Here is a 144,179-nt window from a genome sequence, read left to right as displayed (position 1 = left end):
ATTTACAGGGAAATATAAGTTCAGATTTGTACATTTTACCATTGAAATGCCTGTGAGTCCTGGAGGGGTGGTTATTTCAAGGTTGCTGAATATACCAGGCTGGCTGTCAGGTGCGGATAGGGAGTGTTCAGCTCCTACTTGGTAATCTGTGCTAGGCTGTCGTTTCAGATAATTTAGGGAGAAAATAGAAGAGAAGAGAAGCCACGCACACTTGAGGGCAGTGTGTTTGACCACAACCCACAGAGGAAATCAATATATTTTTTCTTACAACGGAGAACATACATGTCTACACAAATACCCATACGTTTAACCAGAGCAACATTTCAGGAAATGGTACAGGGTCTTCTGAGAGGCTGATGCCTTCTGGTGTTTTCTGCTTTACTGTGTTCTGCCCCATCCTGTCTTACCCTATGCTACCATTTCTCTTCACTTCTATTTAATGGCATGAAATGCTGCTGACATTTTGACTGGTGGTCTGATAACCACTGCTCTTTGGGACCCTGATATGTGGGAAGGAGGCCCGGCAAAGGGGGCAGAGAAAGAGGGACGAGAAATAAGAGGAGAGGCCCATGCGCCATGGAAAGCAGGGGAGTGAACGTTCTAGAGAACGAAGATGGGTTTGGTGTGAAATGCTGCAGAAAGGTGAAGTGAGCCTCTTGAATCTGATGATGAGGAAGCCATTAGTGACTTGAGCAAGAACCTTCCATAGAAACAGAGACGGTTTTCACCTCCTTTGCCTCATTTACTCCTTGTAATGGCCCCACAAGGCAGGCGTTCTTAACTCGTGTGAATTCTGAAAGGAGCAGGCAATCTGAGCCTCAGAGAGGTTCGTTTAGGTGCTCAGCATCACACAGTAAGTTGCGGAGCTGGGATTCAAACCTTGGTCAATCCTGACTTTAAAGTCTGTATTTTTCCAATCAGACCACAGCAGTTAGTCTATTTTTGTAATATTGGATAAGTAATTTAATTTCTATGGGCATGAGTTTACTGATCTATGTAATTACAGATGAGAGGGTTGACAAAAATTATAGACTACAGAAATATACAAAATAAAGAGCAAACATTCACCCACTTAGCATTATCAATTTAATCTTCAGATTAGTTTTTTTTTAAATTTATAAAAGTAATAAGATTATATGTAAAAATTCTACTAATGCAATACGATTAAAAATGAAACTTAATTATTTTAAAATCTCTTTCCGTTTTGAGCATTCAGTGATTCCAGGACAAAGCTACTTGATCTTTTGATTTTCTTATTTTCAGTGATGACTGAAGACTAAGCATACCGTCCACTTCCCCACACGCTGCATGGAGACCCCACTGGGGTGACCCCATAGTCACATAAAAAGAGCCCTCAAGTGGCAGTCAGAGAGCCCGGGACTGGGCGCAGCTCTGTGAACGACTGGCTGACTGACCTGGAGCGAAGCATCTTATTTATCTGGACATTGGTTTCCTCTGCTTTGACCTTTGGTGTCTAAAGGGAGAATGAGCCACAGAGGGGAGACCACGGGGTGGGGGGCTCGCCCACCCTCACCGGGCGCCACCCTCCATCTTCTTAGCCTGCAGCCCTGCCCTCCACCCATATGGCCATTCCACATCCTCCTGTCCTGCCCTTGGGGCACCACCCCTCAATCACAAGGGCAGGGAAGAGACTTGTGGGGAAGGTCTCAGACCAGTGTCATGGAATGCCTTGCTCTCAGCTCACGCCGTCTGTGGACGCCTGCCCGCGGCGGCGGCAGAAGTCAAGCAGCCCACTGCTTCCCGGATCATGACTTTGGGCAAGCCGTTGACTGTCCTTGATCGAGGTTTTCCTTTTGTAAAAGGAAGAAGATGATCATCACTCTTTCCACAGTCTTGGAGAGTTCTGATGATAAAATGAGATAAAGAATTAAAAATACTTTTATCATCATGATGCCTCCTGTTAATGCTGTTTCTTAGACTCTTGGATGGGTAGCATGTGGGCGGACTGTGGAAATCCAGCTACTTCCTGTTACGCAGAGTAAAATGCTTCCCCTGGGGCCCGTATTCCGTGTGGGGACTGCACGCTCGCTAGGGGGGCCTTGAGAAGGGCCAGTCCTATGTTGATAAGGACAACAGCGCACACCTCGTCAGACAGAGGCCCCCTGTCCCTGGGATGGAGATGCTCCTGGTCACAATATCTATGTAAACTGATGCCTTGTAAAAGATGAAGACCGTTCTTCTCTTGCTGTTAGAGAGTCTACCTACGATGTTCACCTCTGGGCTTCTTCCAGGCTGAATGGGAAGTGGAGCTGTGGTAGTTAAAGGACAAATAAATCCCCCTTGACTCCTAATATTAGGCACAAACGACGTTCTCGAGCCCCTGGGCCTGTGACCAGAGTCACTGATGCTTGAAGGGTCTGCCTTCTAACTCTTTAGCCTCTGGCCTAGAGTATCTGCCCTTTTATGGACCAAGTTCCCTGTGGTGTCTGAGGATTAGGGAGCCTGGTTGCCAGGTCATCCCCATGTCCCTCAGTGCCAGGGAATCAGCAGGGCCCAATCGGGGGCCCCCAGCTTTAAAGCCAGTGGTGCATGCATGGAGCCCCAGGCCTGGAAGTAAAGCAGACACAGGTGTGTGCTAGAGCAGGAAGCTCCTCGGACGTCTGGAGGTGAACATGGCAAAGGGAGGACCAGCAGGTCATTCTGGACAGGAATCTGGCTCTGCATGGACAGGGTGGGAGAAGATTCAGAAGAACAGGTCCTATGGACTGAAGATTTGGGAAGCAGGAGAGATCTGGACTAAAGGGCTGGGGCGGGGGGGAAGTAAAGAGATCTGGAGAATGAAATCTAGAGGAAGGGAAGAGAGGGCGAAGGAGTGAACATACCAAGACTTTGGAGTGAGTGGCAGAGCACAGAAATCACAGGCAAGGGCGGAGGAGCTGGGAGGCCTGGGAGATCAAAGAGCCTGACACAAGGTGGTGCTGGGGACCGAGACAGGTGCAGCGGGCTGAGTGTGCCCGAGACCAGGAACGGTGCGTGTGGGTCGTAGCGTTTGGAATAGACAGACCCTAGAGGAGAATGGATGAGAGTGTGGCCGAGAAATTGGGCATGTCAGAGGTTGGACCTTGTGGGGCAGGATTAGGGAATGCCAACGACATGTGGAAAGTGAGGAGATGGACAGGAGCATGGAGAGGTGAAGACGGCGGGGGCCGGGGGGGCGTCCAAGTCAGTACATGACCACAGGTGATGTGCCTGCTCTGTGGGAGAAGGAGAGATTGAGGGGGTGGTGAGAAGACACAGGAGGAAGCCTGGGACCGGGGAGTTAGTGGTTGGGGTCAGGGCCACAGGCATAGAGACAGAGCCTGGATTCTAAAGAGGAAAAGTGGGGGTTGAGCTGGAGGGATAGCACCAGGAATTAACTCACTCGTTGGGAAATTGGAGTGAAGCAGAGAGAACATCGCCCTCCAATTTCCCAGAAAGATCTGGTGGGACGTGCTAACCCACTGCCTGTCCTTTCATTAAATGCTGCTGTCTTCCTCACACTTCTTGACCAAAGAGAATTTACATCCTTGGAGCACACTCTCTAGAATTCTCTAGACAGTCTCCCAGAGGAGGCCGAGAGAGGAGGAACAGAGAGGGAAACAGGAAGATTCCATCCCCAGATTCTTCACCATTCCTCAGACTCCCTCGGGGGTGGACCTCTGCATGGACTCCACCTGTTGTGACCTTGGCGAGTGCCTGGAGGTGCAGCCCATTGTCAGGACAGATTGGGTCCAGGTCTAGCTTTGGGGAGACTTGTGAGTAACTCATGGCACTGGGCTAGACCTGCGATGGAGGATGTGATGACTCAGGTAGACTTTGCCCTCCTTTGTCCTTTGTCTTGACTCTCAGGCCCACTAATTACCTGGATCATCTCACTTCTTCCCTCTTAGAAGACAGGAAAAGGGACCAGGAAGGAATAAACAAACTTCAGCCAGGTTCTTTGGCTGAGGAAGGAAGGAAACAAAAGGCTTTAGGAATATTAATACTTCGTTATGATGGGTTAGAAAAATGCATGAGAAGAAGAGACAAATGAGCACAGGGCAAGACCCCATGAGGACGAAAAGTCTGGAAAAGAATGGAGGGACCTTTGTTTTAGAGGGATGTCCATACTGCCCTTCTTTAAGGGACGGGGAGTTATGAGCTGAACATCTGTTAGTTGTGCAGAGTGAGCCTGGCTCCATAGGCCTGACTTCACAGAGCTCCTTTTCAGCCTTCCTGAGAGGTTCTTAGCAGAGGGGTAAAGGGGTGCCGAAAAGTGATAGAAAGCTGCTGGTGGTTGGGGACACAGAAAATGGTGTATGGAAATCACTTCTAGAGGATGTGCCCACAGTGGATGTAATGAATAAGGTTGGGACATGGCAGGCCCTGGCAGATGAGACTATCATGTATTGTCCAAGGCTGTGTTGTCCAAATGTCTAGTTCATGGTCTAACTCCATCTAAACCTCTTAGCATTTAAAACACAGGCTGGTCAGGAGGGGCAGAGCAAGATGGCGGAGGAGTAGGAGACCTGGATTTCGTCTGGTCCCAGGAATTCAGCTGAATAGGGATCAAACCATTCTGAACACCTACGAACTCAACAGGAGATCGAAGATAAGAAGAGTAACAACACTCTGAACAGAAAAGCGACCACTTTCTGGAAGGTAGGACGTGCGGAGAAGTGAATCCGAGGCGATATTCAGGAGGATAGATGGCGGGGGAGGGGGCCTCCGTCGGCCGCTTCTGGCAAGTGCTAGAGCCGCGGAGCACAAAATCGGACCTTCTAGAAGCCGGCTCCGCGGAGGGACGTCGCTGCAGTGGCTAAACCGGGGGTGGAACCCTCGCGGGACAGTGTGGTCTCAGGACCCTCGGGGTCACAGAAAGACCGGGGGTGCCGGAGTGTGGCAGAGCTCCCAGGGATCGGAGCGGGGAAGCCGGCTGCAGAGACGGAGCCGAGGCGCGGGCTCTCAGCTCGGGGTGGCCATAAACTGTGATCCGCGGCCCAGTCGGGCCACTGCTCCTCCAGCAGGGACCCAACAAGCGGCAGAGCCGGGGAGACTCCCCTTCCTCCCCCGGGAGGAGCGGCGCGGGAGCGCACCGCAGGGATCTGCTGGGTTTGGAGACTGCACACGGGGTCGGGTGCCAGAGATAGAAACGCTCGGTCACAGGCCGGGTGAGCGCGGAGTGCGGCCGGAGACCGGGGACACGGGAGTGACTGCTTTTCTCTGGGGGCGCACTGAGGAGCGGGGCCCCGAGTTCTCAGCTCCTCTGGGTGGAGATTGGGAGGCTGCCATTTTCCCTCTCGTCCTCCAAAGCTGTACCGAGAGCTTGCAGGAAACAAAAGCTCCTGAGAGCAAACCCGAGCAGCTTGCTTAGCCCGGACCGACAAGGGTGGGGCAATTCCGCCTCCGGCAAAGACATTTGGGAACCACGGCAACAGGCTGCTCCCCCCAGAAGATCAGCACGAACAGCCAGCAAGCCAAGACCAAGTTTACCGATCAAGGAGAACGGGAGAACTCCAGCGCTAGGGGAATACTGCACATAGAATTCATGGCTTTTCAAAGTTAATTTTTTTAACTTTTTTTTTTAATTTTTCTTTTTCCCTTTTTCAACCAACATCTTATCAATCCCTTTTTTAAAAAAAATTTTTATTTTTCGTTTTTAGAGTCATATTCTATCCCTTCATAGTGGTTACCCTTAGTTTTGGCATGTATATATAAGTTGTTCTTTTTAAAATTTTGAGATACAGTTTCTTCTAACAGATCAAAATATACCCTAAATCTCTAGTGTATGCCTTTGTTCCATTCTCCTGCCTGATCACATTCTCTCCCCCCCTTTTTATTCTTTCTTTTTTTTTTAAAGATTTTATTTATTTATTTGAGAGAGAGAGAAAGCACATGAGAGAGGGGAGGGCCAGAGGGAGAAGCAGACTCCCTGCTGAGCAGGGAGCCTGATGCGGGACTCGAACCAGACACTCCAGGATCATGACCTGAGCCGACCGAAGGCAGTCGCTTAACCAACTGAGCCACCCAGGCGCCCTCTTTCTTTCTTTTTTTTTTTAATCCTCTTCTTTCTTTTTTCAAACAACTTCTTATCTTATCAATTCCTCTTATAAAATTTTTTATAATTTTCATCTTTACAGACATATTCCATCCCTTCATCGTATCAACCCTTATTTTGTACATATATAAGTCTTTCTTTCTTTTAAATTTTGGGAGGCACTTTCTTCTAACAGACGAAAATACACCCAAAATCTAGTGTGTGGCACTGATCTATGCACTAGCCTGATCATATTTAATCATATTCTGTTTTTTTTTGTTTTGTTCTGTTTTTATCTTTTTCTTTTTTTTTTTCTCTTTTCTTTCTTTTCCTTTCTTTTCCCCTGGCTTCAGGTCTTTTCTGATTTGTTTAGAGTATATTTTCTGGGGACGTTGTTACCCTATTAGCATTTTGTTCTCTCATTCATCTATTCTTCTCTGGACAAAATGACAAGATGGAAAAATCGCCTCAACAAAAAGAACAAGAGGTAGTACCATCAGCCAGGGACCTACTTAATACGGACATTAGTACGATGTCAGACCTAGAATTCTGAATCATGATTTTAAAGATACTAGCTGGGCTTGAAAAAAGCGTGGAAGTTATTAGAGACACCCTTTCTGGAGAAATAAAAGAACTAAAATCTAACCAAGTCGAAATCAAAAAGGCTATTAATGAGGTACAATCAAAAATGGGGGCACTAACTGCTAGGATAAATGAGGCAGAAGAAAGAATCAGTGATATAGAGACCAAATGTTGGAAAATAAAGAAGCTGAGAAAAAGAGATAAACAACTACTGGATCACGAGGGCAGAATTCGAGAGATAAGCGATACCATAAGACGAAAAAATGTTAGAATAATTGGGATCCCAGAAGAAGAAGAAGAAAGAGAGAGGGGCAGAAGGTATATTGGAGCAAATTATAGCAGAGAACTTCCCTGAGGTGGGGAAGGAAACAGGCATCAAAATCCAGGAAGCACAGAGAACCCCTCTCAAAATCAATAAAAATAGGTCAACACCCCGACATCTAATAGGAAAACTTACGAGTCTCAGAGACAACGAGAAAATCCTGAAAGCAGCTCGGGAGAAGAGATATGTAATCTACAATGGTAGAAACATTAGATTGGCTGCAGACCTATCCACAGAGACTGGGCAGGCCGGAAAGGACAGGCATGATATCTTCAGAGCACTAAACGAGAAAAATATGCAGCCAAGAATACTATATCCAGCTAGGCTCCCATTGATAATTGAAGGAGAGGTAAAAAGCTTCCAGGACAAACAAAAACTAAAGGAATTTGCAAACACGAAATCAGCCCTCCAAGAAATATTGAAAGGGGTCCTTTAAGCAAAGAGAGAGCCTAAAAGCAGCATAGACCAGAAAGGAACACAGACAATATACAGTCACAGTCACCTTACAGGCAATACAATGGCACTAAATTCATACCTTTCAATAGTTACCCTGAATGTAACTGGGCTAAATGCCCCAATCAAAAGACACAGGCTATCAGATTGGATTAAAAAACAAGACCCATCCATATGCTGTCTGCAAGAGACTCATTTTAGACCCAAAGACACCCCCACATTGAAAGTGAGGGGGTGGAAAACCATTTATCATCTAATGGACACCAAAAGAAAGCTGGGGTGGCAATCCTTATATCAGACAAATTAGATTTTAAACCAAAGACTGTAACAAGAGATGAAGAAGGACACTATATCCTACTTAAAGGGTCTATCCAACAAGAAGATCTAACAATTATAAATATCTATGCCCCTAACATGGGAGAAGCCAATTATATAAGGCAATTAATAACAAAAGCAAAGAAACACATTGACAACAATACAATAACAGTGGGGGACTTTAACACCCCCCTGCCTGAAATGGACAGATCATCTAAGCAAAAGATCAACAAGGAAATAAAGACTTTAAATGACACACTGGACCAAATGGACTTCACAGACATATTCAGAACATTCCATCCCAAAGCAACGGAATACACATTCTTCTCTAGTGCCCATGGAACATTTTCCAGAATTGATCACATCCTAGGTCACAAATCAGGTCTCAACCACTACCAAAAGATTGGGATCATTCCCTGCATATTTTCAGACCACAGTGCTTTGAAACTAGATTTCAATCACAAGAGGAAAGTCAGAAAGAACTCAAATACATGGAGGCTAAAGAGCATCCTGCTAAAGAATGAATGGGTCAACCAGGAAATTAAAGAAGAATTAAAAAAATTCATGGAAACCAATGAAAATGAAAACACAACTGTTCAAAATCTTTGGGATGCAGCAAAGGCAGTCCTAAGAGGAAAGTATATAGCAATACAAGCCTTTCTCAAGAAACAAGAAAGGTCTCAAATACACAGCCTAACCCTACACTTGAAGGAGCTAGAGAAAAAACAGCAAATAAAGCCTAAACCCAGCAGGAGAAGAAAAATAATAAAGATCAGAGCAGAGATCAATGAAATAGAAACCAAAAGAAGAGTAGAACAGATCAATGAAACTAGGAGCTGGTTCTTTGAAAGAATTAACAAGATTGATAAACCCCTGGGGACAGACTTACCAAAAAGAAAAGAGAAATGACCCAAATCAACAAAATCCTGAATGAAAGAGGAGAGATCACAACCAACACCAAAGAAACACAAACAATTATAAGAACATATTATGAGCAACTCTATGCCAGCAAATTAGATAACCTGGAAGAAATGGGTGCATTCCTAGAGATGTATCAACTACCAAAATTGAACCAGGAAGAAATAGCAAACCTGAACAGACCTATAACCACTAAGGAAATTGAAGCAGTCTTCAAAAATCTCCCAAAAACAAAAGCCCAGAGCCAGATGGCTTCCCAGGGGGAATTCTATCAGACATTTCAAGAAGAATTAATACCTATTCTCCTGAAACTGTTCCAAAAGATAGAAACGGAAGGAAAACTTCCAAACTCATTTTATGAGTCCACCATTACCTTGATCCCAAAACCAGACAAAGACCCCATCAAAAAGGAGAACTACAGACCAATATCCTTGATGAACATGGATGCAAAAATTCTCACCAAAATACTAGCCAATAGGGTCCAACAGTACATTAAAAGGATTATTCACCGTGACCAAGTGGGATTTATCCCTGGGCTGCAAGGCTGGTTCAACATCCGCAAATCAATCAACGTGATACAATACATTAACAAAAGAAAGAGCAAGGATCATATGATCCTCTCAATAGATGCAGAAAAAGCATTTGACAAAGTACAGCATCCTTCTTGAACAAAACTCTTCAGAGTATAGGGATAGAGGGTATATACCTCAATATCATAAAAGCCATCTATGAAAAACCTACAGCCAATATCATTCTTAATGGGGTAAAACTGAGAGCTCTCCCCCTAAGGTCAGGAACGCGGCAGGGATGTCCACTCTCACCACTGCTATTCAACATAGTATTAGAAGTCCTAGCCACAGCAATCAGACAACAAAAAGAAATAAAAGGTATCCGAATCGACAAAGAAGAAGTCAAACTCTCACTCTTTGCAGATGATATGACATTTTATGTGGAAAACCCAAAAGACTCCACCCCAAAACTGCTAGAACTTATACAGGAATTCAGTAAAGTAGCAGGATATAAAATCAATGCACTGATATTAGTGGCATTCCTATACACCAACAACAAGACAGAAGAGAGAGAAATTAAGGAGTCGATCCCATTTACAATTGTACCCAAAACCATAAGATACCTAGGAATGAATCTAAAGAGGCAAAGGATCTGTACTCAGAAAACTATAAAATACTCATGAAAGAAATTGAGGAAGACACAAAGAAATGGAAAAATGTTCCATGCTCATGGATTGGAAGAACAAATATTGTGAAGATGTCAATGCTACCTAGAGCAATTTACACATTCAATGCAATCCCCATCAAAATACCATCCACTTTTTTCAAAGAAATGGAACAAATAATCCTAAAATTTGTATGGAACCAGAAAAGACCCCACATAGCCAGAGGAATGTTGACAAAGAAAAGCAAAGCTGGTGGCATCACAATTCCGGACTTCCAGCTCTATTACAAAGCTGTCATCATCAAGACAGTATGGTACTTGCACAAAAACATTGGGGAGGGTATGTGCTATGGTGAGCGCTGTGAATTGTGCAAGAGTGTTGAATCACAGATCGGTACCTCTGAAACAAATAATGCAATCTATGTTAAGAAAAAAATAAAAAGATGATAGCAGGAGGGGAAGAATGAAGGGGGCGGAATCGGAGGGGGAGACGAACCATGAGAGACGATGGACTCTGACAAACTGAGGGTTCTAGAGGGGAGGGGTTGGGGGGATGGGTTAGCCTGGTGATGGGTATTAAAGAGGGCACGTTCTGCGTGGAGCACTGGGTGTTATACACAAACAATGAATCATGGAACACTACATCAAAAACTAATGATGTAATGTATGGTGATTAACATAACAAAAAAATTTTAAAGAAAAAAAAAAACACAGGCTGGTCGGGATAGGCCCCCTAGGGAAGCTGTGAGTAGGTTTTAACTGTATTTGTTCCTGGGCCAACGGGAGACATTTGTTTGGCATTTATCATATGTATTCCAGCAACACTTTATGAATTTAATAATGTATGAGCATCACCAGTTTGTCTGTGGGGTCAAAGAATGGTATTCAGTTAGAGGCATGAGTAATGCTTGAGTCACAGATCGTTGAAGAATTAAATCAGTCCAAAAAATTTTTGGAAGGGGAATATACTCATCTCCTTAGGGTTTGCATAAACAGAAATGGCATACCTACTTTCAAAGAAGAAAAAGATGTGCTGTTTTCAGTCATTTTGAATGGCTTACCCTCACTTTTCCTGCCTCGTGAAAGCTACCACTTTCTTTGATGATTTCCCTCATTTTTAAATTAAAAACCAAGTTTAGAGACATTATTCACACCTATCAAGAAGCTTTAGCTGGTTCATGGATGATAAAGTGAAACAAGACATGTCAGAGACATCTCTTATTTGAAAAAAGCCCTTGGGCAGTCCAGAGGATTTTTGTTGATATAGATTATGAGTATAAAGGGTCCCAGAAAGGGTTTTTTTTTTTTTTCTAGAATGGGGAGATTGCTGTGGGGGTGAGGGGAAGATAAAGGGAGGTTGTTCAAGAGGAAGGAGGTGACTCAGGCAACAGAGTCAAGACTTATAACTCAAGGGGCAGAGGCAGGAAGGGGATGAGAACACCTGCACCACCAAGGCTCGGCTCATCTTTATCCGTAGCACTTATTATCGCCCCTAATTTGTAGTGGGGAAGTGGAAGGCTGAGAAGTTAATTTTCACAGGGTTTTGAGGCAAGTGAGCTGCAGTTGGCTATTGCAGCTGGATCTTTCTGCTTTGAGACTTAGGGTCTTTGTGTGCACTTGGAAACTTGACGCTTTATTTGGTGGGCAATAAGATTGATTTTGTCTTTTCTCCCATACATCTTTTAGAGTAGTTCCTATGTTGGGATTTGCCTACAGGATTCTGGAGCGTGGTACAGTGTCCTTACTGTCCCTCATCGTTGTATCCCCAGCACTAAGAGAAAACGTTGCGAGCAATGAATGAGTCTCTTGGAAGGCGCTGGGAGCTGGGACTCTTCCTTCAGGGTGTGGAGAACATGTGATCTCTTCAGATGCAATGAAGCTTTGGGCAAAGCTCAAGACAGATAGATTTCTTGGATAAAGGACAACATCTTTAGAGCAGAGGGTGTGTGTCTGCATCTAAGAGAACTTTGAGCCTGGTGGGACGTGTCCTGAGAACCTGTTTTGCATCCATGTGGATCCTGGCTGGCATGTGGGGTTGAACTTCCCTTTACAGGCACATGGACCTCCTGACTCGTCCCTTGACCAGCATCTTGTTACTAGTCACCCCATGTAATGCAATATCTGGCCAGCACTGTGTTTCGAGTGTCAGTTCCTTGGAGTGGTCCAGGGTAGACGTATTAAGAAAGGCCTGTTCTGTCCGCTTTCGCTTTATGTTTAGTATAGATACACCATCAGCTTCCCTATTCTGAGCTCCTGGCTCTGGGTCCCAGGGGGAAGACACGCTTGGTTGGCATGGCTGCTTTTCCCCGGGTGTTAGTTTTCTCCTTGCCCCCTGACCTGATGGAAGCACCTTGGTCCTGTTCTTGCCCAGATCTCATTCTTGGGGCTGTATGAACTGAACGGGCAGGGAAGTGTGAGTCTTAGAGTTCTAAGGGCCCTTCAAGACCTGTTGTCATGTTGTCCTTCACTTGGCCATCAGCTGGTCTCACAGGTTAGAAAGGACTGTCTTGAATTGTGATCGGAGTCAGTTGGCAGTGTCCAGGGTGGTGGGCCACAGAAGCACATGCTGAGAGGGGAAAGGAGGAAGCGTGCGTCAGCTCTTTGCTTTTACTGTAACCTTGTAAGTGGGAGTGGGCTGGCGAATACTGAATCTTTAAATCAGTGCATTGTCCTTGGGAGCATAGAGGCCAATTTTCCCCCAATGCGTGTGGCAATCAAACAGGAGAGAGAGAGCTGAAGGTGAGGCAGGAAGGACTTGGATTAGACGTTCAGGAGAACCAGCACAGGGGAAATTATAACCAACAGGGATTAGGGATTGCATCTTCTCAAGGAGGCTTTTAAAATCAGGAAACAGTTTTCTTGGATCTGGGGGGGGGGAGGGGAGGCATCTGAAAGTCTTTATATATGGTTATGGAGGGCTGGCTGATTTGATTGCCCTGGGATGCCTCTGGCAAGCCCAGCAGCTGAGAAACCCTCATTCTTTAAATTAGGCAGTCCTGGGAAGAAAGAATGGCAGCCTTGGAGCTAGGGAGGGTGGGGGAAGGGGAGCAGGTAGGTTTCCCGGAGGGCTTTGTGAGGACCACCTGTATTTCATTAGGGAGCTTACCCTCCTCCCTGTATGTTCTCCCTCCCTCTCTCCCTCTCTCTTCCTCTCTCTCTCTCTCTCTCTCTCTCTCACACACACACACACACACACACACACACACACACACACACACTTACACACTCACCACTCTTCCGTCTCCTCCCCATCCGTAATTCCAGTGAAGATGCTGCAGGCACATCACATTAGACTCTGGGTATCGCTTCCCCCCGGGGTTGACAGATGCAGCTCTTACAGCTGAGAGCTGGACCAGTCTCCCGGAGCCCGGCTTCCCCGCCTGGCTGTGCCGCCACCGAGGTTCACACAGCTTCTTTATGGGAACAGCTCCTTTGTCTCAGGGAAGGAGGGCTTTCCTAAATCCCCCAGCTCTGCCCAGCCCCTATCTGAGAGTAGCGCGACTGGGATGAAACCACAGAGAGGGAGAGGGGTGGAGGTAGAGCCGGCTCCGTTTGCTCACGGGGCAGGGTACGGCTCTGCTTAATTAGCATGAGAATAGACAGACTTTCCTGCATCCTCCCTCAGGGATGGAGAGGAAGGAGCAAAGGCTCTAGCTCCATCCTACCCCATCAGAGCTCCTGGGACTGAAAATGACTACGGCCCCATTCCTCTGATCCCCCAAGGACCCAGGACCCACAGTGTTGAGAAAAGCTTTGACGGAGCCGGCGGGTGGATCTCCACTCCAGATTTTCCAGCTGTCCCTGCCCCCCCACCGCTCGGGAGCAGGATGCCGAGATGGCTGGTGATGCAGAAGGTATGTGCTTTTTCAGTTCTGGTGCTGATGCTGTGTGTGTGGTGAGGTCTCTGTGGCGCAATGGACGAGCGCGCTGGACTTCTAATCCAGAGGTTCCGGGTTCGAGTCCCGGCAGAGATGGTCACCTGGCAGGTGCCTCTTTTATTTTGTGTGCTGTCATGCTAGGTTGATAATTGTATTTATCTGTCCCCGGAGGTTCTGGGGAAGAGAAAGGAAACCCCTTTCCTTGGGAATCTTGGACCTCCTCTCCTTTTCCCTTCCCTCCCCCTTCATTCTTTCTCTATTCCTCCTCTACGGATTTTCATTGTCTAGGGAAGTCTCAGCTGTCGGCTGCCTGTCTCTGCTCAGCCGGACTGGCACAGCCTTTGGATCCTTTGCTTCCTAGGGGAATCACTGACACAGGGACCGTGGTGCCAGGCCACGGGTTCTGGGACCACGGCCGTTCCCTCCTTCTCCTCTGAGAACACAAAAAGGCAGCCTGACCCACATGCATGCCCATGAGGAAATTTCCAGCTGTCCTCTAAGGTAAGGGTCCTCTTGACCGGGGTGGGTCAGGAGATGGATGGGGTCGTGCAGAGGACAGTTTATTCACCATCTTTGTCATTGCTGGAGCTTTTTGTGCTAGAGCTCATCACTCACTTCCTCATCTACAAGGTGAGAGGCGCTCATCGCTCTCAGTGGAATAAACTGTGCAGAAGCACATGAATTATGGGGCAGATGAACTTGTCCCGGGAAACTCAAAGGTCTCATGCTCCTGTGGAAAGTTGGTAGCCTTTCCTGTTTGGAGGGCAAGCTCAGAGGGCGGTATGTGTGTGGGGGGGTTATTTCCATCATTCCCCGTTTCCATCAAGACATCTCCTCACCCCTCTCTCATCCTGCATTCCCTTCTGCTCTCCTTCCCTGCCTCATCTAATGGCCACATTCAGCAAGATTGAGAGCTCGGGTTTCTATTCTGGTCTGGTCTGGCTCTCTCTCTCTCCCCCTCGCATATTGAGGCCTCCAGTGTATTAGCTAGAGGGAACCATCCATGCCAGGAGGTGACCTCCACCCCAGGTGAACCCAGGAAACCTGAGACACACATCTCTCCTCCGGCTGCTGGGGAGTCAGCATCTCTCCCACGTGGGGCTCTGCTCGGGCATCCAGCGGACACAGCCCTGCACTCAGGCTCTGGGAAGCTGGCATGGGGTGAGGGGGCCAATCCATACTGGGTTCCGCCAAACCTGCCAAGAGGTGGGAACTGACAGAGCAGTTAGGGTGGGAGACTGATGGTGGGAGACTGATGTTTTCTGCCTTTAGGGCACCTGCACATTTGTAGCAAATTGAAACTCCTCAACTTCTTTTGAAGTACTATGATGCTTTAAAGAAACTTAAAATTCTTGCAGTTAAGAGCCCACAGATATTAACTCTCCCCCACCAGCCCCGTGGATGTGCCCTTTGGAAGATACCAGGACGGGACCAGAAGTTCCTAGGCAGACCCTTCCGGAGTCTTTCTTTTATTGTTAGCTCTGCCTGTGCTGGGTATTTTTGCTTTAAGCTCTGGCCTGAAAGGAAAAACTGGTGTATGTGGGGTGGGGTGGGGAGGGAGTTTGGCAAAGCGGCATGTCACCTTTTTCAACCATGCCCAGAATACTACTTCCTCCTGGTTCCCCTTCATCATTCTTTTGGAACAGGGCTGCTCACAGTGAGAAGTAGGGAGGTTGTTCAAGGTCGGGGCAAGGGTACAAATTCATTATGGCCCATTCCAAGGTTTGCTCAATTCTAGAAGCTTTCTAGGATTAAGGCTCCATGACCTTGTGGGGGTGGGAGGTTAGGGGTGAAGCAGGGAGGGAATGTGTGCCCAAGTGGGCACTGAATTGAGATTTGTTGAAATGTTTGATGAGGGTGAAATGTAGCCAGCTCCCCGGCTCGCTACCAACGAGGTCTGAAGCCTGTGGACAACTCCCAAACCTGATTTCAGCCAATCATTTCCATTGTGGACCTTGGAATTTGAAGACCATGGTTTAAGAAAACCTCTCTGAACTTGAGCTGCTTACCTATAACGACAAGGTTGTTTTGTGTGTCCTTCAGACGGGAAAATGATGAGAAAGTCCGTGGTGCGGCTCTCCACAGAGACATAGGCTGGTCAGCTCTGCATTCTGTCTCCTCTGTGGGCAGGAGGGGTGCCTGGCTGCGATGTGGGGAAAGGAAAGGGTCCGAACAGTCAGCCCCTGTCCAGCACACCCAGGGCAGCTGTGGGCCATCAGCTGGGGCTGATACTGACTCATGCTGCCCCAGGGAAGAGGAGGGACTGAACTTGCCAGCTGGTGGAATCCTTCAGAGAGCAGACGCTTCCTCTGTGTCTTAGCTGGGAGCCTCGCCTCAGCCAGGCAGGTAGAGGTCCCTGCAAGCTCTGCCACTCCAGGGAACTAGAAGCTTCCACATAGGCTCACACGTCAGCCAGCCTCCAGCTACCCCAGTCTCGGAGGAGTGGTGTCCTGGGAACTTGAAGAAGGGTATCACAAGCACTGGGGGCAAGATTTCTCACATTGGTAAAAATTTCTTTATATGAGATAATAGCTTTCTTCTTAATACATGAGAGCTAACTTCCGATTTATGAATATCATAATTTCTGTATTGTAACAATGCTCAGAATGTACAAAGAAATCGGTGCTTTTTTTATAAAGTCACTTCACTGGAGGACTCAAATGCTTCAGCAGTGCTAGAGCTGGTCATTAATTACAAGGTATGCAGGCAAGATGTGCCTTATTTATTACTGTATTCCCAGTGCCTGAAATATGGTAGGCACTTGATGGATATATTTAAAGAATTAATGCTAACTTAGATTAGCTATAAATTATGTAAATGGGAGAGGAAGAAATGTGGCTTCCAGGGATCAGGAACACAGGTGGTATCTTTAGGCATTAGTTCGTTTACTTTACAAATATTCATCGGGCTCCCGCTTCCTGCCACCTGCCACGTCCTACGTCCCAGGATCCACGATAGTGTCGCCCGCGTGTTCCCACTGCGGAGATGAAAGACAGATGGGCAAATGCCATCATGATGGCATTGTAGGTACAGGTACCTGAGGGAGGAACTTAACTGAGGAGAAGAGGTCGACTGATGTGAGGCATGGCCATCACGGAAGACTTTCACAGGAGGAGACATTTGGGTGAAGAATGAGTGAAACCAGAGAGATCAATTAGACCCGGAGGGTGGGCATTTCAAACAGACAAAGAGCCAGAGCAGAGACCCTCAGGTGGGCATGAGGTAGATGGCTTTGGAGGACAGCACCAAGGTCAGTGTGGTTGGTGTGGAGGGAGACATGGGGAGACCGGTTCAGACATTAATATAGAGCACGTCCCAGAGGGTGATGCTCCCGTCACGCCCAACTCGGCCTTGTAAAGTCAAGCCAGTGGTTGCTCGCTTCTCTTTTGCTCTCCAGCAACAAAATTCATAGGTCATGTAAGCTTCCTGTGCACAAAATTTCAAAAGTTATAATATCCTCATTGTAATATAAGACAAAGGAAATAAGTATGTAATAACTGATTTGTATGCTACACTAGCAGTCTCATACTTGAAGAATCACCTTTAGTTCAACGCCTGTGGATACGTAAGTGCGGAACAATGCAGGCTTGCCTCCCTGTCGACTTAAAAATCATGAGGGATGTACCCTTGTTCGCTGTACCAGCAGGTTGTGACTCTCCAAACTGGTGAACACTGTCGATAAATTTGTAATCCAAACAAATTCAATCTTCTTGCAAATATTGCAGCATTTTGCATTCACGGATATTTTAGGACGTTTTCAATCATGCAGAAAGCTCTCTGTATTTATATGTAAAAACAAGTTAGATTTGAGGCCCAGATACCAACAACTAGCTTTTCAGTAGGTCATTCAAAAGAAGGACACAGCAGGAGGCAAGTCTGCATTGTGTGAGATGCATTGTGTGAGATGCACCTGCCCCTTGTGGGACAGGGCACACAAGCCCCAGGTACCCTTCCTCTCTACAACTAGCCGTGGTGCCCAGTCTTTACCAAACCAGAAATTACACCAGATTTCCAAAACACTTTCTCTGGGCAATTCCAGACCCACCGGCCAGTGCTGACTTAAGGCTTGCAGGTCAGGCTTTCCTTCATGCTAATGAATCATCAGTGGGTTTGAGCAGAGGAGGGATGGAATCTCATTTACATGTTACAAGGCTAATTTTGGCTGTGGGTGAAGAATAGTGTGGTTGGGAACAGGGGCATGTTTGCAGGTCTGCTGGACGCAAAGCCTTCTAGAAGCAGCGAGGTGTGACCCTGTGGTTCCCAAGTGGTGGTGCTGGTACCACCAGCCGCGGAGGGTTTTATAACAACATCCACCCAGAAAGTGACTTACCATCTGTGGAGAGCTGAGCTGGCATGGATCACTTACATTTTGTCTGAGAACTAATTACTTTTATTTATTGCCATTACAATGGTTGTCACCTACTAGCAAAAATGTGTGTTTTGTTTGTGTTTAAAAGCCATAGCAAATGGAACTTACTCCCCCAAACATTATTTTGGTGTTTACGTCCTCAGTAATTTCTAGAAATTATAACGGAACAGGATGTCTGTAAACTTCGCTGTGTCCTCCCTCAGAATCGGATCTCTCTGCTTCTGTGGTGGTGGTGATGTTCCACCGGGAACTCTGAGGAGGTGTCCCTTGATGGAGCGGTGGTGGGACATGGATGTGATACGAGGTGCTGGGAGCAGGAGCTCAGAGGAGGTGACAGCCCGGGGACAGCGGACCTGCGACCTGGGACTTAGTCTGAGGTCTTGCTATTTGCTGGCTCTATGACCCGGGCATGCAATAGGCCTCTCGAGCCCTGATTTCCTCATCTAGAGATGAGCCAAATAATACCTAGAATTAATTAAGGTAAAATGTCCAAGTGTCCGGATAGTCAGATACTCAGTAGGGGCCCAAACTCATATCAGCTTCCTTTGTTTGTGGACAGTGTTCCAGCCATTACGCTGGTTTCCTGGAGACCATGGTGAGGATGTGGGGGACTTGGCCACGGGCCACATGTCACTGTCCCTTGGAAGTGCCTGGGCATCGTGGAGTGCCAGGGGGAGTAGAAAGGCACAGAGTTACCCTCCAAGGGCATGTCCTCTCCCTGCAGTCACTGTGGGGGCCCTACTTTTCTCTCTGGGGCTGAGCACTGAGGTTGTGCAGGGATCCTTGTGCAGTCTGGGGAACAAGCCTCCACAGCCCTGTGGAGAGGACCCTGTAAGCCTCTTAGGTGAGCAGTGCAGGGCTTTAAAGCCAGGGATGAGGCAAGTCCATCCCCACGGGGTGGGGAGAGGAGTGCAGAGCGAGGCGCTGACTCCTGGCCAGGGCCCTTCCTGGGAGCGTTCCCTGCCGCAGACCCGCCTCCACCCCGAGTCTGGGAGGACCGTCACCTGGAAATCACTAACAGCCGCTCCTTATCTTTTCTTTCTTTTGCTACATCTATAGGCCACTTTTGAGGAGAGAAATGGCAGCATCCAGAATAGCAGACAATTTAGAACCAATTATGTTTATTTTGGAGGAATACAAAACCTTTTTTCTTTTCTAATTATGCACAAGCTTTCTAACAGTGTTTTCAAAATTTTTATACTTGAGCGTGCTCCTAACAGCAGAGGAGAGTGATTGCCGACCCCCAGGTGTCAGAAGCAAAGGCTAAGTGGCTTTCGCCAAGTAACAGCATTTCCTTGAAGTCTTACACTTTATGCCACATTCTGGTACAGATTTTGGGTTTTAATTCCTTATAGCTACACTTTTTAAATACAAAAGTAACTAGCTGGCCTTAAATCTGATAATAAAAGTGGTGCCTGGTGTGCCCCACATATGGGTGCCTGGCATACCCTAGTTACAAAAGAAAATAAATAAATTAATATTAAGAATGAGCTTGTGACCCCTGAGCATCCACTCAGAAGAGGGAAATACTCTGGAGACAGGTTAAGGAGCTGGAAACCTGGCAGGGAATGCACATGAATTCATTACTCATTCAACAAACATTTGTTTAGTCCCTACTCCGTGCCAAGCATTGAACTAGGTCCTGGGACACACTGACCAGCAGAAGACACAGATGATCACACATAAAATCGGGGCTGTGAGTGAAGGGGTGATCCACGGGGCAGGCAAGTCTGAGGTGGGGGAGCTGAGCTCTTCAGAGAGGCCGGGGAATCTTCTTCCAGGCAGTGGCCCTGGAGTTGAGTCGGAAAGATCAGTGGGAAACGGCGAGGCAGACGATGAAGGAAGGAAGGAGCTTCCCAGACTGAAGTGTAGAGGTGGCAGAGAGAACAGAGGAGGAGAGGCGAGGGGGGTGGTCCCACCAGGGAGAGGGAGGCGGAAGGTGGCAGCAAAGCGGAGTCAGAGAGAGACGCAGGGGGATGACCCCACACGGCTGCATTGGAACTTCAGTGGGTTGTGTCCTTTTCCGAGAAACGAAGGGAAACCCCTGGAGATTTTAAGCCAAAGACTGCATGATTAGATTTGCATTGTAGGAAGATTGCTCCCGCTGCAGGTCAGGGAACAGCGTGGAAGGTGCCTGGGTAGATGCCGAGCTGAAGGAGAGTTGCCACCAGTGGGGCGTGGCGCAGCTGAGGGGAGGGTGGTGGTGGCCGCGGCTGTGGTGGTGGAGACAGAGTGGAGAAGCTGGGTGGTAGGGATATGCAGGAGCCGAAATGTGCAGGATTCGGTTACAGAATGGAACTGGTAGAAAGAGGAAGGAGTTGCCCAGGACGGTTCCATGATTTATGGCTCGCAACCCACTGACCAAGGCAAGAAACACTGTAAGAAGAAGAGTAGGGGCAGGGCAGCAAATGGTGAGCCCAGCTTTGGGCTTCTCATTTTGAGGGGCTCTGAGATCTCCAAGAGATGTCGGGTCAGGTGCGTGTGAGGTTGGGAGCTGGGCCCGGGTCTGAACTGGTGATCTGATTTGGGGAGTCCTCTGCATGTTGGGAGCCAGACGTTTGCGTGAGGTCACCTGGCGGAAGGTGCACAGTGAGAGGGGCCAGGGATAAGCTCAGACGGCTCCAACATTGAGGAGAGAAAGAGAAGTCACACCCGGAGTGTCCACAGAGGGCCGTGGTCTTACTGACACGCCCAGAATGGTCATAACCCAAGTCACCGTTAGAACAAGTGCATGGAAGTCGGTGGTGGGAGCTGTCTCGGCATCTGTGGAGCGTCAGGGCAAGAAACCAGACGGGAGTGGACAGCGTCCTGGAGGGAGGTGAGCAGGTTGAGGCAACTCAGAAGTTTGGCTGAGAAGCTGGTGAGTGGGAAGGCAGGGGGCGCCAAGCGAAAAGAAAGATCCTTTTTGTGTTCTTACTTTAAAATGTCCAGTTATGGACACTTTCACACATAAATAGACTAGATGAGATGGTACCGTCAACCCTCATGGAGCCATCACTCAGTCTGGACGGTGATGGGCTCACGGCCATCCCGTATCCTGCACCTCTACCCACTGAGTTTGTGTTTTAGTGGCAGAGACTTGAGCCCCTGGAAATCCACGGGGAAGGAAATCATCGTGAAGGGGAGTGTGAATATTCAAGAAAGAGAGAAGCCAAGCACAGATGATAGCCGGGGTCGGTGAGAAGGTGGGGGGACTAAGATGCCGTGAACCTGAGGATTTTGGGGAAGCCGGTGGGTACTCCTTCCTCACTGCAGCGCGGACAGCGCGGAGTGCAGGTGTGTGCAGGTGCAGGCTTGCACGGCTGATGTCAGGAAGATAAGGGCTTTCATCTGATGACGGAGGGCGGTAGCTCCTTCTCATCCTCCAAGGCCTCCTCCTTCTTTTAAATTAAGTAGTCATGACATCTTCAGAGAAGGTGGGGCGGGGTGGGCGTTTGAAGAGAGCGTGGAACATCGGGTTTGTCATTGTGGAGACAGGTGGAATATTTACTGGACGGGGTTCAAGGCCCATTTGGAGGAGATGGATTGGCCCCGAGAGCCAGACTCAGCTCTCATACATCTATGTGCATATTTGTACACCCCGCTTGCTGATGTTTGCTTTCATAATATAGTGCTGTTGGCACTCTGCCGCCTAGCAGAGGAATGTGCGTCCGGGCATGTGTGTGCGTGTTTTACGGAGGACATCGATTCCACAGGCCCCTGAGTGTGTGAGCAGAACGTATAGATCTCAAGAGGGAGAGGATTTCAGTTCTTAAAATGTAGGTGTGACTTAGGGACGGTGGCGCCTGTGTTTTGCATTAGTTGTTGTAGGGTGCCACCTGCTGGAAAGCTCGCGCAACGTCGCCAGCCGGGTTTTTCCAGCGCACACTGGCAATAAAACCTTCCTTCTCTGCAAGGTCCACGTTCTTGCATAAGGCACTAACCCCTGGTATGTGAGTTCCACTTCTTAGAGGCTCCTTTACTTTCCTTGTGTATTAAGGCAGGAACACGAAAAGCAGGAACACGAAAACAGGGGAAGTCCAGAGAATGTTGTGGAATACCTGGAGGCTAGAGAGTTATGGAGGACTTCCTGGAAGAAGGGGTATTAACCCATGACAGAAGGGAAGAACAACCGAGTTCTTTTCTGACTCGGTTTTGGACCGAGACCACATCCGCCCTGTCGCAGTACGTTTGTTGTCTGTAAGCCTCATCCGTGCCCGTATATGAAAGAAGAAGAAGAAAATGTTAGACTCACCTGGAACAACATTAGTAAGAAATAGATTGTCGGTTAAAGGCATGGGGAGTATAGTTGCTATGGAAACCAACTTTGTCCAGATTATGAGGTGTCTTGTTCAGCAAATCTGCATTTAGTCCCCCTAGCATTTCCTGTTCCAAATCCTCCTCCTGGTTCCGTAACTAAAATATGCGTTTCAGGGCGCCTGGGTGGCTCAGTCATTAAGCGTCCGCCTTCGGCTCAGGTCATGGTCCCGGGGTCCTGGGATCGAGCCCCGCATCGGGCTCCTTGCTCCGCGGGGAACCTGCTTCTCCCTCTCCCACTCCCCCTGCTTGTGTTCCCTCTCTCGCTGTGTCTCTCTCTGTCAAATAAATAAATAAAAAATCTTAAAGAAAATAATATAAATAAATAAATAAATAAAATATGCGTTTCTTCATAGTTTCCAAGTTGACCCTTCGGGACCCTTCTGGTCTGTCGTAAGTGATCTTTTTTTATAGTCAAACTGGCCCAGAGCACCGTGTCCATTAAAGCTTGTTCTCCACGAGACGCTCAGGTCACACCATGAAACTGCTCTTGGTTTCTAGGTTTTCATTCAGTAATTCCTTTCCTTCAAATTAACTTCTGCTATGGGAGAATTCAGGGATAAATCACTCTAATTGCTTCCTCTCCTTTAATTCAGTCAGTAACTCTTAATTATGGTCATTTTACATATACAAATTGTCATGATTCACAGGGAATTCAGAGAAATGCCAGGCTGAAGTACTGAGTCATTCACAGGAGAGGCAGTGTTCTCTCACTTACTTAGGCGGCCTTCAGTCAGGTCTTCACTTCTGTGTCAGAAGTTTTGGAAGCCCGTGGGGGTACTGGGGAGAAAGACAGTCATGACTGGTCTTTGCGGAGCTTTCTCTACAGTGTGGGAAACACCGATGAGGTCGTCACAGAAGACTTCTGGTGAGCTCTCTGGTAGGGGAAGTCCAGAGAATGTTGTGGAATGCCTGGAAGCTAGAGAGTTACGGAGGACTTCCTGGAAGAAGGGGTATTAACCCATGACAGAAGGGAAGAACAAAATGATGCCAGGAGGGCTATGGGGCCGAAACCTAATGGTGAGAGCCAGATGATGGAGAGGCTGATAAACCTTTTTGAGGTGTTCAGATTTTTTTGACAATAAGTCTAGTTGATACCCATCCGCACGCATAGTTATAATTTTTTATTTTCTTGTGATGAGAACTTTTAAGATCACTCTTTTAGCAACTTCTAAATATATGGTACGATATTATTGACGATACTCACCATACTGTACATTACATCCCCAGGATTTATGTATTTATTTTATAACTGGAAGTTTGTCACCTTTTGACCACCTTTACCCATTTCGCCCACCCTGGCCCCCACCTCTGGATTTTACTCCAAGATTTTATTTTAGGAGCAAATACCAGGCAGTGAAAGATTTTAAGTATGTATGTTTAAGAGGGTGGTGACCACACTCAGATTTATATGTTAGAAAGGTTATTCTAGCTGAAATTTGGAGCAGGCCTGAGGGGCAGCCAGACTGGACATGAGAGCAAAGGTATGTGCGATGTGGCCCTGGCTTCTGTTAGGGGAGCCGGAGAGAAGTGAATGGATCCGAGAGAGATTATTGCATGGATAGGACTTGTTGGAAATTGGTTGTAGGAGGTAAGGGAAGGAGAAGAGCCTAGCTTTCTGTCTTGAGCAGAGGGGCGATTGGAGGTTTCATTTAGCGAAGCAGGCAGTACCGGATGAGAAGTAGATTCTCAGAATGGCCAGGGGAGGTGAGTGTTTCCCCTTTGGACCCGCTGAATTTGAGATATCTAATGCGTGGGGCAGATATGTCAGTGAGCGTCTGGAGGTAGGAGCCCGGTGCTCTGAAGACAAATCTGGGCCGGAGATACAAGTTAGGAGTCACCCTCCTGTTGAGGAGTAAATTGATGTTTGGGCTGTGGTCAACAGCTCCCAGAATGCAGGGTGAGCAAGCAAGAGTGGCCAGGAAGGAGCACCGAGGCCCCCATCGTTTAAGGAATTGTTAGAGAAGGCAGAAGCCAGCAAGTGAGACCAGTCAGAGGGGGAGAGAACCAGGAGGGCTGCTGCAGAGCCGGTTAAGAGAAGCTTCTGGAAAGGGTGCATGTGGGATAGCATGCACGTTCCTGAGAAGGACTGATGTTCTCTTTGGGATTTAGTGATGGGTGGCCTTGTCAGGTGGGGTCCTGGGAGAGTGACCATGGGCTTCAGGGAGTTTGCAGTGAGGAGAGGGGAGGAAGGGGAAACAGTGAGCTTATTAAGTCAATCTGCGCCTTGTGAATTGGAAGCTAAGGGTAAGGCGGGAGATTGGAAGCTAGGGGTGAGGCAGGAGCTGGAGGGGCAGGTGTGATGGGGGAGGGATGTTCTGTTTTTGGAAAGGGGGGTGGTTGAGAGTATTTCACTATTCGTAGAAGTTATCATGCAAAGCTCAGAAGGCCGAGGGGTCAAGAGGGAGCACTCAGTAGGGAGTGGGTTCCCTAAGAAGGCAGCTGGAGTTAATCAGTTACCGTGTCCATCCTTATGCAGGAACCGTTCTAAGAGCATTGTCCCATTACACAGCCTCTCCAAGAGAGATACCGCTGTTAGGATCCCATTTTTTTAGTTGGGGAAACTGAGGCATGGTTGGGCACTGGGAGGAACCAGGGCCATGTGGAAAGTGGTGGAGCTGGGATTCGTACTCAGGCGTCTGTCTCGAGACTCGCAGCGCTAACCCCGAGGCCTCGTCCTGGTAGCCACAGCCCAGGGGGAGACGTGAGTAGGAGGTGTTCAGCCTTACCCTGTGACTGAGCAGGGTGGGGACGGACGCAGGTGTCAACATGGGGGGTGTTATTGGTGTCCTAGAAATGCCGTAACAGGTTACCCCAATCTGGGTGGTTTACAAACCACAGGGATTTATTCTCCTGCAGTTTGGGAGGCTGGAAGTCTAAAATTAATGGGCCATCAAGGTCTGACGTCTTGAGAAAGGGCTCCCTGGTGTGGGGCTGCATGCCTCCACTGTCAGCCTCTGTCTTCATGCAGATGGCTTCTCTGTGTCCCAAACCTCTCTCTGCCTTTCTCTGAGAGAGACACCTGCCATGGCATCTAAGGTTCACCCTAAATTCAGGACGATCTCATCTTGAGATCCTTAATTACACCTGCAAAGATGCTTTTTCCAAATAAGGTCACGACCATGGGTTTGAAGATCTGGGCACATCTTGTGGGGTCACAGTGTGACCCGTTGTGGCTAGAAAATTGAGGGAGCCCTGCCTAAGGGATTCCATATCTTCTGTGAAGGAGGAACATGAATAATTTTCTGAGAGTGAACTCAGATGTAGAGGGATCAGGTTTCTGAGGAGAGTGAAGAAATCTTGCAGTAATTATTATTGGCATCTGGAGTCAGCTGAGTAGGAAACACTGCATGTTTGTGCGGAGCTAGTCTGCTCTCATTCACTTGTAGTTGTCTGATCTCCCCTGGCAGCCATGAGCCGCCTGGGCTAACAGGCGGAGAGCTGACCATTGACATGACTGAATCACAGTCTGCGGGGAGGGGGTGTGAATGCCGGGGAAGGGCAGAGACAGACGAGGCTTAGGATGTTGGCAAGTGGTGGTTTTCTAGAGAAGGCCGTAGACGTGAAGCCAGATGCGCATGGAAGTGAAGTCAGAAGGGGCGAATGGATGAGTCATGGCAGACAGGACCCTGGGAGGAATTTGGTGAACCGGTTGTCTTAACACAAGGTTATTCTCAGAGCATGCGGTATTGGGTTGTATTGTTTCACATGAAGAAAAGAATCTGGTTGCAGCAGAAGTAAAGAGAAGGTTGAGAGAGATGGAAAAGTCAAAGAAGAGAGAAGGCAGGAGTCTGGACAGGCCACCCGTGTGGACACAGAGCCCACGGGACAGTGGCAGGGCCAGGGTGGAGGAGGCTGCTAAGGGCACGGTGTTGGACCCAGCTCCAGGATCACTGGCGGCTGGAGAAGATGCTGAGCTGAGTGTGGTGATTGCCTTGGTATGCGGTTCATCACTGTAGATTGTCCAGAGAGATAGAACCAACGGTGTGTGTGTGTGTGTGTGTGTGTGTGTGTGTGTGTGTGTGTGTGAGAGAGAGAGAGAGAGAGAGAGAGAGAGGGAGGGAGGGAGACAAAGACAGAGACAGACAGAAAGAAGAAGGAAGGAGGAGAAGGGAGGGGAGGGAGAGGGGAAGAAGAGAGATTTATTATAAGGAATTGGCTCCCACGTGATGGAAGCTGAGTTCAGACCAAGGAGAGCTGATCGTGTAATTCTAGTCTGAGTCCGAAGGTCTGAGAATCAGGAATCAGTGATGTAAGTTCCAGTCCAAGCACAAATTCAAAAGGCATGAGGCTGATGTCTCGGCTCAAAGACAGTGGGGCAGAGAAGAATAATTCTGCCTTCCTCTGCCTTTTATTCTACTCAGACCTTTGACTGATTGGATGAGGCTCACCCACACTGGGGAGGGCGGTCTGCTTTACTCAGCCCACCCATTCACACGTTAGTCTCATCCACACACACCAGAATAATGTTTGACTAAATATCTGGGCACCCATGATTCAGTCAAATTGACCCATGAAATTAACCATCACAAGTGTCTTGATTACATGCATTGTCTTAATATATTGGTCTTAGTCTCCTCAATATAAAATGAAGGGTGAACAAGATTATTTCTAAAGGTCCTTCTAATTATAACTTTTGTGTTTTAAAGCAGAATCCCAAGTGCTTGGTGTGGGAACATCTTCTTAATGGAGTATAATTCAGAAATGGCACCCATGAATCCGCAGATCTTAGAAACTGATGATTATACTCAGGGTCTGGCTATTACTCCCTCCTTACCTGCCTTTCTTTTTCTAATCATAAAGGTTTTGTTAGAACGCCTTTAAGAGTACAGCTCTAGGAGCCTCTCATTAACACACAGTTCCTGAAGGTTCCTGGATGGCGGGTGCCAGCTCTGGTTGTAGAAGTTCTGCTTTCACTGAACATGAGTGATGCTGGAGCAGTCAGCTCTCAGGTGAGTTCCTCGCACGGGTTCACGTAGCGGACTTGCGCTCAGGGAATGCACTCCTCTGTGTGGCCTTTCTTGACTTCGCTCCCCGCCTGCGCCATCGGACCAGGGGCCCTGCTGCTGTCACCTCCCCAGCGCTCCTGCCATGGCGCTCTACGCACGGGATTGCTTGTCCTTTATTTCTGTCTCCCTCACACGATGACTAACACAGAAGATGTGGCGAATTAATTGAGACTGATGTCATTTTATTGTGGGCTTAGGATGAATTTGTCCTTCTCTTGCTTGTCGTGACATCGAGCAGCTCTCTGATGCAGGTCATGGTGCTGGCAACCGGGAGCCATGATGAACATGACCTGGGAGGTCCTGACCCTCGGGAGGCGTGTGTGCAAGTAGCAGAAACTGACGAGGTGAAAGGGAAAGCCGCGGGAAAGAAGAAGTGGAGTGGCTGCCATTTGTAATTAGTTTGTCATGGCGGGAATAAGTAAGGGACTGACAGGTATCCCTACTTTGTTGAAGAGGAACACAACATCTTTGTCAGTTGGTGATGCGGGAGGGAACCGGGGAATTCTCCAGCAGAGGCTTGGGGTGGAGAAACGGGCCGCAGCCACAGGGGAGGCACGTGGGGTTGTGCAGGGACCTGCGCTGGTTCGGGTCCAGAGCACGCTGGGGGTGGGGGGTGGGGAGGAGGTGTAGCAGGAACATCATGGGTGAAGGGGACCCTACCGTCCGGGGATAACGTAATGGCAGGAAAGACCCAAGGATGTAGGTTTGAGGTGTTCTAAAGATAAACATTGATTTAGATTTGCTGATGTGATCAGATTTGTGGGCATGGATGATGAAAACAGGAGGCAGGCATGTCTCTGACGTAATGGATGGCCGTGCACTGATTTGGGGAGATCTGGAAGAAGAGAGGCTTCAGAGGGGGGTTCTAGGTGGGATGGGGGGGCTGAGCACCCAGTGGTTCTACTTTCTCACCAAACGATGAGGTGACATCCTTAACTGAGTGAGCCTCTGTGACATTGAAGCTAACTTGCTGGTTAGAGATAATCAACTCTCTGGTCTGCTTGGATTTCTGCTTTTTGGCATCAGTGGATTCCTGTTCATCTGTGCTTTTTGTTTTCTGAAAGTTGTTGGTTGTGATAGTTCCTGTCTGGGTTTGTGTTGTTGTTGTTTTTTTGATGAGATTTAAAATTCTGTGTCAGTGCCCGGTCAGCATATCCTGCTTTGGGGGCAATGGCCGGCAGGGCGGCGGGCCATGTGAAATGGGAGAATTGATCATCAGGGTTGACAGAGGAGCTTCTTGAAGGTTCGGAGGAGACAGGTGTTGGAGAAAGAGCACATTTAAGCATCATAGAGAAAGGGAGGGATGGAGGTGCACACCTTTGCCGTGCACTGCACAAAAAGTGACACTCATTTCCACCCTACAGAATTTTAGTCCAGTTGCCGCGACTCCCCAGGCCGCTCAGGTGCCCTTGCTGGGCTCAGGAGACTGCGTGCACGAGAGTGGGGGCTGCCCAAGGGGCCCATGCTCATCTGGGTTACATTAATTCTTTATTGTGAAATAAATTATTCATACCCAACGATGTATATAAAATATATTCACAGTTTAAAGCATGTAATTACAATCATAAAATAAACACTCAAGTCTCAACCAGTCAGCTGAAAATGAGGACACTGCCCGTTCCTTTGACAATTCTTGGGTTTTCACCCCCAGCCCCTACGGACGACCCTCACCCCCTTAGCTTTCTGTATGGTTAGATCTCAAATGCAGCTATCCTGAAATAATATGTTAACCAGTTTTGCTTATTTTTAAACTTCTTATAAATGGACGTATATTCTTTTTGTTCCCCCATGACTATATTTTCTGAGATTTCTCCATGCTTTTCGAGGTACAACAGTTAACTTACATTCATCGAGAGATACTGCTCCATGGTGGGAAGATGCCACAATTTATTAATACATCCTGCCTTCGATGGACATGTAGTCTATTTCCATGCTTTCTCATTTATAAGCAATGCTGCTGGGATATCCCTGTATCTCCTGGTGCAAGGGTTTTCAGATTATATACTTGGGAATGGAATTGCTGAATCTTAGGTGATACTCCTATCACCAGGGTATGCTTCATTGCTTTCAAAGTGATTCTCCCAATTTTGGATTGCATTTTCATTACTGGTAATCCCAGAGACTTTGCAAGTGTGGAAACAGAGCTCCTGCCTGGTCACCCTCACAGAGACAGCCACGCTGCAGGAAATGCGGGAACACCCCAGGCCAGTGAGGCTCTGGCAGCACATTTTCCTCGTTCTGTTTCTTCCTTCACTCACTCCTGTTCTCGGACAGGAGTATCTCTTACCACATGGAGGTGTTTGGGGGGCTTCCCGGAGGCTAAGAATGTCTGAAATCAGGAGATGTGAGGTTAGAGGCAGAAAAGGCAGAGGGCGTTGGGGAGTCTGGAATGCCTGTCAAGCCATGGACGGGAGGAGGTTGACTTGCACACGTTTGGCCATAATTCCTGAACCAGAGCGGAAGCCTTCTGCAGCTGGGAGCTCCCAGAGTCACCGTGGGACTGCTGTGAGCATCTTTTATCCCGGATGGACACAGAAGTGCGGGATCACTGCCGGACGTTGCGCTATCCTGGCCTTCGGGCTGCCGTGCTTCCTGGAACACCAGGCCGGCACCTGCACACCCTCCCTTTCCCCGGAGGCTCAGCCACAAGCCAGTTACATTAGAAAAAGAGCTTCTAATCCTCACAAGGCTCCTGAAGAGCAGGGATTGTGCTAACTTCGGGGATGAGAGAACTGGGGTTCGGGGGAGTCGCCTGCTTCTAGGTGGCCGAAGCAAAGCATCCCCGCCGTCTAATTTAACCTGGGCTCTTTTTCCTGGTATCTGCCCCGCTCTTCTGTCTCCAGTCCTTTCTCACCCTGTGACCCTCAAAAGGGCTTTAGATGAAAAAGTCACCATTCACGTAAGCACTCATGTAACAGGGAAAATCACTGTGCAGGCCTCGTCCGTTCCAGGAGGAGCAGCGTTCCAGACCACACAGGGTCTTTCTCCCGTGACATTATTATTGTCTTTGTGTTTATCTGTCTCCTAAGTCAACTCTCGCCACCTGTGGGTTTAGCCTGTCCCATAGCTCGCATGACCTACCTACCTACAATTAGGTAGGTCTTGGCTGTAGATCTTGCTTCAGTGTCTTGTGGGTCCTGTGTGATTTTGCTTGTGTCCTGTTTTGCTGGCAGAGAGCCTATTCCCCTCCTAACACTCAGGGCTCTTAGCAGAGGCTCTCCTGGGGTGTGCAAACTCACACACTCGCCCCCTGGCTCTGACGATTGTCTTGGAGAAGCATTCAGGCTTGGCAGCACACCCGGCCTGCCGATGTCCCAATCCCTGGGGACACTGCTGTCACGGCCTCTCAGGCCCTTCCCTTGTCTGAGGACACCTCAGCCTACTGAGAGGGGGTCAGGGCAGAGCGAGGCCAACTCACTCAAATGTGGGGAAAATCGGAACATTGGTCTCCCTCCTGGTGAGGCTCGGGACATCCTGTTGTCACCACGTGGGATGCACCGGGGGAAGAGTGATTCAGATCTCCCCCCCACCCCCGCACAACCTTCCTGCTGCCTCGCACACCGGGGCCACCTCACCTGGTTCTCCGGTGGACCCCGCAGACGTTGGGAATATCAAGGCCATGAACTGTGGAGTTGTTCTCTATGGCCAGCCCCCAGACAGTAAGTTGAAATGAAAAGAAATCCTAAACTCTTCCCTAAATGGTCATGCCACCGGAAGACAAATACGAGGGGCTTTTGTTTCCAGCTCCTATGGGCAACTGGTTGCCCGGGAATCCTGGATCCTCTGCTTTCAAACTAGGGAGAGAATCTCGGAAAATAATAAAGTTTTCTGAGGATCGCAATAGACAAGACACCAGTGGTTTTGTGGGGTCTAGAACAGGGCCTGGCAAACATTTCTGGCCGAGGGTCAGAGAGTGAATGTTTCAGGTTTTGTGGGCCCTTCTGTCTCTGTGGAACATAAATCTTTGAGTGGATTTACAATCCTTCAGAAAATACAAACACTGTTCTTAACTTGGGATCCTTACAAAGCTGGACCACAGGCTGGATTTGGCCTGTAGCTTGCCAACCCCAGTCCTACGAGGACGCCTTCAACTTTAGAGCCACAAAACATCAGAGAAAACACGGCTAGACTCTTAATGTGGTAAATTCTGAGAGGAAGCTATGAGCGGAAATGGCAGGATCAAGCATGACTACTTAGGAAATAGTTTCTGGAGAAGAGAATGAACGAGGGAAGGGAAAGGAAGAAGAGAGTGTCCAGTGCACAGGTGAGAATCTGGGGAAGTGGCGTGAACGCGGCAGAGTCTCTCCTGAGCAAGTACGCGCACGCCCAGTTGTGCGGCTGACCGGATTTGTGTGGGGACTTGAGAAGGAATGTGCTCCCTTCTTGTGGTCCTAGCTACAGCCCTCTTTCAACCGTGTCCGGTCACAGTCCTTCACTCACCTTCCTGCCGCGATCCAACGCCATTGGTTTAGTGCTCCTTCTATCAGTTATCAGGATAAAAAACAGAGAGAGAGGGAGAGAAGGAAGGCATCATTGTGGTGGGGCATCGGTCGGCGGGGGTGGGTAGGAAGACAGCAGGAGCTGTGGGAAGCTCTCTGTGGCTTGAGAAGTAGATGCAGGAGTACCAGCCTTGTAACTTCAGTCAAAATACAAACCATTTTCTCCCCCAGATCATCAGAAAATATTCAAGGCAGAGAAGGAGAAAAATCCAAACATGAGCTGAGAGGTAATATGTGTCCAAGAGAAAATGAGGAAGGGAGCTCACGTGCTAGCCCAGGTGGGAACACAGGTGAACAGGCTACTCTTTGCTAGAAGATAATATGAAAGACAGATTTCTAAATACCCTAGAAATAGTGGCCATTCCAAGAAAGACGCATTTCCCCAGCATTCTGCAAGAGCCCTGAACCAAGAGTTAAAGTACCTTGGCTTTTGTCTCAGCCGACTCCTTCCCAGCTGAGACCTCCAGCGATTAGCTCGTCTGAGTCTGTTTCCTCATCAATGAAATGGAGATTATATGGGTTTTTTTTCCTATTTCATTCCATTGTTTGGCTTTGTACATGGATACTAAAGGGCTTTATAAAGTATTAAGAACTATGATTATGAAAGAGCTGTTATTAGTTTCTGTATTTAATTCCTATTTATTAGTGTTTCAGTAGTGGGTTGCCTTCACTCATACACGGGCTGGCTGTGTACTGGGATTGACTGGTATCCCAGGGACAACCTGCCTGTCAAATTTCTGCTGAATCGGACTGTGACAACATGATTAAATCATTTCCGAGGGATCCAAAGTCTCTACAGTCCTCAGGTTATGAAAATAAGAAATACTAAAACCAAATGTATCAAGGACAGGACCCAATTCACCTGTGGGCATCCTTGCTCCTGATTAGCTGGTCCCCGAGCCGTGTCTTCACGGAAAACAGCAGCGTTACCTCTGGAGGTGTCTGAGCTTGGGGTCACCATGAAAGCAGCAAATGCCTGCCAGGAGAACACCGGAGCGGAGCAAGGCCTTCAGGAAGAGAGGAAAGGTCTCCTGCACCTGGCTTCACAGTTGTGACGGAGGCTGATTTGTTCTGCCCAGACGTAGGGTGTTTGAGAGATGGCAGCCTGTGACCTTTCTTCCTTTGCCTTCCTTCCTGGTGCCATGTTTCCCCAAACACGTATTCTTAGAACAGGACCCTGACAAACCCTCTTGAGGCTATGATGATGCAGACTGATAAGTTTCCACCAAAAATTCATGCTCTCCTTCCAAGGGCCACCTTTCCTGACAGCCCTTGCATCCGGATGGGGCTGGTGAGTGGATTGATGTGTGTCTCTTACAGGCTGAGGTGGTTAAAAGGCATTTTGTCCGCTTTCTTTTTTCTTGCCTGCTGCTTACTAGGTATTGATGTCAGCAGCGATACTGGAAACTGAGTCTTGAAGATGAAATGGTCACAAAAATGGAAGGAAATGGGGCCTCTGGGTCATCTGTGTCACTGCTTGGAGGAGAGCTGCCCAGTTGGGAACACTTACAGGGGACTGGAATGTGAGCAACAAGCCCACACTCCAGTGGGATTTGGGGTTTTCTGGGGCAGCAGCTATTATGACATGGATTAATATGGCCACTGATCTTCTCAAACCTTGCCAGACTATTCTGTCTCCTGTAAGTGGGATCGGCTAGACATTTCTGTTGAGCTTGTCCTCTCCCTTCCCTCCTCGGATTCTTTCTACCCTCCCTGCTGTCATGTCCTTGGATGAATAATGACCGCAACAGAGAGCGGAGGGAACCGGGCAACAGTGGTTGTTTCATTCATGAATTCCTTTATTCACCCATTCACTTCTTTCCCTCTGCATGACTTGACTGCATGGCCATAGCCCAGGAGTTGGATGGGAGCCAGGGACGGACGTTGGCGGGCACCTGGTCTAAGTTCTTAGGGTGGCAGTAAAGACCATAAGTTTCCATGGTGGGACTTCATATTGAGAGCCAAGAGGAAGAGTGTTTGTCACCACTTTATACCCAGGGAATTTGTTTCTTTTTCATTTCTTATGGCCACTTGGCAGGTGCCTTTGAAATGTAGGATTTGTCAGTGGAGTACCCTATGGTCATTACCTGGTTTATCAAATTGGCCCCGGAAGACCAGAGAGTTGTTCCCACCTAAAGCCATGCTGCGTGCCTGGAGCCCAGGTTTAAATACTTGGATAGAAGAGAAACCAAGAGCCCAAGTGTTGAAGAGGCTGAAGTCACCCATACATGGCAAATAAATAAAAATCTAGAAAAGAAAACCAAACAAAAACAGCCGCTTACAAAAGCACACCAAACTTGTTCCTGAGATCTCATAATTTTCCCACTTAGGTGGATTGTGCTCACAGGTACACTCACAATATCAAGTAGTTTGTACTTAAAGCATTTGTAACTTGAGTGATAGAGTTTGGTAAGCCTGGTTTCTAAGCAAGAAAATCCCTCCACAGTCAGGTAGGTGATTAAGTGGCTTAACTGGAATGGGAAACGGGATGTGAGGGCTTCCTCAACAGCTCCTGTCACTCCTTTGTACAGGAAATAGAGAATCCCACCTGTCTTGAATAAGCCTTTAACTTTTCCACCGCCACCGAACACATGGTTCTTGGGCGAAGAGCTTGAGATGCTGGATTCTGACAAGACTCTGGTTGGAATCCTGACTCAGCCACTTACTGTCTCTGGGACTTGGGGCAAGTTACCTCAGTTTCCCCATCAGTTGTGGGGATAATCATATGACCTACCTCAGAGAGTTGCCAGAGGGATTAAATGAGCTATTAGACGTAAATCATTACAGCAGTAACTGCTAAATTATAATTGGCCATTGAGATTATTGTCTTTCTGTTGTAGGTTAAATGCATTTCCTCCTTTTTGGGCTTTTGTTGGAAGGGAACACAGCTGATCGTGCCCTCGGACATTTGTCTTTATCGGAACATAGCTGACACACTATGTTGCCTCAATTTTGGGTGTATGGCACTGTGCCTCCACGAGTCTGTATGTCACGCCGTGCTCATACGGGACGAGGCACGTCACGCTGTGCTCACACCGGACAAGGCTGTTACAGTGCCTCTGACTGTGCTCCACACACTGTGCCTTTCACCCCCGGGGCTTACTCATCCCAAAACTGGAAGCCTGGACCTCCCACTCCCCTCCACCATTTTGCCCATCACTTCACCCCCTCTCTGGCAACCATCAGCTTGCCCTCTGTATTTATAAATCTGATTCTGCTTTTTCCTTGTTTATTCATTTTTTCATTTTTTAGATTCTACATGTGAATGAAATCATATGGTATTTTTGTTTCTCCATCAGACTTATTTCACTTAGCCTAATACCTTCAAGGTCCACCTGTGTCGTCACAAGTGCTGTGCCCTCAAGCACTTTAAGGTTCTGGCGCAGAGCATGTGCCCAGCACTGGTTGTCCGTAACTAGCCTTTGCCTCTATCAGCCACAGCCATGTTCCTGCCTTTCCTCCTGAGAGGCAGCTCTTTACTTTCACCTTCTCTCCAGGGATCCTTTCCATCTCCCCTGGGATCCTGGCCCCACTCTGCTGGCCATCATCCACACGCTAGTGCAAGCTTGGAGGTCTGGCTCAAGAGTTACAACAATGTATACCATGTATGGACTCCAGTTAATAGTGTGCGATTGTATATTTGCAAGCACTAAGAGAGTAGATCTTAAAAGTTTTCATCACAAGAAAAAATATTTGTTTTGGTCTGTCTCCCTCTCTGGTTTCGTCTTGTTTCAGTTTTCCCTCCTTTCCCCTATGATCCTCTGTCTTGTTTCTCAAATTCCTCATATCAGTGAGATCATATGATAATTGTAACCATAAGAGACTCTTAATCTCAGGAAACAAACTGAGGGTTGCTGGAGTGGAGGGGGGTGGCAGGGATGGGGTGGCTGGGGGACAGACATTGCGGAAGGGTATGTGCTGTGGTGAGCGCTCTGAATTGTGTTAAGACTGAAGGATCACAGGCCTGTACCCCTGAAACAAATAACACATTATATGTTAATAAAAAAAAGAAAAATTTGGAAGGAAAAGTAAAAAAGAAAATTTGTAACTGTGTGTGACGGATGTTAACTAGACTTCTTGTGGTGATCATTTTGCAATAAATACAAATATTGAGTCGCTAAAAAGTTATGATGATGAAGGAGATTTTTTTTAAAGATTTTATTTACTTATTTGACAGAGAGCTAGCGAGAGCAGGAACACAAGCAGGGGGAGTGGGAGAGGGAGAAGCAGGCTTCCCGCCGAGCAGGGAGCCCGATCATGACCTGAGCAGAAGGCAGACGCTTAACGACTGAGCCACCCAGGCGCCCAATGAAGGAGATTTTAAAATCGGTGTAGGGATACTAAGTACCTAGGTACCTTTCCACAGGTAACTCTGCTGCAGACAGTTTAGTCCAGGAGCAAATTACAGAACAATAGCTGTGATAATACCACAGGCCATTAGAAAGAGGAGTAGCCCTCTGAGGCAGCTGCCCGGGGCTCCTTGTGCAAGACAGACTTGCATGTGCCTTGTCTTCCCAGCTAAGGGCTGCAACAAACTAGCAGGACGGCGTGTATAGTAGGTAACATGTAACTACCCCGAGAAAGGAATGATTCCAAGTGTCCTTTGCACATAGGACTCTGAACATCTTTTGGGGGCACGTTTTCTAAGGATAAAAAGAACTCGGGGAAATCAGTCGTTTCATTGTAGATGTTATAATTTTGAGATTATTGTATGTGTATTGTAGACAAAGCAAATAAGCAAAAGCTGTTGGTGATATTAGAATCCAAAGTTTTCATTATATATATATAATATATATAATTTTTTCTGCCGAAAGCTTTATTGTTTCCATTTGGTTGGTCCACAGCTTGGGAGAGGGCTCCAGGGGGGCTAAAAAGCTGCCTAGTAGCTGTAGGGAGAGGCTCAGGCACAAGCCTTAGTATCAGGGGGATGCCAGGGGGGCTCTTCACAGGCTGCTGGGCTCTAGAGGCTCCTAGTCATGCTTGACGGTGGGCCTTTAAAGAGATGCTCACCCAGCCCAGCCTGGGGGCTAGGCAGCATGTGGAGGCAAGTCAGGAGGTCACCCACCATCTTTTTTTTTAATTGTTATGTTAATCATCATACATTACATCATTAGTTTTTGACGTAGTGTTCCATGATTCATTGTTTGCGTATAACACCCAGTGCCCCATGCAGAATGTGCCCTCTTTAATACCCATCACCAGGCTAACCCATCCCCCACCCCCCTCCCCTCTAGAACCTTCAGTTTGTTTTTCAGAGTCCATCGTCTCTCCTGGTTCCTCTCCTCCTCTGATTTCCCCCCCTCATTCTTCCCCTCCTACTAGCGGCTGCTGCTGCTGCTGCTGCTGCTGCTTCTGCTTCTGCTTCTTCTTCTTCTTCTTCTTTTTAACATATAATGTATTATTTGTTTCAGAGGTACAGGTCTGTGATTCAACAGTCTTAACACAATTCGCAGCGCTCACCATAGCACACACCCTCCCCAGTGTCTATCACCCAGCCACCCCATCCCTCCCACCCCCCAACCCCCCACTCCAGCAACCCTCAGTTTGTTTCCTGAGATTAAGAATTCCTCATATCAGTGAGGTCATATGATACATGTCTTTCTCTGATGGTCACCCACCATCTTGATGAATTTCACCTCCTCACCTAGGAAGTGGCTCCAGGAAGTCACAGAGATGGGGTCTGAGTGGGCAGAACCCAGGGCATGCAGCTCCAGAAGGGTCTGGTTCAGGCTCTTCTCCAGAGGCAGTGCGGCTTCCATGGTGTCCGGGGTTTCACCCCACTCATCCTAGGATGGTTTGTGCGCAAGTGTGTGAAGAAGGTGTGGCCACTGCACTGGTTTTGCATCTTTAAGAGACACTCAACACCCTCACACTTCTCCTCAGCCAACTCACAGAAGTAGGCAAGACCCTCCAGAATCACACCCACCTGGTGGAAATAGAAGCCCAGAGAGAGGTATGTGTAGGATGCTCACAGATGCATGTTGACCAGGTGGTTGACGGTGGCCTCCACCTCAGTGGAATAATTCTGGCGAATCTGGGAGCTCATGGTGGATTGGTAATAAGGAGCTAAGCTCAAAATAGGGTGTTGGCTGGTCCCGGAGGCAGATGGTGGCCAAGGAGATGGCTCTGAGGGTTGGGACTGGAAGAAAGGTTGTGGTCGGAGCCTGGTAGAAAGGGCATCCCTGTGTCTGTTCCATCCAAACACTGTTGAAGAGAGAGACAGATCTGCAGGACCACCAGGTGCACTGTTCAAGGTTTTCATTATTTGAGAAAAGAGAAAATATGGAAACAAAGAAGTTTAATGGGGGTGCTCTAATAACAAATCTGAGTTAATATCAATACAAGCACAAAGTTAGGTATAATACAATCTGCACATAATCCATATAAATTATAGCAGTATTATATACAACCTAATCCATGTGAACTGTTAATCTATATTATGCATCCATACATATGGGGGAGGTGGGAGAAGGGACAGAGAGAGAAAATGCAGGAGTTTGCTCTGTCCAGTGAAAGGGCTTGGAAGCCGTTATGTTCTGGGAGCAATGAGCACACCTGACTTTCAGGTGCTGTCTTCTAAAATACCATTCTCACTAGAGGAATCAGGACTCCTTTGAGGAGTGGCGAGTTCTAGGTTTGAGGCAGGGGATATCGAAGGCGAGCTTAAGATCTCTCACAGTATCAGAATGAGAGGAAATGCCAAAGATTGGGTCCTGTCAAAAGAACCCAGATGAAGGGCTCTCACCAGCCAAGTTTGGGACAATATGAGCATCAGAAAGAAAAAGGTCTGTGATTGATCATATGAATAAAAATGTCAGCCTTTAATGATAAAAAAAAAAAAGTAAGAGAAAAGGAAAAATAAGAGAAAGGGGAAATAAAAGTGCCTTTGCTACCATGGGGATTCTTAGTACACAACTCTTACTCTGAAAATCGTAGCTAAGAGGAAATAAGTAAGCTTTACCTTGTTTATTATTCGTCTGGATAGGTAGGTTTTATGCTGCAGTAACGAACAACCTTAAAGTCTTGGTGGCTTAAAACAAGAGTTTGTTTCTCACCTTCACTACGGATCACTCTTGGGTCCGCAGGTGTTCTGATCCACGTCATCCTCCACAGGGACTTGGTCATTTAGGATGCTGCTGGTCTCTGAGGCAGTTGGAAGGAAGGTGCTGGAACGTATACCCACACGTCTGCTCGTATTTCATTGGCCCAGGCACGTTACACGACCATGTCCAAATTCAGGAGAGTGGAAAGTTCAATCCCATGATGGCAGATTCGGTAACTTTTGTAGGAAATAATCTCCTCTCCTCTGCCCCAGGAGCAGAGGGGCTGATTGTGTGATTTGCTGTGGCTGATGAGGGTGGGGGTCAGTGACAGCATGCTGGCCCAAAGCAGAGGCTCTGGGAGGCACGTCCCGCTTTCCCTTTCTCCTTCGCACTCATCTCATCCCGCGGAAAGATAGCAGGCCCCCGGGAGCCATGGCTTCCTCGTTTGGATGCCTGGTGATCCTGACCCATCGCCTGGAGCCACGCCCAGCACAGCTGCAGCTGAGCCAGCACCAAATCACAGCTCTGGGAGCAAGCAATGTTTGTTGTGATAAGCCACCATGATTTGGAGTTGTTTGTTATGAAGCTAGAGCTGACTGATACACCCATCCAGGACCCAGAGGGAAGAAGAAAACAGCGTGTTGGTGAACAGCTGCCTCTCAACGAAGGCGAGTGAGTCCCACGGGAGATGGTGCCAGCCAACCCTGTGGGTGGAAGGCGGTTAGGAACAGAGTGCTTGGATGGGACCTCAGTATCACCCTACGGATTCCTTGCTCTTTGCAAAGGGTTTAAGGGTACCTTTGAAACAGAGAGCGCTAATGTCAAGTCGGCCCCACCGCTTGCGCAGCCCGCCCCCTGCTGAGTCAGTATAAGCGATAGCACTCTCTTTGCAACAGTTTGCCTAAAATGTTCATCCGTGTTTACTCAGGGCTTCAGTCCAGAGCGCATACAGGAGACTCGGTAGTCGGGCAAACACCAGCCCGAGAACCAGCACACGCGGAACGTGGTAACTTTATAAGGCGATTTTCTGAGACGCCTCAAAGTGTCAGGACATGTGGATCAAACAGCCACCTGTGTGGGGGGCTGTTCTGGTTTCAAAGCGACAAAATAAAACAAATGTTGCGCTTACTCCCTGATAGGATTCTAGGTTGAAAAAAACTGTGAAAGTGCCGGTTGCTCAGTTTGGGAAATCTGACTTCAGCGTGGACATTGGGAGCTAACAGGGTATTTTTGATAATATTCCTAGACGTGATAGAGGTATCAAGGCTATTTGGAGATTTTTTCTTGTTATAGGAGATGCAGGCTAAAGTGTTTAGCGGCTGAATATCATGATATCTAACCCAGTTTCAAGTGGTTCAGCCATAAATTTATACAGGTAAACACATATCCATATAAGGTTTGCAATTAAGGGAAAATGTTAACATTTCTTGAGTCTAAGTGATGGGTATACAAGTATCTTATTCTGTCAAATTTATATTTGAAATTTTTCATAATAAAAAAAGCTAGAAACAAAACAAAGCAAGATATGGGGGGGAGGGTGTGAAATTCAGATCTGTGCCCAAAATGTTGCCCTCATCCCGAGGTGCACGAGGTTAAGTGTGGCCATGATTTGTTTTCTTGTCCCTGCTTCTGGGCCATTTCATTTCAGGGATTCTGAGCTTGAACGGTTGCTCTTGGCCTTCTGCATCCTGCATCTTCTTCTCTTTACAAAGAACCATCCACTGATTAGGGAGAGAGATCAATAATCACACTTTACTTGACTTACGGCCCCTCTGGAGAAACCACATCTTGGTGGATGGCCTGGTGCTTCTTAGTTTTAGAAAGAACAACATTATATATATTATATATATATATATATATAATAGATTCATGTACTTGACCTTAATGTGTTAATATTTTTCCTGTATTCCAACCTATTCTGCCTCATTGGACAAGGCGTTTCTCTTCTTTAAGGTTAATTTCACCTTTGATCCAGAGCATGTCTTTTCCTGATGCCTACAGGGTCTGATTTGGTCTGCGATCCTCTCTCTTCACGGCCTCTTGACTCTTGGCCTTCAGCTTAACACACACACAATTTGTAGAGCCAATTTGTAGGTCTTATATTTCTGCTGGACATCAGCCTGGTGAGCTACTGGCCTGATTTTACTATTTCTAATACGGTCTGTCAGATCATCTCGTACCTTTGGTGTTGGGGGCGGTGGTTCCAGGAGAATCAAGGCATGGCTCTGTGTGCCCCTGCCTTAGGGCTGGGAGATCATCTCGATTTCCTAGTGGACCTGCCCATGCCAACTCAAAGACCTCGGCATTGTACTAATGTGGTAACTGGTGTTACCGGCCACTTCACTGCCCCGTTTCTCTGGTGGGGCTTCCCAGCTCACTCACTGCTCTGCCTGGCTATGCGGGTAACCACGACTGCAACCTGGACCTCACTCAAAGCTACAGGGATGTATTGGCTCACACGGCAGACAGACTGGAATGTTCTCATTGGTGGTTTTCAAACTTTCCACATGGTGACAGCTTGCTGGGGCCAGGAGCTTTGGATTTATTAGGTCTGGGATGTTGCATTTCTGGTAAGTTTCCAGGTGAGGCTGACATTGCTGGTCCAGGGACCACACTTTGAAAACCACTACTCTAAGCATGAACTCCCTTGAAAATGGGGAAAGGAGATGAAGCAAGAGCTCTTTGCTTTCATTTCCCTATACCTAAAATGTCTTTGGCTGAGGTCTCAAGTGAATAGGAGAAAAGCAGTTCTGGCTTGAGTGAAAAAGGGAACAGAAGGCTAAGAATTTGAACTAAACCAAAGCCCCTTGTGAACCAGGCCCTTTCTTCTGGGGCTTAGCACTCAGTGACCCTACAGGAGCTGGTCAAGTTTGTAAGGGAAGCGAGCAGGTGGTGCCTTGTCCTTGTCTTTCAAAACCTTCTTTTTATCATGTCCCATTGCTAATAAATGCAAAGCTTTACCTAGTATGTTTTTCCACCCTACCAAGACAAATAGTCCTCCCGAAGCTTTGGCTCAAGGACTAGTCTGCTGTAGAACAAGATCCAAGTGAGTTAAGGCCTGTGCGCAGTTTTTTGGAAAAAGCTCTGGGGAGCCAGTTGCTGATCAGAAAATTAGTTACAGCTTTGTGTGGTGGGAGGAAGGTCTGGTATTGACTATATTCCAGAAAATGAAAAGCCGTGGGTAGTCTGACTTTAAACCTTCAGTTGACTGGGGGAGTAGATGTCACCTTTTAATTTACCACAACGCGGACCTTCACAAAGGAAATGCATTTGGCTGAGGTGGGAATTAGAATATGTTGTGTAGGGGGTTGACCCAGACGGAGTCTAAAAGGAATTCTGATTTTCTGGGTGTGTTGGTCTGCAGGTGTCTTATTGACATGAGTTTATTTTTAGAGGCCTTTGATTTCTGGCTGAAGGAGGGAGAAGCTTAAGGGCTGGGGAGCAGTTCCTAGGAAAAAGACAAGAACAATGACGTGACAAAATTATTATTAGGTTAACGTCAGAGCACAAAACTGTATTCTGCATTACTTCCGCAATTAAAAAAATACCTAGCGGATGGACTCTCACTTCACAAACTCAGATAGGCAAGAAGTATGTCTTTTTATTTTTTATTTTATTTTTTAAAAGATTTTATTTATTTGAGAGAGAGAGAGAAAACGAACGGGGTGGGGAGGGGCACAGGGAGAAGCAGACTCCCTGCCGAGCTGGGAGCCTGAAGAAGTATGACTTTTTAAATGCTTTCTATTACACATTTTCATTTCCATTTTTTGTAGTCTCTTCGATGGCAGAAATTTTACTTCAGTCCATTTAAGATTGGACCCCATTTTTTCCCACAGTCACCGCTGAATCCCTAGAGCTTGGGGAACGAATTAGATTCATGTGATAACTTTCCTTTAAAATTTGCTGAGACATCTCTAAAAGCCCTATTGAAAATATAATAAATATTTCTGAATGTGCCGTCAGATGAAAGTTGTTAATTGTGTCATTCGACTCTCCTGTATCTTGGCTGAATGCTTGTGGCTGTTTGAAGTATAATTTGTGGAAAGCAGTGTGCTATATTCTCTCACTTTCACAGTGATTTATCAGTTTATTCCTGCAGGTCCATCACTTTCGATGTAGATCCAGAGTCTGTTTAATAATGTGCATCCAGGTTTAGAATGGTTACATTGCTTTGGTAACTTTAATCATCTGCAGAAACTCTGTCTTTAATGAGGCTATTTGCCTTAAAGTCTTCTGTGGCTGACATTAACATGGCCAGACTGGCTGTCTCTGGTTGTTACTGGGCTGATGTATCTCTTCCCATTCTTTGCCTTCCAACGGTTCAGTGCTTTCATGCATTAGGTGTGTCTTTTTGCAAACAGCCTCAGAGTTGCATTGTGTCGCAATCCACTCTGACATTCTTGTTTAGCTGGCAAGTTCAGTTTATATGTATGGGAATAATTGATATATTTGGATTTGGTGTTACTATTTGTTTTCATATTATACTTTCCAGTCTAGGTTTGTGTGCCTCTCTTTAAAAATCCTTTCCTACGAACAATATTCGTATATTTCCCTTGATCCCTGTTTCCTACACCTGCGGGCACATGTCATTTTCTTAAAGTCCAATTAGGTTGCTTCCTGGTGCAGCCTTTTCCTCTGAATATTTAGCAACAAGTTCTTTCTCACTTGTAAATCGAGGTGAAATTCACACACTATAAAATTAACCATTTTAAAGTGAATAGTTCTACAGCATCTCGTATACTCCTAATGTACAGCCGCCACCTCTGTCCAGTTCCAAAATTTGACAAGTTCCCTCTTGCCACGTACAGATGGTCCCCAACTTACAATGGTTTGACTTATAATTCTTTTTTGACGTTATGATGGTGCACAAGCACTGCACAGGGGAAACTGTGCCTTGAGTTTTGAATTTGGGTCTTTTCCCGGGCTAGTGATGTGCCGGAGACCCCCTCTCGTGATGCTGGGCCATGGGCAGTGGCCGTGGCTCCCAAGCAGCCACGGGGTCACCAACCAATGTGCTGATGACCATCCCGGCCCCGTGCAACCATTCTGTTTCTCACTTTCAGTACGGCATTCAGTAAGTTACAGGAGCTATTCAACACTCTATTATTAAACAGACTTTGTGGGGGATGATTCTGCCCCACCGCAAGCTCCTGTAAGCATTCTGAGCGCTTGTCAGGGAGGCACGGATGAGCTGTGATGTTCGGTAGGTTAGGTGCAGGAAATGCAATTTCAACTTACGATGCTTTCAACTTACAGTGGGTTTTTCAGGATGTAACACCACTGTAAGTCAAGGAAGAACTGCATTTTACGAGGCCTCGTGCTGGGTTGTTTTAATTTTGTTAAAAAAAGAAGAGCTCTATAACCCGGGAGGAGGTGTGGTCTGCCCTTGTCCTCACTCCGCATCCACTCTGCTGTTAGAACAATCGTACGCCTGATCTGAGGTCAAAAAGCAGATGGATGTGTCCAGTCCTCCATCATCTGGCTGGCGTTGTTGTTGCGAGCTAGTGTTAGCTAGGGTGGCTTCTTCTAACTGAGTCTTGTCCTACTGACTTTATTTTTTATTAATTTTTAAAACTGAGCTATGATTGACATATGACATTGTACTGGTTTCAGATGTACTGTGTGTCTTATGGATGCTGAACGCTGGATCCCAGGAAAATGCCCAGCAAGGGTTGTGGCTGGAGTGCTGACGGTCTCTCCCCACCTGCGTGCGTTAGGGTGAGGGTGTGTAGTCCCCACGTGTGGGATGGGACACTGCTGGGCCCCGGCACCCTCAGCCTCACCCCACATTCTCCCGTTGCTTTCCGGACATGGTCATTCCTGAGCATACGTACAAAGGAGGAGAATGGGAACAGATGACATCTTGGCCACTAAAATATCGACCCACATGCCGGCAAGGATTTGATTTCAGTTTTCTCCATGGTGTAGACCCCACTTCTGGAATCTGAAGGGGCAGGAATTCGGGGAGGGACTAAGTGTCTTCCAAACGTTTTGCTTGTAGGTGACAGGTTTGGGTGGGGTACCCTAGGGCTTCTGACTGCTCTCATCGGTGTTTCAGTCAGGCTCCCACACTCTGGGCTGACTGTAAGAGTTGTGTGTTTGTGTTTGTTTCTCACAAAGTTTTACATTTGTCTTTCTCTTCATAATCTACCAGAAAGTGGGGAACGGTTGTGTCGGGAACTCTGCATAGTTTTTTTTTTTTTTTTTAAACGATACTTCGAGGCCCATAGACCCTGGTACCAAGGGCACAGTGGAAGGGTCTGGAGGATTGTAGCGTTGGGGTCTTTTGTGAATAAATGGTGACCGAACATTTTTGGCAGCTCAGATTCTTGTTCCCAAAGCCTTCATTGGTGAAGGTGTCATAGGCTGACTCCGAAGGCATCCTTCCTGTGGAGGAAGGGCCACGGTCTTGGTCTCGGCCACCTGCTCAGACGTCAGGAAGAGACTGAAGGGAGAACTGTGTTGTCCTGTCACCACCGAAGCGTCAGTCCTGTGGGCCGGTCACTGCACAGCCGTGTCCCATGACTTAGCAAGGTCACTGCCATCCCAGGATGACAAACACCATGGGGTGTGGAAATTCTCTCTTCTTCACAGCTTCTGCGATACAGTTTCCTTCCTTCTTCTCCATGGGGGAATCTCCAGCAGATGTCCGTGTATTTGGAGGTCTGTTTTGGGGTAGGTGGGCAGAGCCCCGAGAGGAGTGGCGGCTCCAATGACCTGAGTTGAATTTGTAAGTTCAGTCATTTTGCTTTACGTCATTTGTTTTTGTCATTGATCTTATCACCCCTTGATACATTTTTTTTTGTTGTTTCTCACGCTAAAAGATAAGTTTGCCTTTTCTGAATTGCATCACCATTGCCGAGTACACAGCAAAATAAATTAATAATGAAAAAATTAATATTCATTGCATTAAGGTAGCTGTTTGGGTGGATGAACGGGCAGAAGCAGCAGAACTCGCTGAGGGAGCCGTAAGCCGAGACTCCCTGTCCGTCCACGGCCAACCTCCCGCTCCTCTTGGAGGGATTGAGGAACGCTCTCTTCTTGGACGTTGGCGGTCCTGCGGGTTCGCCCTCCTGCTCCGCGAGCCATCGCACCAAGCGTGTCAGGCAGAGTCTGCCCGGCCCACACTGCCAGGAACCCGGCCCACGGTCTGCATATACCATTCCCGAGGGCCCTTCTGACCACCGGTATGGTTTCTGAGCACCGGGAGAAATTCCTCTGTGTGTGATTTCCCATTTGCTTTAAAGTAAAAGCCAGAGGCCGGACTGTGGCTTTTCAGTAGGGCCACCCATCATCTCCGTTTATGGCTGTTGTCCCGGTGGTATTATGAATGCCCCATCTTTCCTCGTAAGTGGGTCCAGTTTGGATGCTGGACTATGTCCCTTCTTCCTCTACCTCTCCCCTGATGTACTTCTCTGACCTATTTTCACCCCTTCTCGCTCTGCTGCAGCCACCCTCAGCTCCCCACTGTCTCTTGAGCTCATGGGTGTGCTCCTGCCCCCAGAGCCTTCATGTGAGCTGTTTCTATTTCTGGAACACTCTTCCATGGGTTATCTGCATAATCAATTCCTTCAAGTCTTTGCTTAAATTTTACCTTCTCAGTGAAACATAGGTTGACCATAGGCCTTGTTGTTTCTGTTTCCTGCTGTAGCAGAAGAGCCTAGAATGCCTCACACAGAAAGCATCAGTACACATTTGTTGAATGAAAGAGTGAAAGAATAAATGAAAACTTATGATATTTTCTATTTCCCCCAAAGACTTGCCAGGTGACTGGCCAGCTGTAAAGATCCAAGGTGCTACTAGCTGATGATGACTTACCAGTTTATCCCTAAATTGGTCATCTTTTTCATTTTTATTTCCCAATAAATTGGACCTTTTTACAGCATAGGACTTGACAATTTTGTCACAGACCAGTTTAAGGGAAACTAGGAAGAGAGACAGGTCTTTAGAATCCCTAGAAATAGTCCCACAGAAGCATCTCTCTATTTTATCTAAAAGACAGGCTAAACCAGCAGAAATGGTTCTAAAAGTAAAAAAATATCAATGTTGGCATCATGCTGTGTGGTTTATGGAGCTCTCTCAATCCCACTATCTTATTTAATCCTTATAATAGCACTTTCTATTATCCCTATTTAGTTTATGAAGAAACATAACCCAGAGAGAATGATGATTTCCTGCGAGATATATGGCTGGTTGTGTGGCAGAGTGTTTAAGTGGCAAAGTGACTTCCCACGCCTGGTTTAGTGCCACCCTATGCCTGATGTCCCTTTCTAAATTATATCAGGACACCGTTTCATTAGTTGTGCCTTCTGGGGTCTTTGGGAGAGTATACAGGAGACAGAGAATGTCATGACCCACAGCACGTGAGAGGGTGTTGTCCCAGTCCTATTGTGTAGCTTGATGGACACTAAGGGAGCAAGGCCAGGGGCATTTGCCACCCAGGTCCAAATGGACACTTTATGCAAGGCTTTCATAAGAAACAGAAAAAGACTCTTTCTTAGGATATTTCACAGTCCCCTCCCAGTGTCCTCTTACAATCATGACAACTGTACACATAATAATAGTAATAATAGTTACCCTGTACTAAGCACACTGTATATCATGAACTATTCTAAGTACAGGTGTTAATTCACTTACATCTCACATCAACTCTTTGCAGCAAGCATTATGATTAGCCCATTTCCACAAAAGGTCCTAAAAGCACACTTGAGCCCATCTCACGGCTAGAAATTTGTAGAAAGGGGGTTTGAACCCATATGGCTCAAGAAAGTGCTCCAGAAAAGTGCTGTCCAATAGAAATATAAGCCACATGTGGTTTTAAATCTTCTGGCAGTTACATTAAAAAGTGAGAAGAAACATCCAGGCATACCTAGAGGGTATTATGCTAAGTGAAATAAGTCAGATGGAGAGAGACAAATACCATATGATTTCACTTATATGTGGAACCTAAAACACAAAAACAAAAGCAGCAACAAACCCATCAATACAGAGGGCAAACTGGTGGTTGCCAGAGGAGAGGGGAGTCGGAAGAGGGACAAAATGGGTGAAGGGGAGTGGGAGGTACAGGCTTCTAGTTATGGAATGAATAAGTCCCAGGGATGAAAGGCACAGTCTATGCAGCATAGTCAGTGGTACTGTGATAGCCTCGTCTGGTGACAGATGGCAGCTACAGTCACCGTGGGCACCGCATAAGGTACAGAGATACACAATCACTGTGTTGTACCCCTGAGACTAATGTAACATTGTGCATCAGCTATACTTCAATAATAAATAAATGTGAAAAGAAACAAATGAAGTCAATTTTAATAATGTGTTTGATTTAACCCAATATATCAAAAGTTTAATACTTCAACATGTAACCATATAAAAATTATTAATATGATAGTTCACAGTTTGACACTAAGTCTTCTAAGTGTGGTATGCATTTTACTCTTAGAGCACGTCTCAACTTGGAGTGTAAATTTTCATCAGAAATACTTAAACTATATTTAGATTTCATTAAATGTATAATTGAAAAAATAGATTTCCATATTCAAGTTATTTCAGTCATACCTAAAGTTTTCCAGTAACTGAATCAAGTATGAGTTTTTAAATTAAAATTAAATACAGTGTAAAATTCAGCCCCTCTATGGTACATTCTGAGTGCCCTAGAGCCCCCTGTGGCCAGTGACCGCTGTGCGGGGGGCTCTGATGCCCATGTCCATACCCGAGACACCAGACTGCTCTAGCTTTTGGGAGAAGCCCCACTGCCATTTTGGCTCGGCCCCAACTGTCCCCTCCCCGAGTGGTTCTTATGATCTTCTTCTGAGCTTTTCGGATCTTCAGACGTTCAGCCCATAATTCCCATCTTCATCTTTAGCATTAAGATCAAATGTCCTGAATTACCCAGATCCCACATCATGCTTGGAGAAAGGTGAACGACATCATAAAACTAATAAAAAACTATGCCGGTTTTCCTTACCAGCTCTGCTTAACATACAAGAGAATTCAGGATAAGTTAGGACTATCTCTCACCCATCTGGGATAGAAATAATAGCCAGATTAGATTGCATGTCAGAGCCTTTGCTTAGTGAGGCTCCAAAATCTCTCCTTTGATTATGACCAAAAGCCCTGCACATCCCCTTTGAGTCGGTGTGGGTGACTCTGGGAGAAGGAGAGGATTGGTAAGGAACTGAAGAGAGGAAGTGCCGCTTAGAATTCCCTTTCGTGTTTCCCACCTGGCTTTCAGGGAGGAAGTCCTTGTCCCCTCTGCAGCCAACAGGGCAGAAGATGAGAGATCTGTCCGGCACTTGAAGTGTGGCTAGTGTAAAACCAAGGAAGTAGATTTACTTTTGTTTGATTTTACTCAATTTTAAATTTACACAGCCACATGTGGTGGGGAGCATCCATGCTGGAGAGCACGCAGGCTCTGTAAGGCGAGGGACCATGTGGCCCCTCTCCTATCATAGTTCCCAGCGCAGGTGCCTGGGAAAACCGTAGGTGGTGTGTCTCTTCCAGGTTGATCCTTCTGTGCTGAGATGGAGAGGAACTTCTGCTTTCTAGGACTTGGGTGTCTGTGCTGAGGAGCTCCAGAGATTGAAGTTTCCACCATGTGTGCAAAAGGTCTTCAGACATGAGCCAGCAACAGCTGTGAGGCTCAAGGTAGGTGAATTCCTGATAGAAAAATGCTTCTTCTGCCTCTGCTCTGAACTGTATGAGACATTCTTTAAAACGCACGTTCAAGAATTGTCTGAAGGTCTACAAAATAAGAAGAACGAAGGCTATCCGTCCTGGGCATGGAATACTACTTCAGATGGAGTGGGCAATCTTCTGTTTGTCTTTTGTGTCTGGGTGGCTGTGGTGGAAAATGACCTGAGATGGAAAATGGATATGCCGATTTAGTGATGGGAGCAAACAGGGTTTGAGCCCCACAACGAGCATTAATCTAAGTGATTTATGTGCACTAATTTACATGACTCTCAAGTTCCACCATCTCTCCATTTTACGGATAAGAAAATTAAAACATGGGATAAGTGACTTTCCCGAGGTCACTTGGCTGACTCAGTGAAGTGACGGGACGGGGTTTGAACCCACGCATCGAGGTTCTGCTCTCCCTGTGTTACCTTGACAAGTTTAAGGTATACTTATACCTTGATAAGTATAGCTCTCGCTATACTTATCCTTCCTGTAGCGGGTTTGCTGTGGGCTGTGACATGGTGTGTGCGCATGCGGGGTGAGCTTCCCCAAGATGAGGGTTTGGGCTCAGCCTGGCAGGTGAGGGGCTGAATGAACAAGGCGTGGGGTGACACGCAGTCTGGGGGGAAAGAATTCACCTTGACATTAGAGCCTCTGGTTTCTTACTGATGAAATTTGGGGAAATATTACTTACTTCATGTGGTTGTTACAATTACATAACGTGTTGTAAGTGGAAGGGCTCTATAAAGCATGAAGCGGGATGGGTATCGAAGAATCTAAAACACTGGCACATTGGCCGTTAAGCGATGCCAGATCTCAGAGATTACACAGTTACAGGACTTAGTGTTTTACCGAAGATTTGGGGGAATTCTGGCTTTTTCTATGCCGGCAGTTCAAGGCTTCATCTTCCTTGGGCACGAAAGAGAGCCCTGAGGGCTTCCTTGCAATTTCAGATTTTCTGCGTCTTAGAGTTGCCTTAATATCAAAGCAACAAAATGTCTAAGAATTAACCCAGATCGCAAGCACGAAAGAGATGAAAGGATACCTTTGTTCATGTCACTAAAGGCCAGTGCAGCCCCTTGTAGCCCCTTCCAGGAGATGAAAGTCACCCGCGGCCCACGTGAGCATCCTGCGGCGCGTGGCTGCCAACACCCCCGAGGCTCCAAGCCTCCTCGTGGCCGGCTCCACCTCTGACGTGCGTGAGGAGCCGGGCATGTGTCTCCCTGAGGTACTGCTTGCTGTTCTGGTTGTGCCCGCCCTTCAAGGAAGAGCAGGAAGACCATGGGCATTGTGTAAAGTGTGGAGAGACTTCCCTGCAAAGCAGTAATTTAAAAACATCTCTTAAAGCTGGGAAAAGAAACTATGGATTAGTAGTAGCATCGAAATCCATAAAGCATTTGCAGTGAAAATAAATGGTGATTTATTTGTTAAGTCCTAGGTGATCCTTCCCCGGCTGTATATACGTGGCCCAGCCAACAACCACTGAGCCATGAGCTAGCCTTGGGTGCCAGGTGATGTTGGCACATTAACCTATTCCTCTTCACAACATTTCTGCAAGGTGGACGTTATAGCTTTCTTTTCCAGATAAGACTGAGAGAGGCTAAGCCATATGCCTGGAGCCGAGAGCTGGTACCTGGAAGGATGTGATGATGTGTCGGTGCTGCCTGGTCCCTGCTCCTGGCACTGCACCAGCTCGCCTGCCTTGAGTCTCAAGTGAGACATCTTGAGTAACCAGCCAAAGGGGGTGTCCCCAGCGTGTGGTAACTCTGTGGGTGGACAGCAGGGAGCAGCCCACTGGGTTCAAAAGACAGGGTGTCCCAGGAACCACCACCCTCCCTTTCCATAGTAGAGCCTTCTTAGAGCTAAGACCTACTCCACCAAGATGAGTTACAATCCTGTTTATGGTACCGGGGGAGAGTTTTTAAAAATGCACGGGTGTGATGTGATGGCTCAAATTTTATTGAGATTTAATATGTGAAACCCATACTGTCTGTAGTTTCTTCTCTGGCTGGCCCCTCCATCACTGGGATAGCCTTGACTTGAACAGGAGCTACAGAGGTAGTGAATAGAAGGGCCACATGCACCCCAATGTTCACGGCAGCAAGGTCCGCAATAGCCAGCCTGTGGAAAGGGCCGAGATGCCCTTCAACAGCCGAATGGATAAAGAAGACGTGGTCCATATATACAATGGAATATGACTCAGCCATCAGAAAGGATGAATACCCAACTTTTGCATCCACATGAATGGGACTGGAGGAGATGATGCTAAGTGAAATAAGTCAAGCAGAGAAAGTCAATTATCATATGGTTTCACTTATTTGTGGAACATAAGGAAGAGCAGGGAGGACATTAGAAGGAAGGGAAAAATGAAGGGGGGGAATGAGAGGGGGAGATGAACCATGAGAGACGATGGACTCTGAAAAACAAACTGAGGGTTCTAGAGGGGAGGGGGTGGGGGGATGGGTTAGCCCGGTGATGGGTATTGAGGAGGGCACGTACTGCATGGAGCCCTGGGTGTTATACGAAAACATTGGATCATGGAACACTGCATCAAAAACTAGTGATGTACTGTATGGTGAGTAACATAACATAATAAAATTAAAAAAAAATATGTGAAACCCATACTGTTTGCAGTTTCTTCTCTGGTTGGCCCCTCCATCACCGGGATAGCCTGGACTTGAACAGGAGCTTCTCTAATCATCATTATAAAGGACAAATCCAGGCTATGATGTTTTCTTTTCAATGTTTTCACCTCCTCCTTGGGGAATTCTTGCTAGTATACAGTGTACGATGTTGCCAGTTAAGTTATTAAAATTTTAAATGCTTCTAGCCACTGCAGATTTCCAGGCATCCATTATGACGTTTCAAGAGTGGGTCTTTCCACCTCAGGGCAAGTGTGGTACTTAGAGAGCTCCAGTTACGCTTTGGCTCTCAGACGAACTAGGTTCCTTTCAATACAGGCCACGAAGGAGGAAGAACAAGGTGAGGGGATAGTAGAGTCTTCTAGAGCACTTAGCTGGAAGCATAGAGACAGCAGACGGAGTCCTCCTGAGAACAGAGGGCTGCAGGCGGGGGTGGCACCACCAGGCATGAGCCCCCTTGCCTGCCTGTCTCTGCCCTGGGCACCGGCGGAGCCCGCGGCTCAGCTGCATCCCCACCGAGTGAGTCAGGGCGCAGGCGTCCACACAGCGCAGACTACTCTCCATCCCAGCTCTAGCGTGTCCCACCCTGGAGAGAGGATGCAGTCCCTTAGGATGTGGAGGGAAAAGAGAGAGGGCAATGCAGAGTTGTGTGCACTTCGAATTAGATTGAATTATGTTAGATTATAAAACCTGTGTAACAGAACACCACTCTTCCCATAACTACACTGACTCGTAGCCAGTGAGGAAAATGGTCCGAAAGGCTCGTCACAGAAGGGTCAGAGTGCTTGTCTCTCTGGATGGTGGGTTATGAGTGTTGGCTTTTTTCTACATTTGTTTGGTTACATTTTCTGATTTTCAGTCATGATTTTAATTGCTTTTGCAACAACAACAAAAAGAAAAAGGCATGAGCTTATTGGAAGAAATAATAAAATAATCTTTTTATATTCAGGTTGTTTTACTTCTTTTTTTTTTTTCTAGCATAAGCAGCCGAGAACAAGAATAACTGGCTGAAAATCAATTGAACGTATGAAACAAAAAGGTAGAACAAAATCCTTAATTTTGGAGAAATTATTTGGAAAAATGAAAATCTTTAGAAATAGTTGCAGAAGAGTTTTATGGTCTGCCAAGCTGCCCATACTTAAAAAGATCATTGAGAGCATTTGATTCTTCAACATTATTAAATACAACATATTACACACAGGACCTGTTTAAGATGCAACCAGTATAACACAGCACAACAAGTATCTTCGTGCCTGTCACCTGATTTATAAAATATACTATTCCTGTCATTTCGGAAACTCCGCGGCTGCTCTCCAGTCCCACCCACTTCCTGCCGCCACCCCGGAAATAGCTATTATCCTGAATTTTGCGGGTCTTTATCCCTCTGATTTTCTTTCAAGTTTTGTATCAATAACAATATATTATTTAAGTTGTTCATTTTTATATGTTAAATAAATGGAATTATATTGTGTATATTCTTCTGCAACTCACTAAGATTCATTCATGTTATTATTGTGACTGTTGTCACAATTCACAGTTGTATAATATTCCACTACACGAATCTATGAATATACCACAATTTATTTGTCCATTTGACAGTTGGTTACTTTTTTTTTTTTTTGCTTTAATAAACTGCTTCTAAAAATCCGCTAGGACTTGGAGAACTGTGTCAAAGGATAGGTGTATCTTTAAAATTAATAAGCACTGTATATTTGTAAACCGCACATCTGATAAGGGTTAATATCCAAAATAAATAAGAAGCTCATACAACTCAAGAGCAAAAAAACAAACACTCCAATTTCAAAATGGGCAAAGAACCTGAATTGATACTTTTCCTAAAAAGATATTCAGATAACCAACAGGTATATGAAAAGATGCTCAACATCAGTAATTATTAGGAAAACGCAAATTAAAACCATGGTGAGATATCACCTCACACCTGTTAGAATGATCAGCACCAAAAAGACAAGAAATAACAGGTGTTGTCAAGGATGTGGAGGAAAGGGAGCCTAAGTGCACTGTTGGTGGAAATGTAGACTGGCGCAGCCACTCTGGAAAATAGTATGGAGGTTCCTCAAAAAATTAAAAATAGAACCACGTCTGATCCAGTGATTCTACTTCTGGGTATAAATCTGAAGGAAATGAAATCACTGTCCTGAACAGGTATGTGCACCCCTGTGTTCATTGCAGCATTATTCCCAGTAGCTAAGACATGAAAACAACCCAAGTGTCCGTCAGTAGACAAATGGACAAAGAGGATGTGGTGTATCTGCAATGGAATATTATTCAGCCATCAAAAAGAAGGGCATTCTACTATTTGAGGATGTACCTGGAGAGCATTATGCTAAGTGAATTAAGTCAAAGAAAGACAAATACTATATGACCTCACTTACAGGTCGAATCAGAACAAAGCCAAACTCATAGCAACAGAGGTCAGATTTGTGGTTGCCAGCATGGGGAGTCAGGGCTGGGGGACTCGGGTGAAGGTGGTCAAAAGGTACAAACTTAGAAGATAAAAACATTCTGGGGATGTGATGTCCAGCATGGTGACTACAGTTAACAATACCGTATTGTATATTTGAAAGTTGCTAAGAGAGTAGATCTTAAAAGTTCTCATCACAAGGAAAAGAATTGTAACTATGCATATTGGTGGACGTTAACTAGATTTATTGTGGTGATCCTTTCACAATATATACAAATACCAAATCATTATGTCATACGCATTACACTTATAAACATGTCAATTGTATCTCAATAAAACTGGAAAAAAAACCCCAGTGTACTAGATAACGCCACGTTACGCTCCAAACACGGCATGCCTCCCACACATCCGCCTGCAGTGGTAAGATGTTTTGTTTGGCTACATGCTCACCAGCGTTGGGCTGTGTCAGACCTGCATGTTCTTCCCTGTGGATGGAGAAACACCGTCTCACTGGGGTCTCCGCGTTCCTTTCCTTGATGTCCTGTGATGAGGTTAAGCAGCTTCTGTGTTCACCCTGCAGCTGTGTTTTCCTCTGTGCTAAGTGTCGCCCACGACCGATGCTCATCTGTCTACTGCGGCGCTTTGCCTCCTTCTTGCAGATTTACTGCTCGGCACGTTCTGCACACGGATCCTTTGTCAGTTATGGGCCTGCACACGCCTTCCCCCAGGTTCTGGCGTGTTCTTTACACTTTCTCTGATACATTTTAATTAACAGTCTCGATTTTAATGTAATATAATTTATCAACTTTTTTCCCCCGTGGTTTTCGTTCTGGATCCTTTACAGTTTCACAGCCGTGAAGCTGTTGGTTTATGTTTTCACCTAAAAGTGTTATGGTTTCGTCTTTCTCACTTCAGTTTTCAATCGACTTGAAACGGATTTATGTGTGTCGTTTCCTTTTTGTTTCATATGGAAATATGCAAAGTGCTATCAACACAGTTCTTCCTGGTCAAATATGCACTGACATATTTCGTGTTTTCTCTGTTCCACAACTTGATGAAAATTTATTCTGCCAATTTTTGATGCATATTTTTTCTGGTCCTTTTAGGTTATCTGAGATATCTATTGTGCTGACCGACATCTGCAAGCTTCCCCTTCCGTCTCTGGGTTTTCAGGACACCAGCCCAGGGTTCTCTGTGGCTCTGAGTGAATGATCAACAGCTGGATCACGACAGAATCCTGTGACACACCTCTGCATTATTGTTCTTCCAGGCTGAATTCTATCCACAAATCAAAACTCAGAGGTGCACGTTTCAAAGCACCTGCAGATTCACTAATCGGTATCATGAATTTATTTTTTTCCTAGGTTATCTGTTGCAAAGATTAAATCCATTCTTCCCCCCCGAAATCTAACTTGCCTGACTACATCACTCCACTAACCTGCAGGAAATTCAGATGCCTTTGAATATTCTAGAGCCAGGGAGGGGAGCTGAAAGAACGTGCCATGCCTTGTGGAATTACGCATGCTGCCACCAATACATTTTTCCATTTGTAAATGTCATGGAGGGGTGTGTGTGTGTGTGTGTGTGTGTGTGTGCATCTCTGTAATATTCTATTTATGCAGAAACAGATTGGTATTTGGTTAAGATTTTAGGCTCTGGAGAAAAACTACCTGGAATCAAATTCTGACTCCTCTACTATGTCTTTGTGACCTTGGGCAGGTAACCTATCCTCTACGCACCTTTGTTTCTCTAGCTGAATATGGACACCAGAATTGTTCCCATCCGTAGGGCTGTGGTTGGGCCTGGAGAATCCCCGACATGGCATGAGGATGCTCCCTCGCCCTCTCAGCTTCCCAACATGGGCTGTCTGTGTCCACGGCCCCCAGGTGCTCCCCTTGCCCAGAAGAGAATGTCGGCCTGTTCCCGTCTGATGCTGTGTGGCTGGCGGAGTCTCTAATCTGTGTAGTGGTGGAGCATGCTAGTGGAGTTTAACTTCTGCCTAGTTAGGGCTGAAACTATTCTGTACCATCAAACCCTTGCAGCATATATATGCACGGAATGTAGGTCACCGCGTGTACAGTAGGTAGCAACTGACTGCTTTCAGGTAAGGGCACATGGTACGCTGGTCCCTGTTTCACGTTCCTCTTCAATGGCATTTTGGTGGCTGGACTCTTAGTTCTGCAGGTAATGTTTTCGTTTTTAACTGTTCAACTTGGGTTAGGATGAATAGCCACTTACGTAAGTCTGAGTTCACACGTGTGCTTCTTAAGTTAACATACTGAATGTATGTGCATTGCCAGGTTATGGCCATTTGTAAGAGCCACACTAATCTAAGGATTTCCCGTCGATCATTTCCTTCCTTAGTTTGTGAACTAGAAACAGGGCTCTCTTAAGGGGGGTGTGTCTTTGGACAAAGCTCCTTCTTTGCTTCCTCTGCCCCTCTTACCTTGCAAAACTCCAAGGACACCATTCGCTTTCTGTTCTGTGTCTCATGTGTCCTTGAAGCCCCCTTTGTGACAGAACATTTTTATAGATGAGATGGGTTTAAATGTCCACCTCTTTAAGATGAACTTTTTAATGGAGAGGGACAAAGCCACTTCTTTTGGTTTGGAAATTACAGGTATTTTGATGAACACACACACACACGCACACACACACCCCATTTGTGAATACATCCTTTACATTGCAGCCCCCCTAAATTACTTTCTAAATGAAAAAGGTATCTGGAGAGGAAATCCTTGAGCTGACTGCCTTGATTCAGGCTTTCCTCCAGATTGCTCCCAGGAAAGAGACAATGAGGATGCATGTGATGCTGGTATCTTGTATGTATAGACTTTTCTTCATTGTCCTCAGCGACAGGCTGTCGGCCCGCAAGCATAAAGGGTGGTCTTGTGACTTGTGAGTCTTCAGGGTTCACGGGAGCTCCTCCTCCCCTCCCCCAGAAGGGACAGTGGGAAGGAACCCAGTCTATAATATGAGAATGGAAAGACGGGGTCCCCCCAGCCCCGTGTGACAAGGGTGTCACTGTGTGCTGACTCTGCCCTGCTCTTTTCAGGGGTCCTGAAGCCACACACAGTAAGAATCCCATGGAGGTCCTGTCCTCCATGCTTGTGAGACCAACAATGGCTGAATGTGGAAAACTTACACATTTTTTCAACTGTATTATTTACACTACTTTATCTTTTCCTGATTTTTTTTTTCTGCCCTCCTAGGGCAGAGGAGGACCTCACGAGCCGAGTTCTATAAAGCTTTGGACTGAGATTTCTCACTCAGCTGATTCATCTTTCCTACTCTCACAGCCTGTGTTTGCGCTTGAAGAAGAAACTAGAGGGAAGGAAGGTCATGGGAGGTCACTCCAGAAGAGCTTGAGTCTTTGAGGACGAGACTCTTCATGCTAACATGGTTAAGCAGAGAGTTTCCTAGTGAACATTTGCAACATCCACTGAAGAGACAGCTTTACCCCAAAAGGGGATCAAAACTCACTGACCCAGGGCTTTCCTCGGGGAGCGCCATGCCTTACCCGTGTCTGATGCTGACACTGGTGGAAAGACCCCAAGCCTTGTCATACCTGAGAACACCAGATACACAGCTCACAGCAAAAACAAAACAAACAAATAACCTCCACAGGACCTTGTAGGAAAGACAGTGAGAGTTTTCGCTATGAAGATTTAAGGTAAAGTTTTGGACTCGGCCTAGAGTGCTCATAGAGCATCTCTAAGGAAAGCCTTTTATTTGGATATGAAATAACCGGAGGTCAGGGAATTCAAGGGGCACAACGGCCATGACCAAGTACTGAAATGCGAGGCCAAGCACCCTCCCGGGGGCGCAGGGGAAGGGCTCCTTGCCTGACTTCCAGTTGGTGAGTTCTTTCTACCTTCTGGCAGGTGCTCTTCTGGCAAACACCTTCCTGCGGCGCTCCTGGGCTCCATTTAAAGGGGCAGCATTTGTAAACACGCCTGATGTGGGGGCTGAGTGTTGTCTTAGGTTGCTCCCCAAGAAGCAGACAAGGTTGGCCTGTCGGGCGGGGGGCTCGGGAGCCCCTGAAAGGAGATGCGGGGCAGACCCAGCAGAGGGTGAAGGTGGACACGGGAGCGGGGGGCCTCAGCCAATCTCCCGAGGTCCCAGGGGTGGCCTGCAATTGTCCCCAGCCAAGTGAGGGGGCTGGCACCGTGAGGCTCTGCTGGACCCCTGGCTGCAGGCTGTCTCCAGGGAAGATGCACCCTTGAGCAGGCAGCCTCCTTCTGCTCTCCGGGAGGCAGCCAGACCGAGGGCTGCAGTTGGGGGCTCTGGCACCCGGCTGGTGCTCTGCAGCCTCCAGAGAGTCGCAGTTCGGTTCTTGGGATTTGGGGGGGTCAGGGAAATGCCTTTGTTTGGGCTGCTACAGAATGTAAAGAACCAAGCTGAGTGGCCCTGTGTTTTGTGTGGCATTTCAGCTGTCCTGACAGCAAAGGGATGAAACTAGGAAATTCCTTCTTAAGGAAGGACCAGATAGACTGAGTAGGGAGGCCAGGCTGTAGCGGGGCTGGACAAACGACCCAAAATAGGAGCCTCGGGAAGCAAGACATGCCTGTGTGTCTCCTACCTCCTCTTAGCGGCCGGTTCTTGTTGGTTAGAGGTGTAGTTCTGCACGTTGCCACCGGGCGGCAGCGTTGTGTCACCTTTAGGGGCCGGGGCTCGGCTTCGCAGGCTGGAGATCAGACCCTGCGTGCACCACCCTTCACAGAACACCCCTAACCCTCTACTTCCTCGTCTATAAGACGGGGACGATTCTATTGCTCACTTGGCACGGTTGTAGCCATCTTTATTGAAGGCGTACTTGTAAGCACCTGCGCGAGTGGCTCAGAAACAGCGGGTCACCCCGGCCGGGAGCTGCTGTACAAACCTTGTGCACCTGGAACGCGGCACAGTCCTCAGCAGACTTTGTTAACAAGGACACTGTGTTTTCTTTGACTAAAAGAGGAGGGAAGGGAGACAGAGTGGGTCGGATGACGGACTAAAGCCCAGCTCGAGAATGGATATAGCCTCAAGAAGAGCTACTTCGAGCCATCCATACGAAGGGAAAAGTGGACAGTACCGTGTCGCGGAGGTCGGGGCTTGGTGGAAGAACACCATTTGCCTTCTCGGGGCCGTGTCCCTTGGAATTTAATTGGGAAAACCAGGCCGAAGCTGTAGGTCATGCCCAGACCCAGGCCCAAGTGACTCAGGAGGCTCCCGGAGCCTGCACGCCTCCACCCATGAAGGAAGGTCCTGGCCACCTGGTCAGGAGATGGACGATCCAGGCATCAGAGACACAACTTGAGTCTCCCATACACAGACGCAACGCCGCCCAGCCAAGGCCATCAGCCCCCGACGGTCGGTCAAAGTGACCCGGGGCTGTTCCGTCCCCTCCCCCTTCCTGCCCGCCTGATGTCCCCATGTCCCGCTCTCCCGCCTCATCGCAGGCTGCCCTCCTGCTTTGCACCATTTGTATTTTCCCTCAGCTGCCCTGGGAAATGAGAAATAGGGGAAATTTCTGATGATGCAGAAAACCTGAGGGATCAAAGATTCGTTTGGCACTGCCAGAAATCTCCCCGACGGTGCAACTTGTCACGGTTAAATTCAAAACTGAGCTCTCCGGAAGGAAGAAGCCTGGGGTTGCCTTTCATAACACACATGGTGTGACAGATGATCATCATTAAAAATCCATTAACACGATTGATACAAATGTTGGGATTTAAATACCCAAATCGCCGTTCTGGTCCCCCCCCCCACCCCGTTCTTACTTACGTCAGGGCCCCTCACGCAGCTCGGCGCGAGTTTGGTGCCTTCCGGGGGCGGAAGAGGGGCTTCCCGGTGGGGGCGTTTAAAGGGTAACTTAGTGTCAGGTTTGGTGATCATCTTGATTTTTCATCACAGCGTCGCCTGGCTGCCGTCATCCCTCCCCCCCCCCCCCCCCAGTCTCAGCGACGTCGGCCAGCTGTGGGGGCCCAGGGGAGGGAGGCTGTGGGGCTGGAGGCTTGCTCCCTTCGAGAATGGAGGCTCCACCCGCAGGGTCAGGAGGCGGAGGTACGGAGAGGCTCGGTCATCGCTGATTCAGGGTACACTGAGGTTGGGATTTTCATCCCATGTCTGGAGGGAAATGGGCAGCGTGAACATGTGCATGCACACCCTGAGTTTTGGCCGGCAGGGTGGTGGGAGTCTTGGTCATTTGGGTGAATTCTTTTCTGTACGCAGGTCATGAGGCATGAATATTTAACAAATTTGCATTGCTGTGCTGATTTTTTGCTTTTGTTTTTCAACATGATAGATTTAGTTTCTTCCCCTGCAGAGTTTACATTTTGGTGGGTAAGGTGGACAAGACTTGGGGCCTCATAAATCAATATGATGGCGGTGATAATGCAGATATTCATGAGTGGAGAGTGCTTGTGGAGCGCCTTCTCTCTCTCCATTACTTTGCTCAGTGCTTTAAATGCATCGACTCCTGTAATACCGTGTGGATTCGGCGCTCTCAGACGTGGACGGGTTAAGAGACGGGCCCAAGGTCACACAGTGGGAGGGGCAGGGCTTTGAACCCCCACAGCGTGTGCCAGAGCCCGTGTGCTAAAGAAGTACAGGATTGTCCTGGGTGTGATGGAATGAACCTGGACTTAGCATACAACCCGGACTGAGGCCGGCAGGATTTGAAAATACTTTTGGAGAAAGTGAACTATGAAGACGTGAGTGGGAATTCGTTCAATGCGGGAGGGTGAAGGGCCAGGGGTGCTGAGTGGCCTGGAGCTTGGCGCACCGGGGCCAAGGGACGCGGGGAAAGGCCTGACCACAGGGTACTGAGATGAGGCGGCGACCACATACCCCCAGCAATGGGCCGGTGCTCGTGAGGAAGAGGCACCGAGAACATATGCAAACGTGTGTGTGGTCCAGGACATTCGGAGGATATGAACAATTCTCTAGTGACTCTTTCCTGGAAGGATTTTCTAGGTCTGAACCTCATCCTCTTGAAACTCTGTCCGGCCTTCCGGGACTCCCCCAGCCCCTGCTCCTTTTGCTGTCTGCTCTGGCGTTTCTCTGGAAGTCCCCCTGGCCGACTCTTCTTCTTCAGCCCCACAGCAAACTGTCCCAGGTCCAGTGGCTCCCAGGCCCACCCTCCCCTCACTCGGCGAGCGCAGTCCTGGTGAGCTCACCCAGCTCTGCACCATCGAGGACCATCTGTATTCTGACACTGCCCACGTCATTACCTGGAGTCCCGACCTTTCATCTCAGCTCCAGGCTGGTGGATACAATGAAGCATCTCCAATTACACACTTGACAGGGCCCTTAAACCTGAGGCTTCCAGCACTGAAGTCGCTCGCTCCCCCCATCCCCAGGGACTCCTGCACACCCCCCTTTCTCTGCAATGATCCCATCATTCACCGGCTTTCCTGAGCCAGAAACCTGAAAGTGATTCTTTACTCCTTATCTCTTTGAATGTGTTTATAGCAGACACGTTGTCATGTTTGGGGGTGGCCAAGATCTTTTAAATAATTCACATATAGAAGATCACCTCTGCATTCAGAGGTCAAACTGGCCATTCTTCTGGCAGACCAGGATCACACTCACGGGGCACAGGCTTGCCAGTTCGTTCCTTCCCAGTGAGGCTGGACCTGCAAGTTATTGCCATGACAACCATGCTTGTTGATGCACCTGGCTTCAGATGCGCTTGGCTTTTAGGGGACAGCAGTGATTACAAGGTCAAATCCCTGCTCTGGACGTGGCGTTAGGACTACAAGTTTCAGGTTTCAGGGCAGGCAGTTCTGGACACAGGCATGGAGCTTGTTCATCCAGCTTTGCTGCCTGGTTTGCGGCATCCTTGCGGGTCGGGGGCAGGTGAGATGATGATAGAGGCATAGTGGTAGGTGATGTGGAGAACAAAGGCAGAAGAGAAATTATTAAATTTCCTTACTCCCTATAGCCCATTGACAAGTCCTTGAAACAGGCAGAGTGACCTTCCTCTAGGGACCCAACTGCCTCGATGTTGACGCTTTGCTAAGGGCAGAAAGCAATCCTAGCCCAACCCCCAACACCCCCCCCCCCCCGCAGGATCCTGTAAGTCTACTTTAACATATAAAAATCCTTTTGGAAATTTCCTCTATCTCTACCCCTGAAGATACATGTTGGCAATCAACCCCCAAGCATATGACCCACCGATATACATCTGAAGGGTCTCATGACTGAGTTTCTACTAAACAGTAATAAATGGCCTTTCCCAACAATAGGTAGCCCCCTCAGGATCCTGGGAACCTTGTTTCCAAAATACCTGGGTGGCTTACACTATCCCTAACCCTCTTCCGACTTCAAAGTATATACTGGGCCACTCCTCATGACCCCAATGCAGTTCTTTCTGCCCACGAGTCCTGCCCCATGCTTTAATAAAACCACCTTTTTGTACCATAGATGTCTCAAGAATTCTTTCTTGGCCGTCGGCTTTGAACCCTAACATTCTTTCCTACATCAGTGGGTTTCTCTCAGTTTGGGCTTGACTGTCCTTCAGGCGTCCCCATGATCAGAGAGGTTAATAGTTTCTAATAACGCTGCTTTGTATATGTGCGTTAAATGATCACCCTTTAAAAAATCACATTGTGCAAAAAAATTTTTTTTTAATAAAATAAAAATTTGTCACAGTAGATCCGTGGTTTGCAGTGGAATCTTGCACACTTCGAGACCTTTGCTTCCCCTCTGGTGGAGAGTTGAGCTGAGTGCTAGCTTCGTGAAGGGTCTGGTGGGCATCGGCTCGAAAGCGTGGATTTACTTCCATTTTACTGTCACTTTAAGCGGCGTCTCTGAGCCTGTGTTGTCCCTCATAAGCCTTAGCCTCCCTGGCGGTTTCCCTACGGCTGATTTGTGACATGGTTCTTTATGCCACAGTTCCCCTGGCGGGGTCCCCACACTGCTTTATGGGGTGGTGGCCCAGTTTACGTGGCTTAAGCCCCACACAGTGATGTGGTTTTGGAATATAGGTGAGGTTTGGTGGGGTGAGGTGCTGAGCCAACGGCCAGGAAAGAATTCTTGAGGAGTCTTTGGTACAGAATGGAGGTTTTATAAAAGCACGGGGATAGGACCCGTGGGCAGAAAGAACGGCTGCCCCTGGGGGGTGTGAGGGGTGGCTGATTATATAACTGGGAGTGGGAGGTAAGGCAAAAGGAAGGTTTTCAAGAGAATATCTGTACGCTAAAGAGGACCTACAGGGTATTGGAGGCCTTGCCTGTCAAGTTAAGGTTGTTTTTCCGTCTCCTAAAGTATTAACAGGAAGACAGTTGGGAGTTTGCTTCTGGAAATTAGGTTCTTGATAAGAATGCTTTTTTTCTCGTAAATCGCTAAGACGTTTTGTCAACTGAGGGAGACTCGTGTCTTGCTGGACTGTGATCTCTGTAAGTTGACCGTTTGCTTTTCCTTCCCGTAGCACACCCGGCACTGCCTGAGGAGGGTCACACAGCTCCCGCGGGAGGCGGGGTGGGCTGGTGGGGTGTCAGCTTGTGCTTTGTCCTCAGCCCGCCTTCTGCTCCCTCACCAGTAGCACCTGGGGACCTCTCGATAAACAGTGTCTGTTGGCACGCGGTGCCGGGTCTGGTCCTCCTGACCCCAGGCCCACAGCTGCCCTGGCGTGACTTAGGGCCACACCATTTCTCTGTCACTGGTGAGCCACGTGCCGCTCCAGCCAGGAAATCCTCTCCATCCCCACCCCGCGCACACACCTCCCCGTCCTTCTCCTGTCTCCGTCCTTTGGGGAAGCATTTTTAATGGACATCCACCCACATTCTCTTCTAAGTTTTGGGTCCAGGTTCCCACCTCCCATCCCAGGTAAAACTGCTATTTGCCACAAAATATTGCCGCTGTGTATCTACTCCCGGCGCGTTGTGTACTGACAGCTAACTTGGAAGGGCTGTTCTTTGCAAGGCTTGAGTAGAGGCTTCTGATTTACTAGCATGGGCTCATCTTGTTCTAACAGTGTCCTTCAGGGCGGATTGACAGCATTTTCCCCATTTTATAGTTGAGGATATAGACACTTTTTGGAAGGTTGTGATTTTCCGGATGTGACACATAGATGTAAATGGCAGAACCAGGATTTGGGTCTGTGCCTGTCTGACTATTGAGCTGTCAGGCTTCAGGAGCAGGTTAACAGCCTGAACTCCTCGGGGGCTCAGAAATCCTGGCGTGAGGAAGGGGGGCACTGCTCCTTTAGAGCAGGTGCCACGCGGGAAAGGCCTGGTGGGCCTCCTTTGTTAACGCAGGGCATGTCCCCAACAGAAACCCTTCTAAGAAGGCAGCACTTCCTGAAGCAACTCTAATTGTGTTCTTATGCATCACTAATTTTCTCCCCCTGCCTGCTCATCCCCATCAGCATGAAAACACGCTGTCATTTCTCCAGGGTTGGAAAAGCCAGCTGACATCGGGAGACCCTCCCGCGCCCTACCTCCCTCCTGCTCCAGCACCTTCGCTGGCCCCTTGCAGCCACAGCACTGGCTTTGCTTACAGTCTCCCTCATCTCTCCGTCAAATCTGCCCTTGCTCAGGGCACCAGGGAGACCAAGCGGATAAGGGGGCATTCCTGCGGGCCTCACCTGGTCTGGCCCATCAGAAACATGTGACCCAGTTGATCCCTTTATCTCCTTAAGAACTATCTTAACACCTTTGTGCTGGTTTTCATCTTCCCTCCCCAGCTGCTCTCTCACCATCCCTGGGGCTGGTCGGCCTTCCTCCCTCACGCTCTGAACGCTGGAGTGGCCCGGGGCTGGGCTCTACCTGCTGCTCCCCATGTGCTAATGACTCCCAAGCTGCTCTCTCCAGACCAGCATTCTCTCTGGAACTCTGCCTGCGCACCTGCAATATGGTCCTGAAGCCCTAATAGGCATCTCAAAGTTCACATTTCCAAGCCCAAGTTCCTGAACAACCCCCAACACCCTTCGGACCTGCTCCTCTGACAGCCTTCCAACCATCAGGAGTGACCTGATTCTTCTGGGTGCTCAGTCCGAAAATCTGGGTGTTTTTCTTAACTCCTGTTTGACACTCCATATCCAGCCTATCAGCAAATCCCACTGGGTACAAATCAAATACATATAAAACCCCACCGCTCCTTCTATATCCCCTGCCCCGCTCCTGGACCGGGCACATTTGTCTCTCACCTGCATCCCGACAGCCTCCGAACTGGCCGTGCCGCTCCATCAGTCCTTGCTGCCCTTCAGCACATTCTCCATCAGGCAGCCAGACGGAGGTACTGAAAATGCATATCTTATACTCCACTCCTCTGCTCGGAAACATCTAATTTCACTCAGAGAGCAAGTTGCTTATGGCGCCTTACGTGATCTGGTCTAACTCTTCCTCTGTGCATTCATCTCCAACTGTTCTTCCCTGCCCCTCCTGTCCACACTGATTTAACATCCCTGGAATGCTCCAGAGACACTCTCGTCCCAGCTCCCTGCGCTTTCTGGTCTGTCTTCCGGAGCCCCATTCCCTTTGAAGCTGTGGGCTTACCCTCCTTTCCTGAGTCCTCTGCTTACTTTTTGCTGTTTCACTCCCTGGTCCCCACCTTTAATGAGCGCTGTAGGTTATCAACTGCGCCCCATTTCTGCACCCTCTGCCCGCCCCTCCTTCACTTCTCCCTATGGACTTAGCACCATCCAAGGTATTTTCATATACTTGTTCATGTGTTTATTTTCAGTTTCTCTTCCCAGCAAAGAAGCTCATTTGTAAGCAGAGATTCTCTCTGGTCTCTTTTGCTTATTTATTTATTCATAGTGCCCCCCCCCAAAACAGCATATATTTGGTATTTGTTAAATATTTGTTGAATTAAAAAATGGAGAAATGAGCCTCTCTTCCAAGCTTGCAGAAACAGGCAAATGATTGCATGTGTGTGAGTGTATGTGTGAGTAATAAAAGCCAGACTTAAAGGTTGGAGAGAATATTATTCAGCTCAACCACTGAAACTAAAGACTGATGTTCACTTGCAAATTCCATCCCCTTCGTTATTGTCATTTGCTCCAGGCGCTGAAACCCACTGAATTTCTAAGCCCATCCTGGCCCTTAGCATGAAGAACCCAGCTCGCAAAGGAGCCTAAAATTTGTCTTGCTGCCATAGAACCAGTGAGACAGGTGCAACTGTGGACATTTTCTGCTCCCTCCCTATACCTCCTCTCTCTGAATTGCCAGGGTTTGTACCACAGAGTGCCTGCCTCTGTTTCCATGCTGGACATTTCATCCTCCCAAGAGTGAGATTCTCCGAAGCTTAACTTGTTTGGCAAGTCCTCCACTCCAACTCCCTCCCCCACAGCCTGTATCCTCAGACACCGGCTGCTAAGTAAGATCCTTCCGTGAAAGGTCAGATGGCTTGAAGCCTGGCCCCGATTTCCACCTGACCCTGAATTCTACATCCTGCACAGACTCTTGGTTTAAATCACCATGACTTCCTGACGCATTGGATGGTCTCAGTCACTGATATATCCTGAGCCAAACTCCTTTTCACTCAGGGGAGGTTGGGCTTAGCGGGGGACAAGTATGCTGAACTCTAAATAGAGCGAGGTGGAAAGCTGATGGTTGAGGCAAAGAAAAGAATGGCTAATAATGATCTTGGAGAGTTTAGGACCCCACGGGCCCTCGAGGGTACAGCAGTATTCTTTTGGCATGACCACTCCAAAGTAGTCAATCAGCCCAATCTCACTAGATTACCAGACCCCAGGAAATGGGGTCTCAAGCAAAAGCCTTTTATTAGGTATGAGGGGAAAAGAGTAACTGCTCTTTTCAAAGAAGTAACTTCACAAGTCAATCCTTTCTTTTTTATGTCCGTTAAGTGTTTATGAGGGTCAAAAACTGTCAAAACGTATTCACATATTTATTTTTGAATCATATGTGTTTTCTAGAGATACACTGCATATTTGCAAACATAAGCATCCTTAAACATACGTTCATGTTTATATAAATACATGTATGCAATCTATCATTATTTAAAGTATCAGAAATGATTTTATTGGGTCATATATTTTATAAAAGTACATTTTGACAGTATTACCGAATCATTCTCCAATATACATACAATCTTAATTTATATGCTGATCAGTAGTGTATGAGTCCCGTTTCGTCATATCCTAACCCAAACTTGATATTATAAAACTTTTATATACAGTCTTTAAAACTGAAAGTGTGACAAGTGATGAACTCATTGTTGTCTTACTTTGTACCTCTCTGAATGAGAATAAACATCTTTGTACCCATCAAAAAAAAAAAAAAGAATGGCTAATATCAGAATTTGAAGAGGGCCAGATATGGGGGGGGGGCGGGTTCCTTCCAAATCAAAGCCAATAGCACCAGCTTTTTAATTTTTTTAATACAGGGAACCATCTTGAAGTGGGAGAGTGAGGTGGAAGACTGAATCTTGCGGACAAAGGAGAGTGAGTAAGACGATAGTTTTATTAAGCAAGGATACAGAAAAAAAGTCCTGGGAGTGACAGGGGTCCTGATAGGTTGCCCCCTGAGGGCTTTTAGGGTTGGTCTTTTATTGAGGGCTGGCCAGGGAACTTAAAGCCTTTTAACATCTCTACTGATAGCACCACGGAGTAAGGACTAGTAATAACACCTTTCATGGCTTACTTCCTTTTTTAGGCTCTGGTAATGCTTTGCTGGTCACAAGTCACTGTTAGAACAAGACCCCACCTCTGCCACCTCAGGACAGGGTGGTCTGGTTTGTTCCCTTATCTTTGGTTTCCTTACACCTCTGCATTTTGGGGATTTATGTGAGCCTCATCCCGTAGCCCCTACCTATTTCTCCCTACTTAGCCCTGTCTGTCCCTTACTCAATTTGACACTTTTTTTTGCACAATAAAAAAGGAGTTGGCAATAGAAAAAGCAGAGGGCCTGGATTCAGAAGACTTGCATGTGATGTCTTCGTACTTCCCTTTACTGTCTGTGTGGCCTTGGGTCAGTCATTCCATTTCAGATACCAAATTTAATCTGTAGTAACTGGAAGATTGTAATCAATGAAAGGCACACCATGCTGAGTATTTACAGCCCCTGTTTTCCAAGCGACTCTTGAAAGGTAGGAATTAACATCCCCAGGTCAGAGGTAAGAAGGTTGCTCTCCTCTCCATCTGCCAGGCGCCATGTGATAGCGCTCTGGGGATGGGTAGGTGCCGGCCAGTGATGAGTCACACTCGGGGAGCGGTACTAGGGTGTGCACCCCTGAAGTCACGGGGCTTCCAGAGAGATCCGGATGAGTTTTCCTTCATGTTACCATATGACAAATACTTATAAACAAAAGTTTAAGTAAACAGATCCTCTGGAGCAAAATGCAAATTTTACATTTACAAGATAAAAGAAGATCTTCAGAGAAACAGCCAAGCCTTTATTTTCTTACACAGTGTGTAAAATGTATCAAAACACGATTGTTATTATGTACAAGGCTTATATAAGGTGGAATTCTTACGAGTGGGAAACGTGCTAACCTGACTGTTTATGTATTGTAGAGACTCAGCCAAAGTCAGCTCCCCTTCCTCCTTTCATCCACAGGATAGGGGCACTCGGGTGACTTTATCACTCCAAGCATTCCAGTCGGATTTGTTAATTTGAGAAAATAGTTCTGATAATAGTTTGAGTTTTCACTTACGAACGCTACACGTGGAGGTAGTTTTTCCAGTTGTCGCCAGGCTGCAGGAAAAACATCAGGAAAAACCACTGTCACTGGAGCCTGTCGACTGACCACTGACAGGGGCACCTGGGCCCCCTGCACACGCCCTCGGTTATTCTCAGCTCATGAACATTCTTGTTCTTTGGCTTATGTCTTCCACTCCATAGACTTGGTCTGGCAGCCTCAACTACTAGTGAGGCCAGACATCTTCTTTTTAACGTTTATCAGACATGTGAATAAATGCTTATTCATATCTTTTGCTCACTTTTCAGACAGACCGGTTATCTTTTTCCTTATTAATGGGTGGTTCTTCATATGTTCTGAATTCAAAACTTCTATTAGTTCTACACATTGCAGACATTTTATTCATTTGGGGCTTGTATTTTTACTTTGGTGTGTGTGTTTCTTCCCACAAAAAGATTCAGAACTTTCATGCAGTTACATGTGACCAAATTTTTCTCTCTGGCTTGTCCTTTTGTACCTCACTTGAGAAGCCCTCCCCCACCTCAGTGAGAGACTCTGCTGTGAGTTCCTCGGCAGCACGCTCTTCCTATTTAGGTATTTGATATATGTATTTTTGTATGATGTGAGGTAAGCCTTCCATATCATCTATCCCCACAGATTGCCATTTGTCCCAACACTTAGAGCTGCCTGTTCTTTCCTTGTGATAGGTAATGCCACTTCGTTATAGACCATGTTCATGGACATGTGATCCTGTTCTCACCTTCTCTATTTATTAGTTGATTTTTCTCTGTGCCACTATCAGATTGCTTTAATTCTCATGTATTCATAGTAAGTGTTGATATCTAGTAGGGATGGTCCTTCCTAACGAATCTCTTAAACTTGGAGTATTTTTGTTTTTACTTTTTTATGCAGGTCTTAGGCTCATCCTGAAGAGCACTCCAGAAAGCCCTTTGAGGCTCTGTGTGGAGTTTATAGGTTAATTTGACAAGTGGCCATTTTCACTGTATTGAATCTTTATTGATTAAAAATATCATAGATATTCTTATTTATTTAGATCTTCTTATAAATCTTTCAATAAAGTTTTAAAATTTTCTCTTTAAAGTACTTACGGATCTTTTGTGGGCTGCTCTTAGGTAAGTCGTAGTTTATTTGTTACTGGAAATTGTACTTTTTTATTCAAGATTTTTTTTCTATTGGAGTCTTCCTGAAATAAAAAAAAATGCAATTTTTGTATGTTCGTCTTAGTTTCTAAAAACATTGCTGAGTTGTAATTTTTAATATTTTATATTTTGGATATCCCACATAGATAGTAAAATTATGACAAGGCGATATTGGCAACAGGGCAGAAAAATCAGTGGCACAAAATAAAGACTCCAGAAATGGACCAACTGATACACGGACAACTGATTTTCAGCAAAGGTGCAAAAATGAGTGAGTGGAATCTGTTTTAGAAATACCTGTAGAAGGTGTGCTATTCTCTGAGAATTGCAGAGGCATTGGGTGACCTCTGGAGACTCCCTTTCTTGGACGTGGACTCAGGGCACCATGCGTTCTTCAAGTACCATTTATGCAAGTATGTAGTGTTCTCAACCTTCGCCACAGGCCCGAGGTAGCGTAACGAGATGATAGCACCGAACACCGCAGCCTGGGATGTAAACCCATTTCCCCTCCACATGCCCTGCCCACCCCCTTCTTAGTCCCCAGCCTGCTGTAGTCTGGCCTCTTCTGGCCACAGATCTTTCTCTTCTGACTCAGGGGTTCCTTCTTCTATCTCCTGCCACTGATGACAGTACCAATTTCCCACAAGAGACTGCTTTTTTTTTTTTTTAAGATTTTATTTATTTAGTTAAGATAGTGCAAGAATGAGGGAGCACAAGGAGGGGAGGGACAGAGGGAGAGGGAGAAGCAGACTCCCCGCCGAGCAGGAGCCCGGCATGGGGTTCGATCCCAGGACCCTGGGATCCTGACCTGAGCCAAAGGCAGACGCTTCACTGACTGAACCACCCAGGCGCCCCAAGACTGTCTTTTTATATTATTCGGAAAATCACAAATGTCTCCATCTGAAGTACCTACAGTTGCTTTATGTTCCTGATTTTGTTCCCTAAGAGCAACGGATACATCTGGCTTTACATCTGGATGACGACCAGAGCCAGCAAAGGAGCCTCTCACCCAAGGGCCTCTCCCAGTGAGAGTCTCCAAATGCAGCAATTCTAGGATTCTACATACAACTTCCATAGCAAAATTTATAACAGCTTTTATATAAAATATTTGTGTGTGTGCAACATGAATAGCACGGCTTCCACACATGATCCTCCAGTGAGTGAACAGTAAATGTAGGTAATGATGTAAGCACATGGGGCTAGATGCTGTGGCACCAGAGACACTTGGCAGAAATCTCTGTGTTCTAGATTTTATTTTTCTTGGCCGTTTGAGGTTAGAAGTGCAGCTCTTGAAGTTGGCCCCAAGAGGGCAGTAACTACACGTAATTGCTCCCAGAAGTGAGCGTGCAGGGCTTTTCTGATTCTGAGCGAGGAATCTAGAAGTTTGGGCGGACATAGGTTGACAACATTTAGAAATGTCTTCCAGTTTTTCTCTTAAATCAAGAAGTCATTCTTCTCTCTGTCTGGGATAGCACCCAATTTCCCCTTCTGCAGCCTTTCTCAATTTTGCTGTGATAATAATGATCCTGGGATTTTATAACCCCAACTAGGTAAAAGTGATTCAATTTGGGACCAGGTAGGAAGGAAGAATGACTGGTAGCTCTGTAGCCCATAGAAGAAGTCAGCTAAGTTCCTATTTTGTAACTCTAAAATTCCTTCCTAGGTCATTCTTAGGCCAGCTTTGGATGGGAACATTTATCCCTGCTGCCCTGAACTATTCTGGTAGGAAAGCAGGTTTTGTTCTGTTTCCTGTCGGTTTCACTTTTTCTCTGTGGAGTGTTCTCTCCGCATAGAGATGTGATCACTTTCCTTTGTGGAATGTTCTCTCTGCATGTTCACACTCAGAGTGCTGTGTACTGTTCTGCCCCATGACCTCACCTCATGGAAGGTAGAGGAGACCGGGACAAACCATGAGTGGAGACAAGAGTCAATAATCAATAGATGGGACAGACTGCTACAGGCAGAGAGATGAAGAACAGGAGGATGTAGAGATCACAGGAGATGTGATCAGGGTCTTGAAAGCTCTGTAAGATTAAAGCAGAAGGTTGAAAATGATAATTGAGATAATACATAGAAATGTGCTCCTGATTGTTAAGGAAAGTGAGATCCTTGGTACCACCAAGGCTTCCTTGGTACCACTGTGTGTGAGATACAATGGCTGCCGTGCTGGGGGACACAATGTGGTGTCTCCATCTCTCTGGAGTCTGTGTCTCTCCCATGCTATCTCTCTGGAGTCTGTGTCTCTCTGGAGTCTGTGTCTCTCCCATGCTATCAACACGGAAGGGAGACTTGATCTGCATACCTCCTGAGACACCTGTTTCATGGAACTAACTTACCTGTGGAGGGCTAGTTTCTCTTCTTCGGAGGGCAGAGACTTCTCCATATTCCCCTGATAGAGAACCGGCCACTTTCTACAGTGAGAGGTAGTGACAGAGAACCCACTGCCTCTTAAGACAGCTCATTGTTCTTAAACAGCTCTAATGATTAAATCATTCTTCTTTCTAGTAAACTCAAAGTTTAAAGTCATAGATTATCTTGTTATTTTTAGCCCAGAACTAGTCATTTCTATCAGAAACAACATCCAATAGCTTTTTACCCCTTCTTCTGCCCAAGAGTATCTCAAATAATTGACCATGACTGGAATTTGGCTTTTCATGATAAAATATAACTTGGTCATCGGCCCGGGGCACCAAGCCAGATTATACAGCTGCATTATGGTGGTCTCAGTGAGGAGCCTGCATGTCATCCACCCATCCATCCATGTGTCCTTTCAGTAAATATACACTGAGCTCCTAATAGGCAACAGGAACTCTTTTAGGTTCTGGTGATAAAACAGGGAGTTGAAAACAAATCCAAGTTTTGGAGAGCTTGCACTCTAATGAGGGAAGTAGATATTATTGATTGATCAATAATCCTTGATCAATCAATAATCAATAGATTATTGATTAATGAAGATTAATGAATTAATAAGCTGAGATACAGGCTCTGAACGAAGGAGTTAGTCCTTCGAGAGCAGGTGTCAAGGGAACCTAACAAAAGCCAGGAGTGAGAGATGGAGGTGTCAGATGAGGCTTCTCGCAACAGGTGAGCCTTGAGCTCAGCTCTGAGAAAGGGATAGGAGTGGACAGTGCCTTCAGTCGGAGGGAACACGGTGTGACAAAGCCTTGTGCAGACATCATATTGGCTTACTTAAGGCCTTGAGAGAAAACCAGTGTGGCTGGAGCACAGAGAATGACGAGATGCCCTTTGAGAGATACCCAAGGTCTGGCTGGGTGGAGCATGATTAGAATTCTCTTTGTTTGAAGAGAAATCAGAAGTGCTCAAAAGGATTTAAGCAGGGGAATGATACCAGATTTGCATTTTGAAGCGATCCTTCTGGATATTGTTGGGGGAAAATGTGATAGGCCAGTTTGACTGTGGGAAGAACAACTATAAGTCAGGAAGAGTAAGTAGTAGCTTTGCTTAGGTCGTAAAATGGAAATGGAGGAAAATACACTGAATTGAAAGAGATTTGGTAGAAGGCTTAGGATTTGTGACAGATTGGGAGTGGAAGGCTAATGAACAGTACTGTCAGGGAAGATGCTTTGGTTTCATTCAAACAATTCAGTTTGCCAGGGTGAAATGTACCCATGCTACAGTGGTTACAGACAGTCAATTCTCCTTTGTGAAAGTTTTCATAAGAGGTAAAAGATAAATTCACTCTAAAAAATAATTATAATATCAAATATTATTGGCACAGTCATTTCCTGGAAGTGAATGGTGCCTCATTTGTGTTTGATGCAGATCAGTGTCCCAAAGTGCATTATCAGAAATGCTAGTGAAACCCCAAAGATCAATGAGCTTCAAACTCAGCCCCTTGGAATAATTGTGAACAGGCTGTTTGCAGTCCTGAAGGTACATTTCTATACATGATTTTATATTGCTTACTAAGATTAGCTTATTCTCCACTAGGAGCTTGAAGAGCATTTAGAAATTATTCATTTCAAAGTCTCTTATATAGAATAAAGCCAAAAGTAATAACCTCTCCCCCAAAACTAAAGAGCTGCAGAGTGAATACACTCAAACCAAAATACATTAAAAGTGTTTTATTCTCAAAAAGCTGTCACAATCCTGTTTCAACTTCCTTTCATCCTTGTAGCTTCTGAAAGAGGGATTACTTCATACACAAACAGCATTTGCCCTCTGGGTGATTTTTGCACTTTATACATAGGAACTGTATTTTAGGTTACTATTTCTGTGAATATACAATCACTGTAGTAGAGTGATAAGCCAGATTAATTGACTGGGAAGACCAATAAGTAGAGTAGACTAAAGAGTGAGGAGGAGGAGGAGGAGGAGGAGGAGGAGGAGGAGGAGGAGAGAAGAAGAAGAAGAAGAAGAAGAAGAAGAAGAAGAAGAAGAAGAAGAAGAAGAAGAAGGAAGAAGAAGAAGGAAGAAGAAGAAAAAGAAGAAGAAAAAGAAGAAGAAGGAGGAGGAGGAGGAGGAGGAGGAGAGTTGGTTCGAGGAGAGGTACTAGAAGTGAGGACTGATCACGTATTTGCCTCGGAGCCTCAGAGGGATTGGCTGTGACTACTTCCCTGGACTGGGGTCAGACCTGAAGGACCACAGGGAGGGACCCACTCGCTCTGCCTCCAGGAGCCTTAGATGAGCCCTACCGCTTGGAGTTAGTTGCAGAGGAACCAAAAGGGCAAATCTGTCCTCCTGGAAAATTCAAGCCAAAAATGACCTTGGATAAGATGTCCATATTCTCCATCCCAGTTCTGAGCCTTTAGTATGGCAACCACCCACAAACATGTACTCATTTAGCCCATTGAATTAAACCTAACGTTCTATCGATCTTTCATGTAACTGATCAATACCCTGCTCCATTTTGACTTGTACTTGATTGTGATTATTTCTTGTCATTTGCTGTAAGAGTGGCAAACCTCCCCCTTCTTCCCTTTTAGGTTCTTTGACTGATCTAATAATTAAATTGACATAAGACAGAAATTTAGGAGAAAAACTTAATTTTGTATGAACTGGGACCCCATAAAAGATGTGAGACTCAGAGATTTTCAGGCAGTCAAGCTTATATGGTATCCCGAGCTAAAGAGAAGGGGGCAGGGGTCTGGGGCTTCAGAGGAGCAAGGCAGTTCACAGGAAGATGAGAAGATCCGATGTTTGGTACACAGATGTTTGCCCTGCCATGCCACTAAGTCTGTCTTACATAAACACTTATCTTGGGTAAAAGCTTTTTTCCTGGTATAGGCCCCCATCTAAATATTTTTTATACAGTTAAAGGAGAGGCAAAAAACTTCCTGAGTCTTGTGGGTCTTAATTGCCTTCAGCTGAAAACAATCTGCATGCCAAATGGCACATTTTAGGGTAAATATTTGTTTCCCTCATTCCTAACTCTTACTTAGACTCTTTACTAGGTTTTGCATCATTTGCTCATGTCTCTCCTGGATTGGTTGTTTTAAGTGACTGTCCTCCAACTCTGGGATCTTCTTTCCACTGCCTGCTCTGGCTACTGGCCCTGGAAAAAACCCATATTTTCCATCTGCCGGTTATTGGCTCAGACCATCCTGGCCTCCCAAAGGAGGGGAGCTTTGGACTGGAAAGATGGACACAGGAGGCAATTGTCCTACGTAAGTCAGTTATGTCTAACGGAATTTGCTAACATGTATTACTTATGTACCTGCCTCTTTCAAATCTGAATTTGTTTTCTTCTACAGACTTACAATAGTTCAACTTACCATTTTTAGACTTTGCAATGGTGCAAAAGTGATATGCATTCAGTAGAAACTGTACCTCGAGTTTTGAATTTGGATCTTTTCCTGGGTTAGTGATGTGTGGACGGTACCCTCTCAGGATGCTGGGCAGCAGCCATGGCTCCCAGGCAGCCACGTGATCACCAGGGTCAACAATTGACACACAACCATTCTGCCCCATATAACCATTCCATTTTTCACTTTCAGTATGGGATTCAATAAGTTACATGAGATATGCAACACTTTACTATCAAATAGGCTTTATGTTTGATGATTTTGCCCAACTGTAGGTTCATGTATAAGTGTTCTGAGCACGATTAAGGTAAGTGTGGCTAAACTGTGACGTTCAGTAAGTTAGATGTATTAAACCATTTTCAACTTATGATATTTTCAACTTATGATGGGTTTATCGGGATATAACCCCATCATAAGTGGAGGAAGATCTGTATTTCCTTCTGGAGGCTGTTGCTGGCACTTCTAGTATCTGACTGATTTTTTAATTAGACTATCAAAGGTTGGGTGTTGATTTTTTCTGCAGAAAACAGAAGAATCATATATTATTTGACCTAAATGACAACACAGGGAGCATGGAGGCATTGGTGCTTGGAAAACAGAACAAAGTCAATGTGAGGAAAGGGATACACTTTGACTTACATTCTTCAGGCTGTCAAAAACTGGAGAAAAAGTATAGTTGAAATCTGGGGCTCACAGTTTCATTAAGGTGGGAATTGCATGAAGGAAAGTCTCTCCTCCAAGGGGATGATATTTTGTATTTACTTTCAGAAAGCTAGACAGGTGCTCTAGAACAAGATATGGTGTGAAATTCCATGATATTTAGTACACCTGCATCTCATGGAACTTAGGAACCTCCCTTTTCTGAAACACGTATCCTACCCACACAGTCAAGAGGACATGGGGGGTTTCACAAGGCAGAGGACATACATGAAGGTGCCCACACAGTCCCACAGAGCTCACTGGTGACACTGTAGGTCTAGTGCAGACAGTGTGCCCAAAGTTGGGCAAACTATTCTGAGAGATGTATATAAAAGTAGGCACAGTCCCCGACATCTTGAGGACTCATTTCTCAGAGTCAGTCCAGACATCCCTGCCCTTACCATACTCCAGGGCAACTGAGTCAGGATAAGCCGCCTCCCTCCCCCTGTCCTTTGTCTGTCCTTCACACTGGTGCATGCTGCTGCCACCAGTTGGCCCTCTTCCCCATGCCCCAACATTGTTTCCTCTGGCTCTTGTCTTTGTAAGAGTGGGCGTGCAGACAGGAGACAGTGCCATGCTCTTGTTAAGCAGAACTGTATATCTCAGCCCAGACATAACTTTAAGGAGACAGACTCAAGAGTGAAAGAATGTACTAGAAGGAAGGGAAGGAGATAATTTTATGAGAAGAAAAGAAAGGTACACTTTACGAGGATGGAGTCACTGAAAGCAGAGGAGGGGTAACTGATCAACTACTTCTCAGACTATATGTATTTTTTCTCCATGCAGGTTATTAAGCCCAAAAATTGAAATGAATGGATCAATTCAGATCAACTGGTCTAAACAGCATTTAATTGAAGAATACCTGATATACTCTCTTCAACCAGACTGAGCTGCCCGAGAACAGCAACGGGCAGGGTTCCCCCCCGCACAGATTAGCCAGGAGGGGGTCACTATTGGATGAACAACTCCAAAATCACGACACATTGTCACAGTAAAGGTTTATTTCTCATTCACGGCAGCCCTCTGTCAGGTTTAGTTTGGGGTAAGGATAGGGCTCTGCTCTATGTGGACATTTAGGGAGATTGTCATTGTTCAATAAACACCCATTGAATGAATAAAATTGAAGCAAAATTCTGCCATCTTTAGGACATGGATGAAGACCTATTAAAACAGAGGGAAGAAAAAGTTGTTCTACTCCTGCAAAAAGGGTAGAAATAGGTTCTGGGAGCAGAATATAAAGGGTTCTCTTACATCTGAGGGAGGGACAAGATAGGGGTAAAAATCTCACCCATAAGACTTAGGATACAATGCCTTCCAAAGGCGGATGCTGAGCGAGGAACTCCCCCATCACTCCACAACCTGCTGCTGACTGCCAGGCTAAACAAGCACCAAATAACAAGTCAGTTGCTAGGGGATGATCAAGAGCATGTAAAAGATATATCTTCTTAGGTTCAGGTGTGAAGGGAAGACCTAAAGCTAATGGTGTAGCACTAGAAGAAGTTTAAACATGTGGTGCCCCGAGAGCGAGTAGCACCAGTAAATCTCAAAGCCAGCTCTGCTCCTGACCAGATCAATTCAATTACTATGGTAAAGTCATAGCAAAAGATAATCTGTGCTCACTTCCAGGTAGAAATACTGTCTACCTCAGTTTCTACCATCATGGATAGCTTTTGATAAAATTTGTGAGGCACACAAGGAAGTAGAAGAAAAAAGATATGTCAAGGGACAAATCAATCTTGGGGTGCTTGGGTGTCTCTGTTGGTTAAGCCTCTGATTTCAGCTGAGGTCATGATCTCAGGGTCCTGGGATTGGGCCCCGTGTCAGGCTCCCTGCTCAGTGGGGAATCTGCTTCTCCCTCTCCTCTGCCCTTCCACCTGCTCATGCTCTCTCTCTCTTTGTCCCTCTCTCTCTGTCCCATATAAGTAAATAAAATCTTAAAAAAAAAAAAAGGAGGATACAAATCAACCAAAACAAAGTCAGATAGGATTCAGATGTTGAAATGATCAGTTAGGGTATTTAAAATAGATGGAAAACATGCATCATTAGATGGACAATTTCAGTAGAAAAAGGGAAACTAAGAAAAAGAATGAATTGGAAATACTAGAAATGAAAAACACAGTTATACGGATGAGGAAAGTCTACGACAGAATCATCAGTAGACTTGACACAGCACAGGAAAGAGTCAAGATCCTAGGGATGGATAAAAACAAATACTCACATGGAAACATTAAAAAGAAAAAAATGAAAAGAATGAAAAGATTAGAGTATCTAAGAGATGTGGGACAATAGCAAGCAGTTTAAAATACCGGCAATTAGAATCCCATAAAGAGAACAGATATTGAGACCTAAGGAATATGTGAAAAGAGATGAAGGCAAAGAATTAAAAAAAAAACTAATTACAGACAAATCACCACAGATCCAAGAATCTCAAGAACACCAGGCAGAATAAATAATAATAATGAAATGTTAGTAATGAACCACAGACACTTAGGTATACCATATTCAAACTGCTAAAAGACGAAGCAAAATTCCTGAAGGCAGCATGGGCAAGGCGGAGACACATAGACACAGACAGAAGAATGACAGCAGATTTCTTGTCAGAAACTATGGAAGCCAGAAGACCGTGTACTGACATCTTTAATGTTCTGAAAGATAAAGACAACTGTCAAAGCAGAATTCTAAACTAGTAAAAATATTCAAACATGGAGGAGAAATAGACATTTTCAGAACCACAAAATTGAGGTAATTTACTCAGAGTGGGACTGAATTAAAGAAAATGTTAAGAAATGTTAGGCAAAGGAATTCATTTATTATTATTTTAAATATTTATTTATGAGAGAGAGAAAGAGAGCATGAGTGAGAGAGTGAGAGAGAGCATGAGCAGGGGGGAGGGGTAGAGGGAGAAACAGACTCCCGGCTGAGCAGGGAGCCTGATGCAGGACTCAATCCCAGGACCCTGGGATCATGACCTGAGCCGAAGGCAGACGCTTAACCAACTGAGCCACCCAGGCGCCCCAGGAATTTATTTATTAAAAGATTTATTTCTTTTTGAGAGAGAGGGATTGTGGGGGGGGGAGAGAGAGGGAGAGGGAGAGAGAGTTTCAAGCAGATTCAGTGCTAAGTGTGGAGCCCATCCTGGGGCTCAATCCCACAACCCCGAGATCATGACCTGAGCTGAAACCAAGAGTCGGACACTCAACCAACTGCACCATCCAGGAGCCCCAGGCAAAGGAATTTAAAGCCCTATGGAAATTTAAATCTATACAAAGAAAAGTACACTGAAGGTATTATAAAATTTGTTTTTCTTATTTTTAAGTACTCTACCAGATAACGGATATTCAAAAAGCGGGGTTGGCAAAATGTTCTGTAAAGGGCCAAACATTTACTTTAAAATACACATTCCCCACAGTCTTTGTTACAGTTGCTGACCTCTGTACTGGCTACAGCAGTATTCTTGGACAATTCATGAACGAATGAGCATGCTTATGTTCCAGTAAAACTGTATTATGGATGCTGAAATTGGAATTTTTTATAATTTTCATGTGTAATACAATATTCTTTTGATTTTTTTCCACCCAAACATCAAAAACAGGTAAAGACCTGTTTACTTGTGGGCTGTACAAAAACAGGTAGCATCTTGACAAAAACAGTCAACGGGCTGGACGAAGCCTATGGGCCATCGTTTGCCAATTCCTAGTCTGAAGCAAAAATATTAGCAAAGTATTATGTGTTTGTAGAATAAATAAAAGTAAAATATCTGGCTGGGATGCCCGGGTGGCTCAGTTGTTAAGCATCTGCCTTCAGCTCATGATCCCGGGGTCCTGGGATTGAGCCCTGCATCAGGCTCTCTGCTGGGCGGGAAGCCTGCTTCTCCCTCTCCCACTCCCCCTGCTTTGTTCCCTCTCTCACTGTGTCTCTCTCCGTCAAATAAATAAATAAAATCTTTAAAAAAAGTAAAATATTTGGCATCAATAGCACAAAATAGGAGAGGGAGGAATTAAGAATATGCTACTGGAAGATCCTTACACAACATGCTAAGTAGCCTGATGATATTTGAGGATACTTTCTGCTTGAAGACATGTGTTGTAAGCTCTAAGGCATGGACTAAAAAATATTTTTAAAAGAGACATATATAGTAAGATAGCTTGTCATATCAGAAAAAGGATTGGCATTCAGACCTAATGGAAATAACAGTTCAGAAATAGGCCCACTCATATACAATCTGTTGATTTTCTACAAAAGTACAACCACAATTCGATGGAGAAAGGATCATTTTTGAACAGATAATACCAGAATGGAATATTCATATTTAAAAAAATGAACCTGATCCATACCTTGCTCTCTGCATAAAAATTAACTCAAATGGATCCTTGACTTAAATGCAGAACCTAAAACTATAAAACTAGAAGAAACACAAGAGAAAATCTGTGATGTTGGTTTAGGCAAAGATTTCTTAGATATAACTCCAAAAGCACACAGGATACATTTTTCGATAATTTAACTTTATCAACGTAAAAAAATTCTCTTGGAAAGTTGCCTTTAAGGCATAGAAAAGTATATCATAATTTGAGACAGTATTTGATAGTCACATAGCTGCTAAAGATCCTGTTCCCAGAATTTATAACGAACTCTTAAAACTCCATAAGAACAAACAACTGAATTTTTAAAAAGGAAAAAAAAAAAAAAAAGATACACAGGTGGCAAATGAGCACCTAACAAGCTGCTCAAAATAATTGGTCTTTAGGGGAAATGCACATTAAAGCTGCTATGGGCTGAAATTGAAAACGACTGGCCACGCCAAGTACTGATGGGGTCAGGAAGGAACCGGAACCGTAGGAGCATCAAATGACACAACCACTTAGCAAAAGCATTCTGCAGGCTTTTTAAAAAGTTAACGCATACATGCAAGGCTGAGCCCATGGAGGATGCAGAGCCAATGAAATGTTCACACACTGCATTTGGGAATGAACAATGTTACAGTCACTTTAGAAAGCAGTTTGGAAATTTCTTGTCAATTTAAGCATATGCTTGCATGAACCAGCATCTTGATCCAAGGTTTTCCATGTGAAATGATAACCTGTGTCCACACAAACATCTGTATGTGAATATTTCTAGAAGTTTGTTGTGTAATTAGGCAAAAATGTACGCCACTCAATTGTTCCTCACCTGGGGAATGGATAAACAAACTTTGGTAGATCCACACAATTGAATTCCATACAACAAAAAAAGAATAAACTACAGATACACACAACTACATGGATGAATCATAAATGTATCATACTAAGTGAAAGAAGCCTGACTCGGAATTCTATACAAATTTTTATTTTATTTTATTTTTTTAGAGAGAGAGAGTGCTCACAAGCGAAGGCTGGGGCAGAGAGAGAGAGAGAGTGAGGGACTCTCAAGCAGGCTTCACGACCAGAGGGGAGCCTGTGGCCAGGCTTGATCTCAGGATGCTGAGATCATGACCTGAGCCGAAATCAAGAGTTGGACACTTAACCAATGGTGCCACTCAGGTGCCCCATATATACATTTTTAATTCCACTTTGTGAAATTCTGGAACAGGCAAAAGTATAAAATAAACAAGTCATGGAGATGAAAAGTACAGCATAGGGAATATAGTCGATAATATTATAATCATGTATGGTGACAGAGGTGGACCACACTTATGGTGGGTATTGAATACTGTACAGAATTGCTGAATCAATATGTTGTACACCTAAAACTAATATAATATTATACATCGATTATACTTTAATGGTAGATTTAACTTAAAAAAAAAAAGAAACTATATCAGTGGTTGTCAGGAGCCTGGAATCAGGGGAAGAGTAAATAATAAAGTAGCATGAAGGAACTTTTGGCTACAGTTGAACTGTTCTAGATCTTGATTTTGTGGTGGTTAAACTGCATGCACTTGTAAAAACTCAAAGAACTTTGGGTGCCTGGTGGCTCTTGATTTTGGCTCAGGTCATGATCTCAGGGTCATGAGATTGAGCCCAGTGTCAGGCTCCTCATGCAGCGAGGAGTCTGCTTGAGATTTTTTCTCTTTGGGGCGCCTGGGTGGCTCAGTCGTTAAGTGTCTGCCTTCAGCTCAGGTCATGATCCCAGGGTCCTGGGATCGAGCCCCACCATCGGGCTCCCTGCTCCGCGGGAGGCCTGCTTCTCCCTCTCCCACTCCCCCTGCTTGTGTTCCCTCTCTTGCTGTCTCTCTCTCTGTCAAATAAATAAATAAATAAAATCTTAAAAAAAACCCAACATATTCTTTCTCTTTCTCCCTGTCCCTTTACCCCGCCCCTTGCTCATGCACACTCTATAAATAAATAAATAAAATCTTTAAAAAGAACCTCAAAGAACTTTGCACTAATAACGATGAATTTTACTGTATGCATATTATACCTTAATTTAAAAAATGGAAAATATTTACCACATAGGAAGATAAAATTGTGTATGTTTTTAATACTCTTTTGATTGTGTTTTGATCTCTCTAGAATAAGCACCCATTGTTTTTATAATAAATAAGCTGAAACTATTTTTTAAAGACTCACAAAAACTGGATCAAGGATTTTGTTATTATTATTATTATTTTAATGATCTCTATGCCCAACTTGGGGCTTAAACTCATAGCTCCAAGATCAAGAATTCACATGACTGAGCCAGCCAGGTGCCCCCAGATCAAGGATTTTAAAACAATGAGTATTTCTTATCTGTTAGATTTAATAATATGCAGTTTATGAATGTGATGATGATATAATTAAGAACAGTGTTCTCAGAACTATTAATTAGCACATCAATTTGGCAATATCATTAACATATATATTCATATTCCTTGATCCAAAAACCCCACTTATACGTATTTAACCTAGAAATATGTTGGCTTATGGGCATTACATAAATATTGCTTTAAATAAAGAATAATCCAAAATAATTGAAGTAAACAATGAGTTAAAACAGTCATGATAAATTTGTTATTGAATATGACTACAGTTTATGACTATGTTCTGACACATAAAGATTCATAACACATACGTTAAATAAGAAATGCAAGTTACAAACAGCAGTGTAATAGCTTTCTTTATTAAATATTACAGGCTAGCTAATTGTTAAGTGCTTTATATAGATGCCTTGTTTAATGGCCACCACAGATAATAACTATTATGTCTTCACCATTATTAGCCCTATTTTTACAAATGAAGAAAACGAGGCATTCAGTTTGGATGTACATCTTCTAATCAGAGCTGTACGGTGATACTTTGAGATAGTTGGAGATATTTCTCTGCCTCTTGCACACCTTAAGACCACTTGGTACAACTCTAGCAATGAGGAGTTTGTGATGGTAGATAGCATCTCTGAGTTGTGAATTTCTCTTGGATCCCACACTTCAAATCTAGGGGAACTTCTAGCTTCTCACCTACTTCATGCTGGGGTAGAGGAGAAACTCCAAAGGGTGCAAAGTGCAAAAATAAAAGATAGAGCAGGTCCATGGCATTAGAGGATGAAGCTGTTTAGGTGAACACAAAACCAAAGACCCCAATTCTTTTGGGTGGAGGGTCATATCCTGTTTGTCTCCTTTAGAGACACGGTATGCTTGGAAGCAATAAAGTTCCAGAGGGAATCCGCATAACGGTAAGGAAAGTCAAGACACGGACTGGACAGGTCACTGGAAGAGCTCATTCTTTACCTCTTAATCACCATTATCTGCATCCTATAGAATAGTCAATGATGGAAAGTTTGTATAAAGTAATACGAATCTGAAGTAATCAGAGTAAGAACATAAAGACTATGAGTATGTAGTTCAGAACACAAATCATTTCTGTGTGAAAGCTTCTTAATCCTAAGGGTCCATAAATCAAGTCCGATCTGGAGGAAGTTTTAGCAGTCGGTGACATCTTCTCAGCATCAAATCCGTTCCCTAACTAGTTGAGGGATGCTATGATCTTGATGACTTCCCTCAATCTCTAAACTTCACTTTTTTCATTGCAGATGAAGAAACTGGACTCAGTACTTCTATGTCCCCTCACTGTCTGGTTTCCCAAAATGACCAAAATTACCTTGAATGTATAAATACTATGTATATACCATATTTAATTTATATTATATATCTATCCTAATAATATATATTATTAACTAATTTATTAATATATTAATGCATATCATTATTTCTATATGTTATTAAAATGGTATCACTCAAGGAGATAAAAACAGGTATATATTTTGCTCTTGGCATCTAAGCCTCCAGAATACAAGGCACACCATCCGAAAGGAGGCAGTACAAGCGAGAGCAACTCATTCTTTTTCCACGGACCTTGGCCCCAAACCATGAAGGCAGATCTGTAATGCCGCTTTTCCTTAGATTAGTTGCACATAAACAGCCTTGGACCTTCCCAGAGGGAGACATCCCATTCCGTCCTTCACAGCTTCCACCTCATGCTCCTTCCCTCCCTCTCACACACCTACCCCAAACCAGGACCACGGCCTGATTCTCAACCGAGGACTGGGATTGAATCTGAGTATCTTTAGGAGAAAGTGATTTCACCTTCCTGTTCCTTGCTTTTCTCATATGAGGAGAAGAAAGAGGAGAAAACTATCAACCGTCTACGGCTAGGCTGGAGACTAAATGATACAAAATAATTGCAAAACACCAGGTAGCAAATAAGGGATCAAGAAATAGACTGTAAATGTCAGTTTTGGGATACCCACTTTCTGCCATTGTACTCTATAGGAAATTAATGATCCTTCAGTGCTTGCCTGATGCAGATCCTTGCCTGGGGCAACTTCCTGATGGAATCCACCTTTGTGCAGCATGAGAACCAGGAAATACGGTTGCACAGCTACTGAGCTGTTGGTGCTTGACTAAAGGAATGGAGCCAGTTATCCCACGTCACACAGGGCTAGAATCACGTGAAACAGAGAAGTGCCTTCATGCAAACTACTAGAAGGTGCCTCATTTGACAGACCAATGAGCCATTATGCCCCCTCAGGGACACTAATTCTGAATAGATTGTTTTGAGCTAAAGCAATTCTTCCCTAGGACACAGGGCTTGGCAACTGAAGCACAGAGGGTTTCTGTGCTAACATGTGCCCTCAGCTGGCTTTCTCTGAGCAGGGCACAGCCCATTCAACATGCCTGTTCTTGACCCCAGCCTTACCTTGTCAAGATCACACCCAAAGTATAAATGTAAATACTGCTTGGGACCTGGGTGCCCCACCCTGATCTGCAGGCCACAGACAATTTGCTTTTAAGCAACATACCAATGAGTTAGACTCCTGTTATAGCACTCTTTTAGAAAAAAAAAGTTTATTATTTTTTCCAAATTATAAAAATTATACATGCAAAATATGGCCATAGGATGGCACAGAAAAGTATAAAAAAGAAAATAAAAAGTACCCATTAGCACTCTATTCCTTAGCAGCAATAGCTGGTACATCTATCACTGAATTTCTCTCATATATATATGTATTTTTTCTATAATTAGATTTTACCTCCACAGACATCATTGTTAATGGCATCCAGGTTTTTAGAAGGGTATTATAGTGAGGTTTCCGTATGTGAATCAGGATTGAGTGGTTGTTTCTTGTTTTTCCTAGACTTGATGACCTTGAAGAAGAAAGAGATGAAGACAGAGCAGTTGAGATGCAGCTGATTCTATCTTGCTCCCTGCACTGACTCTTTCTCCCAGCCACTGACTACATCCCCTTCTCTCTTCTTCCTGTAAAGCTCTCACTCTCACCTCTCCCCTTCAGGGAATTCCTGTCCTTTGATTCACCCCCCAACCTTGATTGAGATCCTGAAATGAGGTAGTCACTCACACACAGCATGAGTACATGTGGACAGGGCAGGAGAGAGGAAGGAGCAAGTGTACTCAATGCCAAGAGCTGAGGGGGAAGGTTCTCACTGGGAAGACAGGTGGGAGGAGAGTGTGAGGCTGTGAGGGAAAGGCTGGAAAGTTTGAGGGCCTCAGAACTGGAGAGACCTAAGAGTGAGGAACTGCTGTGTGTCTGAATGCATCAACCTTTGTACTGATCTGTTTCACTCTGGTATTAGCCTTTGATGGTCTTCCCACAATCCCTCATGGATGTGTGTGACAAAGAGCATGGACTTAGTCCTTTAGTATCAACCCCACCTGTCTGTGTAGACCAGTCTGTATATCTCACTAAAGGCAGGTCACTTTGTGCTTTGAGATATTCAGGGCCACTGTTGATCATTTAGGTCTGGTGTGAGCTCTCTTTAACATCCTCTGGGATAGATGACATTTCCCCTATATTTTAGATGAAGAATCTGAGGTTCCTGGTATTTAAGTTCACTAGTCAGTTAGGAAATCACAGAGCCAGGATTTGAAGCAAATCTGCCTTAATGAAGCCCAAATTTACTAAATAATCTCCCTTCTTTGATACATTCAACCAACTCTACAATACTTAGCTAATTTTATATACTTTGAAGGCCTCTCTGGGGTTTCTCTCTTCAACATGATTAAAAATCTCTTTCTTTAAAAAAAGAAAGAATAATGGAAAAGACAGTCAGTCTAGTTTTAAATCTTCTATGTTGGAAAAATGATGGTCCTCAGAAGTTCCCACCTTGATGAAACTGTGAATTACAGATCTCAGCTGTCTCGGATCCGCACTTAGTTCGAAGCAGATGAGTTTGAGTTTATCACCTTCCTCACAGTTGACTTTGGTCAGTCGTCCATACACCAAGACCTCCATCTTCCCTGTATTATCTTGTATTTCATACAAAATGATGTGTTCATTCAACACTTTTTTCTGCAAAAGAAAATCAACACCCTTCTCCTGAGAACTGGATCAGGTTTCCACATCTATGAGAAACACAGGGTGTGGGTATAAACTTTTGTCTCTGACAGGTTAATATGAGCTGGAGGTTCAGAATGAGGGGTAGTGATTAGCTTAAAATATTTTGTTCAGAGAATTCTCCTTATGAGTCTGAGGATTGCCACTAATCATCATGAAGTAGATTATGTCATTTCTGTAATTCTTCTTCATTGTCTATTTATTCATTCCTCCCATTCTGCCTGAATCCTGAATCTAGATCATCTAATCCCATTGTTCTAGGTTCCTTCTCACTCACTACTCACTAATTCTGCATATGCACCTGTGTACACAGCCACTTACACAGAGGGCACAGGAAACAACAGGGGTAGAAGGAAAGACACCTTTAATGGAATATGGAACAAAACTTCCCATAGAAAAGTAAGGTTGGCTCAGTTTAGTATTTCCATGATGAGTTGGGACAGAAATACCTTCACTAATTCTAAGAGTTAACCCAAATTCTGTGTTATGCACAATGAATCATGGAACACTACATCACAAACTAATGATGTAATGTATGGTGATTAACATAACAATAAAAAATTTAAAGAAAGTAAAAAAAAAAGAATTAACCCAAATTCTGCATTTTATTGACCATATTAATAAATTGAGTATTTAAAAAAATTTTTTGGGGGGGAGGGCCCATTGGAGAGGGAGAGAGAGAATCTTAAGCAGACTCCACACCCAGCATGGAGCCCAATGTGGGGCTCAATCTCAGAACCCTGAAATCATGACCTGAGCTGAAATCAAGAGTTGGACGCTTAACTGACGGAGCCACCCAAGCGCCCCATAAATTGAGTATTAAACAACATGATTTCTCTAGTCTTTTCAATATCTATATTCCCTATTAGATAATGCCAAAGTCAGTTGCCCAACAATATTTTGATGAGTGAATGTGAAGAGAAGAGCACTTTAGGATTCAGATGATCAGAATCTTAGCTAACTATTGGAAACAGCTGCATTTTAGGGCAGAGTCGTCTTTTTGTTTTTTACTCTGGTTGTTACAACTAGCATCCAAGTTTGGGAGGGTAACTATTCACAGGTAACTTAAGCTGTCACTGAAATGGATGGAACAAAACTCAAACAAAATCATAAGGCTATGTATACTAATAGAAAGTCTGCACTGTACTGGACCAGGATACCTGTAAATGGATCATCATATCTGATAAATGCCAAGGATTCTGGGAAATCTCTTTCTGTAGAATTTGCATGGCATTACCTTGGGAAGCAGAATATGAAGAGTTTTTCTATCCTGTATCCTGAAGTGGGAAGCTTCTACCCAACTACCCTGGTCACTGGGACCTTGAGTTCCTGTGTTTCAGGCGTTAACAAGTCAGACCTTCAAATTCTGCAGTTGCAGAGGAAATAGTACAAAACAATGGTGTTGGGCTTACCTTATGCACCTGATATATCCCACTCACAAATGTTCCTGGCTCCTGTGAGTAAAGATTATTGATTTTAGGAGTCGCATTTGCATTTTGGATCAGTCTGCTTGAGATTTCCATCTTTCGGTCAGCATTGACATCAGACACACATGTGGCATCATACACCTCCAGGAACCCATTGCGACCATAGTAATCTGATATGGTGATGACTTTCTTTGGGATGAACTTCTCCTTCAGGCTGACATGAAAAACCTTCACTTGGAAGAATTGGCTTTCAGTAGCCACAGTGGCATGGAACATCTTTCTCTCTGCTTCCATGAGATCATATGTAAATGGTTCTGTTGCTTTCAGCACCATCACTTCCTTGGGGCCCTTCTGGAAACCCTCTTCTATGGAAGCTTCTCTAGGTACAGTCTTCAATCTTGGTTTCTACTTGGAAGTACACACCAAAAAGAGCCACAGTTAAGAAAGGGAATACACAGTCACTTTCTAGTGAGAGTCACCTAAGCTCAATGTTGAGCCTCCAGAAATACCTGATTGGCTAGATTTGGAAAAAAATGAGCTAGGCAGAAATGGCTGACCTGGTATAATGTAGCCTGTGAAAGACATGGAAAAGAGTTAAACAAGATTTTACTTATTTTCTTCATTGTTTTATGAGTTTGGGAGGAATATTTTTTCTTTAAATGTGATTAATCCAAGATAAACAGTATTTCTCCTAGGAGAGCTCTGTCGAGCATAGAGGAAGTGGGCAATAGCCATGTTGTTGTGAAGGGATTCCTGGTAGAGATGAGGATGAATATATCATCTTAATTTACCAATCAACTCATTTTAGTGAGCAAAGTAAGATATAGGGAAGGAAATAAATCATCCTAACATCACTGACAGTGGGAAAGTCTCCAGTCAGAAACAACTGATTTCATCTGGAATCAATCCCAGTAGATGTCACAATTGAAAGACGGAAACCACTAGCCGTTTTCCAAGAAGTACTGTGCTAAAAAGAGATTAAACAAGCACTGGAGAATCTCATGAACTTCACTAATTTGGAAATGCCCTGGCTCCAGGCTCTTGAAGAGTAGCAGAATGAGCCATCTGAAAATATGCTTCCTTGGCATAGAATTATTTTGAGCTGATTATTTAAAAAAAATAGCAGATACAGGAAAAGCTCTACAAAGAGAATAGAAATTGCCCTTTTGTAAGGAACATGCATTTGTAAGAGTGTCTCTCTCTCCACCAGGAAGAGAAGGACAATTCTAAATCACAAGAAAATCTTATGATGAAAAATGACCTGACTGAAATCTGCATAACAAACACACTTGTTTATCCACTTTTCCTGGTAATCTCCATAAGTGGCCTCCACACCTTCCTTTCTCTTGTCTTTAAGCTGAAGATGATATTTTAGCTGGTGGTTTAGGCCACCTCGAAGTTACTAATTTTTCCCTGGTTTCTCCCAGGTATATATGAAGTATATATATTATAACAAACTTCTGCTTGTTTTTCTCTTATTAATCTGTCTCTTATTATATAGGAGTCTTAGCCAAGAACTTAGAAGGGTAAAGGAGGAGAATAATTTCCCCCTTTACCACACTTCTCTGTTGGAATAATGGCAGGACCCTGAGGAGAAGCACATCAGTGGAGGAGCCAAGTGTCAGGGGAATTTTTCTGATATCCTGTCTCCCCAGTGGCCTGAATCACATTAGAGTTTCAAGAGAGCACTTGGAATTGGAGGGAAGTATTGATATGTAAAAGGAAGTAAAAGAAGTATGAAGGCAAGGACAAAGGTGGGCTCTGGAGGCCTCAGGGTCAAGTACGAGGCCACAAGTTGGCTGTCACAGAGACTAGCAATGCTTCTTGTGATCTGACCTGGAAAACTATTATGAATCTACCCTGAGGCTCATGGAAGCATATCTAATGGACACATGTTCTTCTTTTGCTCATTGCAGGTCTGAGGAATACTGGAAATAACCTAAAGTCAAATAATACAGAATTATTTTTCTAATTTATGGAATAACTGTGTAATTTCTCTTATACATTAATATAAGAATTTAAATCTACATTGGTTGACTTAAATAGCACTTTAAGGCATATTAAGTGACAAAAAACCCCTCAAATTGGATTATAGAAAAATATGTCATGTGACAAAATGATATTATTTGTACATACGCAACAAAGGGTAAAATCAGAAAGACTATTTTCAAAATGTGATGTTTGATGTAAGAGAGATCAGACCGTAAAAATTTACCTATTTTTTTCTGTGTATCTCCATTTCCTAAATTTCCTAAGATAATATTATTTATGTAATAAAAAAATGGGAGAGGAAGAATGGGTGATAATGCTCTGGTTGACTGTATTTCTACACCTTCTTCCACATAAGCGGTCTCTGTTGTGCATTGAGGGAAACACAAAAATAAAATCAAACAAATAAATGACCAATTATATCCCGTGTGGATATAAGGATGATTATCTGTCCACTGGCTCTTAGGTTATTTTAATGCAGAGGGGGATATAATTAGAGTTGGAATTTGAATTTAGGTGGGATATTAAAATATATACCCAGTAAATAAATGAGTGATTTAAATAAAGAAATAATTGTATGCAGTTGGGGATTACTAAGAAGCCCTTCCAGGGTTCCATTGGTCCTTGTCATCATCTAACAAGGAAGGGAAATACTGGAAACAGGCACCTTGTACCTTGGTTAAGGAACTGCTGGATGGGGTTTTTGGCAGCGTCTGCAGAATGCAGGGAGAGCTTGCACTTGGGCATGTGCTGGTTGCTGAAGGTTCTAGAAGCTGGCTCTGTTCTTGGAATACCTGCATCTTTATGGTGTCATCAATTTTGGTGGTTATATCATCTTTTCTCCGTAGAAAAATAGACTTTTGTTCTTTTTTGTGGTTGTTTCCAAAATTAGATGAAATATAACATGCTTTCATTTCATTCTTACTCTGTAAAACAGGACCTTAACTCTACTAATTAGATCCTGTTGCAGGGGGACTAGGAGTGAATATGCAGACATCCTACCCGTACCTTCCTCTCATCTCAACCAGGATTAGACATCTCACTCTGCAAATCTTAAAAGATTTCATTGGTCTGAGGTAGAATATGGTGGCTCTACATTTCCTGCAGAACTGGTCCAAATCAACTGATGAGGTATAACTCTCAGAGCTATCTTTCTGTTGTAAGGATAGCATGTCTCACACAAGGTTGGCCACATTTATGGGCACCTATTAACTCAGCCTTTCTCATCAAGTACCCCAGGTTCTATCATCTGCTCTTCACCATTTAGAAGATCTAGCCCTCCATCCAGTGGGAGCTCTAATCCTAACCCTGACGGAGACGTTCTCTCAACATGTGATTTCTCATCCACGGATTCTGCTGTCTTTACAGAGTGGGCCAGACAACCTGAAACTTTCAGCATTCTGAGCTGTGTTCAGTATATTCAATATCCCACCCAAACCATGGCCACTGGCTGTACATTTTCTCAGTAAGTTTGGGAAATAGCGCTGTAATCATGGGCCTTTACTGCCTTTCATTGCTTAATGAAAGCTATTAAATATTCACCACATTAGTTAATTAGCCACAGTTTTCAGCACTTCTGACGTTCAGTAATCTAATTTTTAAAGTGCCAATTGTTGAAAGGCATATTACAGAGCTGCCTCTATAGGGCAGCTTCTTGATTATACAACCTCTAGCCACCCTGGGCACCTGGCGTATGGAAACAACCCCAAACCTAACACTAATGGCTTAAATGTATAAAAATGAATTGTGGACATTTTAACGTCAGCATATCTACTCTAGATTAGGGATATGCCAACTAAATGTTAAACTTTCGATTTCAAAGTCTGGATTTGAATCCAGTACCAGTAAATGCCCAGTGCACAGAAATGTCTGCGTCATTGTTTTTCCATGGATTTTCAGAAGTTTGTACTCTGCTCCGATAAACAGTATTTCATGGTTTATGATGACCCTGTTGATGGCAACTCTGTTATAAGTAACCTTCCATTCATGTCAGCCACAAATACTTAGTCATCTTATTGACAGGATCATCTTGAGCTATTACTTTTCAAAATTCAGTGATCAGAAACTGGAATCACAATAATAGGACTTAGATGATGAAAATACAATCTTCATTTGGATAATAGTTTGAATGCATAAGCTGGTCATTTTCTCTAAGAGTATATCCTCAACCTCCCACCTGGTTCATGAGTCATGCCATTCTCTGCTGCTTGCTTCAAGGACACATAAAGCAGAAATCAAAGGTGAGAGTGATCTGTTCATGGCTTTGAATCCAAAAAAGCAAACAAAACACACATCCTAGAGAAAATCCTTGGGAGACCCCGAGATGAGTCAGAGCAAGGCTTTCCTACTCACGTAACGAAGCACAGACTGAATGGTCAGAAACCATTTTGGCAGGGGTCCTGCGCATGTGGCCAGACCCCAGAGGAGGAATGATACCATAGAACATGTAGGTGTAAGAGAGTGAGGGGGCAGAGGAGCCTCCCTGGGGTCCCTGTGCTCCCAGGAAGTTTCAGGGCAGCAGAAGAATTCTGAAGTGAGAAGAAATGACTGTGTCACATACACAGGCAGATGGGGATGTAGAAATTGTCACTTCCAAGCCAGTATGCATGGCAAAAGTAGAGTTATCTTGAGATGGGCACCTATGTCCTTGTCATAGCAAAGAGACAGGGGGACTGAAGTTCCAATGACCAGATGAGGTCACACAGCCATGGCTGCCTGGTCTGGAGGCAAACAGGAAGAGGTTGTTAGCTCCATCCAATAAGTATGTCCTAGAGAGACTGTGGAGGAATTATCAGTTATGGGGACATCAGGAAGAAGAAGGAGACAGAACTTGAGAAACCCTGTCCATTGGGAGTCTGCCCTCAACTCTATGTGTGTGTGTTGGGGGTTGGGTCCAGCCTGGGTCAGGGGGTAGCTTGGATGGGGTAACAAACTATACTAGACGTCAGTGATTAACATGCTGTCTTGCCCATCCCTCAGGTTGCCTGTGTATTCACCACAGAATGGACATTGTACCCCTGAGTGCTGGCAGCCACTAGGGCCACGTCAGGGCAGTACAGGAGGCAGGCTAGGAAAAAGTCGATGCATGTTTGTAGGCACTCACCTGTCTACCCTTGCCCTGTCTTGCCCTATCATCTGAGGTTATTGTGCAGGAAGAAAGCAGAACTTAGGTGCATTCTAATGGTTGCAAAAGTTGGGCAGGAAAAATAAAGGGGCCCATGAAAGGGAGCAGTGGGAAGATGGGATGTATTGTGGTCTGAGCATTGGGGAGGACTTGTCAGAGGAAACGAGTCAGGCTGGGGTCCGAAGGGGGTGTCTCTGGGTCAGTGAAAAGATAGGAGCAATGAATTCCAAATCACAGAAATGGAATATGTTTACACAGCTGATGTGAGAGTGAACACTGAATGCTGGACATGAATCCTGAAGAATGGTCAGTAAATCAGGAAGAAATGGATGAATAGAGAACATAGGGGATAAACATCCTCTTTTATTCATCTCTAATTGTCTGGCCACTTCACACCCCTACCCCTGGACCGAGCCAGTAACCCTCTTGAGATTGATTAAGAATTATGTCAAAACGCATACCTTGCAAGTAGCAAAAGCCTTCTAATACAACAAAATCTCAGTATCTGCATTTGATAAACTAATGGGAGGTTTTTGGTGTTTAGAGTATTTACACATTGTAGGGAATTACTGAGAAGCTCTCTCAAGGTCATGAGGAATCCAAGAGCATGTTGTGGAGAGGTACAAGTAGTGGGAAGGGGAAGATGGTACCTTGGTTGAGGAACTGCTGGCTGGGGTTGGTGGAGACATCTGAGGAGTCTGAGGGTAGCTCCAAGTTGACTGTGTACTGGTTACAGAAGGTCCTGGAAGCTGACTCTGTCCCTGGGTTGGTTGCATCCTCTTAGATTCAACATTTTGTGTGATTTCCATTTTCATTTTCTGAAAGTAGTTTCCCCCCCTGGTTAATGGTTTTCAAGGTCAGATAAACAAGAACATCCGTCTCTCTCTTCCTGTCTCTCCCTCCCTCACATTCCCTCCTTCACTCTCTCTTTCTCTCCTCTCCCCCTAACACACGCCAGGATCTTCACTCTGGAATTACAGCACATATTTAGATACCTCCAACATCTCCCCAGTTCAGACACCAACCAGGATTACAAATGCCACTCTGCAAATTTTAACAACTCAGATAATTCCAATTTCATTGCTCTGTTGTGGAATTCTCTCCTACTTCTGCTGCAGACTGGCCTATGTCTCTTCTCCAGGAGAACACTGGATTTATGGACTGATAGAAAATCCTACCAGGCTCTAAGAAGAGCAGGTCTCAGGAGGATACCGGCTGGGTTTAAGGATGTTTTATTAACCACGTCTCTATCTCCTTGCACCTTGCACAAATAGGCATACTGGTGTCCATCACCTGTTCTTCGCGTCTAGAAAGCCCCATCTTCAACCACTGGGATGCTCTGTTTATCATCCCAGAGAGATTCCCTCAGACTCATAATTCTAGAGGCAGGATTCTGACCAAGCAACCAAATCCTTCAGAGATCTCGACAACACACAGGCTCATGCAGGAATTGCCCTAGGCCATTCCAAGTACCTGGATTTTCATAATTGTTAAGCAAGGGCAGGGAGTGTCAGTAAAATCTTTGCTCTTGACTACTATTACTTTTACTAATGAAAGCCCATTTGTGCCATTCTACATCCAATATAAATTTGCCACAGTTCTACCACTTTTGGGATTCATTTGTCTGATAAATAAAGTGTCACTAGTTGATAAAGCTGTGGATGAGGGAGCTCCTGGGAATAGCTGCCTCTGGTGCGCAGCTTCCTGATTAGAGCAACATCGGACCACCCCCTGCCCCTCATTCCTCATTAGAAGGTGTTCAGAGCCTGGGCAGTGGAAACAAAGTCCAGACATGACCCAGTCTATTCATCAATTTAAAACAATAAATTAATAGATACTGTAACATCCACACCCCTACCACGGACTCAGTAGTGCCCAGTAAGTGTTCAAGTGTAGAGTTAATGACATTCACTGTCTGGCTGAGCCTTGTAGAAGACTGTTAACCTCTACAAACCTCACTTTTCTCGTCGGTGAAATGGGACTAACAATACCATCTGAGTGATAAATAATAAATGGTCTTATAAGGAAGGACAAGATCACTCACACAAAGCACACAGATATTAGTATCTAGTCACTAAATATTCAGTACAGAGAAATGTCAAGACTGTCAGTATTTCATGTCGATGCAGGGAGCATGCATTTCCACTCTGATGTGCAGATATTTCATGCTGTGTGTGTGACCCTCTTGATGGCATGAGAAATGCTTTCCTAGTACAAATCAAAACCCCAAACAGATAGCGCCTCACACCAGTCAGAATGGCCAAAATTAACATGTCAGGAAACAAATTTTGTTAATGATGCAGAGAAACGGGAACCCTCTTACACTGTGGATGATGCAAGGTGGTGCAACCAGTCTGGAAAACAGCATGGAGATTCCTCAAAAAGTTGAAAATAGAGCTACCCTACAACCCAGCAATTGCACTACTAGGTATTTACCCCAAAGATACAAATGTAATGATCCAAAGGGACACCTGCACTCCAGTGCTTATACCAGCAATATCCTAAGTATCCTAACTGTGGAAAGGGCCAAGATGTCCATCCACAGATGAATGGATAAAGAAGATGTGGCATACACACGCACACACACACACACACACACACACACACACACACACACACACACACAGGAATATTACTCAGCCATCAAAAAGGATGGATTCTTGCCATTTACTTCGAAATGGATGGAACTGGAGAGTATTTTGCTGAGCTAAATAAGTCAATCAGAGAAAGACAAGTATCATATAGTGTCACTCATATGTAGAATATAAGAAACAGTGCAGAGGATCATCGGAGAAGGGAGGGGAAATGGAATGGAAAGAAATCAGAGAGGGAAACAAACCATGAGAGACTGTCAATTATAGGAAACAAACTGAGGGTTGCTGGAGTGGCAGTGTGTGGGGGGATGGGGTCACGGGGTGATGGGCATTAATGAGGGCACCAGAGGTGATGAGCACAGGGTGTAACTAATGAATTGTTGAACTGTACATATGAAACTAATGAGGTATGGCATGTTGGCTAATTGAATTTAAATAAAAAAAAGAAGCTTCTCTATTTACTTCTGCCACATGTAGTAATTTTTTTTCCTTTAAATTTTTTTATTGTTATGTTAATCACCACACATTACATGATCAGTTTTTGATGTAGTGTTCTATGATTCATTGTTTGTGCATAACACCCAGTGCTCCATGCAGAACGTGCCCTCTTTAATGCCCATCACCAGGCTAACCCATCCCCCCACCCCCCTCCCCTCTAGAACCCTCAGTTTGTTTTTCAGAGTCCATCATCTCTCATGGTTTGTCTCCCCCTCCAATTTATTCCCCTTCATTCTTCCCCTCCTGCTATCTTCTTCTTCTTTCTTTTTTCTTAACATATATTGCATTATTTGTTTCAGAGGTACAGATCTGTGATTCAACGGTCTTGCACAATTCACAGCGCTCACCATAGCACATACCCTCCCCAATGTCTATCACCCAGCCACCCCATCCCTCCCACCCCCCACCACTCCAGCAACCCTCAGTTTGTTTCCTGAGATTAAGAATTCCTCATATCAGTGAGGTCATATGATACATGTCTTTCTCTGATTGACTTATTTCACTCAGCATAACACCCTCCAGTTCCAGCCACGTCGTTGCAAATGGCAAGATCTCATTCCTTTTGATGGCTGCATAATATTCCATTGTGTGTGTGTGTGTGTGTGTGTTTGTGTGTGTGTGTGTGTATAAACCACATCTTCTTGATCCATTCATCTGTCGATGGACATCTTGGCTCTTTCTACAGTTTGGCTATTGTGGACATTGCTGCTATAAACATTGGGGTGCACGTACCCCTTTGGATCCCTACATTTGTATCTTAGTGTTAAATACCCACTAGTGCAATTGCTGGATCATATGGTAGCTCTATTTTCAACTTTTTGAGGAACCTCCATACTGTTTTCCAGAGTGGCTGCACCAGCTTGCATTCTCACCGACAGTGTAGGAGGGTTCCCCTTTCTCCGGATCCCCACCAACATCTGTCGTTTCCTGACTTGTTAATTTTAGCCATTCTGACTGGTGTGAGGTGGTATCTCATGGAGGTTTTGATTTGGATTTCCCTGATGCCGAGCGATGTTGAGCACTTTCTCATGTGTCTGATGGCCATTTGGATGTCTTCTTTGGAAAAATGTCTGTTCATGTCTTCTGCCCATTTCTTGATTGGATTATTTGTTCTTTGGGTGTTGAGTTTGATAAGTTCTTTATAGATTTTGGATACTAGCCCTTTATCTGATATGTCATTTGCCAATATTTTCTCCCATTCTGTCGGTTGTCTTTTGGTTTTGTGAACTGTTTCCTTTGCTGTGCAAAAGCTTTTTATCTTGGTGAAGTCCCAATAGTTCATTTTTGCCCTGGCTTCCCTTGCCTTTGGCGATGTTTCTAGGAAGAAGTTGCCACGGCTGAGGTCGAAGAGGTTGTTGCCTGTGTTCTTCTCTAGGATTTTGATGGACTCCTGTCTCCCATTTAGGTCTTTCATCCATTTTGAGTCTATTTTTGTGTGTGGTGTAAGGAAGTGGTCCAGTTTCATATTTCTGCATGTGGCTGTCCAATTTTCCCAACACCATTTGTTGAAGAGACTGTCTTTTTTCCAATGGACATTCTTTCCTGCTTTGTCAAAGATGAGTTGACCATAGAGTTGAGAGTCCCTTTTTTGGTTTTCTATTCTGTTCCATTGATCTATGTGTCTTTGTGCCAGTACCATACTGTCTTGATGATTACAGCTTTGTAATAGAGCTTGACGTCCGGAATTGTGATGTCACAAGCTTTGCTTTTCTTTTTCAACGTGTCTTTGGTTATTCAGGGTCTTTTCTGGTTCCATACAAATTTTAGGACAATTTGTTCCAGCTCTGTGAAAAAAGTTGATGGTATTTTGATAGGGATTGCATTGAATGTGTAGATTGCTCTAGGTAGCATAGACATTTTCACAATATTTGTTTATTTATTCTTCCAACCCATGAGCATGGGACATTTTGCCATCTCTTTGTGTCTTCCTCAACTTCTTTCAGGAGTGTCCTATAGTTTTCTGAGTACAGATCCTTTGCCTCTTTAGCTAGATTCATTCCTAGGTATCTTATGGTTTTGGGTGCAATTGTGAATGGGATCGACTCCTTAATTTTTCTTTCTTCTGTCTCATTGTTAGTGTATAGAAATGCCACTGATTTCTGTGCATTGATTTTATATCCTGCACTTCAATGAATTCCTGTATGAGTTCTAGCAATTTTGGGGTGGAGTCTTTGGATTTTCCACATGGCGTATAATGTTATCTGCAAAGAGTGAGAGTTTGACTTCTTCTTTGATGAATTGGATGCATTTTATTTCTTTTTGTTTTCTGATTGCTGAGTCTAGGACTTCCAGTACTATGTTGAATAGCAGTGGTGATAGCGGACATCCCTGTCATGTTCCGGATCTTAGGGGAAAAGGTCTCAGTTCTTCCCCATTGAGAATGATATTCTCATTCTTTCCTGATTAAAACTCTTCACAGTGTAGGGATAGAGTGTCCATGGAGGTATGGATGGACACTCTATCCCTACACCCTTCACCAAAACATGAATATATCCATGTTCATCAGGGATATTGGTCTGCAATTCTCCTTTTTGATGGGGTCTTTGTCTGGTTGGGGTCAAGGTAATTCTGGCGTCATAAAATGAGTTTGGAAGTTTTCCTTCTATTTCTATTTTTTGAAACAGCTTCAGAAGAATAAGTATTATTTCCTCTTTAAATGTTTGGTAGAATTCCCCTGGGAAGCCATCTTACCCTGGGCTCTTGTTTGTTGGGAAATTTTTGATTACTACTTCAATTTCCTTGCTAGTTATGGGTGTGTTCAGGTTTTTTATTTCTTCCTGGTTCAATTTTGGTAGTTTATACATCTCTAGGAACGCATCCATTTCTCCAGATTGCCTCATTTGTTGGCATATAGTTCTCATAATATGTTCTTATAATTGTTTGTATTTCTTTGGTGTTGGTTGTGATCTCTCCTCTTTCATTCATGATTTTATTTATTTGGGTTCTTTCTCTTTTCTTTTTGTTAAGTCTTGCCAGGGGTTTATCAATCTTATTAATTCTTTCAAAGACCCTGCTCTGAGTTTTGTTCATGTGTTCTACTGTTCTTCTGGTTTCTATTTCATTGATTTCTGCTCTACTCTTCATTATTTCTCTTCTCTTGCTGGGTTTAGGCCCTATTTGCTGTTCTTTCTCCAGCTCCTTTAGGTGTAAGGTTAGGTTGTGTATTTGAGACCTGTCTTGTTTCTTGAGAAAGGCTTTTATTGCTATATACTTCCCCCTAGGACTGCCTTTGCTGTATCTCAAACATTTTGAACAGTTGCGTTTTCATTTTTATTTGTTTCCATGAGTTTTTCAATTCTTTAATTTCCTGGTTGACCAATTCATTCTTTAGTATGATGCTCTTTAGCCTCCATGTATTTGCGTTCTTTCCAAATTTCCTCTTGTGATTGAGTCAGTTTCAAAGCATTGTGGTAAAAAAATATGCAGGGACTGATCCCAATCTTTTGGTACCAGTTGAGACCTGATTTGTGACCCAGTATGTGATCTATTTTGGAGAATATTCCATGTGCATTAGAGAAAAATGTGTATTCTGTTGCTTTAGGATAGAATGTTGTGAATATATCTGTGAAGTCCATCTGGTCCAGTGTGTCATTCAAAGCCCTTATTTACTTGTTGATCTGCTTAGATGATCCGTCCATTGTAGTGGGGGGGGGTGTTAAAGTCCCCTACTATTATTGTATTATTGTTGATATGTTTCTTTGATTTTGTTATTAATTGGCTTATATATTTGGCTGCTCCCCTGTTAGGGCCATAAATATTTACAATTGTTAGATCTTCTTGTTGGATAGCCCCTTTAATTATGATATCATGTTCCTCCTCATCTCTTATTACAGTCTGTGGTTTAAAATCTAATTTGTCTGATATAAGGATTGCCACCCAAGCTTTCTTTTGATGTCCATTAGCACGATCAGTGTTTTTCCACCCCCTCACTTTAATTCTGGAGGTGTCCTTGGAGCTAAAATGAGTCTCTTGCAGACAGCATATTGATGGGTCTTTTTTTTTTTTTTTAAATCCAAAGTGATACCCTGTGTCTTTTGATTGGGACATTAGGCCCATTTACATTCAGAGTAACTATTGAAAGATACAAATTTAGTGCCATTTTATTACCTGTAAAGTGACTGTTACTGTATATTGCTTCTATTCCTTTCTGGTCTATGTTACTTTTGGGCTCTCTCTTTGCTTAGAGGATCCCTTTTAATATTTCTTGTAGGGCTGGTTTGGTGATCACAAATTCCTTAATTTTCTATTTGTCCTGGAAGATTTTTCTCACTCTCCCTATTTTGAATGACATCATAGGTGGATAAAGTATTTTTGACTGCATATTTTTCTCATTTAGCGTCCTGAATACATCATGTCAGTTCTTTCTGGACTGCCACATCTCTGTGGATAGGCTGCTGCCAATCTAATGTTTCTTTTTTCATACTTAAATTCAATTAGCCAACATATAGTACATCATTACTTTTTGATATAATGTTCAATGATTCATCAGTTGCATATAACACTCAGTGCTCATCATGTCATGCGCCCTCCTTAATGTCAATCACCCAAATACCCCATGACCCCACCCCAATCTAATCTTTCTGCTTTTGAGGGTTACTGACCTCTTGTCCCAAGCTGCTTTCAGGTGTGAATTGTTTGCTTCAGGAAAGACATAGCTGCAGATCTCAAGGGTAATATAGGTCTGTGTCTGGTTTTGAGGCAACAGAACAAACAGAACCCATGCCCTAGAGAAAATCTTTGGGAGACTCCGTGATGGGTAAAAGCAAGGTTTTTCTGCTCACTCAATGAAGCACAGACTGAATAATCAGAAACCTTTTTAAAGGACTCCCATGCAGGTGGCCGGATGCCAGAGGAGGAACGAAAGCATAGCATGTGTAGGTGTAAGAGGGTGAGTGGGTAGAGGAGCCTCCCTGGAGTCCCTGTGCTCCAAGGACATTTCAGGGCTGCAGGAGGATTTTTATGAGAGTAGAAATGACCTTGTCACCTGTATAGGTAGACAGGACTAAGAAAGTATCACGTCCAAGCCACTATGCATGGCAAAAGTAGAGGTGTCTTGAGATGGGTATCTATGTCATTGTCATAGCAGAAAGATGGGGAACGAAGTTCCAATGACTAGATAAGCTCATGGCCATGGCGGCCTGGGCTGGAGGCAAACAGGCACAGGCTGCCAGCTCCATCCAATAAGTATGTTCTGGAGAGACTGTGGAGGAATTATCAGTTATGGGGGCTGACATCAGGAAGAATAAGAACACAGAACTTGAGGGGCACCTGTGTGTCTCAGGTGGTTAAGTGTTTGCCTTCAGCTCAGGTCATGATCCCAGGGTGCTGGGAATGAGCTCCCATTGGGCTCCCTATTCAGCAGGGAGCCTCTCTCTCCCTTTCCCTCTGCTACTACCCTGTTTATGCTCTTTCTTTCTCTCAAATAAGTAAATAAAATCTTTTTAAAAAAATAAGGAAAAGAAGTCAGAAGTTGAGAAACCTTGTCCATAGGGAGTCTGCCCTCAATTGCTATGTCTGTGTGGGGGAAGGAGTGCCCAGCCTGGGTCAGGGGGCAGCTTGGAGTCTGGTAACAAATTATACTAGACATCAGTGAATAAAATGCTGATTTGCCCATCCCTCAGGTTTCCTGTGTATTTGCCACAGATGGACATTGTACCCCCAAGTGCTGGCAGCCACTGGGGCCATGTCAGGGTGGCACAAAGGCAGGCTAGGAAGGAGTTAATGCACTCACATTTCCACCTGTCTTTCCCTATCATCTCTTATATAACCAATCTGAGGTTTTTGTCCAGGAAGAAAGGAGAATATAGGCTCATTATAGTGGTTAAAAGTGCAGGGTAGGAAAAATAAAGGGACCCTTGAAAGGGAGCAGTGGGAAGATGGGATGTATTGTGGTCTGAGCATCGGGGAGGACTTGTCAGAGGAAATGAGTCAGCCTGGGGTCTGAAGGGGGTGTCTCTGGGCCAGTGAAAAGATAGGAGCAATGAATTCCAAATCATAGAAATAACATGTGTTCATACAGCTGATGTAGGAGCAAGCACTGAATGCTGGACATGAATCCAGAAGAATGGTCAGTAAGCTAGAGGAAAGGGGTGAATGGAGAGGGAAGCGTAGGGGGAAAATCCTCTTATATTCATGTCTATTTGTCTGGCCACTTCCCACCCCTACTCCTGGACCAAGCCAGTAACCCTCTTGAGATCAGGAATTATGTCAAAATGCATACCTTGCAAAAGCAAAGGCTTTCTAATACACCAAAATCTCAGTATCTGCATTTGATAAACTAATGGGTGGTTTTGGTAATTAGAGTATTTATAAATCATAAGGAATTACTGAGAAGCTCTCTCAAGGTCATGACGATTCCTATAGCATGTTGTGCAGAGGTACAATTAATAGGAAGAGGAAGATGGTACCTTGGTTGAGGAACTGCTGCCTAGGGTTGGTGGAGGCATCTGAGGAGTCTGAGGGTAGCTCCAAGTTGACTGTGTTCTGGTTATAGATGGTCCTGGAAGCTGACTCTGTTCTTGGGTTGGCTGGGTCCTCTTGGATTCATCATTTTGTGTGGCTTTGGTTTTCTTTTTCTGAAAGTAGTTTTTTCCCATGGTTAATGGTTTTCAATATCAGATAAAGCAGAACATCTGTCTCTCTCTCTCTTCCTTTATCTCCCTCCCTCACTTTCCCTTCTTCGCTCTCTGTCTCTCTTTATTTTGCTTTCTTTTTCTACCCCTAACCCACACCAGAATCTTCACTCTGGAATTATAGCACATATTTAGATACCTCCAACATCTCCCCACCTCACACACCAACCAAGATTACAAATGCCACTCTGCAAATTTTAACAACTCAGATAATTCCAATTTCATTGCTCTGTTGTGGAATTCTCTTCTACTTCTGCTGCAGACTGGCCTATGTCTCTTCTCCAGGAGAACACTGGATTTATGGACGGACAAAAAGTCCTACCAGGCTCTAAGAAGAGCAGGTCTCAGAAGAATATCAGCTGGGTTTAAAATTTTTTTTAACATTTTTCTCCTTTATCTCCTTGCACCTTGCACAAATAGGCATACTGGTGTCCATCACCTGTTCTTTGGGTCTAGAAAGCCCCATCTTCATCCATTGGGATGCTCTGTTTATCAGCCCAGAGAGATTCCCTCGGACTCATAATTCTAGAGGCAGGATTCTGACTAAGCAACCAAATCCTTCAGAGATCTCGACAACACACAGGCTCATGCAGGAATTGCCCTAGGCCATTCCAAGTACCTGGATTTTCATAATTGTTAAGCAAGGGCAGGGAGTGTCAGTAAAATCTTTGCTCTTGACTACCCTTACTTTTACTAATGAAAGCCCTTTTGCCCATTCTCCATCCAGTATAAATTTGCCACAGTTCCACCATTTTTGGGATTTGTTTGTCTAATACATAAAGCGTCACTTGTTGTCAAAGCTGTGGATGAGGGAGCTCCTGGAAATAGCTGTCTCTGGTGCGCAGCTTCCTGATTAGAGTGACTTCGAATCCCTCCCGCCCCCAATTCCCCCCAAACCTCATTCTCATTAGAAAGTGTGTTCAGAGCCTGGGCTGTGGAAACAAAGTCCAGACATGACCCTGTTTATTCATCAATTTTAAGAAATAAATTAATAAATATTGGAACATCTGCACACCTACCATGGACTCAGAAGTGTCCAGTAAGTGCTCAGGTTGTAGAGTTAATGACTTTCACTGTCTGGCTGAGCCTTGTAGAATGCTGTTACCCTCTACAAACCTCACTTTTCTCATCAGTGAAATGGACTAAAAATAGCATCCGAATGACTCATAATAAAAGGTCTTATAAGAAAGAATGAGATCACACCTGGAATCACACAAATTTTAGAATCCAGTCAGTAAATGTTCAGTACATAGAAATGTCAAGATTGTCATTAGCATTTCATGTCTATGCAGGGAGCTTGTATTTCCACTGTGATGTTCAGATTCTTCATGCTGTATATGGGACCCACTTGATTCCATGAGAAATGGTTTCTTTTTTTAAATTTTATTTTATTATGTTATGTTAGTCACCATTCATTCCATCATTAGTTTCTTTTATATTACGTTATGTTAATCACCATACAGTACATCGTTAGTTTTGGATGTAGTGTTCCCCATGATTCATTGTTTGTGCATAACACCCAGTGCTCCATTCAATACGTGCCCTCCTTAATACCCATCACCAGGCTAATCCATCCCCCCACCCTCCTCCCCTCTAGAACCCTCAGTTTGTTTCTCAGAGTCCATCGTCTCTCACTGTTCATCTCCCCCTCCGATTTGCCCCCCTTCATTTTTCCCTTCCTACTATGTTCTTCTTTTTTTTTTAACATAGAATGTATTATTTGTTTCAGAGGTATAGATCTGTGATTCAACAGTCATATACAATTCACAGCGCTCACCATAGCACATACCCTCCCCAATGTCTATCACCCAGCCACGCCATCCCTCCCACCCCCCCACCAGTCCAGCAACCCTCATTTGTTTCCTCAGATTAAAAATTCTTCATATCAGTGAGATCATATGATACTCGTCTTTCTCTGATTGACTAATTTCACTTAGCATAATACCCTCTAGTTCCATCCACGTCGTTGCAAGTGGCAAGATTTCATTTTTTGATGGCTGCATAATATTCCATTGTGTGTGTGTGTGTGTGTGTGTGTATATATATATATATATATATACACACCACATCTTCTTGATCCATTCATCTGTTGATGGACATCTTGGCTCTTTCCATAGTTTAGCTATTGTGGACATTGCTGCTATAAACATTGGGGTGCATGTACCCCTTCGGATCCTTACATTTGTATCTTTGTGGTAAACACCCAGTAGCGAAATTGCAGAGTCATAGGGTAGCTCTATTTTCAAGTTTCTCAGGAACCTCCATACTGTTTTCCAGAGTGGCTGTTCCAACTTGGATTCCCACCAACAGTGTAGGAGGGTTCCCCTTTCTCCGCATCCTTGCCAACATCTGTCGTTTCCTGGCTTGTTAATTTTAGCCATTCTGACTGGTGTGAGGTGGTTATCTCATTGAGGTTTTCATTTGGATTTCCCTGTTGCTGAGTGATGTTGAGCACTTTTTCATGTGTCTGTTGGCCATTTGGATGTCTTCTTTGGAAAAATGTCTGTTCATGTCTTCTGCCCATTTCTTGGTTGGATTATTTGTTCTTTGGGTGTTCAGTTTGATAAGTTTTTTTAAAATTTTGGATACTAGCCCTTTATCTGATATGCCATTTGCAAATATTTTCTCCCATTCTGTTGTTGTCTTTTGGGTTTGTTGATTGTTTCCTTTGCTGTGCAAAAGCTTTTTATCTTGATGAAGTCCCAATAGTTCATTTTTGCCCTTGCTTCCCTTGCCTTTGGCGATGTTTCTAGGAAGAAGTTGCCACGGCTGAGGTCGAAGAGGTTGTTGCCTGTGTTCTTCTCTAAGATTTTGATGGATTCCTGTCTCCCATTTAGGTCTTTCATCCATTTTGAGTCTATTTTTGTGTGTGGTGTAAGGAAGTGGTTTAACTTCCTTAACTTCCTTAACTTCCTTAACTTCTAGTTTCATTCTTCTGCATGTGGCTATCTAATTTTACAACATCATTTGTTGAAGAGACTGTCTTTTTTCCAATGGACATTCTTTCCTGCTTTGTCAAAGATTAGTTGACCATAGAGTTGGGGGTCCATTTCTGGGCTCTCTATTCTGTTCAATTGGTCTATGTGTCTGTTTTTGTGCCAGAACCATACTGTCTTGATGCTTACAGCTTTGTAATAGAACTTGAAGTAGGGAATTGTGATGCCACCAGTTTTGCTTTTTTTTTTTTTTCCTACATTCCTCTGGCTATTTGGAGTCTTTTCTGGTTCCATACAAATCTTAGGATTATTTGTATGTTATGTTGTATCAAATGTTAGGATGATTTTTTTTTCTTTGAAAAAAGTGGATGGTATTTTGATAGGGATTGCATTAAATGTGTAGATTGCTCTAGGTAGCATAGACATTTTCACAATATTTATTCTTCCAATCCATGAGCATGGAATGTTTTTCCATTTCTTTGTGTCTTCCTCAATTTCTTTCATGAGTATTCTATAGTTTTCTGAATACAGATTCTTTGCCTCTTTGGTTAGATATATTCCTAGGTATCTTATGGTTTTGGGTGCAACTGTAAATGGGATTGACTCGTTAATTTCTCTTTCTTCTGTCTTGTTGGTGTATAGAAATGCAACTGCTTTCTGTGCATTGATTTTATATCCTGCCACTTACTGAATTCCTGTATGAGTTCTAAGAGTTTTGGGGTGGAGACTTTTGGGTTTTCCACATAAAGTATCATATCATCTGCAAAGAGTGAGAGTTTGATTTCTTTGACAAATTGGATGCATTTTATTTCTTTCTGTTGTCTGATTGCTGAGTCTAGGACTTCCAGTACTATGTTGAATAGCAGTGGTGAGAGTGGACATCCCTGCGGCGTTCCTGACCTTAGGGGAAAAGTTTTCAGTTTTTCCCCACTGAGAATGATATTTGCTGTGGATTTTTCATAGATGGTTTTTATGATATGGAGGTATATACACTTTATCCCTACACTCTGAAGGAGTTTAATCAGAAAGGATGCTGTACTTTGTCAAATGGTTTTTCTGCATCTATTGAGAGGATCATATGGTTCTTGTTCTTTCTTTTATTATGTATTGTATCACATTGATTGATTTTCACGTGTTGAACCACCTTTGCAGCCCAGGAATAAATCCCACGTGGTCATGGTGAATAATCCTCTTAATATACTTTTGGGTCCTATTGGCTAGTATTTTGGTGAGAATTTTTGCATCCATGTTCATCAGGGATATTGGTCTGTAATTCTCCTTTTTGATGGGGTCTTTGTCTGGTTTTGGGATCAAGGTAATGGTGGCCTCATAAAATGAGTTTGGAAGTTTTCCTTCCATTTCTATTTTTTGGAACAGCTTCAGAAGAATAGATATTAATTCTTTAAATGTTTGGTAGAATTCCCCTGGGAAGCCATCTGGCCCTGGGCTCTTGTTTTGGGGAGATTTTTGATGACTGCTTCAATTTCTTTAGTGGTTATAGGTCTGTTCAGGTTTTCTATTTCTTCCTGGTTCAGTTTTGGTAGTTTATACATCTCTAGAAATGCATCCATTTCTTCCAGATTATCTAATTTGCTGGCATAGAGTTGCTCATAATATGTTCTTATAATTGTTTGTATTTTTGGTGTTGGTTGTGATCTCTCCTCTTTCATTCATGATTTTATTTATGTGGGTCCTTTCTCTTTTCTTTTTGATAAGTCTGGCCAGGGGTTTATCAATCTTATTAATTCTTTCAAAGAACCAGCTCCTAGTTTCGCTGATCTGTTCTACTGTTGTTTTGGTTTCTAGTTCATTGATTTCTGCTCTGATCTTTATTATTTCTTTGCTCATGCTGCGTTTAGGCTTTATTTGCTGTTCTTTCTCCAGCTCCTTTAGGTGTAAGATTAGGTTGTGTATTGGAGACCTTTCTTGTTTCTTGAGAAAGGCTTGTAGTGCTATATATTTTCCTCTTAGGACTGCCTTTGCTGCATTCCAAAGATTTTGAACAGTTGTGTTGTCATTTTCATTGGTTTCCATGAATTTTTAAATTCTTCTTTCATTTCCTGGTTGACCCATTCATTCTTTAGTAGGATGCTCTTTAGCCTCATGTATTTGAGTTCTTTCCAACTTTCCTCTTGTAATTGAGTTCTAGTTTCAAAGCACTGTGGTCCAAAAATATGCAGGAAATGATCTCAATCTTTTGGTACCGGTTGAGACCTGATTTGTGACCTAGGATGTGATCAATTCTGGAGAATGTTCCATGGGCACTAGAGAAGAATGTGTATTCTGTTGCTTTGGGATGGAATGTTGTGAATATATCTGTGAAGTCCATTTGGTCCAGTGTGTCATTTAAAGTCTTTATTTCCTTGTTGATCTTTTGCTTAGATGATCTGTCCATTTCAGTCAGGGGGGTGTTAAAGTCCCCCACCATTATTGTATTGCTGTCAATGCGTTTCTTCGCTTTTGTTATTAATTGCCTTATATAATTGGCTGCTCCCATGTTTGGGGCATAGATATTTACAATTGTTAGATCTTCTTGTTGGATAGACCCTTTAAGTAGGATATAGTGTCCTTCCTCATCTCTTATTACAGTCTTTGGTTTAAAATCTAATTTGTCTGTTATAAGGATTGCCATCCCAGCTTTCTTTTGGTGTGCATTAGCATGGTAAATGGTTTTCCACCCCTCACTTTCAATGTGGGGGTGTCTTTGGGTCTAAAATGAGTCTCTTGCAGACAGCATGTCGATGGATCTTGTTTTTTAATCCAATATGATAGCCTGTGTCTTTTGATTGGGGCATTTAGCTCATTTACATTCAGGGTAACTATTGAAAGATAGGAATTTAGTGCCATTGTATTGCCTGTAAGGTGACTGTTACTGTATATTGTCTCTGTTCCTTTCTGGTCTATGTTACTTTTAGGCTCTTTCTTTGCTTAGAGGACCCCTTTTAATATTTCCTGTAGAGACGGTTTGGTGTTTGCAAATTCTTTTAGTTTTTGTTTGTTCTGGAAGCTTTTTATCTCTCCTTCTATTTTCAATGACAGCCTAGCTGAATATGGTGTTCTTGGCTGCATATTTTTCTCGTTTAGTGCTCTGAAGATATCATACCAGTCCTTTCTGGCCTGCCAGGTCTCTTTGGATAGGTCTGCTGCCAATCTAATGTTTCTACCATTGTAGGTTGCAAACCTCTTGTCCTGAGCTGCTTTCAGGATTTTCTCTTTGTCTCTGAGCCTTGTAAGTTTCACTATTTGATGTCGGGGTGTTGACCTATTTTTATTATTTTGAGGGGGATTCTCTGTGCCTCCTGGATTTTGATGCTTGTTTCCTTCCCCAGATTAGGGAAGTTCTCTGCTGTAATTTGCTCCAATATGCCTTCTGCTCTTCTCTCTGTTTCTTCTTCTTCCTGTTTCCCAATTATTCTAATATTGTTTCGTCTTGCGCTATCACTTATCTCTAGAATTCTGCCTTCATGATCCATTAGTTGTTTATCTGTTTCTCAGCTTCTTTATTTTGCATCATTTGGTCTTCTATATCACTAATTCTCTCTTGTCCCTCATTTATCCTAGCAGTTAGAGCCCCCATTTTTGATTGCACCTCACTAATAACCTTTTTGATTTCAACTTGGTTAGATTTTAGTTCTTTTTTTTTCTCCAGAAAGGGGTTCTCTAGTATCTTCCATGCTTTTTTCAAGCCCAGCTAGTATCTTCATAATCATGATTCTGAACTCTAGTTTCGACATCTTACTAATGTCCGTATTGATTAGGTCCCTGGCAGTCGGTACTGCCTCTTGTTCTTTTTTTTTGAGGTGAGTTTTTCCATCTTGTCATCTTGTCCAGAGGAGAATAGATGAATGAGAGAACAAAATGCTCACAGGGTTACAAGAACCCCAGAAAAGTATATACTAAACAAATCAGAAGAGACCCAAAACCAGGGGGGAAAAGAAAGAGAAAGAAAGAAAAAAAAAGAATATGATCAAATATGATCAGGCTGGTGAATTGATCAGAGCCACACATTAGATTTTGGGTGTATTTTGGTCTGTTAGAAGACAATGCCTCCCAAAATTTCAAAGACAGAAAAACTTGTGTATGTACAAAAATAAGGGTAAATACAATGAAGGGATGGAATATGATTGTAAAGATGAAAATTATAAGATTTTATAAAAGGAATTGATAAGATAAGAAGTTGGTTGAAAAAAAGAAAGAAGAGAAATTTAAAAAAAGTGAGAGAATGTGATCAAGCAGGAGACTAGACCAAGCTATACATTAGAGATTTAGGGTACATTTTGGTCTGTTAGAATAAACCGTATCCCAAAATTTTGAAGAGAGAACAACTTATATATATATATATATATACATACAAAAAAAATAAGGTTTACTACAATGAAGGGATAGAATATGACTCTAGAAATGAAAAATAAAAAAGATTTAAACAAAAGATTGATAAGATGTTGATTGAAAAAAGGAAAAAGAAAAATTCAAAAAAAATAGAAAAAGAAAAAAAGAAAATAAAAAAAAATTAACTTTGAAAAACTAAAGAATCATGGGAAAAAAGCCATGAATTCTATGTGCTGTATTCCCCTAGTGCTGGCATTCTGTCGTTCTCATTGATCAGTAAACTTGGTCTTGGCCAGCTGTTCTTATGGATCTTCTGGGGGAGGGGCCTGTTGGAGTGATTCTCAAATGTCTTTGCTGGAGCAGAATTACCCTGCCCTTGTCAGGGGCTGGGCTAAGTAATCTGCTTGGGTTTGCTCTCGGGAGCTTTTGTTCCCTGCACGCTTTCGGTACAGCTTTGGAGGATGAGATTGAAAATGGCAGCCTCCCAATCTCTGCCCCAGAGGAGCCAAGAACTCGGCCCCGCTCCTCAGTGCGTCCCAGAGAAAAGCAGTCAGTCACTCCTGTCTCCCTGGTCTCCGGCAGCAGTCCATGCTCACCCGGCCTGTGACTGAGTGTTTCAATCTCTGGCACAGGACCCCATGTGGAGTCTTGAAACCCAGCAGATCCCCGCGGTGCGCTCCCGTGCCGCTCCTCCTGGGGGAGGAAGGGAAGTCTCCCTGGATCTGCCACTTGTTGGGTCCCTGCTGGAGGAGCAGTGGCCCGACTGTGCCACGGATCATGGTTTATGGCCACCCCGAGCTGAGAGCCCGCGCCTCGGCTCCATCTCTGCAGCCGGCTTCCCTGCTCCGATCCCTGGGAGCTCTGCTGCACTCAGGCTCCCCCGGTCTTTCTGTGACCCCGAGGGTCCTGAGACCACACTGTCCCGCGAGGGTTCCACCGCCCCTACTCCCCCCGCCACACTTAGCCCCTGGAGCGACGTCCCTCAGTGAAGCAGACTTCTAAAATTTCAAATTTTTTGCTCCACTGCTCTATCACTTGACAGTAGCCAGCTCCCTTCCCCTGCAGTCTATCTTCCCAAATATCACCTTGGATTCACTTCTCCGCATGTCCTACCTTCCAGAAAGTGGTCGCTTTTCTGTTCAGAGTTGCTGCTATTCTTTCCTTCAATCTCCTGTTGAGTTTGTAGGTGTTCAGAATAGTTTCATACCTATCTAGCTGAATTCCTGGAACCAAATGAAATTTCCTCCTCCACCACCTTGCTCCTCCTCTCAAGACTTGAGAAATGGTTTCTTAATACAAATAAAACCCCCAAAGAGAGAGCACCTCAAACCAGTCAGAATGGCTAAATTTAACATGTCAGGAAACAACAAATTTTGGTGAGGATGCAGAGAAAGTGGAACCCTCCTACACTGTTGATGGGAATGCAAGCTGGTGCATCCACTTTGGAAAACAGTATGGATGTTCCTCAAGACATTATAAATAGTGCTACCCTACAACCCAGCAATTGCACTACTAGGGTATTTACCCCAAAGATACAAATGTAACGATCCAAAGGGGCACATGCACTTCGATGTTTATAGCAACAATATCCACAATAGCCAAACTATGGAAAGAGCCAAGATGTTCATCAACAGATTAATGGATAAAGAAGATGTGACATATATATGAAATGGAATATTACTTAGCCATCACAAAGGATGAATACTTACCATTTACATCGAAATGGATAAAACTGGAGGGTATTACTATAAGCGAAAGAATTCAATCAGACGAAGACAAGTATCATATGCTATCACTCATATGTGGAATATAAGAAACAGTGCAGAGGATCATCGGGGAAGGGAGGGAAAAGGGAATGGAAAGAAATCAGAGAGGGAAACAAACCATGAGAGACTATTAATTATAGGAAACAAACTGAGGGTTGCTGGAGTGGAGGTGTGTGGGGGGATGGGGTTATGGGGTGATGGGCATTAATGAGGGCGCCAGAGGTGATGAGCAGTGGGTGTTATGTGTAACTGATGAATTGTTGAACTGTACATATGAAACTAATGATGTACGGTATGTTGCCTAGTTGAATTTAAATAAAAAACTTCTTAATTCACTTCTGCCACATGTAGTAATTTAAACACATTGACAAGAACATTGTAAGCTTCTCTCAAATTCAGTTAAACTGAAAGCTTCTAATTGAATAGCAGGATTCATATGCTGAAAATATACTTTCTGATTGGATAATATTTAAAAATCATAACAGATGGGGCATCTGGGTGGCTCAGTCGTTAAGCGTCTGCCTTCAGCTCAGGTCATGATCCCAGAGTCCTGGGATCGAGCCCCGCCTCGGGCTCCCTGCTCCGCGGGAAGCCTGCTTCTCCCTCTCCCACTCCCCCTGCTTGTGTTCCTGCTCTCGCTGTCTCTCTCTGTCAAATAAACAAAATCTTTAAAAAAAAAACATAACAGATGATTTTCCTGGAGATTAATTCCTTTATCTCCCTGCCCCGTTCAGCACACAGGATGGTCTGAGCTGTTTGCTTCAGCAGAGACATAGCAGCAGGTCTCAAGGATAATATTGTTCTGTGTCTGGTTTTGAGGCAACAGAACAAACAGAACCCACACCTTAGAGAAAATCCTTGGGGGACCCCGAAATGAGTCGAAACAAGGTTTTCCTGCTCACCTAATGAAGCATAGAGTGAAAGGTTGGACACATTTTTGTAGGCCTTTCGTGCAGGTGGCCGGACCCCAGAGGAGGAATGATACCATAGAACATGTAGGTGTAAGAGGCTGAGGGGGCAGAGGAGCCTCCCTGGGGTCCCTGTGCTCCCAGGAGGTTTCAGGGCAGCAGAAGGATTCTTAAGTGAGAAGAAATGACCGTGTCGCATGTACAGGCAAATGGAGATGTAGAAACTGTCACTTCCAAGCCAGTATGCATGGCAAAAGTAACGTTATCTTGAGATGGGCACCTATGTCATTGTCATAACAAAGAGACAGGGGGACCGAAGTTCCAACGACCAGATAAGGTCACAGCCATGGCTGCCTGGTCTAGAGGCAAACAGGCACAGCTTGCTAGCTCCATCCAATAAGTATGTCCTGGAGAGACTGTGGAGGAATTATCAGTTATGGGGGCTGACATCAGGAAGTATAAGAAGACAGAACTTGAGAAACTTTGTCCATAGGGAGTCTGCCCTCAACTCTATGTATGTTTTGGGGGCAGGGTCCAGCCTGGGTCAGGGGGCAGCTTAGGGTCAGGTAATAAAGTATACTAGAAGTCAGTGATTAAAATGCTGCTTTGCCCATCCCTTAGGTTGCCTGTGTATTCACCACAGAATGGACATTGTACCCCCGAGTGATGGCAGCCACTGGGACCTTGTCAGGGCAGCACAGAGGTTGGTAGGAAGAAGTTAATGCATGTTTGTAGGCACTCACCTGTCTACCCTTGTCCTGTCTTGCCCTATAATCTAAGGTTATTGTCCATGAAGAAAGGAGAACTTAGACTCATTATAATGGTTGCAAAAGCTAGGCAGGAAAAATAAAGGGACCTATGAAAGGGAGCAGTGGAAAGATGTGATGTACTGTGGTCGGGTATTGAGGAGGACTTGTCAGAGGAAATGAGTCAACTTGGAGTCTGAAGGGGGTGTCTCTGGGCCAGTGAAAAGGTAGGAGCAATGTATTCCAAATCACAGAATTAGCATATGTTTACAGAGCTGATGTGGGAGCAAGCACAGAATGCTGGACATGAATCCAGAAGAATGGTCAGTAAGTCAAGGAGAAATGGATGAATGGAGAACATAGGGGATAAATATCCTCTTATGTTCATCTCTAATTGTCTGGCCACTTCCCACCCCTACTCCTGGACCAAGCCGGTAACCCTCTTGAGATCAAGAATTATGTCAAAATGCATACCTTGCAAATAGCAAAGGCCTTCTAATACCACAAAATCTCAGTATCTGCATTTGATAAAATAATGGGTGGTTTTTGGTAATTATAGTATTTACACATCATAGCAAATTACTAAGAAGCTCTTTCAAGGTCATGACAAGTCCAAGAGCATGTTGTGGAGAGGTACAATTAATGGGAAGAGGAAGATGGTACCTTGGTTGAAGAACTGCTGGCTGGGGTTGGTGGAGTCATTTGAGGAGTCTGAGGGTAGCTCCAAGTTGACTGTGTACTGGTTACAGATGGTCCTGGAAGCTGACTTTGTCCCTGGGTTGGCTGGGTCCTCTTGGATTCATCATTTTGTTTGGTTTTGATTTTCTTTTTCTGAAAGTAATTTTTGCCCCTGGTTAATGGTTTTCAACATTAGATGAAACACATCATTACTAGTGAGCAAATCAACTTTTTATTACTAGTTTCTAATTGTGCTAAAATTTCTGTGCTCACAAATTCCAGGAGGTACATGGATTCCATCCTCTCAGGAGGCGACTGGAAAGCAGGCAACCCACACACATGACTGATGCACACAGGAGCCTGGAAATTCCCCTCATCAATGTGTCAAGAATGCTGTGCTGGAATTTATAAAATCTACATTTGAATTTTGTGTCTTTAAGCAACCTTTGGCAAGCTGCTCTCCTAGTGTGACTTCCAATTTTGTGCACATCTCAAGAGGGGTCATGACTCCACATCTCGTTTATGTGGAGTTATACACACATGTTATGTGCATACCGTTCTGAAACATCATGGGTGATTAATAACTAAGAGTTTGCTGACACTGAACCTCATTTTCATACTGCCCCTGGAATCCCTTTTCTCCATTCTTCTATTTGCAGGTTGAGAAATGAATAAAGCACTCAGTGTACACAAGAAGGTAATAAGTGGTAGAGCATAGAAGAAGTTTCTTCAGCGGGACCTCTGCCAACCTACCTTGGACATGGGTGTGTCATGGACTGATACCAAAGGTTCGTTCATAGTAGATGTGGATTCGCCAGTACTGGATGCATCCTGCTTTCTTTTCTTCACGGGCATTTTTCCTTTTACTCTGCATTTCCTCATAGCTGAAGCAGTCAAAAAGAACATGATAAATCCAAAGGAGCTGGTCTAGGGCAGCTGTAGCATTTCCAGTGCTATGCCCTCCTGCTTGTGGGTCTGGGAATGCTAGTGTGCTCCCCTCCTGCATCAGCCCACCAGACAGGTGACAGGAGCTGACTCACACTGCCAGTTTCCTTGCTTCCCTGGGGACATAAGCACACCCCTCCATCCGCTGGACTCCCAGGTACCTCAGTCAAACCCTTTTCCAACCCACTTATCCTATATGTTCTTTTCAAGAATCTGCAGTTTTGGGGCACCTCAGTGGCTCAGTCTGTTATGTATCTGCCTTTGGCTCAGGTCATGATCTCAGGGTCTTGGGATTGAGCCCCACATGGGGCTCCCTGCTCCGTGGGGAGTCTTCTTCTCCCTCTGTCCCTCCCCCTGCTTTTCTCCCTCTCTCTCTCTATCAAATAAATAAATAAAATCTTAAAAAAAAAAAGGATCTGCAGTTTTCATGATGCAATTGGTGGGTTAACTCCTACGGAAGGTCTGTTTGAATTACAGAAACCAGAGAAAGAAAATCTGATCTAATTGGTGATGGGACAAATTGGTGATACTGGACTTGATGTTTTAAAAAGTTTTTAGGATCCAGTGATTTTAGAAGAGGCAAATTCTTCACATCCCTGAGAGTTGGCTTTTTCTTTAAGCATTGCCTTATATTTGTTCATAAAGAATATAGTAACGATGGAGTAAATATTGTAACAGAGCAGTATATGAACTGAATGAAGTATTTTTAAATCTCACAATTTTTCCTAATTTTTTTGTCCCTGATCAACCTTCATAATATGTAGAAGTCTCTGCCTTTCTAGTGAACTCTTTCTGCTTTTTTCTTTACTGGCACCCCCAAATACACCCTGTAAAATACAGTGGACCTCTTTGTAGGAAAGGAATTGTCTAAGTTGTCAACTTGTTGGTGTCTGAAGGGCCATCTCATGCTCAGCTGCCCATTTGGAAATTGGGAAACGGATCTCTCAGGTGTGCCAACACCAGGGCTCTGGGGGATGTCTCTAGGGGGCCCAGACCCTGACAGTGAGGGCTCCTGTCCATTACCTTTTTTCTTCTCATTTTTAAGAATTTTAACAATGTCTCCAAGTCCTTCCATGTCCTTGAACAGCTCTATTAGCTTGTCCACACAGAGAGGCCCCCGGAACTTCTTTTCCATCAGGTCAGCAATCCTGACCTTGTTATATTCTTCTTGCATTTTTGTAGTCAGTTTCAAATCATGGGCCAGTAGGGACTTAACCATGCTAAACCTGTAGTCATCTATGGGCTGTAATCCTTTCAGCAGAATAATCCTCTTGTACTCACTCATCTCTCCAGGTGTGGCTGAGCCTGCAAGAGAAAAATACCATACAGTGTTATACCTTTCTCCAGATGATTTAAAAGTCTGGTTGTGTCTATGTGAGTGAGTGGCCCATGTCAAGGTGTCGTCCTTGAGTGTTATGTGACAAAGAGGAACTTAATTTCCAGGTGTGTCACTATGGGTTGAGAACTGCTGTATTAGGGACTTCTAAGAAATTCTTTCCTTTTAATAATGATAGTTGAGTTGGGTGGGGGGTGGGTATGATGGCAGGAGGTCTGGAAAGAGGCCTTGCTGTTGCCTTATGTGGAGTGTGGGCTGTAGGGGGTCAGAGTCCCCGCTCCCTCCTCCCATCCTGTGTTGGGGCTGCAGTCTCTCCCTGGATGTCCGCCTGCTGGCTCTGGACTCTGCCACCCACTCTGCCTGAAGGAGCCCATGTGCAGAGTGGGCTGCAGCCTCTCACCCCTGGTGATTGTCCTCCCTGCTGGGTACCTGCCCAGCACACCTGACCCTTCCCTAGTCAGCGCTTCTCGCATCCTCTCTCCCTGGGGCTTGGGCCATGTTCTCCGTGTCCTCTGTGCCCTGCTCCCGATTGATCTCTCTCGTGCAGAATCACAGCCATGATTGGCTGGCACTATTTAGTAGTCCTGTGGCTGGAGTTCTGCTTTCTTGCTAAAGCAAGAACCCAGCATTTATTGTCTGGAATTATTTCAATAGTCGCTTGATTTCACCCTTCTAGGCTGAATTCCTCTTATCAGTTCTTTTTGGAGAGCCTGAGATCCCTCTATGGGGCCACGTTTCTAGCCCACTTGACATCCTCCAATAGTTCCCCATTTTGGTTTTGAAAAATTTCTTGCTCCTTAGCCTAGCTTGGAAAGCCTTGAATACTCTGCATCGTTTTTACATCTGTAACTTTTGCATTTTGTATGTCGTATACTCCAGAAATATACAACACACCTTGCTTTTCCATGTTTCATGACTTGGCTAATTCCCTCTCTTCTTCTTAAAGGGCGAGTCTCACTTTAACTTCCCCCAACTACCTCCTTATAGCCTTCAAGACTCCACTGAGGTTTTGTCCTCTGAAAGCCCCCAGAATCTGGGACTGGGTGTCACTCCTCTGGGCCTCTTTATTACCTTATGTACTTCCTTGATGGCACTCAGTACATGGTAAGAATTCCAATTTTCTGTTTAAATTAATCAATTCTTTTCATTTAGGGTCCGTGTATTTGTGTACTTTTTGTATAATTGGCATGTTCAAATTCCCAGGGCTGTGAATTATTCTTTCTTGAGAAAATGTGAACACTCCCAGATTGATCAGGTCCATAGGGTGAAGGATAAATCCTCAAGATATATTATAGGGGAATTGAAGATTATTAAAAACAAAGTAAAAACTCTGAAAGCTTCTAGAGATAAAGAGTAGATCACCTGTAAAGATTCAAGGATCAGATTGAAACTGATGTTCAACAGCAAAGCTGCCCACCACAGGAAATAGGGTGATTTTCATCAGGACTCGTCCAAATGCCATACTGATTTAAAAACCAAATAATTTTTCAAGTGAAATTTTTGTGTTTTGTGTGTGTGACAACATAATTTATTTGCAAAATAAAACCAGATATAAGGTGACAGGAGGCTATGTATAATCTTTATTCATTCTACTCAAATGTGAACACTCATATGTTTTATTGCTAAAATATCGGTGTCTTTGATTTTAGAGTAATGATCCAGATCCCACTACAGTGTCCAGTATTAGAGTATTTAAAGTAGGCGTATTAAATAACGTTTCTAAAATGCCCCAATTCTAAATTTCAAAACATATGTAGCCCCAGGGCTATCAGAAAAGGTACTGTCTCCCTATCTTGAGGGCAAAATGATTTTAAGAGGTGAATTTTAATCTAGCCAAGATGATATTTAAATGTGAGGGCCTCTCCAACAGGCACATGAAAAAGTGCTCAACATCGCTCGGCATCAGGGAAATCCAAGTCAAAACCTCAATGAGATACCACCTCACACCCGTCAGAATGGCTAAAATTAACAAGTCAGGGAATGACAGATGTTGGCGGGGATGTGGAGAAAGGGGAACCCTCCCACACTGTTGGTGGGAATGCAAGCTGGTGCAACCACTCTGGAAAAACAGTATGGAGGTTCCTCAAACAGTTGAAATTAGAGCTACCATTCGATCCAGCAATTGCACTACTGGGTATTTACCCCAAAGATACAAATGTAGGGACCCGAAGGGGTACGTGCACCCCAGTGTTTATAGCAGCAATGTCCACAATAGCCAAACTGTGGAAAGAGCCAAGATGTCCATCGACAGATGAATGGATCAAGAAGAGGTGGTATATATACACAATGGAATATTATGCAGCCATCAAAAGGAATGAGATCTTGCCATTTGCAGTGACGTGGATGGAACTGGAGGGTGTTATGCTGAGTGAAATAAGTCAATCAGAGAAAGACATGTATCATATGACCTCACTGATATGAGGAATTCTTAATCTCAAGAACAAACTGAGGGTTGCTGGAGTGGTTGGGGGTGGGAGGGATGGGGTGGCTGGGTGATGGACATTGGGGAAGATATGTGCTACGGTGAGCGCTGTGAATTGTGTAAGACTGTTGAATCACAGATCTGAAACAAATAACGCAACATATTTTAAGAAAAAAGAAAAAGAAGAAGATAGCAAGAGAGGAAGAATGAAGGGGAGTAAGTCAGAGGGGGGACGAACCATGAGAGATGATGGACTCTGAAAAACAAACTGAGGGTTCTAGAGGGGAGGGGGGTGGGGGGATGGGTTAGCCTGGTGATGGGTATTAAAGAGGGCACGTTCTGCCTGGAGCACTGGGTGTTATGAACAAACAATGAATCATGGAACACTACACCAAAACAAATTATGTAATATATGGTGATTAACATAACAATAAAAAAATTAAAAAAAATGTGAGGGTCTCTGATATTCGGGAGGATAGACGGCGGGGGAGGGGCCTCCGCCGGCCGCTTCTGGCAAGTGCTAGAGCCGCGGAGCACAAAATCGGAAGTTTTAGAAGTCAGTTCTGCTGAGGGACGTCGCTGCAGTGGCTAAGCGGGGGGTGGAACCCTCGCGGGACAGTGTGGTCTCAGGACCCTCGGGGTCACAGAAAGACCGGGGGTGCCTGAGTGCGCCAGAGCTCCCAGGGATCGGAGCGGGGAAGCCGGCTGCAGAGACGCAGCCGCGGTGCGGGCTTGCAGCTCGGGGTGGCCATAAACTGTGATCCGCGGCCCAGTCGGGCCACTGCTCCTCCAGCAGGGACCCAACAAGCGGCAGAGCCGGGGAGACTCCCCTTCTTCCCCCGGGAGGAGCGGCGCGGGAGCGCACCGCAGGGATCTGCTGGGTTTGGAGACTGCACACGGGGTCGGGTGCCAGAGATAGCAACGCTCGGTCACAGGCCGGGTGAGCACGGAGTGCGGCCGGAGACCGGGGACACGGGAGGGACTGCTTTTCTCTGGGGGCGCACTGAGGAGCGGGGCCCCGAGTTCTCAATGAGAAGACGAAAAAAATCACCTCAGCAAAAAGAACAGAGGAAGTACCGTCAGCCAGGGACCTACTCAATACTGACATTAGTACGATGTCGGACCAAGAGTTCAGAATCATGACTTTAAAGATACTACCTGGGGGCTTGAAAAAAACATGGAAGTTATTAGAGAAACCCCTTCTGGAGAAATAAAAGAACTAAAATCTAACCAAGTCGAAATCAAAAAGGCTATTAATGAGGTGCAATCAAAAATGGGGGCACTAACTGCTAGGATAAATGAGGCAGAAGAAGGAATCAGCGATATAGAAGACCAAATGATGGAAAATAAAGAGGCTGAGAAAGAGAGATATAAACAACTACAGGATCACGAGGGCAGAATTCGAGAGATAAGCGATACGATAAGATGAAACAACATTAGAATAATTGGGATCCCAAAAGAAGAAGAAAGAGAGAGAGGGGCAGAAGGTATATTGAAGCAAAGAATAGCAGAGAACTTCCCTAATGTGGGGAAGGAAACAGGCATCAAAATCCAGGAGGCACAGAGAACCCCTCTCAAATTCAATAAAAATAGGTCAACACCCCGACATCTAATAGTAAAAGTTACGAGTCTCAGAGACAAAGAGAAAATCCTGAAAGCAGCTCGGGAGAAGAGATAGGTAATCTACAATGGTAGAACTATTAGATTGGCAACAGACCTATCCACAGAGACCTGGCAGGCCAGAAAGGACTGGCATGATATCTCCAGAGCACTAAATGAGAAAAATATGCAGCCAAGAACACCATATCCAGCTAGGCTCTCATTGAAAATTGAAGGAGAGATAAAAAGCTTCCAGAATAAACAAAAACTAAAGGAATTTGCAAACACAAAACCAGCCCTCCAAGAAATATTGAAAGGGGTCCTCTAAGCAAAGAGAGAGACTAAAAGCAGCACAGATAAGAAAGGAACAGAGACAATGTACAGTAACAGTCACCTTAGAGGCAATACAATGGCACTAAATTCATACCTTTCAATAGTTACCCTGAATGTAAATGGGCTAAATGCCCCAATCAAAAGACACAGGCTATCAGATTGGAGTAAAAAACAAGACCCATCCATATGCTGTCTGCAAGAGACTCATTTCAGACCCAAAGACACCCCCACATTGAAAGTGAGGGGGTGGAAAACAATTTACCATGCTAATGGACAACAAAAGAAAGCTGGGGTGGCAATCCTTATATCAGACAAATTAGATTTTAAAACAAAGACTGTAATAAGAGATGAAGAAGGACACTATATCCTACTTAAAGGGTCTATCCAACAAGAAGATCTAACAATTGTAAATATCTATGCCCCGAACATGGGAGCAGCCAATTATATAAGGCAATTAATAACAAAAGCGAAGAAACGCATTGACAGCAATACAATAATGGTGGGGGACTTTAACACCCCCTGACTGAAATGGACAGATCATCTAAGCAAAAGATCAACAAGGAAATAAAGACTTTAAATGACACACTGGACCAAATGGACTTCACAGACATATTCACAACATTCCATCCCAAAGCAACAGAATACACACTCTTCTCTAGTGCCCATGGAACATTCTCCAGAATTGATCACATCCTAGGTCACAAATCAGGTCTCAACCGGTACCAAAAGATTGGGATTATTCCCTGCATATTTTCAGACCACAATGCTTTGAAACTAGAACTCAATCACAAGAGGAAAGTCGGAAAGAACTCAAATACATGGAGGCTAAAGAGCATCCTACTAAGGAATGAATGGGGGCAACCAGGAAATTAAAGAAGAATTAAAAAAAATTCATGGAAACCAATGAAAATGAAAACACAACTGTTCAAAATCTTTGGGATACAGCAAAGGCAGTCCTGAGAGGAAAGTATATAGCAATACAAGCCTTTCTCAAGAAACAAGAAAGGTCTCAAATACACAACCTAACCCTACACCTAAAGGAGCTGGAGAAAGAACAGGAAATAAAGCCTAAACCCAGCAGGAGAAGAGAAATAATAAAGATCAGAGCAGAAATCAATGAACTAGAAGCCAAAACAACAGTAGAACAGATCAACGAAACTAGGAGCTGGTTCTTTGAAAGAATTAACAAGATTGATAAACCCCTGGCCAGACTTATCAAAAAGAAAAGAGAAATGACCCAAATCAACAAAATCCTGAATGAAAGAGGAGAGATCACAAACAACACCAAAGAAACACAAACAATTATAAGAATATATTATGAGCAACTCTATGCCAGCAAATTAGATAACCTGGAAGAAATGGGTGCATTCCTAGAGATGTATCAACTACCAAAATTGAACCAGGAAGAAATAGCAAACCTGAAAAGACCTTATAACCACTAAGGAAATTGAAGAAGTCATCAGAAATCTCCCAACAAACAAAAGCCTAGAGCCAGATGGCTTCCCAGGGGAATTCTATCAGACATTTAAAGAAGAATTAATACCCATTCTCCTGAAACTGTTCCAAAAAATAGAAATGGAAGTAAAACTTCCAAACTCATTTTATGAGTCCACGATTACCTTGATCCCAAAACCAGACAAAGACCCCATCAAAAAGGAGAACTACAGACCAATATCCTTGATGAACATGGATGCAAAAATTCTCACCAAAATACTAGCCAATAGGGTCCAACAGTACATTAAAAGGATTATTCACCGTGACCAAGTGGGATTTATCCCTGGGCTGCAAGGCTGGTTCAACATCCGCAAATCAATCAATGTGATACAATACATTAACAAAAGAAAGAACAAGAATCATATGATCCTCTCGATAGATGCAGAAAAAGCATTTGACAAAGTACAGCATCCTTTCTTGATCAAAACTCTTCAGAGTATATAGATAGAGGGTACATACCTCAATATCATAAAAGCCATCTATGAAAAACCTACAGCCAATATCATTCTCAATGGGGAAAAGCTGAGAGCTTTTCCCCTAAGGTCAGGAACGCGGCAGGGATGTCCACTCTCACCACTGCTATTCAACATAGTATTAGAAGTCCTAGCCACAGCAATCAGACAACAAAAAGAAATAAAAGGTATCCGAATCGACAAAGAAGAAGTCAAATTCTCACTCATTGCAGATGATATGACATTTTATGTGGAAAACCCAAAAGACTCCACCCCAAAACTGCTAGAACTCATACAGGAATTCAATAAAGTAGCAGGATATAAAATCAATGCCCAGAAATCAGTGGTATTCCTATACACCAACAACAAGACAGAAGAGAGACAAATCAAGGAGTCGATCCCATTTACAAATGCACCCAAAACCATAACCAAAGAGGCAAAGGATTAAAATGCACCTAAAACCATTAACCAAAGAGGCAAAGGATCTGTACTCAGAAAACTATAAAATACTCATGAAAGAAATTGAAGAAGACACAAAGAAATGGAAAAACGTTCCATGCTCATGGATTGGAAGAACCAACATTGTAAAGATGTCAATGCTACCTAGAGCAATCTACACATTCAATGCATTCCCCATCAAAATACCATCCCCTTTTTTCAAAGAAATGGAACAAATAATCCTAAAATTGGTATGGAACCAGAAGAGACCCCGAATAGCCAGAGGAATGTTGAAAAACAAAAGCAAAGCTGGCGGCATCACAATTCCGGACTTCCAGCTCTATTACAAAGCTGTCATCATCAAGACAGTATGGTACTGGCACAAAAACAGACACATAGATCAATGGAACAGAATCGAGAGCCCAGAAATGGACCCTCAACTCTATGGTCAACTCATCTTTGACAAAGCAGGAAAGAATGTCCAATGGAAAAAGACAGTCTCTTCAACAAATGGTGTTGGGAAAATTGGACAGCCACATGCAAAAGAATGAAACTGGACCATTTCCTTACACCACACACAAAAATAGACTCCAAATGGTTGAAAGACCTCAATGTGAGACAGGAGTCCATCAAAATCGTAAAGGAGAACACAGGCAGCAACCTCTTCGACCTCAGCCATGGCAACTTCTTCCTAGAAACATCACCAAAGGCAAGGGAAGCCAGGGCAAAAATGAACTATTAGGATTTCATCAAGATAAAAAGCTTTTGCACAGCAAAAGAAACAGTCCACAAAACCAAAAGACAACTGACAGAATGGGAGAAAATATTGGCAAATGACATATCAGATAAAGGGCTAGTATCCAAAATCTATAAAGAACTTCTCAAACTCAACACCCAAAGAACAAATAATCCAATCAAGAAATGGGCAGAAGACATGAACAGACATTTTTCCAAAGACGACATCCAAATGGCCAACAGACACATGAAAAAGTGCTCAACATCGCTCGGCATCAGGGAAATCCTAATCAAAACCTCCAAGAGATACCACCTCACACCCGTCAGAATGGCTAAAATTAACAAGTCAGGAAACGACAGATGTTGGTGGGGATCCAGAGAAAGGGAAACCCTCCTACACTGTTGGTGGGAAGGCAAGTTGGTGCAGCCACTCTGGAAAACTGTATGGAGGTTCCTCAAACAGTTGAAAGTAGAGCTACTATGCGATCCAGCAATTGCACTAGTGGGTATTTACCACAAAGATACAAATGTAGGGACCCGAAGGGGTATGTGCACCCCAATGTTTATAGCAGCAATGCCCACAATAGCCAAACTGTGGAAAGAGCCAAGATGTCCATCGACAGGTGAATGGATAAAGAAGAGGTGGTATATATGCACAATGGAATATTATGCGGCCATCAAAAGGAATGAGATCTTGCCATTTGCAACGACGTGGCTGGAACTGGAGGGTGTTATGCTGAGTGAAATAAGTCAATCAGAGAAAGACATGTATCATATGACCTCACTGATATGAGGAATTCTTAATCTCAGGAAACAAACTGAGGGTTGCTGGAGTGGTGTGGGGTGGGAGGGATGGGGTGGCTGGGTGATAGACATTGGTTAGGGTATGTGCTATGGTGAGCACTTTGAATTGTACAAGACTGATGAATCATGGATCTGTACCTCTGAAACAAATAATGCAATATATGTTAAGAAAAAAAAAGAAGAAGATAGCAGGAGGGGAAGAATGAAGGGGAGGGAGTCGGAGGGGTAGACGAACCATGAGAGACGATGGACTCTGAAAAACAAACTGAGGGTTCTAGAGGGAAGGGGGGGATGGGCTAGCCTGGTGATGGGTATTAAAGAGGGCACATTCTGCATGGAGCACTGGGTGTTATGCACAAACAATGAATCATGGAACACTACATCAAAAACTAATGATGTAATGTATGGTGATTAACATAACAATAAAAAATTACTAAAAAAACATAAATAAATGTGAGGGCCTCAGAAACTATTCTCTGATATTCAAGGCCTTGCTAGGTTGTAAGACAAAGACCTATATGTAAACATCTATTGGAGGAAATATTCGATACTAAAAATAACATATAGAGCCAAGAAATACTGCAGGCCCAAAGGTAAGTAAGAGCAGGAACTGAGCTTGATGAGGTGTGCCTATGTCTTCCACATAGATACAGCTCTGACTGAAGATGAGAGACAGGAAGCACATCAACATGGCAGAGGGAGGGAGGAGAGTGAACCGGGCAGTTCACTAAAGTATTTGTCTTCAAGGGTAAGATAAAGAAATGAGCAAAAACAGAAGTACAAGAAAGGAGAATATAGAAATGTCATAAATGTAATTGAGGATAGCAGAAACAAAACCATACATGCTAATCATCAATATATACATAAATGGCCTAACCAGTTAACTGACAAATTTAGTCAAATTGCATTTATGGAAAAAAAAACCCCTGCATTTATGAAATCTGCCAATAGAGTGTTAAGAAAATATTACTTAAAGGTGGGAAAGTGAAAGAAAAATATTTTATCGTGCAAAGAGTAACTAAAAGAAAACCAGTTATCTATACTAGTGTAGCTTTAAATAGACCTGAAGATAAAAGGTACCACCAGAGATTAACATAACAATACAAAAATTTAAGGAAAAAAAAAGTATCACCAGAGTACCACACAATGACAAAGGCTGACCTCCTAGGGAAACAAAACAGTTGTAATTGCGTATTTGCCTGCTAATAGTAAATATATATTATTGTTACTTTATATTCCTTTATAGTGCTATACTACTACATATTATATTTTATAACATGATTTACATATTATAATATAAAAATTAAATTTGTAGTATTATGTAGCATGTTTCTCTTCACACATGTTTCTCTTCACACATCCAAACACATTTTATATACATGTGTACATATATATTATATTATTGTATATATAAATTTGAGAGAACTACAGGACAAAAACCTCACAGTTTTATGGTAGGAGATTTTAGCATATTTCTTAATTACTAAACAAGGTAAAAAAAATTCAGTAGAGATTTAGGAAATAGGACTAACATTATTAATAAACATAATTAACAAGTTTTATGTAACATACATAAAATTCTGAAATCAGCATCAAAAATCTCGCACTCTAATCAAGCACATACGGAATATTATTATACAGGCCATACAGAAAATCGCTCAACAATTCTGAAAGTCTATTTGTAACTGATTCTCCCTTCCTCTCCCCTATACTTTGCCACTAGAAAAAAAATCAGTAATTTTCAGGAAGGCAGACAGTAATGCTAAAAGGAACTGAAATAAAAGCTCTGGCGGTATAGTCTGAAGTATAATATAATAAATTGTCACAGGGCGCCTGGGTGGCTCAATCGTTAAGCGTCTGCTTTTGGCTCAGGTCATGACCCCCGGGGTCCGGGGATTAAGCCCCACATCGGGCTCCCTGCTCAGCGGGAAGCCTGCTTCTCTCTCTCCCACTCCCCCTGCTTGTGTTCCCTCTTTTGCTGTCTCTCTCTGTCAAAAAAATAAAAAAATCTTAAAAAAAATTAAAACTGTCTTAAGAGAGGTAAAGAAGTCATGTTTTTGAGTAACTGTGTCTGCGGAAGTGAAAGTTTTTCTGCTCTGTGCATGTATGTGTGTGAGTGTTTTCTAAAATCAGGATAAGACCATACAACGCAGCTTTAAACCCAGATGTATTTTTTACTTAATATTATGTTCTCATACTTTCCTCATGGCCCCAACTTGACTTCTGCCCAGAACTCTACCAAGGCCACCAAGAGTTTCATGGACACCACCTAGGGAAGAAAACCAAACCCTTTTTCTAAATATAACTCATGCCAATAGTCACCTGGGAAACAAATTTTAATGTCTTCTAAGGTCAAAATGCATCTGCCTTCGTGCAGGTGTCAGGTGTGGTGGGATAACCATGTCTGTTCCTTGTCTAGGTATTAAAGGATTAGAATCAAGCTACTAATGTTTTCATGTCTCCGACTATAGTTGATACCAGCCCCCCCCATCCAATTCTTCATACCTGAAGCCCCCTGGTTGCTTTGTGTTTAGCCAGCAGGGGCCCAGAGCTGCCCAAAGCCCACAGGGCCTCACCTTGCTGAAAATCTCCACGAGTCCGGATCCTGAGGTCTTCTTCAGAAATGCAGGAATCACTGCTTATTTTGCTTGAGGAGGAAGATAAATCAACAAAGCTCTCAGAGACTGAACTGCAGGCTGTGATAATCTCCTGAAGGGCAGAGGAAAAAGAAGTATTTTGAAAGATAACAAACACAGATGGCACTGCTTAGAGTCACTGAAAACTTCACTGGTGGTGGTTTCCTGAAACTGCACTGTGCCCTGGAGAGAGAAGTTGCAACACGATTTTGAGACACCTCCCCTCCCATGCTCTTAGCTTTCGATTTCATTAGTCAGAGAAAATAAACAGTTTCCTTCCTGTACTTAATCAAAATGAAAGATTATAGCAAAAGTATAATTGAGTTTTTGTTACAAATGTCGGTAGATGGAAGGAGTTCCAACATTAGAGCTCCAGCAGACTTACATGTGGGTCATTAGAAACCTATATTCCCGTAAATGACACTCAAATGTAAGAAAAATTACGATGAGTCACCAGGCTGCTTATCCCTCATTTCCTGTTCTCAGAGTGGTAGGAGGAGATGTTGGAAGAGGCATCTCTTTCTACCAGTACTTGACTGTACCTCCAGGAAGAGGGTAGGTCGGCTATGAAATCACTCTTGGTTTAAATAGTGCTGGAAGCACTCACCCAGTTAATAACTGACACACCTGGAGCTTGACAGACGTAGGTCATTACGAATATGTGAATCCTTCCTCAAAGATATAGCAAGGAAGTTACCCTCTCAACTATGTCTAGGCTACTTTACCTCACTAATAAAATTAATGATCACTCACATTTTCTGCATTATTCATGGAGAAAACACAGGTGGGTAGTAAGCTCATATCATGGCAGCATAAGCTTTTGTAATTTCTGGAAGAACACTGAACCTCTGGACTGAGAAGGGCTTGATAAACCTCTTGTTCTGTGGTGTTTTTTCTGTGAAGGACAGTGGATGCATTCCAGAGTACCATAAACAATGACATGTCAAATAAATGGCATCAATCAGCTGACATGATGGTTGAAACCCACCAGCCGATCTGCAAGTAGGATGAAGCCAGGGCTGGAAAAGGATCCCAAAGGATAGCTGGTGTTGGTGAATGATCCGAGGTCATCTAAAGAGAAGAAAGCTGATTATTTTAATCCAGACTATAGTAGTGGAGTGGATAGCTGAAGTCTAGATGTGGGAGCATCTGAAAGCATGAGTAAAGTCATGGGAAGGTGAGAGGGATCTGGCGGGATCTCCACAAGTACCTGTGGGTGTTCCCTCCTTCTTTTCAAGGCTGTAGGTTTTTATGGTGCAGGGAGCTGGTCTTAAGGTAATGGGTGGAGAGGGACATTAGGGAGGTCAGAGAGGACCCCATCCCAGAGATCAGAGGATAGGGGACACTGGAGGGAATGGCGATATCAGGATATTTTCCTGCTCCTTTTCTTGTCATCAGTTCATGTGGAATAACGTCCTTGTGACTCCAGCACGCAACACGCAGATAACTGTCATCAGTAAGGACAATTCAGAGCAATGTTCCATAATTCATTCAGTACGGTTGTAATTATAATAGATGAAACAACAGAATGTTAAAAGAAATGTGCATTTTCCTGACTTACAGGCAGTAGCCAAACAATTGGTGATTTATGCTGTCATGCAAAAAGCTCACTAGTAGAACATACAAGAACTCTTGATACAGAGAAAAATGGATACACTTACATGACTCTTTATTATCTGAAGTATTAATTCACATAGTCAAAATCCTCAGGAAAAGTCCCCACCGGATTAATGTCCTGTGGGCCAAACCTAATACACTCTCTGTTTTTGTGAATAAAGTTTTATTGGAACACAGGGGCGCCTGGGTGGCTCAGTCAGTTAAGCGGCTGCCTTTGGCTCAGGTCATGATCCCAGGGTCCTGGGATCGAGCCCCGCATCGGGCTCCCTCCTTGGCGGAGAGCCTGCTTCTTCCTCTCCCTCTGTCTGCCGCTCTACCTACTTGTGCTCTCTCTGTATGTCTGTTAAATAAAAATCTTTAAAAAAAAAAAAGGAACACAGATATGCTCATTGACTTATGCATTGTCTATGTCTGTCTTCATGATGCGACTGTGGAGCTGACTAGCCACAGAGCCTAAAGTTTCACTATATGGCTCTTTATAGAAAAAAATTTTTGTCAACTTGCACCCTAAGCCATCAGTCTAGGACATAGCAGAGGGAATCTAAGGAGAAAAGCAGAAGTAAGTAAAAGAAAATCACATCAGGAAACCATGATCAGGCCTTCTCAAATCCACACTGGGCCCATGGAGAACGGCTTAGTGATAAAGTTTGTGTCTAAAGTGTATAAATTGCTCCCTTTGTTTGTGCTCGGGGCTCAGACCTTTGCAGACCTCTCTCCTCTGAGCCCACCAGTGTTCAATAAACCTCCTATCCTCCAAGATCTCCAGGTGCTGCTTCCGTCAGGCAATCCAGTCCAGGTCCTGTAACATTTGGTTCCCTGACTGGGAAACCCAACAACGCTGGCCCATTGTTGCCCCTGGTTTGGGGGCAACGGCGGGGCGGTGACTGAATGAGGGATGATTGAAATGGAGAAGGCGCGCCCTGCCTGATTTTCGGCAGTCTCCCGCCCCGGTTACCTCAGGCCAACCCCGCTCCACTCTTCCCGCCAGACTTGAGGAGACTTGGCAGGTAAGGACCAGGTCCCAACACTGGATTCTGGTAAGGCCATGGGCTCCAGGACCCAGACAGGCCCACCCCCATTGGGGTGGAAGGGGAGCCTGATCACCTCCCAGAGACCTCTTAGAGCTCTCACAGATAGGGATTCCCAGGGAGGGAATGTAATAACTCTGGAGTGTGAATGTGTGAGTGAATGTGCAGTCTGACCTGGCTTGCTCAAGCAGACTGATTCTGTGACTCCACGGGTGGGCACCCTTAAGGTCCCCAGAAGCCTACAGAGTCTATGTGGGCCCATCTGTGATTCCATGGTGAAAGGCATACAGTCTATGGTGGCATCTGAATAGTTTCTGATCATAAGTCACAACAATGAGACCCCTACAGTTAAGCCTCACCTAAGCTCTTTCGGGACATGGCCAGACAGGCATCTGATTGGTCTCCTCACCTCAGGAGGCACCCCCCGCTTTGTCTGTCTCTGCCACTGCACATGGGGACATCACCATGGGGTCAGGGCAGAGTAAACCTATGGCTCTAGAGACCATGATCAAAAATTTCAAGAAGGAGTTTTTGGGAGACTATGGAGTCAGGATGAACCCCGGCAAGTTGAGAACCCTATGTGAATTGGAATGGACCACATTTGATGTTGGGTGGCCTTCAGAGGGGACATGGGATGCCCCAATGATTCATCGAGTATGGTGAGTTGTAACAGCAGAACCAGGACACCCTGACCAGTTTCCGTACATTGACTCCTGGCTAGGAGTTGTTCAGACCCTTCCCCACTGGGTGCAATTCACTTGAGTCTTAATCACCTCATCCAAGCAACCTAAAGAAAATCAGCAAATGCCCCAGTATCCACAAATCCTAGCCAGATATCCCAAGGATGAACCGACCCTGGCCCCACCGTATGTACCCCCAAGACCATCCACACCTGGCCCTTCAGCTCCAGACACTCTGCCACCATCGGTTTCACTGGTGCCCCCAGGCCCAGAAGATCCACTGGTGCCCCCAGGCCCAGAGGATCCACCAGCACCCCCAGGCCCAAAAGATCCACTATCTCCAGGACCAGCAACCAGGCTGTGCCCCAGGCTGGGTGCAAGTGCCCCCCAAATGCCAGTACGAGAGACACAGGAACCCAAGAGTCACGATGAAGATGGGACGGTCCAACCCGGCTGTTCCATGATGTATTATCAGCCCTTCTCCACCACCGACCTCCTCAACTGGAAACATAACACCCCATCCTACTCTGAGAAACCACAGGCTATAGTAGACCTCATAGAATCCCTCTTCCAGACTCATCGGCCAACCTGGGAAGACTGCCAACAGTTACTCCACACCCTGTTTAACACAGAGGAAAGGAGGAGAATAATGAAAGGTGCACAGCAGTACCTGGAAGAGCACGCACCAGCGGGAGTCATCCACCCTGCTGCCTGGGCTAATATGGCCACACCTGAAGAGCGCCCAGCATGGGACTTCACCACAACTGAGGGACAGGCCCACATCTGCTGGTACCAGGAGGCCCTCCTCCGGGGAATCTGGGCAGGAGCTAAGAAACTCATGAACATGACTAAGGTACCCTCGGTCACTCAACAACCAGGGGAGTGCCCCGGGGACTACTATGAAAGGCTATGTGAAACCTACAGGATATATGCTCCATTTGACTCTGAGGCACAGAGTCAATGTTGGAAAGCCCACAGATGGTAAGCACCTCCTTCATGGCTTAGGCCGCCCCAGACATCAGAGAAAAACTTCAGAAACTAGAGGGTTTTGTCAGGATGAATATCACCCAACTAATAGAGATTGCCAATAATGTCTACATGAACAGGGAGGTCACAGCTGAATGGGAAGCTGACAAAAAGATGAAAAAGAAAGTCAGCCTCCTCGCCGCCACCCTGAAAGAAAAGGACAACACAAAGATGGGGAGACCCCAACCACCGAAAGTGGGGAAGCCCAGAACCCCCTTGGCAAGGGATCAATGTGCCTACTGTAAAGAGAAAGGGCATTGGAAAAATGAATGTCCCAACCAGGGAAAGGCTCAAAAGCTCAACCGCTACAAGGAAGAACCCCGAGAGGAGGACCTCATAAGCCTTGTGGGAATGGACTCAGACTGAGGGGGACTGGGCTCCTTCCTCCTTGGAAAGGAGGAAATGAGCCCACAGTCAAAATGAAGGTGGGGGGCCAACCAGTGACTTTTATGGTTGATACTGGGCCGAGAACTCTTGTCACCTCCCCAGTGGCACCTTTCATCAAAAGGACTGCGACCGTCCTTGGGGCCACCGGGATGTGGGCAATACAACAGCCCTTTTGCCAGACTCACCAGTGTGAACTCGGGGGCACAAGGTCCAACATGAATTCCTTTATCTGCCTGATTGTTCCAGCCCTCTCCCGGGCCGAGACATACTCTCCAAGCTTAGGACTCAAATAACCATTGAGCCCACAGGACACACGAGCCTCTGATTGAACCCAAGGCAAGAGGAGATGGGGTCTCTAATACTAGCAATTACCATGCCAAGGGAAGAAGAATGGAGGCTATTCTGTGCCCAGGCCCAACCTAGCAGCCTGCCGGAGTTCAAACTTGCCTTCCCTTCAGTATGGGCTAAAAACAACCCATCTGGACTAACCCAGAATCAGGCCCCTAACATTGTTGAACTGATCCCAGGAGCCCAACCTCAGAGGCAAACGCAATACCCCCTTCCACAAGAAGCTAAGATCAGCATCCAAGAACATCTGACCAAACTCAAAGAAGCAGGTATTCTAGTCAAGTGCCAGTCAGCCTGGAATACCCCACTCCTGCCAGTCAAGAAGCCGGGAGGGGGATACTGACCAGTTCAAGACCTAAGGCCATCAGCAAGGTGACCATCTCTCTGCACCCAGTGGTCCCGAATCCATACACCTTCCTTGGCCAAATCCCAGGGTCGGCCAGATGTTTCACTTGCCTAGATTTGAAGGATGCCTTCTTCTGCCTCCACTTAGCCCCCAGAGCCAGCCACTGTCTGCCTTTGAATGGACTAATCCTGATACAGGGCGCCAGATGCAACTGACTTGGACGCGCCTCCTGCAGGGGCTTAAAAACTCACCAACCCTCTTTGGGGAAGCGCTGGCCATGGACCTCGCCTGCTTCCCAAGAGAGGCCACCTGATGCACCCTCCTCCAGTATGTGGATGACCTCCTCCTCACCAGTGACACACAAGAAGACTGCACAAAAGGCACAAAGGCCCTCCTACAGCTCCTGTCAGACTCGGGATACCGAGCCTCATGGAAGAAGGTGCAAAGCTGCCAACAACAGGTCTGATACCTCAGTTTCCTTCTCACCCAAGGGAAAAGAGAACTAGGGCCAGAGAGGAAAATGGTCATCATCTTCCTGCCACAGCCCCAGACAAAAAGGGGCCTACGAGAATTCCTGGGGGCTGCAGGATTCTGCCACATCTGGATGCCTGGGTTCTCGGCAATAACAAGACCCCTTTATGATCTCTTAGGAGGACCAGATCGAGAACCCCCTGCCTGGACTGAGGAAGCAGAAGCCGCTTTCACAGAGATAAAGATTATTCTGGGGTGGGCACCAGCCCTGGGCCTACCAGATGTAGAAAAACCCTTCAATCTCTTTGTGCATGAAAAGGAAAAAATAGTGCTCAGGATACTCACCCAGACTGTTGGACCCTGGCAATGGCCAGTTGCTTACCTGTCAAAGAAGCTGGACCCCGTGGCAGCAGGATGGCCGCTGTGCCTCAGGGCCCTGGCAGCCACAGTCCTGCTCATCAAGGAGGTGGACAAACTTACCCTGGGGCAAGAACTTAATGTCAAGGTCCCTCATGCAGTTGTGTCCCTCATGAACGCACAGGGACACCGCTTCCTTTCCAACTCTCAGCTAGCACAATGCCAAGGTCTCCTCTGCAGAAACCTGTGGGTCATCCTCAGAACGGTAAGGACATTAAATCCAGCAACCCTTCTCCCCAAGGAAGAGGGGAAACCAGACCACGACTCCTCCGAGGTGACTAATGAAGTGTACACGAGCTGTCCAGATCTGCAGGATCAAGCCATAAAGAATCCAGAGCTCACGCTGTTAAGTGATGGCAGCAGTTACCTACAAGAGGGTGCCCGGGTTATGCAGTAACCACAACCACTGAAGTCCTAGAAGCTAAGGCATTACCAACTGGATGGTCAGCTCAACAGGCTGAATTATATGCCTTAGTCCGAGCCCTCACCCTTGGTGAAGGCAAACGAGTCAATGTCTATACTGATTAGGTACATATACATGGAGCATTCTACAAGGAAAGGGGCCTCTTAACCGCAGCAGGAAATGTTATCAAGAACAAGGAGATACTGAGACTCCTCGAAGCCATCTGGCTTCCAAAGGAAGTAGCAATCCTGCACTGTAGGGGACACCAGAAAGGAGATGACCCCATAGTGTGGAGAAATCGTCTGGCAGATGAGGCAGCCGAGACTGCAGTGGTGAGGTGAGGACATGGACAGAGCCCCTTCCCTCACCATGGCCCTAACACACCTGGAAGAAGTCCCTCCACCCAGTTACACTAAAAAGGAGAAGGAATGGGCCATGGCTAAGGGAGCCACCCTGACTGAAAAGGGATGGTGGATGATGCCAGAAAGGCACATCTTTGTTCCAACAGCAACTGGAGGGCATCTAATCAAGGAATACCACCAACTCACTCATCTGGGAAAAACTGCATTAGAGGTACTTCTCAAGAAGCACTACTACATCAGTCAGCTGCCAGCACTATGCCGAGCAACGAGGGAATGATGCATGGCAAGTGCTAAAAATAATGCTTGGTCTGCACCACAGCCCCCTCCAGGTGTCCAGAGGATGGGAGCAACCCCCTTCAAAGATCTAGAGGTAGACTTCACAGATGTGCAGCCGAGCAGGGGGTTCAGATATCTCCTAGTAATAGTATGCACATACTCTGGGTGGGTTGAAGTTTCCCGACCAGGATGGAGCAAAGCCGGGAAGTAGCTAAAGTCCTCTTGTGGGAGATCGTGCCCTGGTTCGGTCTGCCATTAACAATCCATAGTGACAATGGACCCACATTTGTGGCAGACATTGTACAGGTCTTGACCAAATATCTCAACATCACCTGGAGACTCCACACTGCTTATCAGCCCCAAAGGTCAGGGGAAGTAGAGCGAATGAATCGCACCCTCAAGGGAACCTTAGCAAAGTTTTGTCAGGAGACTAACCTCCCATGGCTGAATCTGTTACCCCTAGCTCTCCTGTGTGCTTGCTGCATGCCTGGGACATTAGGTTTCTCCCCATTCGAATTAATATATGGACAGTCTCCCCCATGCTTGGGAAGTCTTCCAGGAAACTTGCATCAGGTTGGAGATAAAGGGATAAAGGAGCAGCTTCAGGCCCTGGGGGCCACCCTAAATAAATTACAAAAGTACACCATTGAGAGGGCCCCAATCTCCTTAGGGTCTCAGGTACACTCCTTCCAGAGAGGGGACTCAGTTTGGGTCAAAGATTGGAAGAAAGACCCCCTCAAACCACAGTGGACAGGGCCCCACACTGTTGTTCTAACCTCCCCTACTGCCCTCAAGGTCTCAGGTGTCACCCCGTGGGTCCACCACTCCCGAGTGAAGAAAGCTCATCATTCAGATGAGGAGCCGTGCCAGTGGAGAGTCCAGCCAGACTTCATGAACCCACTCCGGCTTCACCTTCAAAGAGACCCCACCGACTGATGGACACCTGCTCACCGTGGTATCTGGCTCTGATTGGTGTGATTTCCCTCATCTTGGGAGTTGGACTCCACACTGTTGACCGGGCTGGACTTTCTCCCAGAGGCTTACTATTGTCATTGTTTATTGGGTGTCCCTAGGGTGTATTACTGCACTTACTTGTCCACAGGTTTCATCTGCTGATGGGTTAACCATGATGGCTCCCTCTACCTAAGGTCATAGATCCCACTTTTACTGGCCCTCTGCTGTCTACTCCTGAGCGCATTTCACCATGGTTTTCCCGGCCCCATTCAGTCCTGGTCTTCTGCTACCTGGTGTGCTCTTCCTCCTCAGTGCCTCTAGCTTGCCCAGCCAGGCAAGGGGGGCAAACTCTTGTATCACTGTTACTGGCAAATGGACTTTTCAGCTTATCCCCCTCAATCCTGCACCAGTGCCCCCACTAACTTCTTCCACTGGGGTGGGCACACACCAAGGGTTAACCTCCATTTTGATGGATTCCAGCTTCTTGATACCTCCTGGGAACCTCATAGACGGTGTTCCTACCATAGCCCTCACTCAGGTTACTGGCTGGTAGATATCTACATCTGTGGGGGCCCTACGCCTCAACAGCCAAACACCTGCCCTCACTTCTGCTTGCAATCCTGGGGATGTAAGTCATGGGTGGCAACTTGGCCGAGAATGGAACGATGCTCCACCAGGTGGTGGCACCTCAAACAGTGCAGTGACATCTGGATTTCCTTGTCATGCAATGCCACCCCATCCTCTTGCTCTAACGATCACTGTATACCTCTCACCCTCTCAGTCTTAGAACCCAGTGCCACATTATGGGCTACAGGAATCATTCTCCTGTTGGGCCAATATCACCCTATGGGAACCAACCCCATGGCCAAGTTTATGATTAAGTTGATGTTCACTCCAAGCCTTACAGTCAACCCCCAGAGTCAGACAGAAAATAACTTGCCCTGGCACATCCCTGGGTCCCCCATCCACACGCAGCAAGCATCTATAGTGCAACCATTAGGTATGATTAACGCCTCCCACCAAGTGCTTAACCACTCGAATCCACCCTTAGTGTCTGACTGCTAGATCTGTATAAAGCCCGGTCCTGACACTGGATTGGTGTCATCCCCAACCAGTCTACCATGCCACCTCCCACCTCAGCACTGGGGACCTCAGATTATCCCTTTCTGGCTCCAGTACCGCTGTATGGCAACTCTTCCTCTCCCATCATGGGCCACAGTCAGGTCTGTGCGCCTAACAACACTTTTCTGGCTTGTGATCAAGGTGTATACATCTGCATCACCCCGTACGATCAATCATGCACGTTTGTCAGTCTCCTACCCGATCTTTCAGTCCTCCCTGGGAGTGATGCCCCACTCATATGGAGACCTCTTAGCCACCCTCGATGCTCCCCTGTGGCTGTCCCTCTTATTGTGAGCCTGCTGGCTGCATCAGGTGTTGCCTTCAATGCCACTGTCGGGATGTCTCAGATACAGTACCGGGGTTAACTCAACAACTCACAGTGGATTTTTCCGCCCTCACTCAGTCAGCCCTGGCCCTGCAGTGCCAGCTGGATTCACTGGCCTCAGTGGTCCTCCAAAACAGGCGTGGGCTCGACTTACTCACAGCTGCACAAGGGGGGCTCTGCCTCTTCTTACAGGAGGAATGTTGTTTCTATGCTAATGAGTCAGGGGTGGTCCAAGAAACTCTGACCCATTTACAGGAACGAGTACATTGCTGGTGGGAAACACTCCAGCAGACAATTTGGTGGGATACCCTCTCACAATGGCTCCCTTGGTTCGCCCCTCTCGTTGGCCCCTTCCTATTGCTTCTCCTCATAGTAGCATTTGGTCCTTGTATTTTTAATGCCCTTACTAGGTTTATTACTACTCAAATTGCTAAAATCAGACTCCATTTACTCCTTACTCATTATCGCCCTTTAGAAGATGAAAATCATGCCCTCTAAACTAGTTGTTTAAAGGGGCATCAAAGGGGGGAATTATAAGGAAAATCTGTGTCCTAAGATGGCCGACCAAGCCAGCGAGAGAGTCCCAGTCCTTGCCCTGGGGCTCTTCTGGGTTATTCTCCCTGCTCTGCTTCCCCCACACACCAATCCGGGTTCTCCCTGCTCTGCTTCCCCCGCGCACCAATCAAGGTTCTTCTCCTTGCCCTGCCACAAGTGCCAAGTATGCAGAAGTAGAAGTGTATAAATTGCCCCCCTTTGTGAATGGGGCTCAGACCTTTGGAGACCACTCTCCTCTGAGCTTGCTGGCATTAAATAAACCTCCTATCCTCCAAGATCTCTGGGTGCCAATTGGTTTTTGTTGGGCGATCCAGGCCAGGTTCCATGACATCAGGAGAAAGCAAACCTTCGATGCTTTGATCTTGGCTTTCCAGCCTCAAGAACACTGAGAAAATAGATTTCTACTGTGTAAGCCATCCTGCCCCCCCCCCCCCAGTCTGTATATTTTGTTAGGGCAGTTCTAGCAAAGGAATCCAGGAAGAGTGGCAAAATCCTTATGCTAAAGAGCTGGAATAAAGCCTGCTAGAGTGGGAGGCTTGGGTGTCTTGATTTATGAATTTGCGGGACCACTGCTCACCCAAACAACATGGTTTCTCAGGGAAGTTGACTTCTTCCAAGGAAATGAAAAGCGTGATAGAGGTTTACATGTGCAATCAGTCCTCTATCGCTGAGAAGAAGCACGTGGTTCCAGGAGGCACTATCACTTATTACATAGTGCTAGATTCAATTTTTAAGTATTTAATAAATGATGTTTACATTTACATTCATGAGAGATGTTGGCCTTTATCTCTCCTTTTGCTTGATCTTTATCTAATTTTGGTATGATGGTGATGTTGGCATTTCTAAAAGTATGTGTTTAAGATTAGTAATAATTCCTCTTTAGCTGTTTGCTAGAATTCATCAAGTGTTTATTCCCAGAGCTTTTATTGTGGAAAGATTTTTGTTACAAATGAATTTCCTTGCATAGATATAGGGACATTCAGATGTTCCATTTCTTTATGAGGCAGTTTCAGTAAGCTGTGTCTTACAGGAATTTTGTCCATTGGATCTTAGTAACCAAAGCTACTGTCCTAAAGTTGTTCAAGTATTCTCTTTATTATCTTTTAAATATCCGTAGGATCTGCAGTATCACCAGAAGTGGCCATTTCTATCATCTCCATATTGGACATGAGCAGTCCCGCTAGACAGACTGTCTCTGAGGAAGGATATGCAGGGAAGCCAGAAGTCCAGAGGGGAGGTGAAAGGAGTCCAGAGGGCCTGAACCTTCTGGCACATGCAGCCAGAGTGAACATTAAGCACAGTTCAACACTGAAAGTGTGTTTACTTTGTTCCTATTACCAGATAAATCATGTCTTGCTTTCAACAAAACATTATGGGGCTTGTCAACAGACAAGGAAAAACAGTCTGAAGAGAGAAAACCAGCATCAGAGCCAGATTCAGATATGACATCAATGTTGAAGTTATCAGACAGGGAATCCAAAATAACTATGATTAATATGGCAAGGCCTTGTATTCACTTCTAGGCATGCCATGAAAAAAATCCCACACACTGGTGGCTTAAATAACAGAAATTTATTTTTTCACAGTTCTGGAGGCTGGAGTCCAAGATCGAGGTATCAGCAGGGTTGGTTTCTTCAGAGGACTCTCTCCTTGATGTGCACATGGCCACCCCCTTCACAGGGTTGACCCTCTGTCCTTGTACTGCTGATATCTCTCTTTGTGTGTCCACATTTTCTCTACTTATAAGAACACCCATGAGACTTAGACTTAGGGTGGGTTAGGGACCCACCCATGACCTCATGTAGCCTTAATTGCCTCTTTAAAGGCTCTATCTACAAATAAATTGCAAGGTACTGCCTGTTAGGGCTTCAACATAGGTATTTTGGGGGTGTGGGGCCACGTTAGCCCATGGCAGGGCTCTGATGGAAAAAGTAAAAAACATGCAAACATAGGTGGGTGCTATAAACAGAAAGATGGAAACTAAGAAAGAATCAAAAGGAAAATCAAGAAATAAAAAATGTTGTGACAGAAAAGAAAGGTATTCAGTAGAGTGGACACAAACAAAGAAAGGATCAGTGAGCTTAAATAGGTCAATAGAAACTTCTTACACTGAAATGCAAAGAGAAGGGCTCCTGGGTGACTCAGTCATTAAGTGTCTGCCTTCAGCTCAGGTCATGATCCCACAGTCCTGAGATCGAGCCCCACATCGGGCTCCCTGCTCAGCGGGAAGCCTGCTTCTCCCTCTCCCACTCCCCCTGCTTGTGTTCCCTCTCTTGCTATGTCTCTTTCTGTCAAATAAATAAATAAAATCTTTAAAAAAAAAGAAATACAAAGAGAAAAAGAAAGAAATAAAAACCAGAATGTCCAATATTTATGACATAACATCATAAGATGCACATATGCATAATTGGAAAAACAAAAGGTAAAGAAAAAGGCACTGGAACAGAAAAATATTTAAAAGAATGATGGCAAAGAAATCTCTAAGATCAATGACAGACACAGAACCATAGATACAGGAAGTTCAGACAATGTCAAATATGATAAATACCAAAAATTCACACCTAGGCATGTCATTTTCAAATGACAGAAGACAAAAGACAGAGAAAATCATGAAAGACATCAAAGAAAAATACAACACCCTGTCTACAGAGGAACAAAGATAAGAATGTCATGGACTTCTTATCAGAAATGTTGAAGAAGAGGGTGAAATGAAATATTTAAAATGTTGAAGAAAAAAACATATCAATCTAGAATTCTGTATCCACAAATATTATCCTTCAAAAGTGAATAAGAAATAAAGGCTTTCTTAGCCAAACAAAAACTGAGGGAATTTGCTGTCCACAGACCTGCCCTACAAGAAACGTTAAAAGTTCTTCAAGGAGAAGAAAAATGATATGAGTCAGAAATTCAGATCTCCATGAAGAAAGGAAGAACATCAGAGAAGAATAAATAAAGATAAAATATTTTGCTTTTCTGATTCTTAATTGATCTAAAAGATAACTGTCTGTTTCAAGTGATAATGGTAATGATGTGGTCTGCAGGGATGGTGAGTGACTGGCACAAGTGCTATAAATGTGGGATGGAGGGCTAGGGGATGCTCTGCTGTGAGTTAACCACATTATACAGGAAGAAAATGAGTGCTGTCTGAAGACAGATTTGGATGGTTTAAAAACCATTCTGGAAACTCTCAAATAACTAACTGAAAATTTTCTTAGTTGAAATGCTAAGTTAAAACCAAGGTAGGCAGAAAAAACAGGGGCAGAGGAACAAAGAACAAATGCAATGAATAAAAAACAAATATAAACATGGTAGTTATCATTCTAACCTTGTCAATAATCACCTTAAATGCCAATGGTCTAAATACATCAATTAAATGAGAACCGAATTCTACATTTTCTACAAGAAATCCACTTTAAAGGTAAAGACTCAGGTTAAAAGCAAAAGAATAGAGATAGGTACACTGGACTAATACTGATAAAAATGAAATGGAGCAGCTGTATTGAATGATGAGGTGGATTTCAGAACAATGAAAATTTCCAAGGTTACGGATGGTCATTACATAATGATAAAGGGGTAAATCCTTCATGAAGACAAAACAGTTCTAAATGTGCATGCACCTAACAGAGCATGAGAATACATGAGGCAAAAACTGACATATACCTATATGTACATGTCTCTCTTATAGACATGTATTCACAACTTAATATTGTACAGAATATTTTCTCTCCCCTAAAAATCTCCCATGCTCTGTCTGTTCATCCTTCCTCCCTCCCTTTCCCCTGGCAACCACTGAGTTAGAAAGTATGCCTTCTGCTTCAGTTTTATTGAAGAGATTGTGGGGAATTGATAGAATTTCCTCCTTGGGAAAGGAGAATTCACCATTGAACCCCCTTGGACGTGGTGCTTTTGTTTTGGAAGATTATTATTAATTCAGTTTCTTTAAGTAATACAAGCCTACTCAGATTCCCTACTTATCTTGTGTGACTTCTGATAGGTTGTGTCTTTTAGGCAATTGTCCTATTTTATCTGGGTTATTAAATTTGTGGACACAGAGTTGTTCATAACATTCCTTTATTTTTCTGTTAATTTCCATGGGATCAGTGGTTTGGCCCCTTGGTTGTTTCTGATGTCAACAACTTGTGTCTTCTCTCTTTTTTTCTTGGCTTACCTGCCTAGGGATTTATCAGTTTTATTGATCATTTTAAAGAACCAGCTTTCGATTCTTTGATTTCTTGTTTTCAATTTTATTGATTTCTACTCTGATTTTATTAATTTTGTTTTGTTTGAATTTAATTTGCTTTTCTTTTTCTAGTTTCCTATGGTAGAAGCTGAGATTATTAATTTTAGATCATTTTTCTTTTATAATTCATGGATTCTCCCTTTCAGCACTGCTTTTGTTGCTTTCCATATATTTTAACATGTCATATTTTCATTTCATTTTGTTCTAAATATTTTCAAATTTCTCTTGAAGCTTCTTCTTTGACCCATGTGTTATTTAGAACTCTGTTGTTTACTTTCTATATATACTGTTGGTATTTTTAAGCTATTTTTGCATTATGGATTTCTAGTTTAATTCTACTGTGGTCTGAAAGCAGACATTGTATGATTTCTATTCTTTTAAATTTGTTAAAGTGTGTGTTTTGGTCCAGGATGGAGGTATGTCTTGGTGAATGTTCCACAGGAGCTTGAGAGAATATGTGTTCTCTGTTGTTGGATGAAGTATTCTTGATGTCTATTAGATCCAGGGATCAATGGTGCTGTTTGATTCAACTATACCCTTACTTATTTTGTGCTTGCTGGATCTGTCATATGCTGGTAGGGGACATTGAAATCTCCAAGTATAAAAGTGGATGATAATCTTTGAATGTCTCATCTGTCTCAACACTATCACTTTATTAGCCACAAACACTTGAGGATTACCTTTAAAAAGGCTTTTTTTTTTTAAAAAATCATTCCATGTCTCCTCTTTTTCTTATCTGGATTTCTGAAGTTGCCTACTGAGCTATGCTGTTAGACCAGCTCTTTAATTTTAATAGCATTTGCCAATTTCCATGGTGTAACTACTACTACCCAGGTTGATTTCATGATGCCCAATGTTTATCCACTGTGTGCAAAATCCCTAAATATTTGACAGTCAGCTCTTTACATTTGTGGAATGAGAAGAGGCCACCATGCTGTCACTGCCAATTTATGTCCCTACCTCCAAACATGGCCTCCCTTTGCTAGAATACTTTTTTACTAAAATGCCAAAATAATTTCTTTCTTTTTTAAAAAAGATTTATTTATTTATTTGAGAGAGAGAGAGAGCATGAGGGGGAGGGGCAGAGGGAGCGAGAATCCCAAGGAGAGTCTGCACTTGCATGGAGCCCAATGTGGGGCTCGATCCCAGTACCCTGAGATCACTACCTGAGCAG

At 44.6% G+C, this 144,179-nt stretch overlaps 1 protein-coding gene, 1 non-coding gene and 1 pseudogene across 5 annotated transcripts; 2 read left to right on the top strand and 1 right to left on the bottom strand.

The window, feature by feature from the left end:
* The first annotated feature begins 13,679 nt into the window (after positions 1-13,679).
* Positions 13,680-13,753, top strand: TRNAR-UCU (transfer RNA arginine (anticodon UCU)). The gene has a single exon. It is a non-coding gene; the product is annotated as a tRNA-Arg (tRNA).
* Positions 13,754-67,556: 53,803 nt separating this feature from the next.
* On the bottom strand, positions 67,557-128,638 carry LOC114199139 (interferon-activable protein 203-like). Of its 4 annotated transcripts, XR_015766511.1 has the most exons (11): positions 128,389-128,638; positions 117,223-117,504; positions 116,008-116,138; positions 115,240-115,407; positions 103,667-103,834; positions 94,818-94,985; positions 89,040-89,459; positions 87,397-87,582; positions 86,305-86,419; positions 70,310-70,404; positions 67,557-69,256 (listed from the first exon to the last, which is right to left on the bottom strand). XR_015766511.1 is itself a non-coding variant. In XM_028090931.2 (9 exons), the coding sequence occupies exons 2-9, from the start codon at positions 117,482-117,484 to the stop codon at positions 86,351-86,353; spliced, it is 1,572 nt and encodes a 523-aa protein (XP_027946732.1). In that variant the 5' UTR covers positions 117,485-117,504; positions 128,318-128,638; the 3' UTR covers positions 86,103-86,350. The 4 variants fall into 4 exon arrangements, 3 of the variants coding, with proteins under 3 accessions (XP_027946732.1, XP_027946731.1, XP_027946734.1); XM_028090931.2 differs by lacking the exons at positions 67,557-69,256; positions 70,310-70,404 and having other exon boundaries at positions 86,103-86,419; positions 128,318-128,638; XM_028090930.2 differs by lacking the exons at positions 67,557-69,256; positions 70,310-70,404 and having other exon boundaries at positions 86,103-86,419.
* On the top strand, positions 73,413-76,846 carry LOC148162717 (interferon-inducible protein AIM2-like; annotated as a pseudogene).
* Positions 128,639-144,179: the final 15,541 nt, after the last annotated feature.

The sequence above is a fragment of the Eumetopias jubatus genome, unplaced genomic scaffold (assembly GCF_037043125.1).
Source record: "Eumetopias jubatus isolate StellerSeaLion01/CBP00866 unplaced genomic scaffold, mEumJub1_p1.0 scaffold_12, whole genome shotgun sequence".
Taxonomy (NCBI): domain Eukaryota; kingdom Metazoa; phylum Chordata; class Mammalia; order Carnivora; family Otariidae; genus Eumetopias; species Eumetopias jubatus.
This window is presented reverse-complemented; position numbering and strand designations above follow the sequence as displayed.

Bases quoted from the DNA above. Each gene is read 5' to 3' on its own strand.
- LOC114199139 (XM_028090931.2), bottom strand. From the start codon at position 117,484: ATGAGTGAGTACAAGAGGATTATTCTGCTGAAAGGATTACAGCCCATA. The intron at 94,986-103,666 runs GTACCATCTTCC...AACTACTTTCAG, and splicing joins GCAGCAGTTCCTCAACCAAG to AAAATGAAAATGGAAATCAC. The intron at 86,420-87,396 runs GTGGGAACTTCT...TTCTTCTTCAAG, and splicing joins TAATTCACAGTTTCATCAAG to GTCATCAAGTCTAGGAAAAA.